The sequence below is a fragment of the Dermacentor andersoni genome, chromosome 1 (genome assembly GCF_023375885.2).
Source record: "Dermacentor andersoni chromosome 1, qqDerAnde1_hic_scaffold, whole genome shotgun sequence".
NCBI lineage: Eukaryota > Metazoa > Arthropoda > Arachnida > Ixodida > Ixodidae > Dermacentor > Dermacentor andersoni.
The window spans coordinates 149,462,240-149,606,418 of NC_092814.1; the positions used below are offsets into that span (position 1 = coordinate 149,462,240).

Below are 144,179 nucleotides of genomic sequence, written 5' to 3' on the forward strand. Positions count from 1 at the left end.
TACCGAAGGCTACCTTTGGTAGCATATACAGTAACTCTACATCGGGCTACATCGGACGCCTGCTTTGAGGGTGCACCGAGTGACGCCAATCTTCGCCCTCACTCTCGTGCGGCCAAGTCACGCGCTTGATAAATTTCAAGTGCGGCGTTCGGCTGTTTCGCAGCTGATGGTCAGTGCACAGGACGGTGCTTTCCATAGAGTTTTATATTTATTTAGAAACTCTATGGTGCTTTCATTTTGCTTCGTTTGCCGTGCTGCCGTAGTTCTTGGCACGGCGGCGGCGGACGGCTGCTTCCGGGCACGGCTGGAAGGTTCGGACGGTTTCTGGAATGTGAGCCTAGTACGTAACGCTTTCGCCTTAAACGAGAATGGAACATTAGTCAGGACGGGCGTTGACACCAACAAAGTGGTGGCCCTTTGCTTGCCACTCCTATACACCAATGCCTTGCCATGGCGCTCTTCGTTGAGGGCCTGCATGCAGGTGCGCCGTCCGTTCAAACGCCAAGCACGGAAGCGCGGCACACAAGATCGCGAGGCTCACGTAAACATGGAACCAAATCGGCCACTGTCAGGCATACGTTCCGTGCGCTTAGCCGAACGGCCGAACGCGAGCTGGCGCGGTAAGGAAGGCAAGCGCGCACTGATGAACCTTCTTTCAACTGACCGTCAGCCATAACATAATATAGTAAACGTTTACTATATATGTTACTTTATGCATCAGCTGCGAAACAGCCGAACGTCGCACTTGAAATTTATCAAGCGCGTGATTCGACCGCACTAGCCCGATGTAAGCACCTTAAACTTCGTAAAGTAGAACCACGCTTTGAATAATGCCGCCTCATCCTCGCGCGCTCTGGCCGATGCCGCGTCGCTATTGGCCTAATGGCATAACGTGGGCCCTCGCGGCGGCTTCGTTTGTTTATGGTGGCTAGTAGCACTGGTGCTAGTAGCCACCATAGTTTGTTTACAGTCGCGCTTCAGCGCCATTTTTGCTTGAGAAGCGTCTACGGAGGGGCAAGGAGGGCATGATGGCGCCGTTGCTGTTCCATGTTTTGGTTTGCGAACGCCTTGAACTAAGTTTTGTGGCAAGTGCGACGTCGCTTCACGGCATTTTCTATCACCGTAACCTGCTGCGCCGTCGTATCCCAAAATAGTTTCAGCAAAAACAAGAATTAAGCTGTTCTCGATACCGTCCGGTAAGCGCTAGGGTTAAGAAGAAAGACATGGATTAATCGGATTGGGAGGGAGAACTTCAGACCAACATTCTCCCGCACGACTGTAGAGGTAGTTGCGAGTCTCTCATGGTATGTGTCAGGCTTGCGTAATTTGTTGCGGGTCATAACGGAGTAGATATTGCACAGTTCACTGAGGAAGTTGCCATTTGTCTGCACACTTTAACACGATTCCTACTCGACGTGTACCTTGTTTATTTAAGCAGTACGTGGTTGCATTTTGTGCGCTTAATCGTATTGTACGCCAGCCGGCTTGAATTCGCGGGCACGCGAGGCTGCGTGCGATAACGTACGTGATTACGAAACCTTTAGGGTTCAGCGCATTCCTTTTGATAAAATTTGAGGCTCGAGTGTGAAAACTCATCTTAGGAATGCATCTCTGCATTTTGTGGTTACTCACTAGCCTTATTTAGAGCGAATAGCTTTATTCGCCTCTTTTTTTCGTGTTCGTCATTGGCGGTCGCCCAATGGATTTGCGATATTAATGAAAAGTCTGCGTGCTCTCCCGAAATGCGTTCGTCGCCGAACGACAGCATCATAGGTCTTTGAGACGTAGGTGTTAATTCTTGTGGGTAGGTTAAGATGTGGCAACGCTTCTCGAGCAAAAATGGTGCTGATGCACGGCGCGAGGGCCCACGTGATGCTATTAGGCCAATAGCGACGCGGCGTCGGCCAGAGCGCGCGAGGAGACGGCATTCTTCAAAGCGTGGCATTACTTTACGACGTTTAAGGGGTTTTAAGGAGAGGCCCTACCCCCTCTGCGCGCTAGGAGAAAAGTGTGGAGGAAATTACGCAGTAGGTTCTCCTTTCTTTTGCTGTTTTTTTTATTTCTTTGCTGTAGTGGCCACGCCTTCCGGGCCATAATGGCGGCTTTGTTTTTGTTCTGTGCGCTCACACGTGTTGCTCCGTAGGTTTCGTACCGTGGCAAAGGCGCCGTGCGGGCAGGTTCGCGTTGGTCTCCGCGTTTTGTTGCGCTGCGTTATCTGGACCGTGCTCTACCGCATGTTGCTGTGGCCAGGTGGGACAGGAGGAACTAAAGTTCGTGAAATGAACGCGCATGCAACGTTGTACGCAATGTACCGCGCCACGGCAATGGCAACGGACGAAGGAATATCCGCGGAAAATTTTGCCTTCTTTGGCGGAATCATGCTAACGCGCTAACGATTGTTTAGTATTGCTGCAGAGCGCGCGCGTCCGAGCAGCCCGGTTGCGTGCAGCGCAGCGCGGTTTCGCGAGAAATGTAAACAAGAGAGGAGAGCTGGCCCGAATAGAGTCACTGGAAAAAATTTCAGAGTACCGCAAAGTCGGGATTTGACTGGCAACACTGAGCGGCCACCGCCATATACCTTCCAAGCCGACTGCGTCGCGTGGAGGCCGCCGTGTTGGAAGAGCTTGATATTCGGTGACACATCGGGTTGAGTGTTTAATGAAGTACAAATACTTTGTGCCCGGAGATAATGGTTGCTAAGAACGAAAAGAAAACGTTATTTTGTGCGAAGTAATGCAGCCGGCGGTTCTTTTGCACTCCGATCGTGTTTACTGCTGGAACTGTGCTACGATTGTGGGCAGCAGCTTAGCGCTGCTATCGGGAGCTTATGCACGCGTTTTTTTCCCTTCCGCGGAGCGAGCTACGTAGGAAACATTAGAGACTTTTAGCTCAGCGGGTTTACGTTTCGCTCCGCTCGCGGTCTCCACCGTTGCGCCAGCGGAGCGGCTCGCGAAAAAAACAGTTTTAGCCCGGCGGATCACTCACCCGCTCGAGCGGGGTAAAGAGCGGGGCGCTCTGCTGCCCCACCTAGTGGTCCGAATAGGAGTTACTGAGAAATGAACTTGAATTACACTTGCTTTTATAATGCAAGAAATGTCGAATAAAGATATATTACATGTTCTCAGTACATTATTTGTTAATAATGTACTGAGTACTAATGTACGGGTCAGCGCCGCAGTCGCCGTCGTCGATGCAGAACTGCGGCGTTCATGTTCGGGGCTGCCATCTTGCATTTCCCATACACGCCCGCGCGCGCTTACGCACGCTCGCGCGTTGCGTATACCCTCCGCTGGGGAGTGCTTTCCAGCGGGCGTAGCTCCGTAAAACCGCTGGCCGCCTCAGCGTGGTGCGCATGCGCAGTCGCGTCCCCGCTCGCCCGCTCCGCTCCGCTGGCCGTAAACCCGCTGGGCTAAAACTCTCTATTTCGTCACTTCGAGCCGGAATGAGGCAAGCTTGTGCTTTTGGGCATGAGCATTGTGGACCGCCGTCGGCTTCTATTGAATGTTTCCAAGCAGGACGAAACTAACACCTGACAGTGTCATATCGGCACGTACGTTCATTGTATAATTTCACAAGCTAAATCGGGTACATTTATTTAGTTTGTAATCGGATACCGCGCGTTCTCGACTCTGCCCGGCGACTTCGTCCGCCGTATACGCACGACACACTGCGACTGCCGTGTGCGCACCGGTGTTTGGCCGTGATCGTAAGACGATCTGTGCGCAGCAGGCGTAAAAACCAACTTCGATTACCATTTTGCGCACTAAATCTTGTGGAAGGCCAATATGAGCCATTTGCGTTATTACAGCAACGTATATGTACTTCTGTACACTGATAATGCCCGAGAGTTTGCTACATTGCAATTTATGAACGCGGCTGTCTAGTGCGTCCATGAGCGGCTACTCTTAACTTATTTATGACTGTTTTCTTAGACTGCGAAGATATGCTGCCTGTGTAAAAAAAAAAGCAGGAACGCCGGCTGGTGACGCAGCACATTTCTTTTCTAAATTACATAGGCGATGTATAAAATTCTTGTGCTTTCCGAGCGGTTTATGTAACATGCATAGTGACAGAGTGAAACTAAAGCTACTGGGTGTTCTGTTGTTTTGTATTTCTTGTTATGCATCAAGCACAACAGTATTTGTGTATGTACCGTAGCATTTCAACATAAAACATAATATGTATGCTGACTTCAGTTATTGCATGTGCTCGGCTTACAAGCTCAAAATTTGAAGCATGTGTTTTGAATACCACCTGGCCATTGGTCTCAAGCTCGAAATGCGTATGTATAAATGAGCAAAGGATAAGTGGAAAAAAGGAAGTATCATGGGCCTCGTATTGACCAGGTTTTTTATTGACTGCGATCGTCATGATCTGCGAAAAACAAGTGCGATATGGGTCGAGTGACTCGAGGCGAAAGCGCGCGGAGAAATCATGCGAGTACCTGGTGCACGTGAGGACGTGGAATTCTCGCGCGACAAGTGTGCCTTCGCGTGCCACGAGCACGGAATAACCGCCTGTGTTGAGCAACAAACGCGTACACGTGTACCCGCGTCACGCGTGCAATACGCGAACGATCCCTACAATGAACTCCTATTATCGTAGCATCGCTAACACCGCGAGCACTTCGCTTAAGTATCTTCTAAAACAGTGCCGAAAAGCACAAGAAAGGTGTACTTATACCTCGCACACGCGGGTGTTTGTTGTAGGCTTGAAATTCTCCCGGCCGGTTCTGTCACCACGCAGAACGACTCTCTCGGTCATTTTTCCCGGCCGGAATCTAGAAGAAAAAGTCTTTCCAGACTCAGTTCGGTTGCTGCATCCGAAGGCGCAGCAGCCAGGCACGATTTCCTTGCAACCAAATTCGAGCGCGACAATCGGAACACAAAAAAACGTCGGGAACCTGCGCTACCTGCGCTCTAACTCAGCCGTCCCGCCCGGCGCTTGGAAGGTGTATGGCGCCCCAGAGGTCACGTGGCACGGTTGGGCCAATGAACGCGCCGGCGGCGCGGGGAAAACGAATGCGGTACTCTGAAATTTTTTCCAGTGACTCTAGGCCCGAAGGCGGAGCAACGCCATCTTCCGGCTTCACTTTAGCTTCACAAAGAGTGACGTCAGGGCCTCTCCCGAGTTTCCTTACTGCATGATATACAGTAACTGTATAGCCTCTAGCCCAATGTAGAGTTACTGTATATGCTACCACAGGTAGCATATACAGTAACTCTAGCCCAATGGAGATAGCAGCGCCGCGGTGTGGCCCCGCAGCCCCTCCTGCGCCCGGGGTCGTAGGCCGCGCATTTTTTATTGTGACTGTACATGCTGCATGGCGATTTTTTTCAGCGTTAGATGAAAGCTTACGAAATATGAAATAAGATCACGTGACTGAGCTTGTGCGCCAACGTATTGCAGCACTCTCAACTGTGCGTCGAGCCTAAAAGGGACGACGGCGCTTTCTTTCCGTGTGCCACCGCCAAAGGTGCTGACGCAATGGGCGCAGTCGCGTGGTTTTCTTTCATATTTTGCGGGCTTTCTTTAAATGCCAAGAAAAATCGCCACGCAGCATGTACGTTGCCACAAAAAATTGGATCGGTCGTTTCTGAACCCCCTCAACAACGCAACGAAACAAAATTGGCCCTAAAGTGAATATTAGAAATTTTGCATAATTCATCTTAGTTAACGAACTGAGGTCAACGAAGTAGCGGAATATAAAAATACTTTAAGGAGCGCCACGTGACGGCAAACCATATGCCATTGGTTTCATTCAGCTGCGGCTAACCACTTTCTTTAATCCTTGGCACAAGTTACGTGAAACAACCTGCATATACTTCTGTTAGTCACCGTAAAATGGCTGATCGCCTGCAAAGCATCTAATGAGGACAAGTTCTCTGGCAATTCTGACAAGGATGCAGCTTGTGGGTCAATTGGAGATTTAGTATCCAGGCTTAAAAAGTGTCATGTTCAAAGTAATGGGTTGACCTATTTCAAACTAATGCATTTAAATTATGGGGTTTTACGTGCCAAAACCACTTTCTGATTATGAGGCACGCCGTAGTGGAGGACTCCGGAAATTTTGACCACGTGGTGTTCTTTAATGGGACACTAAAGTGAAAAATGATTTCTCCTGCATCAGTAAATTACCGTTCTACAACACCAAAAACACCACTCTTACAACAATAAGACGTTTGGTAAGCCAGAAAAATCGCAAGAACGAAATACGGGTGGCGGCGCGCCTACTTAAAGGGACCCTGAAACGATTTTGGCGATTTTCTACAAACGTACTGAGTCGTTAGAGTAGGTCCTTCTGATCACTAATTGACACATCTAAGTGCTCTGCGTAAAGCGTGTAATTTATTATAAGGTTTTAAAAATGCACATCGCTGTCGATCGCAGCGCACTGCTCGGCGGAATTTTAAGCCGCCCCTACCCATATGATGCAAATAACCCATATGACGTCACATGGGCGAGCTATCTGATTGGCTGACCAGGGCGCGTAGTCGATAATTTTTCCAACTTTATGGTGAACAAATGATGCTCGTAATAGTTGGAATGTTAGTTACTTTGTTTTTGTAAAAAGAAAATAACTTAAAGAGAATACACAAGAATAGTTTTTTAGTACACTTGAGCACTTCCGGCACACAGCAAGTGTCGTCTGCTTGTGTTACAACGTGCGCAGTCTTTGACGAGAGCTCCGCCGTCAGTGTCGATCAGTCTTTTCGTGAGCACGATGAATCACTTTTGTTGCGTTGTGGGCTGCAGACGTAGCGAGTGGAAAGATGTGAAGTTGCGAAATCGTGTCCCTCTGCAAGGCAGCATACGAGCGAACTGGCTGCTGCGCATCGGACTGCGGATATCCGATAGGCGCCAGGGTTTGCGCGTTTGTGGCCGTCACTTTACAGCGGAAGATTACTAACGCAATAGCGTTTCGCAAGTCCGGTATTAGGGCAAACACAAGCGCAAGGGGACAGGGTCTGGCCGCTTGACTGTGCCGGGATGAGCCATGAGATGAGCAGAAAGGTAAATGTGAATGGTCTGCACGGTGCAGCCACCTGGTGGCACAGAGCTCAACCATACACAGTAGCAGCAACGAAGAGCATTCTTCTTTGCTGCTGGTGTGTATTTTTCACAGGAGTGTAATCATCAACACGTTGTTCTTATAAATGTTTAAAATGTTTTACACTTGGTTAGAGCAATATTAGCGCTTCGTTTGACTGGTTAAGCGCTGCGCCAACAAGTGTCTGGACCGTGCAGACCGATCAGGCTGCTCACGTACGTCTACTCTGAAGTTCCTTCATCAGCTTGAGTTTATGCCTCCAGTCATTTGCCGAAATGACCAGCTTGCCTGTGGTTACCGGAATACCGGCCACCTTCGGCGCTACGACAGAATGCTCGCAACGTACGCTGCTTCGATGGCTCTCGGTCGACGGCCAAGCGGCCAGCGGAGAGGTCTCGCGCGGGAGGAGGCGTGCTCCAACAACCGGAAGTGGAGGATGTGACGTTGCATCGTGACGCAGGACCAGTGAAGGCGGAGCTTAGCGCCGCTCGCTCGGCGAGCGAGTTGAGGAGGAAAGGCATGGCTAGGGAGGAGGGTAACTTGTAATCGCTTGTAACTCTATTAATACGTAACGCTTCACTTAAATTGTGGTGCGAATGTTCTACTTAAGCTGTACCCTATGCGCCTACAAAATTTGTCCGAACCGTTTCAGGGGCCCTTTAAGTTCCCGCACCTGGGGGCTGTGACGTCTTGGATTTTGATGGCATCTTCTAGGGCCAATTGTATATATAGCGGTACAGATTTACTACACTGTGTTCTAAAGGAACCAAATATTAAACATGGCAAGTTTCGGCAACCTTTATTCAGCCAACGCGGCCGAAATGCGAAAACATACTTTGGAATCCCTTACGTCACGCCGACGTACCGGCGCTGGGGTTTCGGCGCGAAATTCAAGTACTGATACTTGGACCTTCATTTTCTCATCTAATAATCAAACTTTTTTTTAATGACTGCCTGCAGGGTTCCCAAACAACGCTTCATTAGTCTAAACTGGTTTATTGTTTCGCTTTAGTGTCCCTTTAACGTCCACCTAAATCTAAGTACACGGGTGTTTTCGCATTTCGCCCCCATCGAAATGCGGCCGCCGCGGCCGAACTAACTAATGCATTTCTCAGCATATTCGATATATAGGGGTCAGCCCATATTAGTGTTAGACCTATTCCAGACTAAATACAGTAGGTGGCAGGTTTACATTACTACTGCGACATTTATATAAGCCATGTCTGTGCCAGCTTCTGCTAAGGTTCTTGTGACCTTCAGCAAAGTGCATTTATTCATCAAAGCAATGATCAAGGACACCAGCAGATTTCGGTCTGCTATTGATTTCACTCAAGTGGTCATTTTTCTTTTATTCATGCACTCATTTACAGTATACTAAAAGGGGATGAGCTGATGACTATGGTGATTTCATGAATTGAGAATTAAAATAGTCCTTTCCACTGCATTTGAAAATGTTGTCTACATGATGTAAAATCTTTCCAATGCATTGACAAATATAATCTACATGGGTGGCTTTGGGAGCACATTCTCTTTAGCTGACTGGTCAAACAGACTTTTTTGCCCTTGTTTCAGTTTTTGGCTCAGTTGCACTTCAAGTCTAGCAATTTCTTTCGTCTGCTTCAATGTCTTCTGGCGGAGGGTGTACAGCTCCTGAGAAGGAAAAAAGAAAAAGGCATTTTCACCATTTATACAGTAATTAAGGCCACCGGAAAATGTCTGCAGGAATTGAACATGTTGGTCTCTGCACTTGTTCAAACAGTTTAGCTTAACATTCATGAGTGGATTCGTAGCTATGAAGTTAGATGGCTTCTATTATAAAAGTGGATTACTGCAAGATTGTCAAGAATATCATTACAAGAGCTTGCTAACACACAAAGCCAATCTTGCAGTACCAGAACTAACTTCAGTAATATTGATCTGGTTTCTTGCAACTTATCATGAACAGTTTGGCTCCATTTGTGTTCCTCACTTTTTGCATAGGTGAATGCAAAAGGAAGTAGAGACTTGCAAATAATGGAGGAGCAGCTCACAGCTTTACTTCAATAGACATTAGTTTTCCAATTTCACTCTCGGTGGGATTTTTGTCAAAACAAATTAACAGGTTGCATACACAAAAGCTGATCCAGCTTGTGCCTGCGGTTGTCAATAGAAAACTGCAGTTGAGATGAGACAGTAGTCACTGCACATGGTGTGATCTCTAGAAAATATTTTTGCGCTGTACATTCTTTAGTACATATCTTAATTAGAAAAGCTTCAAGACAAGTACAGTCTACTTATAAAGGAAACACATAACTAGTTATTACACCTGCACTGCCTCTAGCCCAGATTCGAGAGAAAAGCCTGCCTGCCACACCAGCCTTGTCAATATTGCTGCAAGTCTGAAGACCGAAGCATTTGGTCAGCCATTACAGAGGAAGACAATGTGAAAGTGCTTGTATGCCACCTTGGTCACTGTTATGTCTGTGCAGCTGATTTTATCCCGTAAACAAAAAAATATAACGTTTCATGCAACAATATCATGAGAAACATACTAATAAATGCACTCACTCTAGTTTCTTAGGAACGAGTATGAGAGAGTGACTAAAAGTATGAGTGGACGCAAGTGAGCACCAGTAAGTGGGAGTGGGCATGAGTATGAAAGAGAGCAAATGCGAACAGGTGAGTAATATTGCGAGTGCAAATGAATGTCAGTGGACATGGATGAGTCAAGTGAGTGAATAGCTGAAAAAAATATTTGCAAGTATGTGTACATTTATTTTGTCGACTTACATTGATACAGGGTGTCCCAGCTAACTTTAGCCAGAGTTTAAAAGCATGCAAATGCCACATAGCTGGACAGAACAAAGGTAATGTTGTTTGCCGTCACTTATACCCCTGTCACACGGGAAGACTTAATAGCATTCGATGCATTGGATGCCATTCAGTCTCTTGCGGTGCTATACAGTAAAATATAACGGCATTCGCAAATGATAGCAATAACGATCTGGAACAAAATTTTCTTTCGGGTCCGCAGCCGCTGCAGCTGTACCCACGGCACCGCATGTCAAACACCGACGAACCACCACGAGAGTACGTAACACCACTGCTGCCATTGCTAAACAAACACATACAATATGGCTGACTGCCGCAACAGACTCCTGATACAAAGAGTAATAGCGTTTGAGCCCAGCTGTGGTGAAAATATCATCATGGCAAAAATTATAATTCTTTAAAAGTCTAAAAAATATCTTCAGACTTTGCTGATGCACACATTATCTTTTCGTGTTGTGTGTCACGTTGTCTATCTGGGGTCAAGAGTATACATTTGGTTCAAAATCGAATGAGTTCCCCTAACTCATTCGATGGCAAAATATTCCATTTGAATGACATTAAATTTTCCTGTGTAAATCCCGATTAGTGGGATTATATGTGAATGCCACTCGATTTGAATGGCATTAAATATTCCCGTGTGACAGGGGTATTAGAGAGACTCAAGCTACTTTTTTTCATTCTGCCTAATTAGATAATTAGTCTTAATCAAATTCTCAAATATAAGTAGATTAAAAGTGTCAATGAGAAAATTGCAAAGCGACATGAAAAACTCCCCATACAGCTTTCTGTTGCTAAATATGTGCTACATAAAAGTTTTTCCGAGTGTGAAAGAAGACCGTGAATACACACAAAGTGCTTCGAGCGGCCAGTTGCGCGGCAATTTTGTGTGCATTTGCGGGCATACTGGACAGGGCAATCAGAATCAATATTGGGAACATTCCCATGACAATGGAAAAAGTAAAGCTCTGGACATAACAGGCAACATGGTGGCACCGGTGTGTTGAAACACTGAAACTTCGGTGTACCACACAAAATACAGATTGCGGTGCCGAAAGTACAGGCTGCGTGACCTGCCATGAAGATGAGAAAAATACTGAGCGCCCTCCTGTCACTGTGCCCGTTTACAGGTATGCCCACATTGCAAGTTCAGCTATGTGAGCCAGTGGAAAATGTTGAAGCCCTAGGGAACACTGATGCAGCTTTTAATTTCATTACACGAAATTTGCTCCCCATTCAGTGCCACCTGAAAATGGCTACGGTCGCACCAGCCGGCCTCCTCCTAGCTGATCGAACTCGTCTACCATCACTTGAAGAAATCTCAATGACTGACTGCTTTTGGAAAAATGTAAGTGTCGCATTCATTGTGGTGCAAAAGTTCTGCACACCCTTAATTTTGCGCTACAACTGGTGCTTAACACTGGGCATACGCATAGAGTTTAACCATGCCCGTTGCATAATAGGATTGCTTCCTCAAGATCTGGCACCTGACCTGGCAGCCAAAACAGCCATATAAAGTGCTTTCCTCGTGTGTGCGCTCTATTTTTAACTTGGCGAGACATGTGGCCACAAAAACTCTCTTTGAGCAATGGCACTTCGTCATTGCCTAAGCTTTTATCTTACTTTAGTCCCAGAGTACGTGCCCTTTCAACATGCTTATGTGCGCTAGTGACCATACTACCAAAGGCCCAAAAAAATGAACATGTTCATCCTCCACATGTTGAACATGTGAATAAAATGAACATGTTCATCCTTTTCCTGTGCTGGCAACATCTATGATAACTATACCTTTGTCTTCTGCTGCATGGGTACCCGTTCGTTGCGACATGGACACATGCTTAGATGTGGATGTCTGTCGACTGCACTATCTGCTTGCAACTGGGCAATGCATTTGCCGTTCCATGCTCTTTACTGCACTCCTCTTCTGCATTTGCTGTCCTGGTATTCAACCTATCAGACAGCCTACTGCACCTACACTTTCGAACTGTGTTGGTGTCCAGGGCAGCGCTTCAGCCCCGCTCTGTCCTCTAAACAGTGCAAACACTGTACTTCTCCAGAGAATGCCGATGACTCTGTCCACTGAATGTGTTCCATTTCGGGCCAAACTTATCGGAGAAGTTTGATATCCAAACATTGCTAGGGAAATTTCGAAGGTGCTTGGCGTTGTCACCAAGCAAACTTGGCTGTACTACACTTGTTCGTCACAAAATCGACACTGGCTCCCATGCAGCCATTCGACACAACCCTCGTCGTGTTTATGCTTCTGAACTCGCTGAAATTACAACTCAAGAGAAAGATACCATATTTACTCGCATAATGATCGCACTTTTTTGCCAGAAAAATTGACGCAACATCAGGGGTGCGATCATTACGTAAGTTAAATTTCCCGTGAAAAAAAAAAATTTTTTTTTTCGTCTCGCGTTTGCTGCGGGACACCAGAAGAAAAATTGCGGTCGGCAGAGCAAGCTGAACACGCCAAACGCGATTTTTTCTTCTTCACGTGAGTACATTACTTGCATTGAAAGAGTTTCTTCCATCTCAGTAATGAGTAATAACGTTAATATCGGCAAGTTTGCGGCAATAATGTAGCCATGTCCACATTCGAGGGGACAGAAACAGATGGGCGCGCTTAGCTGCCAGTGACATAGAAACACATGGCTGGCATGCTGTGGAAACTGCGGCATCTGTCTTCACTACTATCCTAATACGGCACGTTTCCGCTAATGGTGGGTGAATACGTTAGCTGTGTTACAAGCGTCGGTGTATGAATAGGGTACACTTTTAACGTATCAGTGTAAACGTGGCTACTATCGTTGCCACTCGCGATTTGTTGCGTGCCCACAAGTGCAGATGAGAAGAATCGAAAGGTGCCTTTTTTATTGTTGTTGACAACAACCATTATAACGCCTACACATAATAAAGGCAAGTTTGGTTGCAGCTTTTTTTTTAGTCATGGAAGTGCGGAAAGTGACGAAAGTAATGAAATGAGGCATCTACGTAAGAATGTTTGGTGCGTGCAGACTGCTTGGTTTGTCTTGAACAATCGTTCGCGTAGCATTCGACAGATGGTAAGCACGATCAAGATTAGCTAGACTTAGCACACGACATATCGCTGCGGCAAGTTCGGGGTGTGATCATCACACGGGAAATTTAATCGAATTTTGATGACAAAATTCAGGGGTGCGATCATTACGCGAGTGCGATCATTATGCAAGTAAATACGGTGTGTTACAGCGTGGCATCATATATTGCTCGTTCAGTCCTTGGTTGTCCCCAGTAGTTCTCGAGAGAAAGAAGGATGGCACTATGCGACTTTGCGTAGACTATCGCCGCCTAAACAGCATTACCAAGCCAGATGGATACCCTCTCCCCACCTCGATAATGCCTTAGATCGGCTTTTTCACAACGCTACCTCCTCTCCAGCAACTGGCAGGTTGGGCTTGATGAGAACAACGCGTAAAAGAGTTTTTATCACACTGAATGGCTTGTACCATTTTAACCGCCTTCCTTCTGGGCTCTCTAACGTACCTGCAACGTTCCAACAACTAATGGAGTGGGTCCTTGGACACTCGAAGTGGTTGACAGCATTGGTGTATTTGGACGACATCAACGTTTACGCTCCCATGTTTTCTGAACACCAACAACATTTGGAGCTCGTCTTGCGCGCTCTAGATGATGGTGGGCTCTGCATAAAGCTTTCGAAGTGTTTCTTTGGCTATTGAAAAGTTACCTACTTGGGTCATGTTGCAAGAGCCCAGGGTATCAACCCTGACCTTTCAAAGCTGTAAGTTTCAACAAGCATTTCACCTCCTACGATGGCCAAACAAGTTAAAAGTATTTTGGGTTTTGCTTCCTACTTCCGCCGACACTCCACCGACACTCGCACACTATCGATAGGATGCCCCTAGCATCATCCAAACTGACGCCAGTGATCTTGGCCTTGGGGCGGTTCTTCTACAATCCGACTCCAAAGGGACCGAGAAGCCAGTTGCCTATGCCAGTCGCCGCCTCAGTAAACGAGAAAGTCGATACCATGCTTCAGAACTTCAGTACCTCGCAGTAGTCTGGGCCATTGTACAGTTTTAGCCTTACGTCTACGGCAAGCATTTTACTATTGTTACTGACAATGTTGCACTGCGCTGGCTCAAAAAAAAAAAAAAAAAACTAAATGCCAAACTTGCCCAGTGGGCTCTCAAACTTCAAGACTACAGCTTCACGGCTGTTCATCGCAGTGGTTCTTGTCAACCAAGATACTGACTACCTTTCACGCAACGCTGTTGTTACTAACTACTCTGTGCCGGCATTTGCAGTACTTGATCTCCGAGCTGCACAATCAAAAGATATCGAAATCTGTGACATCGTTCGGCGCCTTTTTGGCAATACCAGTACACCTAAGCACCACCTCGAGAGACTCATCAGCTTATGCAGTTCGAGATGGCTTCCTTTATCATCGACTTACAGGAAGTGAATTTTACCTACCTGTGGTGTCTATGACCATGTGACCATCCATACTTTTCATGTGTCACGACGCCCCCTCTGCTGGCCATCTGGGTCAGCAGAAGACTCTGGCTTGCGTTAAGGAAAGATTTTGGTGGTCTGGTATGTGTGCCGATGTATATCCTGTATGTGTCATCCTGCACCATTTGTCAAGCTTGTAAGGTTGTCACAAACCCACAACCTGTGCCCTTACAACCAATCACCCTCCCTAACGTACTGCTCAATATCGTGGGTATTGATCACATGGGCCCATTTCCTTGCAGCAAGCCAGCCAACAAATTTCTCATTGTGACCACAGACAACCTGTCTAAGTGGGTAGAAGTTCGAGCCATCCCCGATTCTGCAGCCGCTCATGTCAAGACCTTTATTAATGAGTGCCTCATATTCCGGCATGGCATGCCAAAGTTGCTGATTTCTGACTGCGGCATTGCATTTACGTCACACACCTTCAAAACTTTCTTGTCTAAACAAGAAATACGACACGCTGCAGCATCCCCTCAACATCCACAAACAAATGGACAGGTTGAGCGCACCAACCGCACCATAAAAGACAGCTTCTTTCTATGTCTGTCCTACATATGACTGGGATGACTATGTCGCTGCTGCAGTTTACGCTCTAAACACGTCCCAACAGGAAGTCACTCGCGCCACGCTCTTTTAGCTGCTCTACAGGAGAACGCCTTGGTTACCACAAGAACACCTTGGCTTTGACATGTCTCTGTAAGAACAACCAGCAAGAGTGGAGCACCACCAAGCGCAGTTCGATATGTCTTCTAAGCAACGTCCCGCTCTGCCTTTCCAACCAAGCCATCTAGTAATGGTTCGACAGGCACTGTGTTTACCTCGGCGCTGCAAAAAATTCTTGCCCTGGTTTTCTGGCCCCTTCCATGTTATGGAAATACTGGGTCCTGCGACGTTTCGTTTAGCCATGATTCCCAAACTTGATGACAACCGCTGCAAATGCACTTTTCTTACTCATTGCCAGGCAGATGAGGCTTTATGTCCCTCGTGAAACCTGTACTGAACTCCTGTCTTACTCCTGTGCAAACTCAAGGGGAGAGGGGGCAGCAAGTGTAATGATAACAAAGAACGTCGCAAGTGAGAGAAGAGGAAGGGCAAGTAGCAGCAGTGGGTCAGGGGAATACCTAGTTGGTTTTTGGAATGGCCGAGATTTGGGTGTGTCGCATACCATTTGTAACTCATTCAAGGCGCCGGACTCCTGTTACACTATTAATTGTGTGACAAATTGCAGTAAATGACAATCTAATTAGTAACTTTAACTAGTAACTGGATGGAAGATATTGTAGTTGATCAATTGATGCCAGTGAGTTTACAATGCAAAGCACCTCCAAATAAAAATGAACTGGGTTTTACGTGCCAAAATCACAATTTGATTATTACGCATGGCGGAATAATTGTGACCACTAGGGGTTCTTTAACGTGCATAGAATGCACGGTACATGGCGTTTTTACATTTTGCTCCCATTAAAATGTGGCTGCTGTAGCCAGGATTCAACCCGCAACCTCGAGCTTAGCAGTGGATCCTCCACTTGGAAGAAATCTTTAAACTAGCACCAGTTTCAAGATAAGCAATCAAATTTGCAACAAAATGCGGCTCCATTTTTTTTTAACAAAATGCCTTTTTAAGCAGTAGAGGACAAATTTAACTGAAACAAATTCAGTTCATCACACATTTTGGTAACATATTTTAAAACTGATGCCAGCCTGAAAATTCATTTTAAGTGGATATGGTTGGCATACTTACTGGCTCAAATTTGCAAATTGCAATTGGTGCCCTAAATTGATTAGTAAATTATATTACTCAATTCTCCATTTTAATTTCTCATGCAACTAACGTCCTCCTTTTTGAGTAATCCAGCTCAAGTAGAATAGTGCTGTCAACTACAGGTAATTTGTAAAATCCTGTTCAGGTTTAATTAGTACATCTAGTATGGATGACAAGAAAAAAACTTGCACTTTCGACCTAAAAGCAGAGCATCGATTGCAATAGGAGCTATACAAACTAAGGATAGTAGCTTTATCGGCTGTATAAACTTGCAATAGGATTGCAATAAAAGCAATAGGATTGCAATAGGAGCTATACAAACTAAGGATAGTAGCTTTATCGGCTGTATAAACTTGCAAACATTCGCTTACTAACTAAACTTACAAGCATTTACAAGCAATTATGTGGTTTTACATGCCAAAACCACGATCTCATTATTAGGCATGCCGTAGTGGGGGGATACTGGAATAATTTGGACCACTTGGGGTTCCTTAATGTGCACCTAAATCTAAGTACACGGGTGTTTTCGCATTTCGCCCTCATCGAAATGTGGCCGCCGTGGCCTGGATTCGATCTCGCAACCTCGTGCTCAGTAGCCCAACACCATAGCCACTGAGCAACCATGGCGGGTTAAGCATGGTGTCAGCACGTACAGGCAAACGTGAACGCATCACACTTGATGAGCGCGGACACTCGCTGTCAAAATGCTGGCTTTAGGAAGTGCAGCAGCAGCAACAAGCGAAGTGACCTTCATGGCGTCTATTGCTTCAATGCAAACTGAGCGGAAAGAATGCAGCATGCATAAAGTTATGAGCCTTCGAAGCGCCTAGACTCTGCCCTCAACGTAGATTGCTTTCAAGATATCGCTCATGTGGCCGCGGAATACGCTAGAACAAATCTCACAATGACTCGTGTAAACGTGATTAGCATTCAAGCAATGTCGTGACAAACCATATTGCTGAACACATTTTTATAGTATCTGTAGAGGCAAGTCTATTGTTTTGGCTATCAGGGTCATACAGTTAAAAATATGGGGTTTTACGTGCCAAAACCGCGATCTGATTATGAGGCACGCCGTAGTGGGGGGCTCCGAAAATTTGGACCACCTGGGGTTCTTTAACATGCACCTAAATCTAAGTACACTGCTGTTTTTGCATTTCACCCCTATCGAAGTGTGGCCGCCATGGCCGAGATTCGATCCCGCAACCTCATGCTTAGCAACCTAACACCATAATACCACTAAGCAACCACGGCGGGTTATGGGTCATACAGTAAAACCTAGCTGATTTGACCCTTGTTAATTCGTAAAATTGGATAATTCAGACTCGTCCTCTGGTCCCAGCAGGGGTATGCGTTATTTAATGGCATCAAACTCTCTTTAATTTGGACGTATTTCAGAATGATGGAACGCTTCGTGCCTATTTTTGTCTTATAGTCTTTATTTTTGTGTTTACTGCCGTACATGACACCGCTCTGTCCTCGTACCTTTAGAGCCATGGTCACATCAACAGGAACAACGGTTTCCTCCGCAGCAGTTGCAGCAAACCGTATTTTCATTTTGACTCAATTCACGCATTGGCCTCACGTTTTAAAAATGGGTGGTCGCCATCTATGATCATGTCGATAGCAACCACGGTTTTGTCTTTGGCGGTTGCTCCAAACAATAGTTTTGTTTTGACTGTGCGCAAGCTTGGTCATGTGCAGTGCTGGGCAGTATCGTAGATACACATATCTTAGATACTATCTTAGATATTCTTTCGGTATCTTGTATCTGTATCATGATAGGTCTGGCAAGACCTGTATCAGTATCTATATACATTGCACGATAATGATTGTGTCTGCAAAGTACTACAGTACTACGTGCCGCGGAAAGACCTGATATTTCAAACCAAACTGTTTTCCCTTCTCCTTGCGGCCGCCGCGCTCCATGCCGGAGGATGATATACACGTGCTAGTGCGCCTACGTACATGTGTTTGCACTGTGACGTCACTCGTGGTGACACGTGACTTCAAGAATTATTCAAGGCAACATCTGTTATTTGTCTATTATATTGCTTTAATAGATAAATTAAAGCTTAGAGAAATAATAAAACACACAAACCAAATGTCTGTATGTTTTTGTTTTACTTTGCACCGAAGCAAGAGATGTACTTCCGTTTCGTCTGCTTGTTCCCACGTCGTGCACTCGCGCACACAGACATCAAAACTGTCATTTTATACCGTATTCCAATGCGGGATCATGCTCTGTGATCCACTTGTCTGCCTCAGTATTCGTGTAGCACTGACTTATACCGCTAATCAGATGTCCTCGTGCACAGCACGTAAAATCGTGCGCTGCGTGAAACAAGACCATCAGAACAGCTCCCGCGTGACGCCATCAGCGGAAGTACCGTAGTTATTCGAATCTAGGCCGAGTCTTTTTCAAATAATCCTATTCCAAACTCTAGGGTCTGCTTAGATTCGAGGATTTTAAAAAACGCACCAGTTTTTCATTGAAACTGCTAAATATGGTGCGTACCTAGCGCCATCTAGAAAAGTCAGTATTGCAGCCGCCACTAGCCGTGCCAGTAACCAACCGTACACAAGCGAGGTCGCCATTTTGACCCGTGTTGTGTCGGCCACATCGGTGTGCAGCGTGGTGTTATCGCGATGGCACCAAGCAGGAGATGCCACTACAGTGCCTCTTTCAGGCGAAAAGTTGTGATAGCCGCAGAGGCATCGTCGAACCTTCAAGCCAGGCGGGACTTCGGCATCGACAAGAAAAACATTCGTCGTTGGAGGGGACAACGACAGCACCTTTTTGCGTGCGCCGCAACGAGGATGGCATTTAGCGGACCAAAGAAAGGCTGTCACCACGAAGTGGAGACAGTTTTGGCTGACTTTGTTCAGACGCAGAGAGCAGCTGCCTTTCCAGTGACAACAGAAGTGCTCCAAACGAAAGCTAAGGAACTTTCGAGGGAGCGAGGCCTAACGCCAAAGAATTTAAAAGCCAGCCGGGGCTGGCTTCAGAAATTCGTGAAGCGCTTCGGCTTCAGCCTCCAACATTGCACTTCAATCACCCAGAAGCTGCCAAGCGATTTCGAAGAAAAGCTGAAAGCTTTTCAGCGCTACGTGCTGCGAAAGAGAGTAGCGGCAGGCTACAACCTTGGGCAAATCGGCAATGCCGACCAGATGGTTGTGTATTTTGATATGCCAGTGGCATAAACTGTGAATGAAAAGGGTGCTGTTACGTTTCGCCTACGGCGCGCGGTATAGCCGGCGCGGATGCAACGGACGCCGGGGCTTCGTTCCAAGCAGCGGACATTTTGGCCCGTTCAGCGCCGCCGATACGCCTCCCCGCCAAGCGCGTCCAGGCGTGTTTCAGTGCCACGTGTCTTCGTGTGTGCGTGTGTGTGTGTGTGCCACGCTTGTCAAAGCGCAGCAGCCGGGGAGAGGAGCTCCCCAAGTGTGAAGCGAGGAGGTCTGACAGGCGCCGGCCAGGCGATGCGTCACTACACTAGTCTCAACTTGTCTCTCAGCTCGTCTGAGCTCCGCCGTCACGTGGTCTCATCCCGTGACCTTCCTTCTTGCCCGCGACGCCGAGAGTATAAGAGCAGCTGCCCCCGGACGCCAGGAGAGAGGCTCCGATTTCTTCTGTCGAGTTACGTGATCTCCCGTCTCTCACTTCGGTCGACCTGACCGCCCGCTCTTTTGCGATGTTAGAATAAACCAGTTGTTCTGTTACCAGTCGACTCATGCTTTGCCGGGACCTTCGGATGCTTCCAGTGCCCCAGGCCGCCAGGCCAACGCTACCCTTGGGGCTTGCGACCCGATTGCAACAACGGGTGTCAGCGCTGAGTTTGCAACAACTCGTGCCAGCGGTGCGATTCCAACAACTGGCTGGTAGCGGTGAGATCGCGACAACGGAGGCCAGCAGCGAAGAGATGCGGTTGACTGTATGCTGAGCAGCACAACGACCATCCGGGAGCAGTGCAACGAGCCCTGTGTGATGACTGGTTGCCTGCAGCGGAACGACTGCGCTGAATTCTTGGCTGCGAGGTTTGGTGAGTGCGGGACTTTCTTCTTCTGAGTTTTGCCAGGCTTTTGTTAGTGTCAGAAACAGAGCTGGTAATTGTGGTTGTCGTTGCTGCCGGGTTAGTTTGCGGCAAGACAATAGAAGGCAGTAGAGAAAGCAGCATTCAGAGCAGCCATGGATTTGAAGTCGTTGCGCAAACCGAAATTGCTGGAGCTTGCAAGAGAGTTGGGTCTGGATGTCTCAGACAAACTCAGAAAACCAGAACTGCTAAGGGCTATTCTTGAGTTGGAAGCTGAGGATGACGAGCTGTCGGAATGCCTTGAGACCATTGAGGAGAGGGAGACGGCAAAAAGACAGGAGCGCGAACTGAAAGAACTGAAAGAGAGACAGGAGCGTGAACTTAAAGAACAGAAAGAGAAAGATGAGCGTGAACGAAAAGAACAGAAAGAAAAAGAAGAGCGCGAACACGCTTTGGAAATGAAGCGTCTCGAGGTAGAGATGGAACACGCTCGTAATGGAAGTCAGGCACACGGTGCAGGAGAACGAGTATTGTTCAAAATGACTGACCTGATGCGGCCGTTTAAGCTTGGAGAGGACATTGGTTTGTTCCTGGTTAACTTTGAGCGAACGTGCGAGAAGCAGGGGTTCTCTCGGGAAACGTGGCCACAGCGCTTGCTCACTTTGCTACCCGGCGAGGCGGCCGACGTAGTCGCTCGCTTGAATAGAGAAGAGGCAGAGGATTTCGACAAAGTGAAATCGAGTCTGCTAAAAAAGTACAGGCTGTCAGCGGAGGCGTTTCGTCGGAAGTTTCGGGAAAATGAGAAAGGCAAAAGTGAGTCATATACAGAGTTTGCGTACAGGCTTATGTCAAACATGCAGGAGTGGCTCAAAGAAGAGAAAGCGTTTGGTGACCACGAGAAAGTGCTGCAGTGTTTCGGGCTAGAACAGTTTTATAGTCGGTTACCTGAGAACGTGCGGTACTGGGTCTTGGATAGGCCAGACGTTAGTACGGTGGCTAGAGCCGCTGAGCTAGCCGAGGAGTTTGTGACGCGTCGGGCTCGCGGAGCTAAGGACGGTCAAAAGGGTGAATTTGGCTCCAAGTTTGAGAGGCCAAAGTTCACGCCCATGAGAGCAAAGGGGGACACACGTAGTGCGGATGCGAGTGAAAGCAGTCCGACCGAACGTAAGGAGACGGCGGCAACCGAAGCCGAACGCAGAAAGAGGTTCGAGACGAGGCAAGCGCGCGTTTGTTATACGTGCCAGAAGCCGGGTCACTTTTCGGCGCAGTGTCCAGAAACAAAAACAAAAGTCGCGTTTTTGTCATTATGCAGCACTGACGAGAACATGAAGCTTCTCGAGCCTTACATGCGAGACCTCCTCGTGAACGGGAAAGAGTGCAGAGTGCTTCGCGATTCCGCAGCTACAATGGATGTAGTTCACCCCTCATACGTAGAACCCGATATGTTCACGGGCGAGTGCGCATGGATCAAGCAAGCCGTGGAAGCTCATAGCGTGTGTCTGCCCGTAGCAAAAGTGCTTATTGAAGGACCTTTCGGAGCGCTTGAGACGGAGGCCGCAGTGTCATCTATGCTGCCCCCCCAGTACCCGTACCTATTTTCGAACAGGTCCGATTACCTCCTGCGCGAGAAGGGGCTTTTGTTTGGTGAGGCTAGCGTTCAGGCCTTAACCAGATCGAAGGTTCGGGAGCTCGCTGCAAAGGCAGTAGTTGCGGGGCCGACGTTGTCGAACAATGAGAAAGAGTCAGAAGCGCAGCAAGCTGGTATTCAGAGCACGCCCGAACTGAATAAAATTGAGCCTGTAGCGTTAAAGGCACCAGATACTGGAGAGGAAAATCCCGATGCGGGAAAGTTAGAAGAGCTATCTGCAGATTTGCTCATCGCGCCTACGTCAGATGGACTTAATAGGTTGCTAAAAGTCAGCCGGTCGGCTTTGATAGCCGAGCAAAAGAAGGATGGCAGCCTAGAAAACATACGCTGCATTGTCAAGGAAGGTATCGCCAAGAAAAATGCTCGCTTTGTGGAAAGAGGTGGGGTCCTGTACCGAAAGTATCTAGACCGCAGAGGAGTGGAGTTCGATCAGCTGATCGTGCCTCAGTGCTACCGTCAGGATCTGTTGCGCTTGTCGCATGGGGGTTCGTGGTCCGGACACCTAGGAGTTAAGAAAACTAAGGACCGTCTCTTGCAAGAGTACTATTGGCCAGGGTGTTTTCGGGACACAGACCACTTTGTGAAGACATGTGACACCTGTCAGCGGGTGGGCAAACCAGGGGACAAATCGAGGGCGCCGTTGAAATTGGTACCTATCATTACGGAGCCTTTTAGACGGCTCGTTATTGATACAGTGGGACCTCTGCCGGTAACAGCCACGGGGTACAGACACATTTTGACTGTGATCTGCCCAGCGACAAAGTTCCCTGAAGCAGTGCCGCTTAAAGAACTCAGCTCAGTTGAGATAGTCAATGCACTACTGTCCATATTTGCGCGAGTTGGTTTTCCTGCGGAAATCCAATCAGATCAGGGCACAGTGTTTACTAGCGCTTTGACGACAGCCTTTCTCGAAAGGTGCGGGGTAAAGCTGTTACACAGCTCAGTGCACCACCCCCAGTCGAATTCCGTTGAGAAGCTCCACTCCGTCATGAAGCGCGTGTTGAGAGCATTGTGTTTTGAACATCAAACTGACTGGGAGCTGTGTCTGCCTGGGGTGATGTTTGCATTAAAGGGAAGCTGAAACACTTTTCGAAAAAAATGAGTTCTCTGCGGCATTCTACAGTTTTGAGTCCCCTGAACACGAATATCTGGTTCAAAAAGGGCGGAAACAAACGCAAGCGGCTGTTTTTCCAAGAAAACGCGCACCAGCGCCTCAGGGCATCGCGCGAGCGCCGCTGTTGCCCGTGATTGGTCGGGGCCGCTGTGACGTCGTTGGCGGTAGTCGCCGGTCGGCGCCGCCGCATGTCTCCGTTTCAGAGCGTAGCACTATTCCTTTCTCTCTGGTAGCACGCGGTTCTGCTGTTCTGGCTTCATAGCTGAGTTGCAAGATGGAATGTTCTCGCTGTCTCCGACAGCTTGTATTGTCCCCATACATGTTTGAACCCACAGCCGATACGGAAAACGATGGCGGCAACAGAGTCAACGACGATATTGAGTGTGCCAACAGCGAGAGCGATGTGTGCACCTTCTCGCGCGCTGGAAATCTTAGCTGGTACGCATGTGTTTTTTTTCTTTTTTTTTTGATGTAGCTGCACCTTGCAATGACGGGAGAAAAAATGCGCTAAGGTGTCACTGGGAACATGCTGCTGGAAGAATGCCGAAGCACTAACTTCTCATTATATTTACACGGGTGCAATTCCGCGATGTCAAGCACCTTGCCGCTGCTTGTCTAAAGTCCCGTGGTTTTTTCAGCGTTGATACACGATCGCGAACATAAGTGCCGCGTTTCAAAGCGCGCACATGCAGTGCTGTGAGGTACAGTCATGGAAGTTGCTTATCATACACATCCAGAGATGACCAGAGGTATTATATGTGCAATATTCATACTATGGTTCGACGACTTTGCGAGTGTGGTTCGATCAAGAATCGGTATGCGTGCTCCATGCTAGTGTTGACATAAATATATTAGGCAGCTTTAGCACCGCCGTGTGGTAAATACGATAACTGAACCGTACGTCGAATGTCACTAGGCAAGCCTACACTCCATTTGATACCTCAGGTGCATCGCTGTGGAAGCTACGCTCGAAGTCCGGTCATCAAAATTTATTACTGCGCGCGTTTCCGTCTATGCTTCGCAGCGTGCCAGCGGCGTTTGCTCGCGCGAGCATGCACGTGAAGCTGCCGCGACGGGCTGCAATTAAAAAATACCGAAAAGAATTTTTTTTTAAAAGAACGTGTTAGCAGCCGTATAAGTACACGGATGGTTTCTATGGGTAAATTCTTCTTTTTTTTTCATTCCGAACTGAGCTTATATATGGAAAGCTTTCTGAAAAATCGGGTCAAGAAACACCGAACTTTTCTAAGTGCGAACGCAGCCACTGCAAGAAGTATCTAAAGCCTCCACAGCGTTGCACCTGATGTATGAAACGGAGTATAGCAACGCTAGCAACAACGCGTTTTCGCATTTGTCGTAAGGCTATCCGGCTACGCTAAAACTGTTACCAGACGTTAATGGCTGCAAATGTTCGTATTTCTCCAGTGCATCAATGTGGGCCTAATCACGCTTTCATTAAACTAGGTGCACCTGCATGTGCTGCGTATTGATGGAAGATGAAGAGAACTGCTTGTGCTGCCAGGAGGTGCAAGAGATTAGGAAAAAACAGAAGCGCACGCAGTGCGTAACAAGTTCAAGACAATTCAGGACTGTGTGCCTCAGCAGGGCAGTACTGGAAGTGGCACTTGCCCAGAAAGGAGTCGAACCCGCTGGACAAGGCAAGAAGTTTACACACAGGTGTGAAAATGATATGGCCAATGGAAAAAGTGATGCAAAAGCAATTCTTTTTTACAGGCAGTTGAGGTATGCAGCATACCGTCAGTTTGTTTGGCTAGTATGGAAAAAGTTGGGAAAGAAGAACCGTCGGATTCTGCCAAGCTGTGTACTTGAAGTTGTTCGGGCTTCAGTCGCGCCGATTTAATTGGAATACCGATTGCCCGCATCGTTGTAAAGCTCCGATGATAGTCACTGTCGCGGAAATGGTCCGAGCACAGCACAGTTGATTTCGTCGGCACGAACTTCTCTCTCCTCACCGCACGTACCCACTGCGCTGCAAGCTTCTTTTCCTTCGGGAATTTGTGAAACACCACATCGTCTCGCCCGCCTGTGTTCGCGCAGCCGAATGCTGCACAGAACGAGGGCATGTTGGGCGCCCTTGGCTATAGGCACTCACGCAGCGCAGAAGAACAGTTTACGAAAATCGCAAAACAAACGTGAGCGGCGGCGGCGGCGGCAGATCTCTCGTAGCGTCGTTCAGTAAAGCGCAGGACGGAAAGAGGCATGCCAGCCCATGTCAGCGCGCCGGTCCGCAGCTCGGTTGGCTCGGTCTCCGCCCATGACGTCACTCTCGCCGGTTCTCTCCTCTGCCAACGTCCTCACCCGGCGCTCCGGGAAGCGATGGGGGCGTGTCCGCGCGGGTGATTTAGAAAGCGATTTCCGCCCGTTATATTAACAAAACGAAAAAAAAATTTCAGAACCGTAAATTATTAGGTCTGTTCTTCCCAATCCCAGCAATTCATAGAAATTGAAAACCGTTTCAGCTTCCCTTTAAGGACCGCGCCGCATGCGGCTACGGGGTTTTCGCCAGCTGAGCTGGTGTACGGTCGCTCGCTGCGATCTCCGCTTCGCATGCTTCGAGAATCGTGGGAAGGCAGGGGCGACGACCCAGTCGTGGTGGAGTACGTGCTTAAGCTCCTCGAACGCTTAAGAAGGGCACAGGAGTTGTCAGGTGAAGCAATGGCAAAGGCCCAGCAGAGGGCCAAGGTTTATTATGATCGGACAGCCAGGGCCCGTCGTTTTGAGGTGGGCGATGAGGTCATGATATTGCGCACATCGCTAAAGAACAAACTCGACGTGCAGTGGGAGGGCCCAGCACGGATTGTTCAACAACTGTCGGACGTCAACTACGTGGTCAGTCTGCCAGGAAAACGGAAAGCACAGCAAGTTTACCACTGTAATCTGCTCAAACCCTATAAGCAACGGGAAGCAGTAGTGTGTATGATGGTAAACGCTCCCGAAGAGCTTCCGGTCGAGCTTCCGGGACTAGGCTCAGTGACGAACAGGAAAGACACCGATCAAGTCATTAGTGACTTAATCAGTAAAGCATCGCTGTCCCCTGAGCAGAAAACCGAACTACACCAGCTCTTACAAGAGTTTCAAGGTCTTTTCTCTGAGAGGCCTGGTAGGACTTCTGTCCTTACTCATGACATAGAACTTACCTCCCCAGAGCCAGTACGATCCAAGGCGTACCGGGTGTCACCCCGCCAGAGTGATATTATGGAGGCTGAGGTAAAGAAAATGCTACAGCTCGGTGTTATTGAGGCGGGTGAGAGTGATTATACCTCCCCTTTGATTTTAGTTGAGGTACCGGGCAAGGAACCTCGTCCTTGCGTCGACTACCGCAGGCTTAATTCCATCACTAAGGATCAAATTTATCCGATCCCTAACATCGAGGAGCGCCTTGAGAGAGTGAGTAGCGCTCAGTTTATTTCCACCCTAGATCTTGTCAGGGGCTATTGGCAGGTTCCACTTACAGAAGAGGCTAGTAGGTATGCGGCGTTCATTTCACCAATGGGGACATTCCGTCCTAAAGTTTTGAGTTTTGGTTTGAAGAACGCGCCATACTGCTTTTCAAGCCTCATGGATAAAGTGTTGCGGGTACAGCAAGAATTCGCTTTACCGTATCTAGACGACGTAGCGATATTCTCTGCATCCTGGCCTGAGCATATGGCCCACTTGCGGGCAGTGCTAACCCGCCTGCGCGATGCGGGCTTGACAGTCAAGGCTCCCAAGTGCCAGTTAGCACAGGCCGAGGTTGTCTACCTTGGTCACGTGATTGGTCGGGGTCGTCGCCGCCCCTCTGAAATAAAGGTGGCCGCTGTGCGAGACTTCCCGCAACCGCGCACGAAGACCGATATTCGGTCGTTCTTAGGTGTCGCCGGCTACTATCAGAGGTACATCCCCAGGTACTTTGATATCGCGGCTCCCCTGACGGATGCTCTAAGAAAAACAGAGCCCCAAACAGTCGTCTGGGACGAGACAAAGGAAGGAGCTTTTAGCGCCCTAAAGAGCGCCCTAACAAGCCAGCCTGTGCTACGATCGCCCGACTACACAAAAGGGTTCGTTGTTCAGTGCGATGCTAGTGAGCGAGGCATGGGCGTTGTACTGTGCCAACGGGAAAATGGAGAAGTAGAACACCCCGTCCTGTATGCTAGTCGTAAGCTGACCAGTCGTGAGCAGGCGTACAGCGCCACCGAGAAAGAGTGTGCGTGTATCGTGTGGGCCGTTCAGAAATTGTCATGCTACCTAGCCGGCTCGAGGTTTATCATTGAGACGGATCACTGCCCTCTCCAATGGCTGCAGACCATCTCTCCTAAAAATGGCCACCTCCTGCGCTGGAGCCTCGCTTTGCAACAATATTCCTTTGAGGTGCGTTACAAAAAGGGGAGTCTCAACGGTAACGCCGATGGCTTAAGTCGAAGCCCCTAACGTGGGAATCAGCCTCACAATTGTTTGTTACTGATGTTTTTCTTCCTGAGGCAGGATTTTTTTTAACCTATTGCTTTTGTGTAGTGTTTTAAAGTGATGACGTGCTTTCTAGTGCAATTTTTAAATTTGTGGATGTGTTCTGAGTGCTGCAAAACTACTGTAAGGAACTAGGCAGTGGTATAAAAGGGGAAAGAGCCTGGCAGGACTTGGTGAGGGTTGTTTCGTGCTTGCTGACTGAGCGGTTGAGTTTCGGCATAGTTCTAACGCTTGCCGGGAACGAGAACAAAAATGTCAACTCTCCCTAAGTCACTTTGCAGTGTCCTGTATGAACCTGAACGAGAGAACGAGGCCTTCTCTGTGCGCTGCGCTCAAGAAACGCCGAAGGACGACCGTCTTCGGTTATGAGCATCATCAAGCGACATCCCTCCGGACAGCGGATGCAGTCCCCTGACCATCGGGATCTCCTTCCCCCGGCGGGGCGGTCTGTTACGTTTCGCCTACGGCGCGCGGTATAGCCGGCGCGGATGCAACGGACGCCGGGGCTTCGTTCCAAGCAGCGGACATTTTGGCCCGTTCAGCGCCGCCGATACGCCTCCCCGCCAAGCGCGTCCAGGCGTGTTTCAGTGCCACGTGTCTTCGTGTGTGCGTGTGTGTGTGTGTGCCACGCTTGTCAAAGCGCAGCAGCCGGGGAGAGGAGCTCCCCAAGTGTGAAGCGAGGAGGTCTGACAGGCGCCGGCCAGGCGATGCGTCACTACACTCGTCTCAACTTGTCTCTCAGCTCGTCCGAGCTCCGCCGTCACGTGGTCTCATCCCGTGACCTTCCTTCTTGCCCGCGACGCCGAGAGTATAAGAGCAGCTGCCCCCGGACGCCAGGAGAGAGGCTCCGATTTCTTCTGTCGAGTTACGTGCTCTCCCGTCTCTCACTTCGGTCGACCTGACCGCCCGCTCTTTTGCGATGTTAGAATAAACCAGTTGTTCTGTTACCAGTCGACTCATGCTTTGCCGGGACCTTCGGATGCTTCCAGTGCCCCAGGCCGCCAGGCCAACGCTACCCTTGGGGCTTGCGACCCGATTGCAACAACGGGTGTCAGCGCTGAGTTTGCAACAACTCGTGCCAGCGGTGCGATTCCAACAGTGCCAAGGAGGTGAAAGTGCACTCTGCGGGCTACGAGAAGCAGCGCGCAACTGTGATGCTGTGCTGTACAGCTGATGGACATAAACTCCCTCCTTATATGATATTTAAAAGGAAGACACTGCCTGCTCGAGAAACTTTCCCAAGAAATGTGATTGTACGGGCAAATGAGAACGGGTGGATGACGGGTGCGATGGTGGATGAGTGGGTTAAGATTGTGTGGCGACGGCATCCAGGAGCCCTTTTTACAAAGAACTCTCTCCTTGTCGTCGACTCTTACCGTGGGCACTTGACCGACAAGGTGAAGGCTGCGCTCGCCCAAGCAAACACGGACCTCGCTCTCATACTGGGTGACATGATGGGCCAGTTGCAGCCATGTCTGCATCAACAAACCTTTCAAGGATCCTCTGCGGAAATATTACACGGACTGGTTGACTGACGAAGAGCACATGCTAACGGCAACGGGCCGCATCAAACGTGCATTGTTATCGCAGTTGGCGGGCTGGGTAACTGCAGTGTGGGACGACATCCCTGGTACTTTTATCGTGCGTGCCTTTAAAAAGTGCAGCATATCTAATGCGCTTGACGGTACTATAGATAGTACACTGTTTGAAGGTGACAGTGACAAGGAACACAACGACGAGTCTAGCAGCAACGACGACGTTGAATGAGCTCTGCACGTTCAGATTCAATAAATGCTGTTTGCTTTTTGTAAACGCTGTCCTCTCTTTTTTTTGTTCGGCCTACATTCGAGGTAATACATTTTTTTTTTTGTTGGCTTCAGACTTTAGGGGGTCGGCTTAGAATCGGGGTCGACCTAGATTCGAGTAAATACGGTATGTCACGCCGCGAGAAAGCGAGGAGAAAAAGTGGGGCTTGTGACGTATCTGTCACGCGATCCTCAAGGTCCGGTATGGGAGAATGCAGGGAAGGAATTTTGCTTGTGGAGGCTAGACAGAGCAAGTGAAGAGAGCGTCGCGCTCGGCAGTGGAGCTCGCCTCCTGAAATCATGGGTTGACGACACTGAAATATTTATCTCTGCTATTAATGAGCCGATATGAAAAATTTGTGAGGAATGCTCCCTAGAGGACACGTAAGTACTTCCAGTGTATAATCAAAGTTTGCTATGGGGCCTGGAGAGGGGCCCTTTAAGATACAAGATACTGCTATCGCAACATTACCGAGCAAAAATATATATGTTGGCTGAACTCCGCTTCTCAAGCTGATACTGTTGCCACTAAGCCACCTGAATAAAACTAAAGGCAGCGACTTTCTCTTCTATTTCCGCCAGAGCGCTCCAACAAGGGCAGGCGATGAGGTCTGTGCATCCCTGCTGGTAGAGCAGAGTCACGTATTGGCACTCGTGCCTTCTCGCCAAAAAGAAGCACATGAATGTGTGCGCGCAGCCAAGCTTTTTTTTTTTTTTATTTCTTTTTGTTTTTATTTGCGTCGGTGCCATAACACTTGCTCACAGCCACCATACTGTGCTACGTGTGCCGATGCGTGTGGCATCTTTTGCGCAAATTCTGAAGCTGATATACTGTTGAAGATTCTCTTGTGTGGTGCTTTGTTACGAAGTCTGAATGCAATAATGGGGTTGCCTTGCATCTAGAGGTTTTCACACATCAGTGATTTGAAGGATCTCATAGATGTAAGTGACCGTTCTGAACCAAAGCGTGGATAGCGCTGCTTCCAGGAGACTTGTGCATAAGACAGCTATTTTGTGTACGTGATTGTTGCTCACAAAGCAATTTTTTGGACTACGTTTTGTGATAATAATTCTGCAAAATATGAATAAGTTATGAAAGCTGCATGTTACGGACGAATTAGCGCTTGTATATACCTTATAGTTGGCAAGCAGCAGCGACTCACATCAATTACAAAAGCGACAAGCAAAAACCGCTGACAGCACAGTATATGAAGAGCTTTCATGTAACGCAGCTAAAGCAACCCCAATAAATTGTTTCTGAATGAAAATATTATACATTGAGCAAGAAAGACAAAAGTTTGAAGATAGACATTTCATTCAAATTACAAGGTTGGTTGGCATCAAGAAATTTTGAAGCAAACATTCTTGTGCATACACGTTATCTTATGATACAAATAGAAAGTACTGTATCGGATACAATAATTGCGATAGTACCATGTAGCTGTATGTCAAATACTTTTTGCCTGGATATCTTGTATCATGAGAAAATTGCAAAGTATCTTTGCCACGACCTGGTTGTGCGCCTTCAAAAGAGCATGGTCAGCATTCCGGATAGCGTCAATAGTGGCCACGCTTTCGTTCACAGCAATTGTGGCAAATGGTATAGTTTCATTTTAACTCTGTGCACGTGATGGCCATGTGCTGTTGTTGATTAAGTAAATGGGTGCCGATTTAGTAAGCATGTGTTTGTTTTTTGAACTCTTGATAATATGACATTTGGTTAACTTGGTCATTTTTTTTCTGTCCCTTGAAATCTAAATTATTTTACCTTTTACTGTAGAATGTATCTGGGATCGGCCCACTTCACTACAACACTCACTTTTCAGGGTTGGCCATGACCATGAGGGCATGACTACGGTTCAGTGACGATGGAATGGCATCGATGACAACAGCATGAGAATATTTGGATGACGAGTATGACGTAACGACGACAGTATGACGAGAATAGGATGACAAAGCTGAATAAAGATGATGGAATGACGACAGTGTGACGATGAATGCATGAAGACTACTGATGACCACACTGCAATGACGACGATGGTAAGACAACGGCGGAATAATCACAATAGAACAATGACAGCATGATGATGGAATGACAAAGAAGAAAAGACAATGCCTGTCTGAATATATATTCAAACAAGATTGTCTCAATATATATATATGTCACTGGTTCAATTACAGCCAGCACTGGATAAATTTTAAAGGGACTCTAAAGGCAAATATTAAGTCAAGCTAAAGTGATGGACGAGCGCTCGAGAACACCTAAGGCATCAATATTATTGTGAACAAAGCCTTAGTAATCAAGAAATCGAGGTAAATGCAGGACACGATTAGAGACTACCCCGGGACATTCAAGTACTAGCCCAATGACAAAGGCGCTCTTCATTATATTTTTATTTCACTACTACTCAACCACTCGTAATAAATAGATCATTGAATTGAATTATCATTCTAAAGAAAATGCTAGGTACTTGTCCAGTTCTATTTGATACTTAGGAAAAAGAACTCATTGATGTTACCCTTGACAATGACGCAAGTGCTGAAAGCTATGGTTTTGCTGTCTTGCGGAACTCGCACAAACTGCAATTAGCAGAGAATGCCACGTCCATGTGATGTCACGGGATTCAATGAACAGTCCACCCCACTTGACCAAGAAAAGGCTGCTGCGGCGAATCGAATGCTCTGACTGAGCTTGGTTTCTCCATGGCTGTATATTTGCATGTTGCGGGGGAAAAAAAAGGGGGGGGGGGGGGCGCAGTCTGTCGGGCACCCAGATGTAATTTTCTCATAAACCATGTCTTTTCTTGGCACAAAACAAGCACTGCGAGGTTTCTGAAATGGTGTTTCAACAGTCCACATTGACTCAGTATTTGCGTTTAGTGTTCCTTTAATTAAAGAATTTCTTGTCACTGAAGAGCGGCACCTACTCAGTGACCCAGGTTGGTGTCGGAGGGATTCATTAAAGAGCGGAATATACCCAGTGACCCAGGTTAGTTGATGGTTAATTTCAAACCCTGTTCCCTTAGAACAGCAGCCTGATGCCGTACCCATTAGATCATGGACTACTTGGTGACTGAAGGTGGTGGGAAAATGGTTAGAGACCCAGCCAGACAGAAAAATAGGCAGAAACAGTCACCTAAAAGTGCATTAAGTTCCCAAAGAATGCTGATCGCATTAAAAAATTTATTTCGAAAAAATTGCGAGGCAGTGCTCTATCTCTGACACATTCCACATCTTAACAGCTGTTATAGGGTCCCTTTAATTCAGACCACCTGAAAATGCTTGGAGGAAGTTGAATACATTGGTGTTTGCATTGGTTCAACCTAAACTGCATGCATACTGCCCTCATTGTAATGTGGCCAGGAATGGAACAGCCAAGTTCATGCTCAGCGGAACAGCATTTTTTCACTGAGTCACCAAGTGGGTATGGCTAGAGTGAATGATTAGGAAGTCGAATCCTGGCCAAGTGCTCCTTGGGTAAAAGCTGGTAAAAGGTATGCAGACACCAAAAAGGTTTTATATATAAAAATTAGGTATACTGACAAGAAAAAAGGCAGCAGGGAAACATGCAGGGAAGCAGGTATGTGCTTAGATTTCTAATCCATGTCAAGGACAGATCAGACTGTTACTCACTGACCTTCTTATATTCATCCCGCTCTTTCAGAAGCTTGCTCAGATAGCGGATCTTTTGCTTGTGATTCTGGTGACCCATCATTTCGGACACCTTTCCGTGCAACTTGGCCAGCTCACTCTCTGTTGCCTCGTTCCTCCTCTCGAGAAGCTGCTTCTCCAGCTCGTACAGCTCTAGCTGCTCCTACAGTGAACAAAAATACCACAAATAAAGCATAAGTGTCCAATTTCACCCTTAATGCACAAATGCTGGAAAGGGCAACTATGCAAAAAGCTATTAGAATGCTTAACCTTGAGGGAAAAGAAAGCATTTCTCTCACTGAATTATAAGGTTTAACATGCCAAAGCACACATGGCCTATGAGAAATGTAGTGTGGGACTTCAGATTAATTTCGATTGACCACCTAGTGTTTTTAGAAGTGCACCTTAAGCATGGTTGATCGAACATTCTTGCATTCCACTCTTGCCATAATGTGGTCATTGCAGCCTAGAATCGAACCTGCAGCCTCTTGTTCAAAAAGAATCCTAGCTCGACCAGTTGGTACTTGCTGAGATGACTAAACACAGACACATACATAACACAAACACAAAGGACTGTGCAGACTGCGTGTTACAGGGCCTCTGAATATCTGTATGGGAAGTTCATGTGTAAAGGACGGCTTAAAAGGTTTAAAAGGCTTAATGTGTCCATGTTTTGTTGCTTTTGTGCTAAATAATGAGAGTAACTCAGCAGCAGAATGCCACAGACACTGAGCTGCCACAGCGAGTATAATTTTTCGAACATGTAAAGGAGTACTGACAAAATTTCGAAGTCGAGTTAACGTGAGAGATCGATTTATGTGGGCACACACACATCGTCTGCAAAATATGAGCGGCGAATACAGCTTAGAATATATTTAAAATCAATGTTAAAGTAGGTGCACGCAGCCAACTGCGAAACACAGCACCTCGCGACATCGACAAGAAAGGAATGTAAACAACCGAGAAAACGCTATGTCACGAGTGTGCGCTGCCGTCGGAGTGGACCCTGCGAGCAAGTTTCTTGCCGCTCCGATCGTCCACATGTGCCTTTTTTCCCCTCCCTGGTAGTGACGCCAACCTCTTTCACCGCTGAAAGCGGCACAAAAATCGGCTGATACTTGTTTCTGACAACTCATAAAGTGACCTCGAAAGTGTGCATGTTATAAAATGTTGCGCAATATAGTAAATCATTGTGATTTTGACTCACAAGTGGTCAGCACAGCCGCCACTGAAATAGTCTCTGCAAAGCAGCTCGCCTGGCTAACAACGTCGGGAAGACTAATTGTATTGCCACTTATGAGCGACATAAATGTGCAGACGTTGATTGTGTTGACGAATATAGATGCTTTATTACCAGCAAGGGCCGTCGGCCCCGGGTTTGATGGTTAGCGAGCTAGACCTATATACCGTTTCCTAGCGATCACCAGCTTGCTTGGCTCGCTCGGCGTCGATAAGCGGCAGAAGTGGTCCGAGTTCATGCGCGCCGCTGGATGCTTAGAATGGACCCTGCTGAAGAGCAGCCAGATTTGCTTGTTTCATTTCGAGCGTGCCTAGCATAAACAAAACCGGCCGAGCTTAGAGCAGTCTGATGATCTTCCACCAAGACTATGTACCCCTAAGCCTGATGCTGTGTCGACTTTTACCTCGCCTTGTGTCCTGCTCCGGAATATGCTTCATTCCCAAAGCGCCTTTGACGAATGGCTCGTACTACTTGTACCGGTGCGTACGCATATTGATAGGCGTCGCTAGCTGCACTTTTCGAGTCGCTGCTTTGTAGTGGATGAAATCAAATGTGGTCGGCCACGTCTAATTCGGCGCCGACTACCGCAACCAGGAAGTAGTCGCCATTGGAGGACGAAAAGAAGGACGACTGTGATGTCGAGGACATCGCAAAGCACATGCAGGCGTAGTAGACGAATTAGCAAGACCAAGCTCTTGCGCCGGCGAACGCGCTGGTGTGAGCACGTCACAGTTTTGTGCGATCACGTGTCTAGCTGTGTTTACATTCCTTTTTTGTCCCATCTCGTTGCTCTCCAAACCGAAACAGACTGGTCACTACAAACAAGACTCCAAAACATTACCTGTCACCCTCTGAAGCCAATGTTGTTTCGTGTGGTGATTACTGGGTCATTAGCTACTTATTGCAGCAGAAAAAACAAGATCGAAAATTTTTGTGTCAGTACTCAGTTTGTAAAGCCAAACCTGCTGCTTTGTATCGTAAAAACAGGCAAATATTTCCATCTCACAAACCTGGAACGGTGAAACTCTCATCTGCAGAGCCTCGAAGCTTGCCTTCCATCTGCAAATTGGGGTAGTAATTTTCAAAGGTTGCACACAGCATCAAAAATACTGCAGTTCAATCATACACAAATGCCATAGAGACCATTCCTTTACATTGCATGCAATGATTCCTTCGGAGGACTAATAATTCTATACACGTATGGGGGACTCAAATCCAGCCATTTCCAGTTATGCAGCAATGACAAATGTGAGGTGTACAACAAGCCATATAGCACTGTTTCTGAATATGACGCACAGCAGGAAAATGCTTTAATGCGGATATGCGACCTGAGAGAATGACTACAACAGCCTATGCCATAATTTTTGAAGGTCACACTTAGAGACATTTACCATCAAATTTCAACGCTCAATCCTGGCAATATCAAAATAGAACGCACCGGGAAAGCAGGAAATAGGGCCTCGGTATCATATCGGACAGAAACGCCCCGTAAAGAAAAGCACAATGAAGTTTGAAACTGAATGTCGCAGCCAGTTGTGGCAGATACTGATACGGCACATTCTGCCTGGCACATATTTGCCGCTGCGGCTGCGACGTGCTCTATCAGTATTGGTTGATTTGCCATTAATCTTTCTTGATCATTTCCGTTAGACGTAAGAGTCAAATCACCTTTTCTGGACTCCTGGCATGCTTAGTGTCAATATTGCCTGGTTTGAGCGTTGGAATTTGGTTATTAATATATCAAATTAGGTGCGATTTTCACTATGTTGAAAAATGGGGTTGCATAAAAATATATCAGCCCCGAATTTCGTGTATAAACAACTGCCCCCAAGGTTTTATAAAAAGTTCACTAACAAATTTTAGTTAGTCTTCTGACACTTGTGTTATTAGTGGCATGTCCACCTATGTACACCTCGCAACTACTCTGCAGAAACACCACATTTGCTACACTTGCAGTCGTTTCATAAAAAATCCGTATAATCTGAAAAAGGAAAAACGCCCTGTATTTACGCAGCAATTTTTCTTGACATTTCTGAGGCCTGCTACTGCCCATCCTATCATTCCTGGTTGTGCACGCCAAACTACACTGTGTTGCTGAGACAAAGTGGGGCAGTCTTTTCATGACAGACATTAAGAGGAAGCGTTAGTTTAAGGCCAACTCTAATTTCCTTATATGAATACATGTAAAACAGAAATGCATTCATGGGACATCCGCTGGACCGACTTGAATGAAATTTGTTGCATCTGAGGAAAAGGAAATTTTAGCAACTAACTGTAGGATGCATAATTCTGATTTAGGACCTCACACTTTTTACAAAAATGGTTGAAAACTTATAATTAAAGAAATATGGGAGCAAAAACCTTACAAATTTCTAACTTCACCAAAAACAGATATTGCAGTTCAGTAAACTAAATCTATGTGTGCATCTAAAGCACACAAACTTGATATACAGTCAAAATTCAGCCAAATGAAACCCAATTTTACGAAGTTCTCGATCTAATGAAGAAATTTCTATTCGCTGACAAGTACCCATAAGGTTCAGCGTTTTCATCAACCTGAAGTCACAAAATAGCTTGCATTAAACCCAACTTGAAGCTTTTCCAGAAATAAATGAGTAAAAAAAGGTGCGATTTCTTTCCAATTTTGATGCAGACTGGTTTTTCTTCGAGCTTGTGCTCTAATGCTATCGTGTTAAAACATCTAGGCACCCTAGTCACAGCCCTAGCTTTATTTTGACCAGGCTGCACGCCGTGCCAGTGCACGGAACAATGGACTCGGCAACCGTTAGCGTTCTTATGTACCAGATGGCGCTAGGGACGGCGGTAGTTGGGCCACCCTCATGGACTTTTTACACTTGCAGGCGTGGGTTGGCGACAAATACAATGCCGCGGTACCTTTTGGGTGTCACTATGTTAGAATTTTAGATTTCACCGAAAAATCCCTTTCTCGATTTTCCGAACTTCCTGATTTAACGAAATAATTTGAGCGTGGTCATTGCTTTGTTATATGGAGTTTCAACTGTACTACAAGCTTATAGCTAGTGGGGACACTCAACTCTTACAAGTGCCCTGACGTTTTCCCTGCATGGCTCTCGTGTCACCTGTAACCCAGCTTCTCCGCGTAGCTAAAAGCCGGCGGCGGGCAGTGTGGTTGCAGATTAGTACGCGAGATGGCGCAAGTGTTGCACTGCTAACTTGGGCACAAAAGGGAGTAGCCTGTTCCTCTTTGGTCTGGGGTCGCCTAGCTGCATGGACATTTTGCGCACTCGCCGTCTGTCCAAGGGACCGTCCTGTGAAAGACTTAGGATCAGGACACTGGAATAGACAAACACCACCGTTCGAATGTGCCACCAATCGCATCACCATAGATGCGAATGATTAGGCATTGGTTTCTAGAACGAGGGCGAACATATTTGCTTGCTATCCAGTCGCAGTGAGTCTGACTTCCTCGATTTGACACACGCCCATCGAAAAGTTCAACTGTTAATAATTGGGCTGGCTAGAGTGGTGTATAAAAGGCGCAATAAATGCCCTTGTGATTGCCTGCACTACTGTGTTGTCGTTCTTTTGTCCCAAGAGCATGTTTAAGAACCCACAAGCTTATGTGAAATTGTTACAATGCTTACGAGGGCTTTGCAAAAGTCCTCACAAATTAGAGTTACATTTCAGAGCAGTCTGTAATATACAAAAACTTTGTCCACTTTCAGAAATGTGATATCATTATTCATTACAAGTTACAAAGTTGAAAAATGGTACTTGAATTCGCTTTTTTCAATTTTTATAAATTTTCATTAAAATTTATAGCCTAAATAAAAGATCTGCTTCCTAGATTTTAACAAATAACGTATTTAACTTCCTTTTAAATGCAAGAACCTCATCATATTCAGTGCAGTGCATGCCAAACAAAGCATTTTCTCTGTTCCCATGTTTCATAGGGACACTAAAGGAAAATACTAAGCCAAGTTAGATCAAGAGTATTCATCTAGAATAATATTGTTTCCTGCGTGGCAATATATATATGACTTTGTTGCCCAGAAAATTGCTGCCAAAGGTCCCAGTGCTGCTCCTCTATTTGAACCACCAACACTAAAACTCAAAAGTTGACCTACCTCCACATGACTCCTTCTATGCTAATGTTAAATCGTTTTGAAACTCCTTATTTAGCTTTACATGGACAGTGTACTGCTAGGCGGCTGCAGCTCTTCTGTTTGCACGAGTTTCTCTGCGGCTCAGCTTGGGTTCAGGATACCAAATATCAGATGCGGCAGACGGAGCGAGGCAAGGGTGGTTGCCACATCGACAATTCTTAACGAAGAATGCGATGCGGCTTGCAGTAAACACAGCAGCCACCCCCTGAGCATCAGCAGTGCTAAAGTCACATATGAGATGACAAGGGTCCTGAAGTCATTCGCTTTGAGACCCTTGTCATTTGTCAGGAATTTGTCATTACAGAAGCCTCTTCTTTCAGTATAGCTAAACTATTATTCAATAGTGTTTCCCATCTGCAAAACTATATTTAAATAAAATTAAATTTTCTCTAGGAAACAAATTTCTGTGCTTGAATGATTTAAAGCAACTTCAAGAAGGCTCTCATACCTTAAAACATTTAGTGCTGCAATGTTCATGCAGGGAGAGATGAGCCACACTATGAAATGTGCTGTCAGCACATTTAATTGCAAAGTAAAAGCTACACAGCACAACCATTACTGCTTGCACAGTGAAACCTCAGTGGAGTCTACAGTGGAACCTCGATTATATGACTTTCTCGGGACCATGCGATAACATTGTATAACCCAGGCGTTGTATAATCTGACCAACAAGAATTATGTATATAATACACGATTTCGTATGACAGAGTTGCAAGGAGTTTCAATTTAAATTATATAATAATGCTCTGCAGGAACAGCATATCCAATATGATCTGCATGCCATCCGGCAGATAATTGGTTCGATCTTCGCACATGCTTTCGCACTTTCAGAGTTACACTTCTATGAGACTCAGTGCTGGACGCATCAAAGTATAGAGCCAACAGCGCTCTTGGCAATGCAAAGGTAGCAAGTTTGGCACAGCGCCAAAAACACTGTCGGCCATGTACACGGAGGTGTCTGGTGACAGGAGCAGGCACTTCAAAAACGCAGAGAGAGAAAGTGCAAAGTAGACGGCAACGAAGAAAATGGCAGGCAGCAGTTGGGCGACACTAAGAGGGGGAAGGAAAAGGAATGATGGGAGGGCGATGAACGTGACGAAGGAAAAAAAAAAATTAAGCAATACACCAACAGTGATTGTTAACATAAGTGAATAGCTACAACAGACAGATGAATGAGCGAGCGACAGTACACCTCTCCTTCCTGCCAGTCATTGCAACTTGGTTGTCTGAGAGCACATACCGTTTCCCTTGGCACCTTCCTTCGACTTCCCACGACGAACGAGTGAGGAGCAGCCTCTCCTCCTCCTTCCCCACAACTTGGTCGCATAAGAGCTCAGGTGACATTATCTCCCTCCTCAATACTCGTTTGCCCGAGCATGCAACCTTTCCCTCGCCTTCTGGCGATGAATGAGCGACGAGTTCTGCCTTGAATGAGATGGCTATGGTGTCTGCAGCTGGTACCTTTATGCTCTCCCCATTCTGTTAGCAACAATTTCCTCCTATCCTTTATGTTTTTGGCTCTAAAGGTACAACCAAATAACAGCATGAATCAACAAACAGGAGCAAGGCTGGGACCATAATTTTGTAAAATATTTATCTCTATGCAGTGTTGAGTGACAGTAAAATGATTGAGTGCAAACTGACCTCTCAGCATCAGCTGCCATGGAGTTGAGCTGCTCAGTCAAGTTGTTCACTTGCCTGAAAAGTGACAAACAAGTGATGTTTCCAATCACACAGTGCATTAATGAAACATGCAAGAAAAGTTAGCATGTTCCACACCTTCAATGCAAAAATTTACTGCAAAGAGTAAAAACCGAAGAAAAAAAAAATGGGAGCATGTGTGCAAACATGCACTGAAATGCACACTGACACAAACGTGTGCACACCAACATACACACAAACACAAACAGGAGGCATGAGTAGTTGTGGACATTCAGCAGGTTAGACGATAAGCAGCACGACCGTTGACCGTCACTGTTGCACCACATAACACGCAAATACCTTGCGTGAGTGTCCCAACTGGAAGAAAGAAAGTGCTCTAAAGACAGCCACCACGATAGCCTAGACACCATCACCTCGTAAAATTCTGCAGCCACCTGCATCCTGAACAGCACAAAGAAACTCATCAGCTACTGAAGACTAGCCTGGTTTATATCTAGTGCAATTAGCCACCATACATGCAAAATGATCTTGTATTTTTAACTTTGATTGTACATGCTTTATGCAGCAATGCAACATGTGGCATACAATAATTATTATAATTATGGGGTTTTACGTGCCAAAACCTCTTTCTGATTATGAGGCACGCTGTAGTGGACGACTCCGGAAATTTCGACCACCCGGGGTTCTTTAACGTGCACCTAAATGTAAGTACGCGGGTGCTTTCGCATTTCGCCCCATCGAAATGTGGCCGCCGTGGCCAGGATTCGATCCTGCGACCTCGTGCTCAGCAGCACAACACCATAGCCACTGAGCAACCACGGCGGGTTCTGGTATACAAGTGCTGCTCTGAATTAAGTTTTGACTAGCTGGATATTTATGCAGTGCAAACAAAATTTAATCAGACAAGTCTTTTCGCATAATGCCTACATTTGAATACAGGTACCATGCTGAAAAACAAGCTTGAAGATTTGTCTCAGCTTCATTTTGAATAGACACAATCAATGAATGCCAGCATTAAATTCTGGAAGAACTATCCGAAAACATTTTGTGCACATAAAACAATGAAAATAGGTGCCTGGTATGCGAGTAACTGAGTAACGTGTTAGGAAAAATAAAGAAAGACTATTCTCACTTGCAAGTCACGAATGCTTCTGCAAGGAAATACTATAACAAAATTAGGGAAAGAAGCCATGATGCAGAGTTTGTGCGCTATCACATCCTCACACCCAAATATATTTGCTTCACCAAGAAAAGGCAGACGTACTTGAGAGAAGTGGCATTCTATATACCGAGCACACCCAACACACCACTCATTACGCACCAAATTAAACTGGCCTGCATGTAGGTCAGCACATTTGCACTGAAGATGAGATGCACCATTCTTGATAAATATATAAAATAGTATGGCTTATACAACGCTTTTTGTAGATCTACCTGGCTGCTTGTGGAAAAGTAACTCACTTCATCACCACATGCACCCTCTTGATTAGTGCAGGTGGCCACTCAACTGATGTGCTTGATATTTGTCTACAAACCAGGCCTTACTCTGAGTGCTTGCAAGCTGAACAAAGCATTTCTATGATGTCACCACAGTGCAATATTGAGTGACTTGATTCCAGCATGCCTTTGTGATATTCCAAAATTATTTAGCGGCCACAGCAGCCAGTCTAATGTGACAGATGACTGGAAAGCCGCCAGCATCTCTTGCTGACTACCACAATGTCACTACCTCGCTGCATGTGTTGCTTCCATAGACTGCGAAGTTTAGGGGAGCAGCACCTATAAAACTTTATACAAATGCAAGCTCTGGGCAAATAGCCTAAGGTAGTGAGAATATTAACATTATAAGCAAGCTGAAAGCTGAGAGCCATATGCTGTCAACACCTCTATGCTTAGAGTGGCACCTGACAGCAGCAAAAACGTTAAGAGCAAGTGGGGCTATACTAATTCAGGTACAACCAAATTAGGAAGCCCACTGAGCTTCAACAAAAGACACTCCCTCACCAGAATAGGAAGTGGTCTCCCTGGTGCAGTATTGGCGACTCCCTCCCAAATGACTCATTCGATTAACTAATGGCCCTCAGTCCCCAGCACCTATGGAGCACCTGACCAAGACGGCGGTCAGGCCTGCGACGCAGCAGAGGGTGCTAAAAATCTCTGGACCCGGACAGACCGCCAATGGAAACACCCTCGCAACGTTACACCCAAACTCAAGTGAAGCTAGCCTAGCAGGACTCTTTGAGGAACTATCAGGCATTGTTTGGGATATTACTGGCCTTAGTGAGGTTAGAAGAACTGTTGAGGCTTACACAGTGCTGGCAAATGGCCACGTCCTTTGCTATAGAGGACTACCAGATAAGCATTTCGGAGCAGAATTCCTAATTTATAAGGACATAGCAGGCAACATTGACGATTTGACAGCATTAATGAGAATGAAGCAGTAATCGTAATAAAGCTGAATATGAGGTATAGAATAAAGGTAGTACAAACCTACGCTACAACTTCCAGTCATGATGATGAAGAAATAAAACAGTTATATGAAGATGTTGAATCAGCAACGAGAAAAGTGCAAACTCGGCATACTGTAGAGTAATGGGTGACGTCAATGCGAAAGTGGGGAAAAAGCAGGCTGGTGAATAAGCAATTGGCAACTAAGGCGTGGATTGAAGGAACACTCAAGGATAGATGTTGATAGAATTCGCAGAAAGGAATATGCTGCGAATAATGAACACCTTCAGGAAGTGTTGGAACAAAAAGTGGACCTGGAAAAGCCCTAATGGTGAAACAAGAAATGATATTGATTTCATACTTTCTGCCGATGCCAGCATAGTGCAGGATGTAGAAGTGATAGGTAGGGTAAAGTGCAGTGATCATAGGCTAGTGAGGGCTAGGATTCACCTCAATTTGAAGAGAGAAAGAGCAAAATTGGTCCATAAGAAACAGGCCAACCTAGACGCAGTAAGGGTGAAAGCAGACCGATTCAGGTTGGAACTTGCAAACAAATATGCAGCCTTAGAACACAGATCAAGATGACATAGAGGCCATGAATGAAACCGTAACTAGGCTGGCCTCAGATGCAGCTATTGCAGTGGGAGGTAAGGCACTAAGGCAACCAGTAGGTAAGCTCTCCTAAGTAATAGAGGACCTAATAAACGAACGACAAAGAATGAAAGTGTCCAACTCAAGAGATAAGATAGAATTCGCGGAACTGTCAAAACTGATCAACAAGGAGAAAATAAGGGATATTCAAAATTATAATGTAAGAAAGACTGAGGAAGGGGGCAGTAATAAATGGACGCAGAAGGAAATCAGTGAGAAGGAAACTTGGCATAGGACAAACCAAGATGTATGCACTGAAAGATAAGCAGGGTAATACCAGCAATCTCGCACCTACAGTGAAAGCAGCGGAAGAATTCTATACTGACCTGTACAGTACCCAAACAGCCACAATACCTCCATTCGAAGTAGTAATGAACAGGTAACAGAGGCTCTTTCTATAACTAGCAATGAAGTTAGAAGAGCCTTGCAAGACGTGAAACGGGGAGAAGCGGCAGGAGAAGATAGAATACGAGTCTATTTATTCAAAGATGGAGGAAACATATTGCTTGAAAAACTGGCGGCCCTTTATACAAACTGTCTATCGACTTTGAAGGGTCCCAGAGAACTGGAAGGCAGCCAACATTATACTAATCCATAAAAAGGGAGATGGTAAAAAACTGAAAAATTATAGGCCCATTAGCTTACTTCCAGTATTACATAAAATATTTACCAAATTAATCTCCAATAGAATAAGGGCAACACTGGACTTCAGTCAACCAAAGGAACAGGCTGGTTTCAGGAAGGGATACTCTACAGTAGATCACATCCATGTCATAAATCAGGTAATCGAGAAATCCACAAGTACAATCAGCTCCTCTGTATGGCTTTCATAGATTACGAAAAGGCATTTGATTCAGTAGAGATACCAGCAGTCAGAGGCATATAATCAAGCAGTACAGAACGCTTATGTAAATACCTTGGAAAGTATCTACAGAGATTCCACAGCTACCTACCTTAATTCTCCGCAAGAAAAATAGGAAGATACCTATAAAGAAAGGGGTCAGACAAAGAGAATCTCTCCAATGTTATTCACTACATGCTCGGAAGTATTCAAGCTATCAAACTGGGAAGGCTTAGGAGTAAGAATCAATGGTGAACATCTCAGCAACCTTCGATTTGCAGATGACATTGTCCTGTTCAGCAACACTGGGGATGAGTTAACACAAATGACTGAGGACCTTAACAGAGAGTATAAGAGTGGGGTTGCAGACTAATATGCAGAAGACAAAGATAATGATTAATAGCCGGGCAAGAGAACAAGAGTTCAGTATCGCCAGTCAGCCTCCAGAGTCTGAACAAGTACACTTACCTAGGCCAATTACTCGCAGGGGACCCTGAACATGTGAAGAAATTTACAGAATAAGAATGGGTTGGAGTGCATTCAGCAGACATTATCAGATCCTGACAGGAAGCTTAAAAAATTAAAAATTAAACTATGGGGTTTTACCTGCCCAAACCACTTTTGGATAATGAGGCACACCGTAGTGGAGGACTCCGAGAATTTTGACCTCCTGGGGTTCTTTAATGTGCACCTAAATCTAAGTACACGGGTGTTTTCACATTTTGCCTCCATTGAAATGCGGCCGCCGTGGTCGGGATTCGATCCCGCAACCGTCTGCTCAGCAGCCCAACACCATAGCCACTAAGCAACCATGGTGGGTGACAGGAAGCTTACCATTGCCATTGAAAAGAAAGGTACAATCAGTGCAAGCATACGGGGCAGAAACTTCGAGACTGACAAAAAAGCTGAAAAACAAGTTAAGGATCGTGCAAAGAGCGATTGAACGAAAAATGTTAGGTGTAACGTTAGAGACAGGAAGAGAGTGGTGTGATTCAGAGAGCAAACGGGGATAGCCAATATTCTAATTGACATTATCAGAAAGAAATGGAGCTGGGCAGGGCATGTAATGTGTAGGTTAGATAACTGGTGGACCATTAGGGTTATAGAATGGATGCCAAGAGAAGGGAAGCGCAGTCGAGGACGGCTTAAGACTAGGTGGGGTGATGAAATTAATTTGCAAGCGCTAGTTGAAATCGGTTCGTGCAGGACAAGGGTAATTGGAGATCGCAGGGAGAGGCCTTCGTCCTGCAGTGGACATAAAATTAGGCTGATGATGTTCTTACTGTCATATGCGAGTAGCAAAGGAAGGAAGTGGGCATATGCAGAGGAATATAGCCTTGAAACTAAGCTTTCTTTGCAAATCCTCCCATACTTTTCCAAATATGACTGGGTGCTGCTGTCTTGGTGAAAAGTGTACACTTAAATATTGAATTAAGCGCCCACAATCGCATGTATACTTTTATTGTACCAATGCCTACTGGCTCTTTGAGATGATCCGCATGTGTCTCATTGCTTAGCACAGGTGTGCAAGAGCACATGCATGTGCACCAGTTTCCTTTATGTCAAAGATGCAGGAATGAAATGGGCATACTTTTAGCATACGATTTACCGCTTTGGTTCACATAGATTCCAAGACGTGTGTTGGAGCTGCATCATTTGTAATATTCAGTTGCATTATTTTAGAAAAAGTTTTGGTGGAAAAAGGATGGTTGAGGAAGCCAAGTGGTAAGCATGATAGTCTACAGTACGATAGCAACATGCCCCTTTTACAAAAGGGAAATGTGAAAACTTGCTCGCAGCGCAAACCAAATTGAAGTCATACTTTTGTCCTACAATAAATTATTGTACATTGTGGTCTTCATAGCACTCAGTTTATCAGTGCTTTTCCTAATTACAACAGACGTATCATACTTGCCAAAAATGATTTGTCATTTCTATGAATGTAAGCGGCAAGGTCAAATATTTTAATCTCATGAGATAAGGCTGTAAATTTGGCAAAAATATTCTAAGAGGCAAGCTTCACCATTACTCTAGCAGTATCTCCATGGACCAACAGAAGCCGCAAGCAATAAATGTATCATTTCCCTATATTAGTGATACCCACACTGGATGAATTCCATGCCTGTTTGTAGGGAGATTAGGAGCATGTAAGCAGGCACAGGTGTAAGCTGTCAGCGGCAAAGGAATCTGGCGGTGTCTAATCAACTATTGTGTCAGAGAAATGAAGATCACGAGGTGACAGCACTATAAATGAGACAAAACAATTGGTAGCAATCTGTGCATGAATGCATAAGCACAGAAATTTTTTTCACACTTGTGTACATTTTGTACCTAAGCTTAAAGGAAGATGTGCAATAAGCATCCTCAAAATCAAACACCAGATTAGACATAAGAGTGAGACCATGGCTAGTGCATGTGTACTCTTAGGCTGAGTGTTACATACAAGGCCAGCTCCAATTGCAGCATAATTATCTACAAACTGTATGCACAAAATGAGTTAGTTCCCTAGCAATGACACTTTTCATCCAGATTTTGTTTCTGGCATGCATAACCAGTGCAAGAGCTAGTTGCATGCTTCATCTCTTCATCATCAGGGCATGCCATGCCAATGCATTGAATCACAAGCTAAGAGTGCTAATGCAGTTTTGTATTACAACTGCCTAAAGCAATGGCCTTAGCCATTAAGCATATACAGTTACACTAAACATCAGAAGCCTCAAACACATATCGTGGCACTGATTTGATTATGCTTTCATAGCCGAAGTTGTAAGAGCCAATGTGTTCCATAGCTGACACACAAGTTGCCTGACCTTTCGAAACAGAATTGTTCAGAGGACATATAAAATTATCTGCATTGGTATAACGAACGTTCATTTAAGAATTTTAAGTTTCATGAACTTTTCAGCTGCAAAGATGACTACAGTAAAACCTCGTTAATACATATCTGGCACGGAAAGTGGATCAGGTATACACTTAGTGATGTACTAATAAGCCGAGAATGGCAGATGAGCGGCTATAGATTAGCGGCCAAAAAAACATTTGATTCTTACTCACACTCATGCAGACAAGATTTATTTGTGAGCAGGATACAAAAAAAATCAGATTTTCACTTGTCACCATAGCGGCCTTGAAGCGGTGACGGTCGCGAGCCAGTTTCTCTATCAGTCCCCACTTCTCTGCGATCACCCTCATGACGGTCAATGCGCTAGCTGCGTCGTATCCGGGAGGGCCATCATCCATGTCATCATCCACGACGACAACGTGGAAGTGCCTAGAAGCTATAGCAGCAGGAAAAACTTCACGGCTACCATGTTTTGACATCACTATCGGTGGCTATTTCAGTCCGGGAAAGGTCCGTGCACCGCAATTTTGCTATCTATGGTCTGCACGCACAGCATTTTTCCAATGCTGCCCTTGTACATGCCAAAAAATGAAGTAACTACTACACGCTAACTGTTGGCATGCGTTAAGCGACTACGGCTTAAGCAGTCAGCCAACATATTAGGTTCAATGGTGGCAGGGCGGGGGGGATTCATTGCAACTATTTAACTGGAATTATTAAGCAGGTATGCATTAACGAGGTTTTACTAATTAGAGGGGTTCCACTGTATTCATTGGCTCAATTCAATACAGCAGCGATGAACTCAGACTAAAGATAAAGCAATATTTCAATGATGGCTTCAACACTGACCCGGTGTGCAACACTAGTCATGTGCTGCCAGTGCTTGCAAAAGGAACCACACAGATGGCATGCAAGCATACAATGCATATCTTCCATTTCATTAAATTTAGTACCTCTAGTGCATTTTATTCAAGCAAACATTAGGAGTACATGTAAGAACTAAGTTGTTCTGCTGAGATGAAAGTGAATGATGGCAACTCTAGCAACTTTGACGTATTTTGAAAGCAACAGTGCTAATTTTATGAGAAAAGGTGTGCTGTGTGACCTTGTGTTTTATAGAACATCACATTAACCACAACCTCAAACTACGGTACATAAAATGAAATTCATTATTGCCTGAAGGCACAGCACACTAAGAGGCACAATGACAGAAAACAAAATATATTACAGTTCAGACCAAAGCCAGCTGTTGAATAACAAATACAAATTTCAGCTCAACCAACATTGTGAACATTGTCTCCAATGTGTCATCCTCATCATTAAACTTTTTTTCAGGTCACATGTGGTGCATATTAATGTGGAACTTAAAATTAGGAAATCTTAATTATGATAGGTTTTGGAAAGTTTGCATATGGGTGAATGAGAAAATTTGCATCTTGCGTATATGTAGATAATTGCCCACCTCACTCTGGCTGTAAGTCCCAAAAGGGAACATTATTGACAATGACTCAGAAGTGTCAATTTTTCCACTACACTGCTTCATATTGTATGTCTTTGACCGAGCAGATTAGTTTTGGATGCTCAATTTTTAAATCTAGAGTATGTGTGCAACAATGATTTATTCTTTCCTAGGTACAACTGAAGTGCAGCTAAGCAAATTACAAGCAAGGAGAGAAATAAAACAACTCACTCATCTTTGACTTGTGCTAGTTCTTCTGACAGCTGCTTCAGTTGGTCACGTAGCTCCCTCCTCTGCCTGTCAAGTTCACTGCATACACATTTGTACTTATCAGCACGGAGCACAGCAGCTTCGAGTTGCTGAGTGCAGTTGGTCAGTTCTTCATCTCGGCGACGATTTTCACAGGACAAAACTTCAGCCTTCTCCTTCCAAATATTAAGGTTGCGTGTGGCATCCGAGAGCTTAACTTCAATTCCGTTCCTGATATCGTGGCATGACTTAATACTTTCTTTAAGTTGTTTTCTTTCTTTCAGCAGTTCAGAAATATTGTTTTGTGCTACCCTGTTTGCATCCTCCAGAGCAGACATTTTCTTGGTGAATTCACTGTTCCTGCTACGAAGGCTGTCAACTTCAACAAGTGCTGAAGTGAGTCTTTCTTCCAGGCTTGTATTGAGGGTCAGTATATCCCCAAAGTCATCAAGTTCCTTTAGCATGTCCTGCTTTAACTGCTCATGAATGGAAATTTCATGATGCAAAAGAGTCACTGAAGACTTAAGCTCAGCTTCCTCACAGTGTGCTTCATCAAGTTTAGATTGAAGATCTTCAATGCAGTCTGTTAAGAGCAAATGCTGATGTTCCCATCTGCTTTTTAAATCTTCAAGAATCTGAACATTTGCTTTGAGAACTTCATTTTGTTTCTCAATTTCCTCCATTTTCATGTTGAGAATCACTTTCTCCTCCTGATGTTGCACAACTTCATGATGAAGCTTATGGAAGTTGCTTGCAAGATCTTCCAGGCTTCTCTCTATAGTTGTCTTCTCTATGTGCAGCTCTGCCAACCTCTTCTCACCTTCCTCTTTTTCAAATTTCACTTGGGCAAATTCATCTTTCAGGGCAATAAGCTCTTGTTTGCAGTCAGCAAGTGACTGTGCTTTGTTTTGCAGCACTTCATTTTCAAGGACCAATTGTTCGATCTGTGTGCCCTTGGCAGTGTTTTCTTTTTTCTGGCATAAAAGCTCATGATGAAGCTCAGTATGCTTGGCCTCAAGGTTTTCAATGCTTGTTTTCAGGGAAGAATTCTCTTTGCAAGCTTCTGCAACCTTCTCCTCGAATTCGTGCTTTTCTGCCTTCACACGGTCCAAGATTGCATTCAGCTCTTGCTTGCAATCAGCAAGTGACTGTGCTTTGTTTTTCAGCACTTCATTTTCAAGGACCAGTTGTTCGATTTGTGTGCCCTTGGCAGTGCTTTCGTTTTCCTGGCATACAAGCTTGTGATGAAGCTCAGTATGCTTGGCCTCGAGGTTTTCAATGCTTGCTTTCAGATCAGAATTCTCTTCGCAAGTTTCTGCCACCTTCGCCTCGAGTTCATGCTTTTCTGCCTTCACATGGTCCAAGATTGCATTCAGCTCTTGCTGGCAATCAGCAAGTGACTGGGCTTTGTTTTTCAGCACTTCATTTTCAAGGACCAACTGTTCCACTTGTGTGCCCTTGGCAGTGTTTTCTTTTTCCAGGCATACAAGCTTGTGATGAAGCTCAGTATGCTTGGCCTCGAGGTTTTCAATGCTTGCTTTCAGAGAAGAATTCTCTTTGCAAGTTTCTGCCACCTTCTCCTCGAGTTCATGCTTTTCTGCCTTCACATGGTCCAAGATTGCATTCAGCTCTTGCTGGCAATCGGCAAGTGACTGTGCTTTGTTTTTAAGCACTTCATTTTCAAGGACCAATTGTTCGATTTGTGTGCCCTTGGCAGTGTTTTCGTTTTCCTGGCATACAAGCTTGTGATGAAGCTCAGTATGCTTGGCCTCAAGGTTTTCAATGCTTGCTTTCAGAAAAGAATTCTCGTTGCAAGTTTCTGTCACCTTCTCCTCGAGTTCATGCTTTTCTGCCTTCACATGGTCCAAGATTGCATTCAGCTCTTGCTGGCAATCAGCAAGTGACTGTGCTTTGTTTTTAAGCACTTCATTTTCAAGGACCAATTGTTCGATTTGTGTGCCCTTGGCAGTGTTTTCGTTTTCCTGGCATACAAGCTTGTGATGAAGCTCAGTATGCTTGGCCTCAAGGTTTTCAATGCTTGCTTTCAGAAAAGAATTCTCGTTGCAAGTTTCTGTCACCTTCTCCTCGAGTTCATGCTTTTCTGCCTTCACATGGTCCAAGATTGCATTCAGCTCTTGCTGGCAATCAGCAAGTGACTGTGCTTTGTTTTTAAGCACTTCATTTTCAAGGACCAATTGTTCGATTTGTGTGCCCTTGGCAGTGTTTTCGTTTTCCTGGCATACAAGCTTGTGATGAAGCTCAGTATGCTTGGCCTCAAGGTTTTCAATGCTTGCTTTCAGAAAAGAATTCTCGTTGCAAGTTTCTGTCACCTTCTCCTCGAGTTCATGCTTTTCTGCCTTCACATGGTCCAAGATTGCATTCAGCTCTTGCTGGCAATCAACAAGTGACTGGGCTTTGTTTTTCAGCACTTCATTTTCACAAACAAATTGTTCTATTTCCGCTTGCTTGGCAGCACATTGTTTTTTGTGACAAAGAACTTGGTGGTGAAGCTCACTACACTTGGCCTCAATATCTTTTATTATTCCTCGCAGGGATGACTTTTCTGTGCAAATTTTTGCCATGTTTTCCTCCATTCCTTCTTTTTCAGTTGTGATATTGGTCAGCATGTCCCTCAAAGCCTTAAGTTCTTCTTCAAGGAGAAAAATTTTGGCCTTGAAGCTTGCATTTTCTTGGTCGTACGCCTCCACGATATCTGTTTGGGAAGACATTTTGGTTAGGACAAAGTTTGCAAAAGATATATAGCGAGAAATCAAGCACTGGTAGAATTTTATAATATTTTTGGCCATTTTTGAACTACACTGATTGCATAGTAATACTACACTAAGGTAGAACATAGCAACAGAAAACATTACAAAAGCAGACAGCAAATTTATATACCAGAAGCAAGAAGTATCCAAGAGCTGAACAGGTTAAAATGGTACATCCTATGTAGAACTTACACTGCGGCAATTTATGCAAGAAGTCCCATGCACACATAGTCAGGGTTTCATACAGCAAAAATACATGCAAAGCCGCCCTTTCATGAAAACCAGGGCAGCTATCTTTGAATATGGAATTGCATGCTTCAGACTATTTGGACAACATCTAGTGCACCACGTCGAGTCTGCAATAAATGAACACCAATAATATCTTTATCTCAGATGAGAGAATACACCGATTTATTGAGAACTGGTATCTAAATGTAAAAAAAAATGATGGAGTTTTGAGAGCCAAAACCACGATCTGATTATGAGGTACGCCGTAATGCGAGACTCCAGAAATCTGGACTACCTGGGTGCACCTAAATCTAAGTACATGGGTGTCTTCGCATCTCAGCTCCATCGAAATGTGGCTGCTGTGGCTGGGATTTGATGCCATGAAATCGTGCTTAGCAGCCAAACACCATAGCCACAAAGCAACCACGGCGAGTCTAAATGTTGCAAACTTGGCACTGTTACCAATGTCTAGCTTTCTGATCGACAGACAATCCTATGGCAACACTGTTTTATGCCACACTGGGGCATACGGTTCTTATCAAAGCCATTTGTGTTACACATTTCAATGAGACTTGGCACGCAGAAAAAGGCAATACACAACTTAATAGTGACTAAAAAAACCACGCCTTATTTCTTGATATCACTTCCTACAACAATTTCGCATTTCTACGTTAAAGGGACCCTGAAACAATTTTGACGATTTTCTACAAATGTACCGAGTCAGAGTAGGTCCTTCTGATCATTAATTGATGCATGTAAGTTATCCGCGTAAAGCGTGCAATCTATTAAAAGGTTTTAAAAATGCACATCGCTGCTGATCGCAGCACACTGCTCAGTGGAATTTTAAGCCGCCCCTACCCATATGACGTAAATCACCCATACGACATCAGTGGGGCAAGCTATCCGATTGGCTGACCAGGGCGCGTGATCGATAATTTTTCCAACTTTATGGTAAACAAATTATGTTCGTAATAGTTGGAATGTTAGTTAATTTGTGTTTATAAAAAAAAAGTAACAAAGAGTATGCACAAGAACAATTTTTCAGTACACTTAAGCACTTCCGGCACACAGCAAGTGTAGTCTGCTTGTGTTACAATGTGCTCAGTCTTTGACGAGAGCTCTGCTGTCAGTGTCAGTCTCAGTCTTTTCGTGAGCACCATGATTTGACTTTGTTGCGTTGTGGACTGCAAACATAGCGACTGGCAATATGTCGAGCTGTGACATCGTGTCCCTCTGCAAGGCAGCAGATGAGTGAACTAGCTCCAGCGCATCGGACTGCTACTATCCGATCGGCGACAGGAATTGCGCGTTTACAGCCATCACTTTACACCGGAAGATTACTAATGCAATAGCGTTCCGCGAGTCTGGTGTTAGGGCAAACACAAGCACAAGGGAACAGGGCTTGGCCACTTGACTGTGCTGTTTAGCAGAAGCGCAAATGTGAGGGGTCTGCACAGTGCAGCCACCTAGTGGCACAGAGCTCAACCATACACAGTAGCAGTAATGAAACGTAGTCTTCTTTGCTGCTGGTGTAAACTTTCCGCAGAAGCGTAATGAAAACGTTTTTTTAGATGTTTAAAATGTTTTACACTTGGTTAGAGCAATATTAGCGCTTTGTTTGACTGGTTAAGCTCTGTGCCAACAAGTGGCTGGACCGTGCAGACCGATCAGGCCGCTCACGTACGTCTACGCTAAAGTTCCTTTATCAGTTTGAGTTTATGCCTCCAGCCATCTGCCGAAACGCCCAGCTTGCCTGTGGTTATCGGAATACCAGACACATTCGGCGCTTCGACAGAATGCTTGCAACACACGCTGCTTTGATAGCTCTTGCTTGGGGTCGACTGCCAAGCAAGCTGGCAGAGAGTTTGGAGAGACTTTGTGTGCTCGCTCCTAGAGAATCGGAAGTTGACAACACGACGTGCCATCATGATGCAGAGCCAGTGAAGGCGGAGCTTAGCCCCGATCAATCGGCGAACGAGTTGAGGGCCAAATACATGACTGTGGAGGAGGGTAACTTGTAATCGTCCGTAGCTCTCTTAATATGAGATATTTCACACAAATTGTGGTGTGAATGATTAACTTTAGTTGTACCCTACGCTTCTACAAAATTTGTCCAAACCGTTTCAGGGGTCCATTAAGTACAAACATGGTTGCTTTATTGTGTAAGTAAGTGCGCTAGAAAATTCACAATACATGTATTGTTATTGTAGGCTACTTCCCTGAGAACAGTGCCATGAATTTACCCAACGTTGGTAGCTAGCGGCAGCTGAGAAACTGCACTGTCTCGCCACAGAAGTGACATGGTCCCTTGTCGCCCAAAACGCGGCAACATTGCGATCGAGATGTGCTCCACACATCGCCTCTTTTTCACCTGGATTCGACTTGCATTAATTAGCACAGCCTCTTCGGAGCACCTTCAACTCTCCGAATTTCGTTATAATTGTGTTAATTGCGAGTGGAGTCAGTTCCCCTGTTGCAAACACTGCTGCTCTCGTTTTGTATAGCTGAACTAGTCTGCTGAACACACCTGAACCATTCTGTAGAAGAAGGCGTGAACACTTGGCAATCCCAGTGTTCTTTAGGCAAAGTGTTTATGCTTTCTTGAAGGTTAAATGCTTGCCAACACAAACTGAGGAACTTCCTGGGAAAGAGTATTTGTGTGGCAGATATGATGAGATAGCTCACATTTGTGAGATTTGAATAATGGATACCTTGTGGTGTTCAACATGAACGCATGTGGATATTGTAAGGGTTGGAGTCAGGCACGTAATAAGAGGTAGCTGGCCCATGCCGTCGTCTGACTGATCCACGCTAAGGACATGGTTGAAGGGAGGAACTGGTTCTCATCGAGAACAAGGATTTATTTGCACTATCTACATGAAGGATAGAGAACATTACATTTCATGAGTCTAGCATTCCTTCGTCCAATTTGAGCATTCAACATCATCGAAGGACCTGCCTTTGAGGGTAAGGATTTACACATTCACTTCTGCACTTTTGTTTCACTGCACACCGAGCAGAGAGGGTCCTCGTAGAAAGGGGTTGTCGCGCTTGACTCAAGCTATCGCATCTTGATGCCGGAGCCGACTCCGCAGTTAGCAGCCATGTATGCCAAACGACCGTGACGATTACCGGAGTCTGTGGGAAAGTGCCGTTAAACACCCTTTTCCAGGAATTCTCTTGCTATAGTTAGACCGTGAAGGCGACAGTAAACCAACTAACGATACTCGGTCTGCCAAATCTGGCTAGCCTTGCTAGTGCCGTTGGGCTGTCTGAAAAAGGCGCATTGTTGGCTTCACTAAGCGAGTGGTCACAGCGGGCTGGGAGAGGTTCGAAGGTCACTACCCCCACAGGTCAATCGTAACAATATATAAAGGTGGCAAGCATTGCAAACGACAACTCCCTCAGCCCGAGCCGAGTACGAGTCTATGAGTGCATCAACATACTGTATATACTCGTATAAGGGCTGCACTTGTCTAGAATCTCAGTTGGGTGTGGCCCTTGCATGAATCAGGCCGATGATGGCCTGCTAAAGGTTCGTCCTGTTTCTGCAACTGTAGCAGAGGGCAAGAGGCACAAATGACATGTTATAAACATCTTTATTTTATTTTGCTGGTCTAAACAGTGCTCCCTTCTCAGAGCCAAAATGTCACCAATCTGACTGAAGACAACTTGCCACACAAAGAAATATTGGTGCGGCAACGACAGCCTCAGCGGCATCGGCAGAAAAGCAGCTATCGTCATCTAGTGGCAACAGAACTAAGTTGCTTTCTAGCGGGATGTTTTCAATTTTCCCCAAAAATTTTGCCCTACAATGTGGGGCTGCGGCCCTCACACGAGGGCAGCCCTTAGTTGAGTATACACAGTAAATGTTCTACTAAATGTAGTTTTGAAATACCCCCTGCACATAACATTTTTACCGTGATGGAACCAATTTCTAAAGGTTCCTTCTGCTCATGCAAACAAGTGGAGCGTACTAGACTATGGTCGAGTGGGCCGAAGGGCACTCTCTCCCTGAGGCGCTGCTTGTGGAAAAATTTTGAGAGGGCGCTGCGAGCGAACTGGATTTGGGTGGAGACGCGCTTCGTGGCATTATTCAACGTAATTTCACTGCGGCCCCAAGACAGATTGCGCGCATGCGCTCTTATAATAGTGCTTCATTTCCACTGGGAATTTATATTGACACCTTTTTGCTACATATACAACATGACTTCTTCAATGTTGCTCTCGTTGTGAAGTGCGTCGTCAGCTAGCAAGTGCATGTTCGTTAGGCGGGCGCTCGCGGATGTCCAGTTTTCTCGCAGAAAGTCTCTGCAGTAAGATTTTTTATTGTTTTACTTGCATTGGTGCACCCACGAATTTTGTTGCCTGGTACCAATTGTAGTTTTAGCAAGGTGAACTACTGTTTCTAACATTGTTTTCTAAATGTAACACATAATTTTTGCCACAGAGGCCGCCGATCTGCAACATGAAGCGACGTAAGAAAATGTTATTGATACCGGGTCATTTGACATGCGCTTCTTGTTGGTGAAATATCGATCAGGGACAAGGATCAAAGATAATATTATAGTGAAATAAGCCAGTTTCATGAACTACGTGGTGCGAAGAGATGCAGATGACCAATGCACTTCTAGGTAAATCTAAGGGTACATAAACATATATTCACAACTTATATGCAACAGAAAAATGATCAAATATTCTAAATGCACTGATTGAAAAAGTTAACTCCCGAACGCAATAAACGTGTTTTAAAATCTGCACCAGCGCCAGGTGAACCAATAGACTTTCCGAGAAAAGGAATCAAGGCAATTATTGGACGTTAGTATGATCAACAGTGTTAGGGAAAAGACACTGTCTATGTACTCAGACTGAATCAGGGAGACCGGGAAGTCCTTACGAAAGTAATCTCCGTGACTTGTCTCGCGATCTGCTTCAGCGTGCCAGCAGGCAAAATGAGGTAGAAACAGTCTAATCGAATGGTATGTGCATTCAGATCGTATTCGACTTCAGAATTCACTGTTAAAAATTACTTAATAGCCATTTGCATTCGAATGTGACGAATAACAGCACTTTTGAAGTCTTGAAGGTGAGGGGGCCAATGCAAGTGAGGACTCTTATACCGAATGATTGTGCTGCTGGAGAGTCGTGGCTGTTGCGCAGAGGCGCACCAGTTCCTGAAAGAATTATTGCCCAGGTGCTAATCAGTTCTGCTGAACAAGTTCCAAGCTGTCATTTAATACAAACACCCTGTTTTGGGACAGCCTGTAAATCTGCAAACTTGATTGAGGCAAGGAAAACATTTTTTTGACAGTCACCATGTCTGCAAAACTGCAACCAATTACAACTGGGCACCCAATGTGGTACCACACTTATCTTCAAACACAGCAGATCTACAATGTGTATGTGAGGCATGCCGTTCCTTTAAATGCTTCATTATTGTCCTTATGATAGTGCACCGGATAACTGAAAGCAGCCATTTATAATACAGAAGCTGCTTAGTTGAGCGGATGTACAGTCGGGAACTGCATTACATTTACGTATGAAACATAATATAAGCGTAATATGTTTATCTCAGAAATCAGACTCGAGAATAATTTCTTGCGTTTACACTCCTAGCAAAAAGTCGAAAGGCGCACCTACCTTCTTTTATTTATTTTTTATTTTTAGAAATTCTAAAGTTTTACATATGGTGATATGATTATGAGGCACCCTGTTCAATTCTCCCCACCTGGGGTTTTTTAACGTGCACCTAAACAGAAGTACACTAGTGTTTTTCCATTTCGTCCCCATCGAATTCCGTGACATGGTTTGAACCTGTGAGCTCGAGCTCAGCAGCACAACGCCAAATACACTATGTAGCCACTAATTAAACTACAGAACCAAGCAGCCAAGCAGCCAAGCTGTTAAGGGCTACTTTCCCCAATATTATATCAGCGTGTAGAAAAAAATCCCAAAGATAGTGCAATGCCGGGCCGCCCCATGGCGGAGGTGCAGTTCGCCATCAAGGGGCCCACATATACACAGCTTCGCTGGTAATCCTTCGCAGACTGGAAGGGCACCGAGTTTTGTTAAGCATGGACTGGACAAAAATGTAACACGGCTTACGGGCCAAAAATGAGCATAATAGACAGTTTTTTCATGGGTACCACCATATTGCCCTGCAGTGGCACCATCTATGGGCAGTCGGCATGCTGGCTTGGGCGAGCACTCAGTTTCGGTTGTGTTCGTTCCATTCTCTACGACGCACCGACGTATTACGAAAATTTTGTCCTCAAAAATAGCCATAAATTATTTTATGCAATCCAGCTCTTGATATTATGGCTTTCCAGGCCAAAAAGGCAATGCCGAAGCACATAGCTTATATATGCATCCTGCTGGTTCACCAACCGCAGTGATCGCTGTGTTGCGCAGCGCCATCGGCCTCATGCAGGAGGCTAGCACAGGAATATTGCGATTTCAAGCCTACTGGACTTGAAATGCATCATAAGGATGCCGTTGTATCACAAATATTTGATAGCGCCTCCCGCTTAGATGTTTCATGGTTGCCTTAGGTTGGCCGTACATGAGCATGCGCTCCGATGTTGTATACTTTAGTTCCTACGCCAAGCGATCACATAGTGAGCCAATTTACCATTTCATACTGGTAATACAGAGACGCCGGTTCTCTTCGTTGAATTAAAACCGATATAGGCAAAATACTAGTTCACAACACATATACACACACCTCGCCTGATTCTGCGCATCAGATGTTTGCACCCCCAAGAGATGTTTTCGCATGCTGTAGTTACCGATGCACTGAAAGGCTTCCCTGACGACTTTAAATGAACGGACATTGCTTAAATTTCACTAAGTACGATCTAAAACATCTCGAAAGTGTTCCGCAACACGTAACAGCAATACTTTAAAGCCGCGCCGCGCAGGATCGCACAAGCCAGAGAGGAGAAAAGGCTCGTCGCGCATCCTTTCCTTCTCGCCCTAGGTATATAATAGCTACCTGAAACTTTTCTACGCCCAAGTGCCAACCACAATAAAAGAACCCGTGCCAATTACTCCGCATTCTGTTATGCGAGGAAGACTGAGACATGAATGGAATGCTGCACTGCAGTTTCTTTTTTTCGATAAGAATACTTCCCGTCAATCTGAGCTGAGCACAAGGCGCCGGATGGGGCCGATAAGTTTCGTTTGTTTGAAGCGGCAAGCAGGAAGTTTACATAAGTTTTTTCCATCTGTGTTTCGCAAGGCCTACTGATGAAAAACTATAGGTGCAAAAATTTGTTAACCAGTTAATTTGTTACAACGTTGTTTCATGCACTGAAGCACACACGTAACTGGAACGCCAATGCATTGCTCCGCAAGGTTTAGGAATTTATATCTCAAAACTGGTGTCGTCCTGAAAATTTGTTACAAGTGGATCCACCTTGCGAAGTCCACTGCTAGAATTTGTAAATTGCAATATGGGTCGTAAGATAATTAGCTAAAAATAAGTGAATTCTTATTAATTAGTCAATTTTGCATTTCAATTTTTGTGCAAGTAGTGTCCACCACTTCGAGTAGACCGGCTCAAACTAGAATGAGGTGTGTGTGTGCGCGTGCGTGTGCGCATGTGTGCGTGAGCGCGTGCGTGCGTGTGGAAGTGCTTTAAGATGACGATCCCTTTGATGTCTCCACATTTCTCTCCTGGAGCTGCATTTGGGACACTGCTTACGCCAAGTACCTACCAACATGTCACAAGTCGAGTCAGCAGCGTCTCGACAAGTCAGCAGCGTTTAAATGCCAGCTACCTTGCACCTCCACCACTTGAGAAGCAACAGTTTAACCGACGCTTTTATTCCCCGAAGCACTACCTAGCATGCTGAAGATTAAACGCGATGGTGATGGTTATGTACAGATAAAGATGACGTCCATAATGTAGATGCTTAATATATATATATATATATATAGACAATACAGAGTAGGATTTCTAATCCATAAGGACATAGCGGGCAACATTGACGAGTTGTACAGCATCAATGAGAGGGTAGCACTCATCGTAATAAAGCTAGATATTGCCACCTAGTGTTTTGAGACAGCAAACGGTCAGCATTGGGTGCCCAGCAAAAATGGCGAAGAACACGACGAAGTCAAGGATACCGTGCCAGCTGGAGAACTGTCCCTTTCTGTCTGGCATTTTTCGTGTCTGGCTGCTGCTACTGTTGCTTACTCTTGCCTTGGCGCATGACAAACTGGTGGAGGTGCTGGGTAATCTAATCTATGCACCAAACCCCTCCGAGCAGCAGGAGCTCCAGCCCCGTACCGGTGGTTACGCCTGTACACCGGCACGCCAGCAGAAGGATCCGTGGACAAGCCCCTGAGTTTGGACTCCTCACTGAGAAAATGGCAGCTCCGACCACCCCAACCGGTGTGGAAGGCCCAACGCCGATTCATTGTAAGCTACTCAATCCGCAAACGCCAAATCCCTTCCAAGGCGCCACACATGACGATGTTGAAGATTGGTTGGTGCACTATGAATGTGTTGCCGTGTTCAACAAGTAGGATGGCGCTGACAAACTGAAAAACATACATTTCAGCCTTAACGATGGCGCACGTGTTTGGTATGAGAACCATGCAAATGGAGTCACTTCATGGGCAGAATTAAAACGCCGGATTCTTGAGACATATGCAAGCCCTGACCGCCGAGAGCGAGCTGAGCACGGTCTCCAATCCCATATACAAATGCCGAACGAAGGTGTCGCAATGTATGTCGAGGACATGACGCGTCTCTTTCGACGAGCCGAGCCCAGCATGTCGAAAAGAAAGAAGGGGCGGTACCTGACGTGCGGAGTGAAAGAGCAGCTGTTCGGCGGTCTCGTGCGCAGTCCTCCCAAGACTGTCAGAATTTCTTTCCGAGGCTGTTACCATGGAACAGATTCTTTGGCAGCGGGCACCATCATACGAACGCCAAGTGAACGCTGCCTCGATGATGTGTGGCGTTTTATGGCGCAAGGGCCAGTTATGGCCAAAGAGCGCCATGACAAATGTAATGTTTACAGTGCATTGTGAATGGTGTAGACAATGAATTCCTCATGATATATCTGAGATGGCTGTAAACAGGCCTAAAATCTGTTGCTGTGGAGGGCGAAAAATGTATTGTTGCTAAAATAATGACACGTAGTAGTGCTGTGGGCTATGGCAATGATTAAAGACATGATGCGATAAAAGGTTGATGCGTTAAAGGCATGATGCGATAAAACATAACGTTGACACTTTAGCTTCAAGAATTTCTTTGAGTACAGGGGCTGTTATAGTGCGCTAAATATTCCCTGGCCAAATTATTTCAAGAGTGTCTGTTTCAGCTAAAAACAAACTAGTTTCGGATTAAAAAGCGGTTCATTGCTGAGAAAAAATTTCGGGTGAAGAATATTTTCGCGATATGCGGAAATGAAATACTTTTTCCTCTGTGCTTCTATTGCAGGGCATTGAATAAGAACGTGCAGGACTGTGAGATTTTGGCCGCACTTAGTACAAGTGGGAGGATACCCCCCAGTCAAGAGGTAAGAGTGAGTGCCGTAAGTGTGTCCTATTCTTAATCGGCAAAGGAGCACTTCGTTTTATCGTGATGTTCTCTCCGATACCCAATATCCTAATTTGGGTTTTATCAAGTGCAGTTTATTTGATATCTCAGCATTCCACTGTTGCTGCCAATGAATTTTGAGCTTATGACACAGGTATGCTTTAAGATCTGTGGCTGGGATGGGTATGTTTATATCCGTGTCACTAAAAGCTACTGAAGTAGCTTTCTCGTCAGCAGCTTCGTTGCCCTTGATGCCACAGTGGCCAGGTACCCAGCATAGGATGATCGTTTGTTTAGCACTATAGGCTGAGCATAGCAATGTACAGTTAAACCTGGATATAACGAAGTTGACAAAAGCTCGCAATTTTTCGTTACATGCAGGTTTTCGTTACATGCAGGTTTCGCGTGAAGGCTCGTACGAATGATGCAGAAACGAAACCAAATAGCTCAATATATCCGTGAAGGTGAACTCACCCTTCAATCATTTATTTTACACTAAAAAACTGCGTAATTTCCGCTTGCTTCTTCGGCACGAGTGTAGGCACAACACGCCGCTCCAAAGAGGCTAAATCGTGTAGAGCTCCTTCATCGTCGAGCGAGCCGACGAAACGGCGCATAACGTCCATTGCGTTCATCACCTCCTTTGCAGTAGGCACGTCACACGGATCTGCCTCACAAGCACCATCATCACCGCCATCCGGATTTTGCACGCTTTCAGCTACTGCTGCATCAGACATTTCTTCTGTAGTCACGGCGGCGTTGTCGGCAAACAAAAAGTCAGTCAGTTCAACGTCGTCGGGTACACCACCGTTAGTACATAGCTCGTTCCACGCTTCGGCCACATTGGACGGAGTAGAAAGGTCTGCCTCCTCCTCGTCGGCACCAGCCCGTGCGTTTTTGGCTATTCCGGCCTTTAAAAAGCAATTCGCGATAACATCTGCCCTGACCTCTTGCCAGGAGGCAGCAAGCATCTCGACTGCTTGATAAATGTCGATCTTCATCTCCCGTTCCAGACGGATGTCGAGAAGTATTTTCAGGATTAGTCGGCGCCGGTAACAGCATTTAAAACTGTTAATGACCCCTTTGTCCAGGGGTTGTATTAGGGACGTGCAGTTGGCCGGGAAGTAATGCAGTTCGATGTTCGACAGCTGCAGGCCCTCGACGTGGTGCGCCGAGCAATTGTCCAGCAGTAGGCAAACTTGACGGCCTTGCCGCTTGACGTCCTGGTTAAATTCCTTTAACCACTCAGAAAATATTGGCCGAGTCATCCACGCTTTGGAATTCGCCACATACTTCACGGGCATACGCTTCGTTCCCTTAAAACACCTGGGACGGGCACTTTTGCCGACAACTAGCGGGACTCGCTTGTCTGTGCCGTCGAGGTTGGCACACAGCAGAATCGTTATGCGGAGCTTGCTCTGCTTTCCACCGCGGCAGTCATCGCCTTTTAACGCTAGCGTGCGGCCCGGAAGCATTTGATAAAATAGAGCTGTCTCGTCGGCATTGTAGACATCAGCCGCCTCGAAGCGACTCAGGATTCCAGGCAGCTTGTCAGCCACCCACGAAGCAGCAGCATCGCTGTCCGCGGAGGCAGATTCGCCGCTGATTACTCTTCCGACGACACCGTGCCGGCTCTTAAATCCCTGCAGCCACCCGTTGCTTGCCTTGAAATCGTCATGACCCAAGATACACGCAAAATCCTTTGCCTTCTGTTGCAAGATCGCGCCACTTATGGGTACATTTCTGGCTCGCGTGTTCAAAAACCACGTGAACACTGCCTTGCCCACATCAGTGTATGTGGACAGCTTCAGTCTTTTTTTCTTCGAGCTTGTTCCCGACTCCACTGCGTTTCTGAAGCTGTGTTCCGCACTCAAAATCGTTGATAGTGTGCTCGCTGGAATGCTGAAACGGGTGGCAACGTCCTTCTCGCCCGCGGAGACTGCATTTAAAATTGCGAGTTTGTCTTCAAAAGACAGAACTTTTCGTTTTCTGGCAGGTAGAACTCATCACGACCAACCGACGACGCAGTTAGAAGCGGAGACGCACGACTACACGCCGACAGGCAGGCCTAGCACCTCCAAAACAAGTCGGACAAACCAGTACCAGAGCACAGTTGACACACGCACGCGTGCAGAACGCAGGACAACACTCAAGATGGCGAATGCAACGCATCCATAGAGAAAGAAAAAAAAGTGACGGATATCGTTCGTCATCAACGTTACTAGATTTTTTTCAGTTGTAAAACTCCGCCGCGGCACCTGGCCCCTTTCTGTCGCGCCCGCGGGGCGGCGCGCGCGACACTGTCGGCCCGAAGGCGGGCGGTGCGAGCAACGTTTGTGCGGGCGGACAGAGACGCTGATGCGTGCAGCAACATGGCACGTTTTGCTCGTGTTTCTTATTTGTGTGTCAGGAAAATGCTGCTTGTCTTGTGAGCAAACATGCCTGCAATGCCTGAAACGGCAATGAAACCAGAAAAACCACGAGAAACAAAGTGATAGCTAGGGAGGGTGCAGCGCCCTTCCTAACTATCACTTTGTCAGTTTTTACTCCTGTTTTTTTGTTTGTGTTAATAAAACCTTGCAAGCATTCTACGACGAAATAGTGTACCAGACCACCGCCTTTCAACTTCGTGCGCATTTCCTGAGGGCTATAAACTTGTTAAACTAATCATTTCAGGTCATCAAAGATTTTTTGGAACTGCTAAACTTGACAGAATAGAACGCAGTTCAAAAGAACCTGAAGCTTTTTGCATCATAAGAAACGACAGAGTCGCTGCGAGTAACTCTGATGTCGAGTTTAAACATAGTCGATAATCTGCTGCGTCAAGGCTCGCTCTATGTTTTGACAGCCAAGTTAAATTAAGATCCATTGGAGGTACACTGTTCACATTTGTTGCGACTGCATTCACATTACACTGTTTGCTAGGAAATTCACCCACTCATGTTTTTTCAGTGACACTTTGGACTAGTGCATTCCTTCGGTGGAGGTGAGTCCCATCCAACTATAAACAACTTCACGCAGATATTCCGCCTTCTAAGCCTGTATACACCTGTTAAAAGCTTGTATACACCTGGCGCTACGTGGGAGTGTGGAAGGTGTGCCAGGCTCTGTGCTCGCCGGCGTCAACGACACAATCAAGCAGACCAGAGAAGCCTGCAAGTCAAAACATAGTCTTCGCAATGCCATTGAGGCGACGTTGATAAGTTACGTGGAGCCAAGCAGCTCACCAGAACGTGCTCGCAATGAGCACATATATGCTCGAGGAAACAGAGGACAATGCTGGTTATTATCTGTGTGGATATGTCATTCATAAAGTCAGAAAGGGCACACCATGTGATCTATGCATAGCGGACATAAGCTCTGAAATCCCAGCAGTTGGCTGCGACAGTTACTTAATTGAGTACAGAAGTCTCAAGCAAGGTTCCTTAAAGTACCCGATGCCGAAGATGCTGGGCTTTATGATGACAGATAACAGAAGTGTGTCAGCTTCCCTGGATGAGGCAGGCCTTTACGGAGAGATATTTTGGAAGGTTTTAGATGATCTAGAGGGGCGCTACCTCCCTCTTCTTGGTTGTGCAGAGCATATGGTCCGCGTTCACGTGCGAAGTACTGAATTACTTCATTGTTATGCGGATCGATTTTTACTCCAGGGATACAAACTGTCAACTAGAAAGCAGTAGCTGTAGCAACCAAGAAAGCGCATCTTTTGTGAATATCGATGCAGCATGCTTAGATTCATCAATCCGGCGTTGTACCGGTCCTATTCTTTTTTTCATGCGTACATAAAACAACATGCCACAAACGAAAGGCTTCGCTCTCCTCTTCATTCACCTATTAGCTGCTTTTTATAGAGTGCACAATGTAAAAAGGCTATTCTTTGAATATTTAGCGCCACGAAAAGCAGCAAAAGAAAAAAAAAACTGGCATTGAGTCGGCGGCGCGCTGCTGCCTTGGGAAGCTTCCGTAGCCAACCGGACCAACCGTGGCGGCAGCGCCACCTCGCGAGAGGAGACGGCAGAGGGTCACGTTCTCGCGCCGCTCCCAGGCGGAGTTTTATAACTGAAAAGTATCTAGTAGTGGCTGAGGAGTTCTATAGAGATTTATACAGTACGAGTGGCACCCACGATGATAATAGAAAAGAGAATAATCTAGAGGAATTCGATATTCCAGAAGTAACGCCGGAAGAAGTAAAGAAAGCCTTGGGAGCTATGCAAAGGGGGAAGGCAGCTGGGGAGGATCAGGTAACAGCAGATTTGCTGAAGGATGGTGGGCAGATTGTTCTAGAAAAACTGGCCACCCTGTATACACAATGTCTCAAGACCTCGACCGTACCAGAATCTTGGAAGAACGCTAACATAATCCTAATCCATAAGAAAGGCGACGCCAAAGACTTGAAAAATTATAGACCGATCAGTTTACTGTCCGTTGCCTACAAAGTATTTACTAAGGTAATTGCAAATAGAATCCGGAACACCTTAGACTTCCGTCAACCAAAGGACCAGGCAGGATTCCGTAAAGGCTACTCAACAATAGATCACATTCACACTATCAATCAGGTGATAGAGAAATGTGCGGAATATAACCAACCATTATATATAGCTTTCATTGATTACGAGAAAGCGTTTGATTCAGTCGAAACCTCAGCAGTCATGGAGGCATTGCGGAATCAGGGTGTAGATGAGCCGTATGTAAAAATACTGAAAGATATCTATAGCGGCTCCACAGCCACTGTACTCCTCCATAAAGAAAGCAACAAAATCCCAATAAAGAAAGGCGTCAGGCAGGGAGATACGATCTCTCCTATGCTATTCACAGCGTGTTTACAGGAGGTATTCAGAGACCTGGACTGGGAAGAATTGGGGATAAGAGTAAATGGAGAATACCTTAGTAACTTGCGCTTCGCTGATGATATTGCCTTGCTTAGTAACTCAGGGGACCAACTGCAATGCATGCTCACTGATCTGGAGAGGCAGAGCAGAAGGGTGGGACTAAAAATGAATCTGCAGAAAACTAAAGTAATGTTTAACAGTCTCGGAAGGGAACAGCAGTTTACGATAGGTAGCGAGGCACTGGAAGTGGTAAGAGAATACATCTACTTAGGACAGGTAGTGACTGCTGATCCAGATCATGAGAGTGAAATAATCAGAAGAATAAGAATGGGCTGGGGTGCGTTTGGCAGGCATTCGCAGATCATGAACAGCAGGTTGCCATTATCCCTCAAGAGAAAAGTGTATAACAGCTGTGTCTTACCAGTACTTACGTACGGAGCAGAAACCTGGAGGCTTACGAAAAGGGTTCTACTTAAATTGAGGACGACGCAACGAGCTATGGAAAGAAGAATGATAGGTGTAACGTTAAGGGATAAGAAAAGAGCAGATTGGGTGAGGGAACAAACGCGCGTTAATGACATCTTAGTTGAAATCAAGAAAAAGAAATGGGCATGGGCAGGACATGTAATGAGGAGGGAAGATAACCGATGGTCATTAAGGGTTACGGACTGGATTCCGAGGGAAGGGAAGCGTAGCAGGGGGCGACAGAAAGTTAGGTGGGCAGATGAGATTAGGAAGTTTGGAGGGTCAACATGGCCACAATTAGTACATGACCGGGGTAGTTGGAGAAGTATGGGAGAGGCCTTTGCCCTGCAGTGGGCGTAATCAGGCTGATGATGATGATGATGATCTAGTAGCGGTGGTTCGTCATCGTCCCTCCCCCTCTCCCTTCCGGCGCCTTGGCAATGAAAGAACCGGCTATCAGCGTTGCTTTTCAAGTGAATTCTTACACATAAGTGTGTCTAAGCCGTTGAAACAAATGAAAATCACAAAATAAGAATGCTTGTCCTCAAATCCATACGAAACAAAATAATTCTGCAAGAGAAATCAGCTGCCGATACCAATGCCACCTGGTGCCACGCTAGACAAGCAAAGCCTGAAAAGACTGCTACGTTAGGCACGGAGCGGCGCTAGTTGCCGCCATCATCATCATCATCGCTAACTTTGCTCGGTCGCGGCAATCCCTGGCGTTCGCGTAGCTGCTGGCTCCTTACAGCATTAATATTCAATAATCTAGAGCATTTCTTCGGCCGAATTTTCCTTAAAAGTGCTAAAAGTAATGACTGATCAGCTTTGGGAGTTCGTTACATCAAGGCTAACCGCCGCAACGCGTTCGTTACATCAAGGTCGAAAATACATGGGCTTCAATGGGGGCAGCGTTGGGGAATTCAAAAACTTCGTTAAATCCAGGAATTCGTTACATATAGGTTCGTTACATCCAGGTTTAACTGCATACAGTTCGTTAAAGACAGTGTTTTTATGTTTACGTACGTTCATAAGGGCTCGCACTACACTCAATGAGTCTGTGAATACTATAGCCCTAGTAAGATTCGTTTGCCTGATGTGCTTCACTGCAGAGAGTATTCCATATGCTTCCGCTGTAAAGATACATGTATGTGGGTTCAATGTACCGGATATTAAAAATGCTGGTCCTAGTGCTGCGTAAGCAACACCAGAAGGAGACTTAGAGGCATCTGTGTAGAATTCAGCACAAGAATATTTCTCCTGAAGCTCAAGAAAATGTGACCATATGTGTGCCTCAGGTGCTCGTTTTGATATTTCTGCAAACGACACGTCACACTCGATAGTCTTCCACTCCCAAGGCGGTGGAAGCCGCGTAGTTGCCATTATGACATTCTCTAAAATCGGCGCACCTGTTTCTTCGGACAATGCTTCCAACCGAAGGGACAGAGGAGGTCTAGTGCCTGGGCGGTTACGGAAAAGCCTAGCCATAGACAGGTCGTAAATAACTGAATGGCATGGATGATGGAAATCTGATTTCACTTTGAGGGCGTATGATAGACTTAAATATGTTCTTTGAAGATGTAGGGACCATTCGTTAGATTCAGCATACAGGCTGTCTACGGGGCTAGTCCTGAACGCACCAGTAGCGAGACGGATACCCAGGTGGTGAACGGAATCGAGCATCTTCAAAGCACTAGGCGTCGCAGAGTTATACACAATGGCTCCGTAGTCAAGGCGTGACCGTATAAGGCTTTTGTACAAGCTCAAGAGGCATCTTCTGTCACTTCCCCAAGATGTGCGGGACAAGAGCTTCAGTAGATTCATTGTCCTCAAGCATTTCATTTTCAGATATCTTAAGTGTGGGATAAAAGTTAGTTTGGAGTCTAAAATGAGGCCTAGAAATTTATGTTCATGACTAACAGATAGCCGTTCTCCATTAAGATCAATAGCGGGCTCCGGTATTACCCCTCTCTTATTGGCGAAAAGAATGCATGTACTTTTTTCAGGGTTTAGTTTAAAGCCGTTCTCGTCTGCCCACTTAGACAACTTATTCAGGCCAAGCTGCACTTGTCGCTCGCAGATACTAAGATTACATGACTTGTAACCTATTTGGATATCATCCACGTATACGGAATAAAACATTGTACGCGGTATGATAGTATGGAGCGAATTCATTTTTACAAGGAATAAAGTACAGCTCAGCACTCCACCTTGTGGCACACCTGTTTCCTGAGTAAATAGACGAGACAGGACATTACCAACACTAACATGAAATGTGCGGTTGCACAGATAACTTTGAATCACCTTTAGCAAGTTGCCACGGACGCCAATTCCACCTAGATCACGAAGAATTCCGAAACGCCAAGTTGTATCGTATGCTTTCTCCATGTCTAAAAATACCGATAGGAAAAACTGTTTGTGCACAATGGCATCCCGGATATTTGTCTCGATACGGACAAGTTGATCTGTTGTGGATCTATGTTCCCTGAAGCCGCACTGCAAGGGATCTAGTATCTTGTTACTTTCAAGAAAATGCACCAAGCGACGGTTAGTAATTTTCTCAAAAAACTTACATAGGCAGCTTGTTAGGGCTATAGGCCTATAGCTGCTGGTCAAAGACGGGTCCTTGCCCTCTTTCAGAATCGGGATTATGAGTGCTTGCTTCCAGGCTGACGGGATGTAGCTGGCAGAGAATATGGCGTTAAAAAGGGAGAGGAGAGTTTTGTGTGCTTCGGGATGCAGATGTTGGATCATCTCGTAAATTATTCGATCGGTGCCAGGAGCTGATTTATTAAAACTATGTAGTGCAGCCTGAAATTCAGCCATATTGAAAGGACGGTTGTACGATTCATTGCTCTTTCCTTTTAGGTCCAGAGGCTGTCTCTCAGCTTGTTTCTGGTATCTAAGGAATGCATCGGAGTAATGGAATGGGCTAGAAATGTTTTCAAAATGTGGCCCAAGAGAGTCAGCTTGGTCCTGAAGGGTATTTCCTTGCGTGTTTACTAATGGTAGAGGATGAGTTTGCCGACCTTTGATTTTATTCACCCTGTTCCAGGCTTTTCGTTCGTCAGTATAAGAGTTGATGCTAGAAATATATCTTTGCCAGCTCTCCCTTTTGGCACGGCGCCGCGTTCTTCTACCCTCAGACTTTATTTTCTTCAATATGATCAAATTCTCCGTAGTTGGAGTGTCTCAAAGGTTGTTCCAAGCTTTATTTTGGTTTCTACGCGCTTTCTTGCAGTCATCGTTCCACCATGGAACACATCGCTTACAGGACGATCCATTTGTTACGGGGATACATACTGATGCTGCATCAACTATGAACGCCGTGAAATATGTCACTGCATCTTCAATAGATAGATTACAGATGTCGTTCCAAGTCAAATGTGTCAGCTCCCTGTATCGTGTCCAATCGGCACAATCGACTTTCCACCGGGAGACATGTGGAGAGCACTCGTCACCTTTTGTTAGTTTTATGACAATGGGGAAATGATCGCTCCCGTAAGGATTCTTAATTACGTTCCACTCCAGATGCGGCAAGAGTAAACTCGATGCGATGCTTAAATCGATAGATGAGAATGTTTTGTTTGCGACACTGTAAAATGTAGGTTCTTTCCCATTAAGCAAGCAAGCATCTGTAGTGAGGAGGAAGTTTTCAACTAAGCGTCCTCTGGCATCACAACGACTGCTTCCCCAAAGGGTGTTGTGTGCATTAAAATCTCCAACGACAATGTAGGGTTCGGGCAGTTCATAGATAAAGGTGTGAAATTCTGTTTTTGAAAGTTGGTAGTTCGGGGGGATGTATACAGAGCTAATTGTGATAAGTTTATTAAACAGTACCGCACGGACTGCAACTGCCTCTAGAGTTGTCTTAAGCTGTAGTTGCCGGCAAGCAACACCCTTATCTACTATTATTGCCACGCCGCCGGACAAGGTGAGGGCGTCGTTGCGGTCTTTTAGATAAATGGTATACTGCCGGAGAAAGTTCGTGCGTGAAGGATTAAGATGTGTTTCTTGGACACACAGCACCTTTGGACTGTACTTATGTAAGAGTTCCTTAATGTCGTTTAGGTTGTGGAGTAAACCCCTCACGTTCCATTGTATTATCTGTGTATCCATAATGTATGTGTTTTGTGCTGTGTGTCTAAGAAATATGGATTAGATTATCTCACGGGACCTTTCCAGGCCCCGTTAAACGAGATCTCTCTATCTTCCGGGCGCGCTCAAGGGAGCTGCGCCGTTCCTTCGGCGTCTGAGACGCCGGATTTGTATTTGTATCCATCACCTCGTCTGAGGTGGTGGATAGTGCCCGCGCAGCGGGCACGTTCACGGGGGTGGTGGGCCTATCTGCACGCGCAGTGGCCTTGGGTCCAACAGGCCTGAGGGTCTGCTGGTCCTCGTTTGTGGGGGGCCGGTACAGCGCTGACTGTTCCAGCCGGGGGGGCTGATGGCGTGATCGCCGTCACACTCCGTGTGACTTGGGCGGCCGCCGAAGGATGTAGCGCTGCCCCCCGGCGCGCCACATCGGTGTAGGATGGACTAGATTGATTGATGGAGAAGCGTTTGCGCGCCTCTTGGAAAGAAAGGTTCAGTTTTACTTTGATTTCGATAATTTGTTTTTCTTTTTTCCAGGATGGACAAGAACGAGAGTATGCGGGGTGATCCCCTTCACAGTTAGCGCAACAGATGGTGGAATTGCAGGTGTCAGACGAGTGCTCATTTGATGCACATTTTGCACAAGTAGTGCGCCCTCGGCAGTTTTGCGAACCGTGCCCAAACCGCTGACACTTGAAGCATCGGCGTGGGTTAGGAATGTATGGCCTTACACGGAGTTTGCAGTATCCTGTTTCTATTGAGTCTGGTAAGTTGCTAGTTCCAAAAGTGGTGATTATATGCCTGGTTGGTATTTCTTTGTTATCGCGCCTTATTTTTATCCTTTGTACCTTGACGACGTTCTGTTCTTGCCATCCTTCTAGCAATTCTTCTTCGGTAAGTTCGATAAGGTATCTTCCGAGATGACACCGCACACTGTGTTCATTGACCTGTGTGGGCCCACAGAAACGGGAATGTCTCCAAATGCAATAGTTTCGAGAGTTTGTCGTATTGTGGCTTGTCGCGAACTTCGAGTAGAAGATCGCCACTTCCCATCTTCGTTACTTTATAACCTGGGCCTATTGCGTCAGTGATAGATTTGGCTACAAGAAATGGTGATATCATTATGACTGTCTTTGTTTCGTGCTGACTGTGGACAACGTGGAATTTAGGAAAGGACACTTTCGGTTGCATGAAAAAATTGAACTGTTCATCGGTGCGCCCCCTCTTCAGGGAGCGAGCAGGCAATGGGGGAAAAACTTCTGCCATCAAAAATTGGAAAATTCGGCAGCGATGGTGGCCACCCACCACGGAGCCCAACAAGGGGACGCTACAGGATTGGAAGCCTAAGACGCCAGCCATGCATCGCCACTATAACCTACTATAAAATACCCAAGGTTGGATAATAACACCAGGTTAACCCTTGCCGCCAGGAAATACGGAAGTAAAAGAAGTGAAGAGAAGACAGGAAAGATGTAAATGTGGGAGAGAAAGACGAAGATTGGAGAGGAGGACAGTGAACGCTGCCTCACCTATGGACTTCTTCGGACCTCTCGGGGGCCACGTCAATTTCTTTCGAGAGCTCAATCATTCCGTAATCTGCGAAGAACTCCAGAAACTGTCAGTACCCTCAGAGCCAACGCTCAGCTCCTTGTCCAACGTTCTCCGTGACGAAGTCCAGCATGCGCTAAGAGAGCCACCCTTCAACACAGAAGCTCGACCGCTAAGAACTGACAGCCCCCGTATGTCATATTCGCAAGCTTTGAGGCAACCTGCCCCACCTTCCTCTCCGCTTCGCACCGCGTGCCCGGCCATGCTACAGCCTGTCCAAGTAGCCTCGTATTACCAGGACCACCGACAGGCCCCAAGGAAATCAGACATGTGGCAGGCACCTGATCGCCGTCCCCTTTGCTTTCACTGTGGCGAAGCTGGGCATGTCTACCGACAGTGCTCCTATCGAGAGCTCAGACTACACGGATTCTCAGCACACTCGCCGCAACCTTGGTTCGGCCAGTGTCGTCCTGAAATTGAAGAATACGTTGCCCAGCAGCGCAGATCCCTATGAGCTCAACACCAGTCACGCTCCCCTTCGCCGTGGTGGTTTTCTCCGACTCGCCGTACATATTCAAGCATGGTGCAGGGTCGGTCATCCAGCCTGCGCCGGGAAAACTAGCCAAAGCAGCCTTCCGGGGCGAGGCCGCTCAGTCTGTACGTGCTCAAGGACCCCTATTGATGCGGACCGACGATACATCGACGACAGTAGCTGCTGATTACGGAAGAAGAATTTCCTTGGACATTCCTGTACTGCTTGACGGTCGTGAATTGACTGCTTTAGTGGACACTGGAGCGGATTATTCTATAATCAGCAAAAAACTGTCCACCCTTCTGAAGAAAGTGACGATGCCTTGGAATCAAATGCCAGTTCGTACAGCTGGCGGGCACATGGTCACACCACTCGGCACGTGCACGGCACGAATACAGATTTGCGGCTTTACATTTGTTGCCAGCTTGAGCATTCTCCCTCAGTGTTCTCGAGACCTAAAGATTGGCATGGACTTTCTAAGGGAGCACGGAGCTATCATCGACGTTCATCACTGCCTCGTCACTGTCTCGACAAAGAGTGCCGCAGCAACGACCTACACCATCCACCCTCGAGCATCTCTTCATGTCACCGATGACGCTGTCACGTTACCACCGCGTGCAAGTGTCGTGGTTCAAGTGGCATGTGACAGACTCTTACATGGTGAAGCGGTCGCAGAAAGCAATTGCTCTCTCCTGCTTTCTCAAGGTGTTTGCATAGCAAGAAGCCTTATTGATCTCCATGATGGCCCCTGTGAGGTTCTTGTCACGAACTTCAGCTACGAACAACGGCACCTTTTCCCCGGTAGTGTCATTGCCTACGCCGACCCGATCGCCGATGTCACCGACCCCCGTATTCAGAAATGCATCTTAATTTGAAGCCCATGCTTGACTTGATTCGAAAGACGCCTGTCGTCAACGAACAAAATGAAACACAATGAGCGTTTTCTGTGCGTTCGCATCACGCATCATTTATATCAAGTCAAGCACGAGCTTCAAGTTAAGTTGCATTTCTAAATACGGAGGTAAGTGTTTTGTTTCCGATGCAATCGGCACTTCTGAAGCACCTCTACGCAACGTCGACATTAGTTCAACGCTTCCTGAAGAGAACAAACAACCCCTGCACCAGCTGTTGCTCAAGTTCCACTCTTGCTTTGCACGGTCGAAGATACGTCAAACATCGCTTACGAAACATCGTATCATCACCTATGACGACGTGCCCCCCATACAGCAACTGCCTTATTGTGTTTCCCCGAACGACATGCGATTCAAACGCAGGTGAAGGAAATGCGTCAAGACGGCGTCATACAGCCTTCATGCAGTCCCTGGTCATCGCCAGTCGTTCTTGTTAAAAAGAAAGATGGCACACTTCGGTTTTGTGTTGACTACCGGAAGCTAAACAACGTCACAAAGAAAGACTTGTACCCCTTGCCTCATGTCGACAATTCTATGGACAGGCTGAGGTGCACAAAGTATTTCTCCTCTATCGATCTGAAAAGTGGCTAATGGCAAATTGAAGTAGATGAGTGGGACCGCGAGAAAACTGCTTTTGAGACTCCGGACGGCCTTTACGAATTTAGAGCACTCCCTTTCGGCCTCTGTTCCGCTATGGCCACATTCCAGCGAATTATGGATACCGTTCTCGCTGACCTTAAATGGGGAGGCTGTCTTGTCTATCTTGATGTCGTCTTTTCGGAAACGTTTGACGAGCACCTTCGATGCCTTCGGAATGTACTCGAAGCCATTCGATCGGCTGACCTTACACTTGTGGGGATGCGCGACTCTCACGGGTCCGCCGATATGTTTTCCCGCATAGCTCCCATCTCCTGTAATCCAGCTTCGCCGCACGGCCTGGTGCCCGCGGCAGTCGGTGTGGGTGAAGCGCATTGAGAGAGATGGCGCGAGTGTGGCTCTGGTAACGCCACCTAACAGCAGGGTTACTTGGGCGCAGAAAGGAGAAGGCTCTTCCTCTTTGGCTTGGGGTCAGCAGGCGGCGTGGACATTCCGCGTGTGCGCCGATCCATGCTTCTGCGAGACCATATCGCGAGGCCTCGTTCGAACGCGCCTCCGTTCGAGTGACCGTACGCGCGAACGACCAGGCGCTGGTGTCCAGCATGGGGCAAACATATTCACTTGTTATCCAGTCGCAGTGAATCGGACTTCACCGATTTGTCGCACGCCAATCAGCATATTTTGTGGATAGCAACTCGGCTAGCAGGCAGTCTATGAAAGGTGCAATAAATGCCCTTGTGATTGTTTGCACTACTGTGTTGTCGTTCCTTTGTCCCAAGAGCATGGGTGAGGATCCCACACATTCAACCCAGAGAAATGCCATTTTGGTTACAAGGAACTGAAGTTCCTTGGTCACATCATGAGCATGGCTAGTGTTCAGCCCGATTTTGAGAAGACTGCTGCCATAGCTGCTTTTCCTGCTCCAACTGACAAGAAAGGTGTGCGACAATTTTTGGACTTGTGTGCATATTATTGACACTTCATTGAAAATCTTTCGAAGATTGCAGAGACGCTATTTCACCTTACGCGCGACAACACACTATTCCTCTGGACTGATGAAGAACAGACCGCCTTTGCGGAGCTACAACGTCGATTGTCTTCTCCTGTGCTTGGTCATTTTGATGAGGATGCTGACACAGGAGTATGCACAGACACCAGCAACATCGGTCTCGGAGCTATCCTGGTGCAACGGCAAGACGAGACTGAACAAGTTATCGCCTACGCGATCCGCACTGTCACGCGCTGAGCCCAATTATTCCACCACAGAGAAGGCGTGCCTCGCGGTTATTTGGGCTACTACAAAGTTTAGGCCGTATCTCTACGGGCGGCCATTTAAAGTTGTAACCAATCATCATGCTTTGTGCTGGTTGACCAACCTCGAGACACTTCTGGACGATTGGCACGTTGGGGTCTGCGACTCCAGGAATTTAACATCACCGTCGTATACAAGTCAGGCAGAAAACATGAACATGCTGACACGCTATCACGAGCACCTGTTGAATCTCAGAATCCTGACAAGGCAGACGACAGCGCGTTCCTGGGAGCCCTCAGCAGGCCGGATCTGCTCGCTAAACAGCGATCGGACGCTGAGTTAAGGCCCATCATCGATCACATAGAAGGCGGCATCGCGTCCATTCCTCGCCCTATTTCGCAATGGTTGTCATTTTGCCTACAAGAGGGCATCTTACACAAAAGAAACACAGGTGCCGGCAACAAACCACATCTTCTAGTAGTGCGTCAAGCCCTTCACGACGACATCCGATTAGCCTGCCACGACGAACCGACATCTGGTCACTTGAGCTACTCAAGGACTCTGGACAGGGTACAAAAGCTGTACCACTAGCCTAGGCTGACTGCTTGCATCAAACGCTATGTGAAAGGATGCCGTGAATGCCAGCACCGCAAGTCGCCACCCTTCAAGCCTGCAGGCCTACAACCCATCGACCCTACGCGTACGCTATTTGATGAAGTTGGAATGGACCTTCTTGGACCATTTCATTTGTCTTCCTTTATTATTACTTATTGATACTGTCAGCCCATGACGGGCTATTACAGGAGTGGATGTAACATACATAAACAGAGAAGTGCATTAGTTCGATTGAACAATGCACTAAAAAGAAGAAAAGAGAAAATGAAGTAGAACTGCTGATTAGAAACTCATTAACAATATAATTACAGAGCACATTTTGACTTATTTATATCACAATACTACTACAGAAGATCAGGGTGCATCAGGGTACATAAGGCAATGTATTGCTTCCAAGAATGCATTAACTGATTTTATTTGGACAATTGAGTCAGGCAAAGAGTTCCACTGCTGAATTGCCCTGGGAAAAAAACTATACCTGAAGCAGTCATTGTGCACTGTGGAAGGAGGTATATACATACTGTGTCTGTGCCGTGATGTTTCCTGTGTCTTGATTTGGAAGTACTTGTCGTATCTTATTTTGACATGGTTATGAATTATTAAGAACAGGAATTTAAGCCTTTCGTACTCCGTACGTTTTTGCAGAGGTGGAAGTTTTGCAAGTTTACATAATTCAGTCGGAGAGTGAAAACGGCGGTATTTATTAAATATAAACCTAGAAGTAAGGCGCTGGACCTTCTCTAGTTTTAGACAGTTACTTTGGGTGTAGGGATCCCATATTATTTTTGCATACTCAATTATCGGGCTTAGCAAGGTTTTGTAAGCTAAAATTTTAATTTCAGGGGAGGTACAGTGCAGGTTACGTCTCAGCCCCCACAATACTTTCTTAGCTTTAGCACAAGGTTCACTTACATGAAGATTCCAATGCAAGTCGGCTGTAAATATAAGACCTAGGTATTTATGTTGTTTAACTCAAGCAAGCTCATGACCGTTGATACTGTATGAGAAGTTTAAAATATTCTTTTTTCTAGAGATTGACATAAAAACCGATTTAGTTGGGTTAAGCTGCATTTGCCACCGATCACACCAGTTCTTAATTTTTTGTAAGTTAAGATCAAGGTCGGCCTGATCACCTGGTGACTATTCTCTTGTACAATATACAGTCGTCGGCAAACATTCTTATTTGGGTAGTGATGTCATTTGGCAGATCATTTGTAAAAACTAGGAATAAAAGGGGCCCTAAGACACTACCCTGGGGTACGCCAGATACCACGGGAGATAAACTAGATTGCTGATGTCCCGATTGAACATATTGTTCTCTGTGTTCAAGGTAGGAAGTGAACCACCGCGTAAGGGAAGAATTTTTGAAAATTAACACTGATCTTAAGTAAAAGCTTTTTGTGGGACACCTTGTCAAAGCCTTTGCAAAGTCTAAGAATATTATATCAGTTTGGCCGCGGGCATTAATTGTGCTAGAAAGGTCATGCACAAGTTCTATAAGCTGAGTGACGGACAAACCTTTCCGAAAGCCATGTTGACCTGGAAAAATTAATTTATGTTCATCTAAATAGGTGAGCAGATGCTTTGACACAAAGCATTTTAGAACAGGTGCTCGTGAGCGATATCGGCCGGTAGTTGCTAGTGCCAGAGGTCGGGCCACCTTTATGTATGGGCACAATTTTTGCGCACTTCCAGGCAGTGGGAAACGAGCCACTAGAAATGGATGATTGAAAAATTAGTGTTACAAACTTGGATGTCCATTCGGCATATCTATAAAGGAATTCATTGGGGATTTTGTCAGGAGCGGGACTTTTTTTTATATTAACATGAAGTAACAGATTGAAAACGCCCTCTTCTGTAATCTTGATATTCTGAACAGGAAGTCTGTATAGGAATAGGAAGTCTCCGGCAATAAGTGGATCATTTTCGCAACTGATTACTTGATGTGTTATGCTGAGACGAAGGCATTACCACGTGGAACAGCATATGAAGTTGCCCAGTTTTTTATGCATCACATTGTGCTTCGGCATGGCGCACTGTCATTCATCATCACTGACCTAGGGACGGCATTCACAGCGAAGCTTCTGGACGACATCTTCAAGTTGAGTTACACGAGTCATCGAAAGGCCACTGCATACCACCCTCAGACTAATGGCTTGACAAAAAGACTAAACAAAACATTGGCAGACATGATCTCTATGTACGTGGATGTGCAGCACAAAACGTGGGACAAAATCCTGCCGTACGTAACGTTTGAGCACAACACTGCCACGCAGAAAACTACACGATTCACGGCATTTTGCCTCATTTATGGTAGAGATGTTCAAACTGTGCTAGACGCCATGATTCCGTACGTAGGCATCGATCAGCTCGACCAGTTTGCTCCTGACGTCGAGGAGTACATTCAGCGCGCCGACGAAGCACGTCAACTGGCTTGTGTGCATATAAGACAGCAGCAGTGTACAGATGCCATAAGGTACAATCTCCACCATCGACAGGTTACCTATGAGCCTGGTGACCCAGTTTGGGTTTGGACCCCCATTAGACGGTGAAGCCTCAGCGAGAAACTCCTTAGCAAGTACTTTGGACCATACACAGTACCAAGGCATGTAAGCGACGTGAACTATGAAGTGATTCCAGATGGAGACCTGCCATCGCCCAAGCGCCGTTTACCACGCCCAGAGACTGTACATATTGGCCACCTCAAGCCGTATTTTACACGGTGATGTTAAGTGTACTGGTGAAAGTAGATCAGTAGATGTAGATCAGTTTTATGAAGGTGTGGAATTACGAATAGAGAGAAGTGCAAATTCAGAATACTGTAGTAATGGGCGACTTCAATGCAAAAGTGGGGCAAAAGCAGGCGGGTGAACAAGCAATTAGTAACTACGACGTCGATTATAGGAACACTAGAGGAGAGAAGTTGGCAGAATTCACAGAAAGGAATAATGAACACCTTCAGAAAGTGTAGCAACAGAAAGTGGACCTGGAAAAGCCATAATGGTGAAACAAGAAAGTGATGTCATATTTTCTACCAATCCCAGCATAGTGCAGGATGTATAAGTGTTACGGAGGGCAAAGTGCAGTGATCATAGGTTAATTAGGTCTATGATTCACCTCAATTTGAAGACAGAAACAGCAAAGTTAGTCAAGAAGAAACAGGCCAACCTAGATGCAGTAAGGGTGAAAGCACACGAATTCAGGCTGGTGCTAGCAAACAAATATTCAGCTTTAGAATAGGAAGATGAAGACAACAGAGGCAACGAATGAAACCGTAATCTTGACCTGGCCGATTTTGAAAGCAGCAGTTGAAGTGGGAGATAAGACACCAAGGCAACCAGTAGGTAAGCTCTCCCAAATAATGCAGGGCCTAATAAAGAAAGGACAAAGCATGAGAGCGTCCAACTCAAGAGATCATATAGAATTCGCTGAACTGTCAAAACTTATATTAACGGATATTTGAAATTATAACCTGGGAAAAATTGAGGAAGCAGTAAAAAGTGATTGCAGCATGAAATCAGTCAGAAGATAACTTAGCATAGGACAAGGCAAGATGTATGCAGTGAAAGATAAGCAGGGTAATGTCATCAGCAATTTCGCTGATGTAGTAAAAGCCGCAGAATTCCATACTGACCACTACAGTACCCAGAGCAGCCACACTACCTTCATAGGAAGTAGTGATGCACAGGATACAGAGGCTCCTTATATAACTAGCAATGAAGTTGGAATAGCCTCGCAAGGCATGTTCCAGGGAAAAGTGGCAGGAGAAGATGGAATAACAGTCCATTTAATCAAAGATTGAGTAGACATCCTTGCAAAGCTTGCAGCCCTTTATACGCTATGCCTCCCAAGTGTACCAGACAGCTGGAAGAATGCCAAGATTATACTAATCCATAAGAAGGGAGATGAGACGTTAACGAATTGAAAAATTATAAGCACATTAGCTTGCATTCAGTATTGTATAAATATTCATCAAGATAATTTCCAATCAGGGCAACACCTGACTTCAATCAACCAAGAGAACAAGCTGGATTCAGGAAGGGACATATTAAAAATTATGGGGTTTTAATGCCAAAACCAGTCTGATTATGAGGCACGCCGTCATGGGGGACTCCAGAATAATTTGGACCACTTGGGGTTGTTTAACGTGCACCTAAACCTAAGCACACTGGTGTTTTCACATTTCACCTCATCAAAATGCGGCCACCGTGGCCGGGGTTCGATCCCGTAACCTTGTGCTTAGCAAACCAACACGGGAAGGGATATTCTATAATGGATCACATCCATTTTATCAATCAGGTAACTGAGAAAACCACGAAGTACAATCAACCTCTATATGTGGCTTTCATAGATTATGAAAAGGCATTTAATTCAGTAGGGATAGCAGTAGTCATGGAAGCATTATGTAATCAAGGAGTACAGGAAGCATACGTGAATACCTTAAATATCTATAAAGATTCCACAGCTACCACTGCTTTCCACAAGAAAAGTAGAAAATTGCCAATGAAGAAAGGGGCCAGGCAAGAAGACAATCTCTCCAATGCTATTCACTACATGCTTAGAAGTATTCAAGTTATTAGAGTGGGAAGGCTTAAGAATGAGAATCAACGGCAAATATCCTGGCAACCTTAGGCTTGCAGAAGACCTTGTCCTGTTCAGCAACAATGCTGATGTATTGCAACAAATCATTGAGGACCTTAACAGAGAATGTGCATAAGTGAAGCTTAAGATTAATATGCAGAACTCAAAGGTAATGTTTAATAGCCTAGCAAGGAAACAAGAATTCATGATCACCAGTCAGCCTCTAGAGTCTGTACAGGAGCATGTTTATTTAGGTCAATTACTCACAGGGGCCTGACAATAGCCTGACAATGACGACAATGAAATAGAAGAACTAAACTGTGTTAGTAAATTACTCTTCTACAATTCCAATAAAGCCGCTCGTACAGCAAGAATACTCTTCGTAAGCCAGAAAAGAAACGAAAGATGGGTTGCAACGCCGCCTTGTAGTTCGCTATGACGCCTTAGTATTTCAAGGCATCTGCTCCAGCGTAGTTAAATCTTTATAAGTGAAAATGAATGTCATCTATACCAGTGAAAGAAAGGACTTAAAAGGTTTCAAAAACATGTTGCGAATCACCACTGTCCAAATGAAGAAAATATATTGAAATCCATGACATCATACTGATGTACTGGCCCTAGGGTTTCAATGTAAAATTAAAAAAATTGAACTTCGAACTTTCTTTCCTTTTCTAATAATCAATCTATATTACCACGAAATAAACCAAACTATAGAGTTCTTCCAGAATACATTTCATCAATCATAACTTATCTAGTGTTTCTCTTTAGTGTCCACTTAGGGTATGCTTCTTAATAGTGTTCAATGACCAAATAAATTTAATGTTCTGGACATACATTAAGATTTCTCAGCAGAATAAGATTGCACTGCTTAGCCGTCCTAGTGGCTCATTTAAGCATCCATCTCATAGTCATCTGTACGTCAGGTCCAAACCATGTGCCTCGATTGCTGGCCTTTAGAATTTACTCTTCCACTTCTAATTAAACTCCATGGAAGGTGGGGAACCTTAGTCTAATGAATGCCCCACGCATTACAGCCATGCCACTCCACGCCACCCCGATCGCTCCCCTCCACCAATCAATTTGTGCTGCCCCCACAATATCGGTGGCTAACTACAGCTTCCCAACATCTGGACCAGCTATTACTGGCCTCATTCTTGAGATGCTGCTTTGACATGCTTCTGGGGGCAGACATGCCCTGAAGGCAGCACCATCTCAGCTTAGCCATGAGGGTCAGGTATGGCCCTTGCGCCAGGTCCGTGGTGATGAGTTCGCAGTGTAGTTATGAGTTCTATGAAGTTGATGTGACGTGGCTGTAAAGGGGCCTTAAAAATAGTTGCTCTAGAGTGCGTAAAATCTATCTGTAATAAGATTATGTCGATGACAAATGACATGTTCTATGTGCAATAAAATCCATCGTGAAAGAATGATGCAATATAGAATATGAGAGTTTGTAAAATTACCTGGAACACTACTGCCTCACCAGAGCTCTTCAAACACAAGGGCCTAGTGGCATGTGCTATATGAAACAGCTATCACAGCGGCATCCTCTGAAGAGAGGAGACGCCACGAATGTGTGGGGCTAATAACATGTAATACAACATCTTTCAGGAAACCTAGGACTGTGTTGGTGTCAGAGCGGTTCTGGGCCGAGTAACATTACAGGATGAAGGGAGATGTGCTGCCTCTATGCTAGGGGAAAATGTTTCTCTCAGACTCGCCTTCCCGACACTCCAGGAGGACGTGGAGGACGGTTAGTTTCTCCCTGCATCTACCACAGGTTGGAGGATCATTTCGAGTGAGTAAAAAGTTATGCGTGCCAAATGTGTGTCCTATTCTGAGACGACAGAATAGGACATCTGTTCGCCATGACTTTGTTGCAGAGGGCCAAGAACCTAACTGTGGCTTTATCACATGCAGTTTGTTCTTTATTTCTGCGTCCCACATGCATTGCCAGTGGTTCCGTAGTTTCCTTCTTAAGAAGGGCTTCAGGTCTGTGACAGGGACCGAAGAAGTAGGATTAACTGCATGCAATGAAATTGATGTGGCCATATGGTCCGCTAGAACGTTACCCTCGATGCCCCTATGGCCAGGCACTCAGCATATAATCACATGCTGGTTAGATATATATGCTTTACACAAGACGGAATAGAGTTCATTAATTACTGGATTTTCATGCTTACAGAATGACATCAAGGCCTTCACAACACTTAGGGATTCCGTAAATATAACCAATTTTTTTAGTTTTGATTCCTTATATGCTTCACTACCGACAATAGTGTGCAGGCCTCGGCCGTAAAGATACTTATTTCTGGATGTAGTACATCTGACTCCGAGAAGGATGGACCGACAGCTGCATAGGACACTCCAGCATGTGACTTGGAAGCGTTTGCGTAGAACTCTGTGCACGAGTGCATGTACTGAAGTTCTAGGAAATGCATTCGGATTTCGACCTCTGGAGTGTGCTTTGTAACTTTTAGAAAGGATACGTCACATTCTATCACCTGCCACTCCCAAGGAGGTAAGAGCTTGGTTAGGTGCATTAAGCGATGCTCGAGGAGTGGGACATGAATTTCACCGCTAAGTTCCTTCACACGCAGCAAGAAAGGCTGTCTTATAGAGGGACGATTGCGGAAAAGTGTAGCACACGTCACGTCGGTAATGTTATTAAAACATGGATGTTCAGGGTTAGATTGCACTTTAAGAAGCTGATGTATGATCTCTGCAGGTGGAGCGACCACTCATTCGATTCGGCATATAAGCTTTCAATTGGGCTTGTTCTGAAAGCACCAGTGGCTAAGCGGATACCTAGATGGTGGAGAGGATCCAGCATCCTTAGCGCGCTCGGGGTGGCAGAGTTATACACTATGGCACCATAATCCAATCTTGACCGAATTAGGCTCTTGTAGAGATTCATTAGACACTTCCTGTCACTACCCCGTGTAGTCTGGGATGGAAGTTCCATTAGGTTAATTGTTTTTAGACATTTTTCTTTAAGATATTTAATGTGTGGAATGAAAGTGAGCCTATAGTTAAGTATAATACCTAGGAATTTGTGCTCTTTGCTGACAGGTATTCGTTGTCCACACAGTTCTAAGCAAGGATCCGGGACAAGGCCTTTCTTGTGAAGAGAACACAAGAGCTTTTGTGAGGGTTGATTTTGAATCTATCTTTCTCTGCCCACTTTGACACTTTGTTCAGGCCATGCTGTACCTGTCACTCGCACACTGCGAGGTTACATGATTTGAAACCTATTTGAATGTCGTCCACGTAGACTGAATAAAAAATGCCCGGTGGTAATGAAGCACGAAGTGTTGTCATCTTAACAATAAAGAGTGTGAAGCCACACCAGTTTCCTGTATAAAAGGATGTGACACTACATTGCCGACTTTTACCCGGAACGTACGATTCGACAAATAGCTTTCTATTAGGTTTAGCATATTGCCATGAATGCCCATTTCTGACAAGTCTGTCAAGATGCCGTAGCGCCACGTTGTGTCGTACGCCTTCTCTATGTTGAGGAATATGGATAAGAAAAACTGTGTATAAATGCGTCACGGATGTATCCTTCATACGTACAAGATGATCGGTTGTGGAGCCTTCTCTGAAGCCACACTGATAGGGATCAAGCATTTTGCTCAGTTCAAGGAAATCGATGAGTCGCCGATTAATCATTTTTTCGAATACCTTACAAAGGCAACTTGTGAGGGCTATCAGGCTGTAACTTTCCACTGAGGAAGGGTCTTTGCGTTGTTTCAAAACAGGGACCACAATGGCTTCTTTCCATGCGGTTGGAAGGTATCCTGCAGCCCAAATGGTGTTGAAAAGTGCGAGTAGTGTAACGTGGGTGTCAGTGTGCAAGTTTTTGATCATTTCATACATGGTTCTGTCAGATCCCGGTGCAGAGCTCTTGCATGCGCTCAAGGCAGCTCTCAACTCGGCAATACTAAAAGGACAGTTGTACGGTTCACTCTGTCGGCATTTTCTTATGAATGGCTTACATTCTATTTGCTTATATTTGAGAAACTATTTTGAATAATGGGTTGAACTTGACACGCTCTCAAAGTGCTCCCCAAGTGAGTCTGCCTGATCTTGCAGTGTATCGCCCTGTGTATTTACCAAAGGGAGTGAATATGTTTGTCGCCCTCTTATCCTATTAACCCTGTTCCAGACTTTGGCCTCATCTGTAAACGAGTTGATACTCACTAATAACTTCTGCCAACTTTCTCTTCTGGCCTTTCGGCGGGTTCTCCTGCCTTGGGACTTTACTTTCTTAAAGTTGATAAGATTCTCTACAGTGGGAGAAGCGCATAGCAACCCCCACACTTTGTTCTGTTTCCTACATGCGTTCCTACATTCGTCGTTTCATCACGGGACTCGCTGTTTGCATGCCACACCACTTACTTCAGATATGCATTTAGATGCAGCATCTATAATGAAGGCTGTAAAATACTGCACAGCAGCATCAATTCCAAAAGAAGACATGTCATTCCATGACATACTAGTGAGAATTCGGAATTTCTCCCAGTCGGCTGTATCAATCTTCCACTTAGGAGCCTGTTGTGGATATTCGTTTTCTTTAGATGTTCTTAGCAGTATGGGGAAGTGGTCACTCCCGTAAGGGTTGTTGGTAACTTCCCATTCAAGTTCAGGCAGTATAGACTGGGAAACTATAAGATCTATTGAAGAAAAGGTTCTGTTTGCAAGAGAGTAATATGTGGGTTCCTTCTTATTGACCAGGCACGCACCAGAAGAAAAAAAACAGTTCAACAAGACGACCTCGCGGATCTATACGAGGGTCACCCCACAGGTAGCTGTGTGCATTGAAATCGCCAAGAACATAAGGTTCTGGCAATTCATCTATAAAGGACTGAAATTCATGTTTGTTTAATTTGTAATGTGGGGGTATGTAAAGCGAGCAAATAGTGATAAGTTTGTTTAGGAGAACAACTCGAACCGCCACTGCTCAAAGGGCCGTTCGTAGCTGTAAACGTTGACACGCTATGCTTTATTGAATTACAATGGCAACACCGCCCGATGATGCTATCGCATCATCGCGATCTTTGTGAAAAGTAACATACTGTCGAAGAACATTTGTGTTTTAATTTTAAGTGTGTTTCCTGTAAACACAGCACTTTTGGATTGTGTTCGTGGATGAGTTCTTGCACATCATCAAGGTTTCTTAGAAGACCTCTGACGTTCCATTGCATAATTTGTGTATTCATAATAAAACAGAAGTGGTGCCTTAGACTACAGAGCCCTTTCAAGGCTCTGTAATGGGGGTTTTGTCCTTTCTGGAGCGTTCGAGGGTGCCTCGCCGCTCCTAAGGCGCTTGGTGCACCGTGAGGATAGGTGTAGTGTCCATTGCCTCTTGTGAGGCGCCTGACACGCGCTCTTGCGAGCGAGAAGTTTTCCGAGAGAGTCCCGCCTCGGAAAGGCAAGACCCCTGTGCCAACCAGCCCGGAGGTCGATGGGGCTCCCTGTGGGATTTGGCTGCGCCGGCTGTTGCCAGCGCTGGAAGGGGCCGGGTGCCTACCTTCGGAGCCACTATCAGTCTTACGGGATCGCAGCGTGTAGCGCAGGTTGCCACAGATAACTCTTGTGGGGCCGGCAACCCAAGGGTAGCCTGGCCTGTTTGCTGGTTGGGTGGAGTAGGCTTACCCACTTCCACCCTGGGGTCAGAAGCCAAAGTTACCAGCTCGCTGCGCGCGGGCTGGGCACTTGGCATTGGCCGCTGCGGCGCCGCCCCCCAAACGCGCCGTATCAGCATAAGGTGTGCTGTGGAAAGGTGAGCACCTTTTACGCGCTTCCTTAAACGAAATATTTTCGTTGACTTTGAGGGTGATTATCTCTTTCTTCCTTCCAGTTCGGACAGGAGTGTGAGTAGGCTGGATGGTCACCACTGCAGTTTACAAAGTGAGGTGTGCCACTGCAGTTGTCGGAGGGGTGGCCCTGCACTCCACACTTTGCACAAGTTATTTGATCACGGCAGCTCTGCAAGCCATGGCCGAACCTTTGGCATTAAAAACAACGTCTAGGATTTGGAATATATGGTCGGACAGTTAGCCTACTGTATCCCATTTCAATGGTTTTCGGCAGAACGCTAGATGCAAATGTTAAGACAAGTTGTTTGGTTGGAATTTCTTTGTTGTCCCGTCTAAGGATAATATGCTTTACATTGGTCACATTTTGATATTTCTACCCTTCCAGGAGTTCAGCTTCTGTCAAATCCTGAAGGTCTGCCTCTGACACGAATCCACGTGAGCTATTCATTGATCGGTGTGGTGCAACAGAAACTGGTATGTTACCAAATGTCACCAGACTACCTAGCTTCTCGTACTGATTTTTCTGAGGGATCTCCAAAAGAAGGTCCCCGCTTGCCATTTTCGTCACTTTCTAACCTGACCCTAAGGCTTTGGTCAAAGATTTTGAAACTATGAATGGTGAAATGAGTCTGGCCTGTTTTTCAGAGTTCTCGCTGTGTACAACATGGTATATCGGATAGGTCTCGTTTGTGCGGGTGAAACGTACTTAAGTCTTCGGTGCATACCCTCTTCTGAGGGTGACGATCAAGTAGGCAGGGAAATGCGGGTGTTCCCATAGTATTTCGGTCCGTTTTCGGCAGCAATGGTGGCCACCCAGCACGGAGCCCAACATGGGGACGCTGCAGAACTTAACGCGTAAGGCTGCAGGCGCCAACCATACATTGCCCCTATAACCTAATATATTATACCCAAGGGAGGGCTCATACGCAAGGTTAACCCTAGCCGCCCTAGGAAATTAGGAAGTGACAGAAGAGAAGAGATGATAGGACAGTAAAAGAAATAAGATAGGAAAGAAAAAGATTGGAGAGGGGGACAGGAAAACGCAACTGCCAATTTACCCCAGGTGGGTCAGCCTGGAGGTGCCGTCTACGTGAAGCAGAGGCCGAAGAGGCATGTTGCCTCCGCCGGCGGGCCTTAACGGTCCGAACACCCGGTATCAGCTCAACCCCCAGGATACCCCTTTCCCCGGACACGGCTAAGCCGCGCACGGCTACACACGGGAGGGTCCAACCCTCGTGTGCTCGGGTACGTTATGTCACAACACACCAAACGCCTGCTGACGCAGACGTCCCTGCAGGGGATTGAAGTCAAAAGCAGATGATCCCTGCATTAAAGATACCTTACACACCGAATAGAGTGTCTTCTTTCTCTCTGGCTCATTTCAAGAACTCAACAAGATAAAGCAAACCGAAGAGTAATGACGTGTGCAGAATACAGGTGCACTTCCAGCTGCTTTCAAGCTGAAAGCAGCTCATTCATGACCTTAAATATTTCATAAATTGTCCTTAATTTGTAAATTGACTGTTGCAGCTGTTCTTATGCTATGAAAAGAGCCCACAAAGAATGCTTCTTTTACCATGGTTAGGATATATCCAACTAATAACGAATTTTTCAATATGGTAACAAAGGTCACTCTTTAATATCTGTAGGCCGAAATCGCAAAGCTTTTCATTCGTAAGTGCTGTTTGCCATTGGCCAGCCGCTATGCCCAGCATCGCAATTGGCTGGCCCCCACTCCTACAAACAGTTCTAGGATAATGCTTTGTGAGTGTAGTTCTAGCTAATGTTTTGTGAATAAGGGCTCAATATTTTAAAGGCCGTCCAAACAACTCTGCAATTTTTTTCCTACTCTGCATGAGCTAATTCAACCTTGCTTGAGTAAGTACCATGAACAGCTTGGCACACATCCTGAAAAACTGTTGCAGTTTGTGGAGACTCATCCCTGCTCTTGGGACAAAGGAACGGCAACACAGTAGTGCAGACAATCACAAGGGCATTTATTGCACCTTTTATACGCCAATCTATAGCCAGCCGAATTATTATCGCTAGAGCATGCCGACAAGGACGCGACAAATTAGCAAGTCCGACTCACCGCGACAGGATAGCAAGTGAATATGTTTGCCCCATGCTGGGCACTAACGCCTGGTCGTTTGTGCGTATGGTCATGCGAACAGTGGTGCATTCGGACAATCGTGTTCGTCCATTCCGATGTAGGCCTCACGAGACGGTCTCGCAGAAGCATGGATCGGCACACGTGCAGAACGTCCGCGCCGCTTTCCGACCACGAGCCAAAGAGAAAGAGTTTACTCTCTGTCGCGCCCACCTAACCCAGCCATTAGGTGGCGTTACCAGCGAAACACTCACGCCATCTCTCGTAATGCGCTGCAACCAGACCAACCACCGCCAGCACTAAGCTACGCAGAAGAGCCGGATCCTGGGACACGCGAGACATGAGGGGAAAATAGCATATCAGGGGATGCATGAGAGTCGCGCTTCCCCACAAATTCACGAGTTTAATACATTTGTGAATGTGGCACGCTGAACAAACTTTACAGAGCTTTACATTAGGATACATAGGTGAAATACATTGTATGTTAGACGCTGTACGTTAGTGTTCAAGGTGAACACATAAGCGAAAGATTTACGATCAAAACCAAAAGCATAATGAAGATTAGCACTCCGCCAACGATCTCGGAAGACCTGCCTAGTCGCTGCAGGCGCTGGCAGCAGCTTGACAGTTGAGCCGTGAGGCCCAACAAGAGTGTCCACTCTTTACTTATAGCTTTCAATATGGCATTGTCACGTGGTAGTTTTAAAATTCTGTTTTTTTTAATTATTATAAACAAGCACAAATGCTAGGTCGTTCTGAACACTGTTATTGGTAATTTCTTGACATCCTCGACAAATTTTGCATTGACACAGTGACTAATTAAGTTAATGAAACGTTACCCAAATAAATTTATTACTAGCACGATTAATGCACAGTGGGTGCCATTTGCTTGAAGTACCCCCCCCCCCCCCCCCCTGTTAGATTAACATTTTCGTAACATTTAGTTGGTACAGCTAGTATACTAAATCGTGTTTTATCTAATAAGTATTTTTCATGGGATAAATGTTTTGCGAACCTTCAGTAATTTGCAAGAATAAAGTCATGAAAATTGTATTTTTTTTTACAGTATGTATATTTAACGTTTCCTTTATTGCATCCCGAGCTTTTATCTATGTGTTAAATTAGCTATTTACACATTATATGGAGGGTGTATTAGAAAATGCTTTAGAAATTTCTTTAAAATGGGGAAGATGTGAAAGAATTCCTTAAGGGTTGTTTTCATCATAGAGGCAAGCTCTTTAAGTTGAGGTAGTAACCAGCCAAGCCAGACGCTTGATCCTAACACAAGATTTCAAGCTATCATACGGGGGAATTCATAACTGGTTCTAGCCATGCTGCAACAAGGTGACACTGCCATGTTTTGCAGTGTAATTTATTCAGGCTAATTTCGCCAAAACAGAAACTGAACTGCCAAAGAGCACAACTGTCAAGCTCTTAGCAGGCACCCATGTGGGACACTATTTACGCTTTACTATCAGACTACCATGAAGCGAGATGCAGATCACAGCTGCACTGCCTTGCAGTTCAGTTTTGGTTTGTTTTCTGGGTGAAGCAAGCATTCATTGCACTACAGAAACTGGCAGCATCAACATTTTGCATGCCTGGAAATGATTATGAACTCCTCGAATGACAGGGTTGCATTAAAATTAGTCCTCTGGCTCTTTTGGGCAAATGGAATGTAATTTACATAATTACTTGTCTATTTACCCTCTTGAGTCATTTTGTATGTACACCACTGTGATAAATGCAATCTCGCGGAAATTGTTTATCACATCTTCCCCATTTTTAAGCATTTTCAAGCGTGATCTTCTGAAACACCCTGTATAATGTATATATTTGTTGCTTCATTATTAAATGGGCTAATATATTCCTTTTTCGCTTTGCATTCCCAACTTATGTGCACGCATGTTACGCATCTTTTTTTTTTGCCCCTCCTGCATGGCCCTCCAAGCAAATAGTACAAAATCAATGAACTACAAACCTGTGCTGCTGGCCTTGGCATCATCAGCATTCATCTTGTCAATCATGTCGGTGAGCTCCTCCTTCAGTTCTTGAGTTCCTTTTGATAGCCGAACTTCACAAAAGGCCTCTTCTGCCATGTCAGTTTCACGTAGTTCTTTCAAGAGAGCTTGAGTTTCTTCTATATCTTGTCGACTTGTCATTGAAGCCTCGCAGCTTTTTGGTTTCCTCGCACCTGGCAAACTAAACCAAAAATTTGTTTAAAATAGCTTCAGCTCAGACTTTCGAGACAACACCATTGCAATACTAAATATGTATCTGCTAAACACAATGAGATTATTGAAAGTGACTTAAGCTTAAGGGAAGAACGTAAGGAAAGAAAGTGGCCAGTATTTAAGCACATATACTGCTGATAGATTACCTGCTGGCCTTCAGGCCCAATGTAAACTACTCTGTTCACTTTGTCTCGCTGAGTGGCTACCTTGTAAGTAGGGTACCACCAGCAAATGCCATATTAAAGTGTTATCACTGTATTGGCGGCGAGCTCGACCACTGGAAAAGCTAGTGCCACTGTCGGCATGACGTGGCATGAGGGATCACGTGGACACAGCGGCTGCGTCAGCTGCTTCGGAAGCGCCAAAGCGAGCTGAAAACGAAAGTTCAAAGTCCCACCTGCGCCGCGGTTCTGATTAAGTGGTAAGGCTTTACCGCCTTGGGTGTCTGCTTGACAACATCTGAAACTACTATAATAGGCAGTGGCTGCCTTTGGAGGCGTGTAGCATGGTAGGCCACTGATCGGTGCCGCAGTGCCGGACGTACGTAACAGAGCCCATTGTCAGCCTTATTCACACGTAGCCACAGGGCAAGGAGCTGCGTGAAGCTTGGCTGGCGAAACTTAGAACCAGCAGACAGCCATCAGCGACAACTCGGGTATGCAGCAAGCACAGACGCGAGGAGGATTTCTGCTACAGCACCAGGACTGCGCGATGTTCGGTGAGTATAGCAGAAAACGCGCACTGAGACGCTCACCCGCGCCCGCTGCCCAGCTAATGTCAGAACGGTTTGGTCTATGAACTTGTTGGTGCTAGATACTGGCAAATTCACTGGAACAGAAATGGAGCGGTAAGACGCACATTAAAGAAAGGCATGACATATGGTCATGTTTGTGTTATGAATTAATGCACTGGATTACGAAAAAGCAGAGGGAAACCGCACGCTGAGAAGACCGATAAACATACAGTGTGACACAACTTGAGAAATAATATTGAAATGTGCAAGAATGTAGAAGAGAAAAAAGATTGAGTCGTCGCGACGGTCCATCACAGTCGCCGTAGGCGTCGAAGTCTCTATAATGAAATTATTTTTTAACAGTTCTGATAGCGTCCATGCAACAATGGTTGCTAGTGTACTGTCAAATGCTCATATGCTGCGGCCTAAAGCTCACGGCATTGTGTGAAAACGCGCTCGCAGCGAAAGCAAAACGTTGTGCGCGAACATGCATGCAGACGCGCAGTCAGTCTCTGCGAACCCGTGTGATCGCCACATTGAGGCTTCATTCTATTATGCTCCATTTGGTTATACAGACAGCCCACTATAAGAACACATTTCACACAGTTTACTCTCAGCGTTTGCCTACCTTTCACGCAAGAAGCCGGTTCGGGAGACTCCATCGCGGCGACCGCGCGCAGTGGCATTCACGTACTGTACGTATTCGGTAAAGAGATAGCGTTTGTAAACGATTCTGTGCTTTCAGTTTGCCCAAGATTATTATATCGACAGTCAAAAACTTCCCTCATTTTGAGAGTACCCGCATAAATGTCCAGGAGGGCTACCGCGTGGTGTTTTTATTCAGCGCCGTAGGCGAAACCTACGAGGAGCGCGCCGCGTGATCCCTTATACTACGCAAGTGAGGCGCTTCCAACAGATGGCAACTCCGTAACTCCTCGCCGCCAATAGGACATTCACCAGCTTTCCTGGCAGCCACTGACACAAAATTCAAAGTGAGAGAGGGAGTTGACACAAGCCAAAAGGAGCAATGACATGGGACAAATGTCAAATGGCACTGAGAGGAGCACACAGCAGGGTGGGAGCAAGAGCCAGCCGATCAACCAAAGACTAATGTTTTACAAAGTACCAATATGGATTCTTTGCACCTTATACTTAAGCCTGCAAAACCCAAACACCATTCGACATAAAGAAATTAAAAAACCTGTTCACATTTATTTCTGGTCGTGCCGAAGGCCAAATTAAAAGTTGAGTAGACATGATTAGTGATCAGTTTGCTAAACTATCCACTGAGAACTCCCTCCAGTGAATAAAAAATGCTACTATGTGCTTTGCATTGCTTACAGAGCTTAAATCATAACTTAAAGGTATAAAATTGAGCATGCCAAAAACAATACATTGCGCTTTGTGGGGTTAAGGAGGCAATACTAAAGCTTCTTAAACTTCGTAAAGTAGCGCCACGCTTTGAATAATGCCGCCTCCTCCTCGCACGCTCTGGCGGAGGCCGACGCAGCATCGCTATAGGTCTAATAGCATCACGTAGGCCTTCGCACCGTGCTTCAGTGCCATGCTTGCTCAAGAAGGGTCTACAGAGTGGCAAGGAGCACATGTTGGCGCCATTGCTACGCTTGAGCGGCGTAGGCAGCGCCATGGTCGAGGAGGGAGCGTGAAAGAGGAGAAACGAGGAGTGAAGGCGGAGGAGGGGAGAGCCGCTACTTTACGAAGTTTAAGGGGCTTTAGGCAATACTACTTGCTTGAACAGTGCAGTGTATGTGGCATGTCACATTTAGTACCCATGCTCATAAGCTCTAGCATGCATTCATGGAAATACAGTACAGTTACTTATTTACCTATTGCTATTTCAAGGATATACATGCCGAGAATAGTCATTTCCAGAAATTGTGGCTAAAGCCCACATGTACCATACGCACAACAATATGTACACATTCATTCTCATGTTTTACTTTTATGATTACTGCATCATGAAAGTATAATTATTAGGGGTGTTCAAATAGTTTTTAAATACAAATTGAATTATCCTTCCTATTCGATTTGTACTCAAGATATAACTAGTTGAAATTGTCACTATTTGTTTCTGCTTAAATATAAAGGATAACACTTGCTGGCGTTCAAGATGGAGAATGATGCAAGAGTGAACTGTTCTGAATGATTCAGTTGTAGGAGAGCCACGGTTGTTTTGTAGAGACGCCAGTCCCCGAGTTATCACCAAGGGCAGATTACTGCTCCACAACTTCCACTTATTCAATAAGAATGCCTCACTGTTAAGCAACTTATACATTGTGTCCCAGCTGTCACACACGATTGCTTAAAAAAATTCAGTGCCACTCCACTCTGAATGAACATGGATGACCAGCAAAGCTGTATAGTGATGAGTATATTGTATTAATATATGGTGATCACTATATTGATTGAATGAAGACACATACACGTGACTTCGTGATTCTACTGTCTTATTTTGTTACCATACTGATCATCGCTTCGTCACTATGGTAGACAGCCACGGGCTGAACAACGATGCTGGAAGGATTTTTAGCAAATGTCAAGTCTATACATGACCAATGACGCGTAGTTCGTACACTGACATGTGTATAACATTGAATGCCAAACCTATCCTCCTCGCTGTATTCGGGGTCCCGACGGGCATCACGCATACGCTTGGCATTGGCGGCCCGCTCGTCATCTGTGGTCTCCTTCCACCACTGCTGGGCCCATTCCCCTTTCTGTTTACAAAGGTGATCTTCACAGGCACGCTGCTGTTCTTCGCCGGACGGAAGGAGGCTTACACGATGGTCCAGGCCTATCGCCCGACGCATGCTCAGCGTCAGCGACAAGCGCATGTCCTAGCCCTATACAGCTTTGCTGTAAAAAGGAGGATCATTCTATATGGACAAGATGAAGTGCAATTGTTCAGAGTCCACTTGAGAAACTGCCAGTAACTTTGAAAAGAAAAACTGACATACACCCGTATGTAGCATGAAGCTACAAAGGAAACCCACGTGGGTTTTTCAGAAACAAAGCTTGGTAGTTGAAGAAAAATTCATCCTGGAGCCGTATTACGCAACGATTCGGTTTCCAAGAATTCAGTTTGGCAGTGGTGTCACATTTGGGTGGTCTGCTGACTTAATGAGAACAAGAGGAAGGACAGAGGCCAATTGGCGTGCAAGTTTCTTTCTGGAAGTGAATGTCACAAACCAAGAAAAAATATAGCAAATTAGGAACGCTCTTCAGTAAATAAAAATAATTTGATGTTATTGGTGAGGTTTATGTTTTTCATTGCGAAATGTGTGTGACATACTGGCGGTAAGTGATTTAGCATATTTTGTTTTCTGCGGATGACCGATTTATGCCGCTAGATGGGACGCCGTACGCTAGCTTGCTGCATTCGAGGAACCGTTGCTGCACTGCCACCTTTTCATTTTTCATTTTCAGAAATTTCACCCACCGCTTTTCTTTGCCAACAGTTGTTATGGCTGCAGCAACAGAAAAAATTATGCGGCTGACTGATGGCTGGAACAGGGCGATAGTTTCCTCGCTGGCCATGCACTATTGGAAACTTTCAGTTGCAAAAAATTGCAATGTGCACAGCACTTGCGCCACAGTATCCATGCTGCTAGTGCGTTGCAGTCTCAAAACAACCTCATGATCCTAACACAGGCGGTGCACTGTCCGTCTAAAATGCGTCTTGTCGATGACGAGGTAGTCAACATCTCTCACAGAGGCCAGCTAAGAGCACTAACACAGGTGCCACAGGGATCACCATCAACGACATTTCACTCTGAACATCGATCTTGCCCATGCACATGGCACGCACAGGCTCTGCACGTGGTACATGGTGCCTTCGGATCACATCGAAGCACCTCGGGCCACTTCGCTATGTAGCAGACGATGGATTTGGTTTTTGCATGACTGACATGTGCATGACGTCAACATAATATGTGCAAGCACCCCGAGGCGATGGCGTCACCCAGGTGGCGACCAATTACTGCTCGCGAAGTGAATTCTTCAAAAACCTAAGCGTTACAGAATATGGCTCCCGGTCCAGGATTCGAAGCCAGGACGAACACCTTTCCGGGATGGTCGCTCTACCATTTCATTTATTTCATTTCATTTATTTTACCCTCAAGGTACATAGTACATTATAGAGGGGAGGGGCTAAGAAAATACAAAGTAAACATCGGTAAAAGTAACTCAAACAAATAAATAACGGCAGTAACAATTCCAAATTTTGAGTTGACATCAGATGATAATAAACAGAGGTACAAAAGATAAATACAAATGTGATGTACACAATGGTAAAGGGATTAAAAAAAAAAACAACATATGTACAGTAGATTTACAAAATGCATTGTTAACTTTTTGATCATGATGCTGATGAAAACTGATGAAAACGCTGCAATAAAGAAAGGTACATACACATAGGCAAGACAAATGGTAAGTATGTATATTATAAAAGTTCGTTTTCAAGTGCGTTTCTAAACATAAGTGGATTAATTATACCTGTTAATGAAGGGGATAAGCTGTTCCAGTCTTTGCTAGTCTTTGGTAAGAATGAATTTGCGCCCATGATAGTATTGAAATGAGATATGCTAACTTTCTGATTATGACTACCATGCGAGCTAACCAGGAGGCTAGCAGATCACAGCGCAAGGGCAAATTAATCGACAACACGAAGCACAAGGACACTGAATGTGGCAAATCAGTTCAAATTTTTCCTTTCATTAAACCTTCCACCACCTTGCAGAATTCTGCAGAACTTGTTTGCCATGTTCAGCAATTTTGAGTACCTGTCCTCTAATTTGGTACTTGAAATTCATTAGCTTACTTTTTATTTGCCGTTATAATGGTAAGGAAGTGAATAAGTAGCTATAGAAACTCCTACTATACATTAAAATTATGTTTCCGGCAATATACACATTGCATGTTCATTCTTTGGGTGAAGAGAGAAAACCTGTGAAATGTGAAACACAGTACAATGCGACTAAGAGCCCACGAAGCACGGGATAGAGTGCCAAATAATCTCAGTGAGAAAGCAAGCAATTTATCTCAGGCTTGCTACTCAAGGCAGTGCGTTTGCTTAATCTTGGTATGCAATAATCACAGGGAGCTTTTGGTACATTGTGAAAAGAATACGCATGCTGTTATTGTTGCTGCTGGGCCCAGATACAGATGAACACCTTGCTCTCTCACTGAGGCTGTTTGATGGCACTGCTATCCTGTGCACACAGGTATGCAGTCACATTCTATTTTTCTTAAACCACCAGGTGTGCCTCGCTGGAAACGGTTGATTTTGAAGTTTCTTATGATTCTCTAGAACTGCCCAACAGCTTGACAAAAAGAATTAAATGTTAGCTAATGACTTTTCATTAACTAATAGGAAGTCGGGGACTAAATTACTAGCAGTTTCTCAACTGGACTCCAAACAATATGCACATGGCCATAGTCACGTAGAATGCTAGTTCTATTTTCAAAGCCTCATGCATGATTACTTGGACGCCCTGTATACAAATTCGTCTTGATTTAGGCAAGGCAATTTATTATTTGGCCAGTGTCACTTTTCTTCTTCAACGAACATAACACTCCCGTGGATCTTGTATTGTGCTGTTAGTTTGTTTAATTAGTCATTATCGTGGCACACCAGACAACTGAAACCAGTTTCTTATTTCTGAGCTCCTCAGTTAAGCGCATGTCCAGTTATGAATGGGCATGACATGCAGTATCAGATAATCCAAATAACCTTTTTTTTTTACCAAGTGGGCTCCATGCAACTTTTTTTTTTTTTCACTTGGTTTAGAAATGAGAAAATATTCAATATTCAATTTAATATTTAGTTTTTTTTTTTCGAATGTTTGTATTTAATTCAGAAATTTCACTCTTCGAACACCCTTAATAATTAGTGACTACTGCAAACCTTCACACAACACAGCAATTGTTTTTTGGGTGACACTGGTTGGACAATTAAAGCAGTCTTTCATAATAAACAGCAATACAGCATTACCTTACAACAGACAAACAAACTAAAATCCCAAATTGGGACATACATTTTGCTTTGGGCTGACACCTTTCGTGAAAGGCCTCTGAGAAGCTGCTCCAGTTGGCTCACACGGGTGGCGAGCTTCCCCTTGCTCACCCGTAGCTGCCCTATCAGCATGTCCCTCTCCTCCAGGTGTTCAGCCATTTCTGACAGTCTACGTTTCAAGAGTTCCTTGGAAGCCTGTCAATTGAAGTAAGTGGTCTCTCAAATGTAACACTCCATATTAGAAAACAAAAAGGCTGATTGCTATATGCACAACATAATAAAGGAGCATTCATCCATATAGTACAGCACCTTCACCATGCTAAGCATATTGGCAGTGGCTACTATTTCAGGGAGGAAACGATGCAAATACCTTCCTTATGAATGAATCAACTACATTTGGTTCATTCAGGTCAAGGCAGTTCATTCGAATTATTTGTATAATAACATAGGCATAAAGGTAGTGATTTCTAGTCAAAGAAGACATACTTGCGAGCATCTTTGACATCTTTGTCCTACCTCGCACTTACTTTTTACCATCCTGATACACCACCAAATCAAAATGCCTCCGATACTGCTCGACCCACCTGAATGTTTACCTATTTAGACAAGATTGTTTTTGTTGCGATTTAATCAGCAAAATAAAATTGGGAGAGCTGGTAAGGGCTGGCAATACTGAACAGTAATGAACAGTAGAACAAGACAATGCCCCATAATAACAGACACGCTATGATGTGCATGCTTGAAAAAGTTCTAAATGGGGCGAAACTGGTTACACTGCCAATATGCCAATATTAGGTAAAAAACACAGTCGAGACAAAGAACTTAATTCTTCCACACCTTTTCCATTTCAAGTGTAACCTGGTATTACGCAAGAGTAGTATGTCATCATATGCTCAGCTCATGCAAGCCAAAGCAGTTTTGGACTGCACACATCTAGTCGTCAACTCAAAAAAGCCTCAGAGCCTTTTCCGTAGATATCAAGGACTTGTTCTACTCGCTGCCGCAATCTGACGTGCTTTCTTGTATTCCAAGACTGTATCGATAGGTTTGGAAATGTAGCTTTACAGAACGTGTGCGAAACATTGAGCAGTGGCTTTTTGGAACTTTTCACTCTTAACCTTTGATCTACTTTTATATAGTGGGATGGGCGGCCATATCTGCAACAATCTGCAAAAGGAGTGAATATGTGTAGGTTCCTGTACCACCCCAATTTTAGCTATTTGTTTTTAGCACAACTTGACAGGGGCCTTAGCTGCTGCCTCGACAAACTGAATGTAACAAAGGCTTTTAGGTATAGAGATGACTTCTTAATATTCCTTGACTGCGGCTCAGACTCATTTGAATTACTAGCGAATAACACACAAACCTTTGTACGCACAGGCTTAGCGCCGCTAGAAATAACCCATCAGATAACATTAGATGCCATCAGATAACATTATTAGATTTCTGGACAGACTTATTTCACGACAAACAATTAACAACCCCTTCAGCTGACTGCTCCTGGGCACCCCACTTATGTACTAGTCAGTGTCCCCAAAGGCATCCTAAAACGGAAGTCATCAAAACTGCCAGATGCGTTAAGCCTTCTAGTGGGAAGCAGAAGTTTGTGGCAATTCTGTACATTCATGGCTTGTCACATCAACTAAAAAGATTGGGCAAAAGGTGAACATTCAGGTTGTTTTTTCTGCTCCTGACAAGCTTCACAAAATGTGCAAGATGACCAATCCAGGTGCCTTGCACAAGATTGCGTGCAATAAGAAGCACAAGGACGAGTTCGTCAAATGTGCGGAATTGATTGGGTATAGTACACAGATTTCTTGTAAGACATATAGGCCAAAGTAGGAGGTGCATAAATGATCGCCTCCGTGAACACTGTATAAATGAGAGGGACAAGAGCGGAAGTAGGCTGTAAGAAGTGTGAATCTAGTGGCTGTGGTAGTGCCGCTTTTAGTTCCGACCAAAACGCAAACTGAATTGAGCTGCGTGCCAATCTACCAAGACTACATCATCACAAGAAGCAGCTTCCAATTGATGGGTGAAATTATCGAAGCAGAGATAATTGATAGTTTAGGGGATAACTGTGTCCAAAGCGATTAACTTTGAAGGAATTACAATACTTGAGTTTTCCCCCGATTGTTTTGCTAGCTGCGCTTGCATGATGTTCAGCCACAAAATGCCTTTATATTACATGCTTCATGGGGCTCAATAAATAGTTGCAAGTCCCAAATGTGCGGGGTTAAAGCTGTAGGCCAGGGTCACAAAAAAATGTAGATAACATGCTGCTTGAATATTCTCTAGAAATATTCATAAAGGATACTCACGTGTAATGGTATTGGGGGCATACGAAAGGAACCACCAGGTGTTGAAAAACTACCAGCTGAGAGCAAGAAAAAATTGGAGCACCTCCAGTCAGTCCTCTTTGTTCTCGAATAAACTTCATAGTTACATGTTTACCATCTGTACACATCATTCATAGCACGGGGAGTCGAATAAAAAGTAAGCCTGTGAATTTAACAGACAGCAAATGACAAACTACGTCAAGGACTCGCAGGCTCATGTACAGCAGAAAATCACCGATACATTCCCACTAGGTTTTCTCAGTTCCGACACTCTGCAGGGGTCATGCATAGTCAAACCTCCTTATAACTAAGTTACATAGGCCACGAAAATACCTTTGTAATATCCAATATCCATCATAAGCATACAAGCAGATATTGGCAGCATTTTGTGGCTTTGGTAATTTGATTCTCTGCTACAAAAGGCAAGTGTAAAAAGAGTATTACAAGAGGATCATGCCCACTGCACTTGCAATGTTGCAATTGCTAGACACAGGACGTCGTAACACTGCATTTCTGGCAGTTATAACATTGCGCACTTTTGTGTGGCGTCCTGACTGAAGGAAGCAACCATCATTGGCTTAATAAAGAAAACAATATGAGTTTAGCCCTTAAAATAATAAACTTTTTCGCAACACTCTCATGCACGTAATCATGCAAAGACAACTGTTGCAGTGACAAAAAAAAAAAAAAGAATGCTCATGAGGTCAGAAGGAGATTTTGTCACTGTCCTGTTACCCATAGTGGCATATTTAGTTTAAGTGAACTTAGTAACTATTTTGTATTTGACAGAGAATTCAAAAATGAAGAGAAGGCAATTATGTATGCATAAACAATGAAATATAGTCGCATTAAGTGTAGCTACTTTAACCTCATCGTACAAGAATGAAGGCATTTTTATTACCAGTGCAAGAACAGAAGTTGAGCAGTGCAACAGCAGTGCCAGCAGAGTAAGCAGAATTCAAAGTTGAATATGCACAAAAAGCACCAAGGAAGAACCTGAACAGAAACTGTGCTTTGCACTTTCACATATATGGGAACTTTCTGAGAGTTTGGTGCAGAAATGTGGCATTGGAGGGCAATATAGTTGGTTTACTGCAGACAGTGCATTTCATCATCGAACAATCGGCCAAAATCACTCGTAGCAAAGCGCCGCCGTGTACATTTCAATGTGCGCCGCTGAATGCCTATCCACACTAATGCGGCAACAGTGCTGCCACCTATAGCTTGAACTCGCGGTCAATATCAGTAGAATACTCGATTGAAGTAAAGCATGACCAAACTAATTTCATATTTACTTAGTTATATCTGTGTTTGTTATAGCAAGGTTTAACTGTATTAGCATAAAATTTGTTATGTTTCTATTTCCGGTTATGTTCAAAGGCTGCAACAGTGCACCTATAACACAGCGGTGTCAGTGGTGCCCGTGTTGACTGCTGCATTTCACCACAAGGGTTGCCAACTATCCCGAATTTAGCAGGACAGTCTGCTTTCGAGTACATGTCTGGTGTCCCAACTTGACGAAGTCGGGACGGCCAAATGTACAAAGTTCTGCCTTCTTTCTACTGTATAGCAATAAATATACCAGATGTCTTTTTTATAAAACCTGACAGCTATCATTGCGTTCTATTGCATTATCATATACATAAAAGTAGTTTTATTTTTATTGTGTTTCTAGTTCTGTTGTAGGCCCTAACCTTCACAGCTCCGATTTCGGTATTGGCAGCTGTGTTGGCTAGGCAACTATATACTGCAACTTTTTTGTTGTGAATTTCATCACGGTAGAACTAAAAGAATTTGTTCAACCTTGTATGTACAGACTGGAACACTGACAGAGTCGGTCGTGGCACAAAAAAAAAGCTCTCAGCAATTGTCACGTGGTACAGCATGGACATTCGAGCAATATCATTTTAGGCATGAAGCCATCTAGATAGTAAAATGGCTGACCTACAAGTAGACTGCATTACATGCGCACACAGATAATAAGCAGCTAATAACATGAAATGCAGTTATTGTTGTAGGTCGCATAATCGTAAGAAGCTAATAACTACTAACATGCAATGGGATAAGTTTCCCGAGTCCCATGACACAGCCACCATGTTGAATGTGCAAAACACGTGCCATCGGTTGACGTACACCTCTCCCACTAAGGCCATGCACCACCGGTACAAAGTGCATGAGAGACATGCCAGAACTTTATCCTAAACTACACAAAACCCACGAATATCGTGCATAGTTTCCTAATGGCAGACCATGAACATGCACGAGTATGCACTGGATTGGATAAGCTCAGTGATCGTTTAGCTCATTTAGCTTTTTGAGTGGCAGGAGACGTGACGCAACTCATTGATGGGTGATAATGACGGCCACCTGGTGTTGACCACAACTCCTCTCTGCAGTGGCCTCTGGGATTGCATGGCACAGCTCGTTTGGAACAACTTTGAAGTAGTTTCTCTTCTTTGTAGCATGGATGTAGCAGCTTTAATGAAATGTAGCAGACTGGAGGAACTGTAGCAGCATTCCTACCACAGTAATGCCTGTGCTCCAATAGCTTTCCAACTTCCGAATGGGAAGTTAAATTAAATTGTGGGGTTTTACGTGCCAAAACCACTTTCTGATTATGAGGCACGCCGTAGTGGGGGACTCCGGAAATTTCGACCACCAGGGGTTCTTTAACGTGCACCTAAATCTAAGTACACGGGTGTTTTCGCATTTCGCCCCCATCGAAATGCGGCCGCCGTGGCCGGGATTCGATCCCGCGACCTCGTGCTCAGCAGCCTAACACCGTAGCCACTGAGCAACCACGGCGGGTGAATGGGAAGTTAAAGAGTTCGTGAATAAGTTAAGGTACTCAAGCAACATTCTGCCAAACAAAAGTATGTTGGCTTCCCATGGCTAAAGCAACCACAGCAGGACTGTCCTTGTTGGTGCAACAGCCCGTGCTCTGCCAGTCTGAAGGAATACATGCACAAGTCTGGTGCCACTGACCGATACGGATGGGGCTCTACACCGCGTGTCTGACGTGCGGCCTTGATGTGCTGACAGAGAAAATGCATTTCCCATGCTCCCTGACTGGCTCTGCACTCAAGTGGAAATGTTGCTGCAATGTCAGGTGGTGACCAGCACAGTTGGTGTACTAGAAATTTCTGACTATCCTGCGGACACTAGCTAAGCGATTCCACTTGGCACAGCGGAAGCGTCTCCACCCTTGTAGTCATCTTCACTTCTCTTGTGGAGTGAGCATCTCTAAGCATACTTTAACTGTGTGGTAGGACACAATGCACAGCGAGCAGAGCCGCAGAAGAAGGTGGGCACAGCTCCAGAGGCCGGAAATCGCGGTGATGCTGCTGGCTCGTAGATAGCTCTATTGGTCTAGGCGGCTTTCCTCCCTGACCTCAATCTGAATTCAAAGGAAAGTCATGAGGTCGGCAATCTCATTTCATGGAATGGCCATGTGGCCAAGAGCATATTCAGTGGGGATCTTGTGCTGGTATATCATGTTGAGTCGGTAAACTCCCTCGCCAAACTTACTACGATGGACCAGTTTAAGTTTGGCGAGGGCTTGTTGGATCTAAGGATTATTGCCTCACTTCTATTTATTAGATCAAGCAGAATGGCTTATACATCATCTCAAATGGCCACGAGCTCAGAGCATCTGCATGTCATTTTCTGTCTTCTGATATAGTAGTACCTTGTTGCCCTGCATGTTCTGTAAATCTATAAGTGGTCTTCTAGAGCACTGTTTAGGCTGTTCTAATATTTGATTCACCTTTTTGTCTGCGACAACAAAACATTGTGAGTGAGGGGAGTTTCAGTACAATAGAGTTTTAGAATTAAGCTATTAAAGGACTCAAGAGATAAGCACAATCTTGTAAACATAATTGAACAAAGCACACATTTATGCAACTCTATGTAAAAATGCTATGCTACACGATACTTGCTGACAAGCAAGGTATGTTACACAATACTTGCCGACAAAGCCTTGCAAGCAAAAGTTCTAAATTGCTTAATAATTTGTAAATCTCTTGCTTGTGAATCAGCGTTTTTAAGGCTATGCCATGGCAAATGTCTCCAAGAAGATTATTTGAAAGCATTCTGGTACAAGACATAGCTGATATGTTGAATGTGTGCATGGTCGTAAAGACAATGAGGCATTAAAAGCAATAATGTGAGTATGATGTGATGTACGGAGTTGCTTTTGACAATATGACTTGATCTTATGTTGCAGGCAGATAAGCATGACTGTGCGATTCCAAATGAAGCAATAACTGCAGCTTAATATTGGTGACACCGGAATGTCTTGTATGCATGGTATTGGAGATTCCAGCGAGTAGATTAGGAGTGTGGTCAAGTGACTAAATGGTGGAGCATATGCAGGTTTAAGATGTCTCATACATACCTTATGGGCGTTCACGTGCGTGCAAGACTGCCACATGTACGCGACATGCTGGGGGTGATGACGTATCAGTCCCCATGTCGTTTAGCTACATTACAAATGCTTAAAATGTAGTTAAACGACAGGATTAGACCCAGACGTCTAATTCGAAATCAGGCAGCAGTGTGCGTTAAGAAAAAGTTAACTTAAACAAGGGACGATACGAACACTGAGTCACAATCACGGCACAATTCCACCAGGACGATAACATATACAAGAAACGAATGATTGTATACATGGCACGTTCTCAAAGTAGTGTCAGAGTCCTCACTCATTAACATATAACATAGACCCATGGAAAAGCACAGGTAAACAAACTAATTGTCACATATATAAAATGATGTTCAATATATACAGTGTACACAATGGTTATGTACAATGATGATATCACAGAGACACTTTACATAATTTTGAAGTGATGCTATGAGATGTGTATATACAAAAATGATCATGTATAAAGGAACACACACACACAGAAGTTACAGGCACTTACATTCTGTGCACATTCAATGAACACTTCTGATACAAGAACCAGGCTGGTCGAAAATTAAGCTGTATGCGTCCATCAGCAACCGACAGGAAACGGAATGACCACTTCTCAAAGGAACTCTTCTTCCCCACCAGGAAGAACAACTCCTCTGACAGAAATGACAGTAGCTCGGAGTAGAGCCTCCCCAGAAGTGGAAATAGAGCACGGCGACGGTGCCCCGCAGCAACTGCCTCGCACCGGTACGCGATATACAAAAGGCCCCCGCAGCAATTAAAAGTCATGCAAAGCGGCCACGTGACCAGATGTGAGAAAGCGGTTAACTCCAAGGCCACGGAAACCAGCATGCATGGCCCTCCAAAACATCCTGGCAACGCCGCATTGCAGCAGCACGTTTATAGGATTCCTGAACGGGGCAATTGGGACACAGCGAAGATCGGACTACACCCCACCATTTTAGCCTCTCCCGAGTTGGAAGCACTTACCACCCTATACGCCACATGACATCGCCGAGATGGCCAGGCAGAAATGACGTCGTTATTGCCAGCCAACGGCCGTGGCCGTTGCTTGCCTGCTTGCTTGCTCCTCACTTGTGACGCTTATCCACTATGGGGGATTGGCGAAGAAGCCGGCAGTTAAATGGAAGGGGAGTGAGAAAAACCTAAACTCGTGCTCGGCGCACCTTTATTTGCAACACGCCACACATCAACAGAGGAAGGGGGAGGGCTCGCACTTGACCAGGGCAGAGGCGCGCAGGCGGATGTCGCGAGAAAAAGTGCTCGCCTGAGAATACGTCCCGTAGTACACAAATTTCCCTCTTGCCTACGCCCCTGAGGTGAGACCACATTCACACGCGCGCCACCCAAAATTTGCTTTTCTGCAGCACTTGCTGTTGTGTAGCAAATATGACTGGTAACGCATTCAGGCAATACTGCTGTCATGATCCTGAAAAACAATACTCAGTCCGTCTGTGTTCATGCTACTTGCAGCAGTATACATGAACTTTAAAAACCAGCATAGGTCGCAACAGGCGTTACCAGGAAGAGGAGGAGGTGAAAAACGTTACCATGGTTGTCGCGAAATCTTGTAGCTGAGGAAAATTTGGGCGTAGGTGCGCGACCTTCTAGAGCTGGGTTGTAGGAACCTACTGGTGGCACATCATCTGCAAGAAAACAAACAAGCTGTGTTGACAATACGCACTACAGAGTAGAAACAAACAAAACAACATGCATAAGAGTGCAAAGTGTACCGGTGCTGCCAGGGAAGCGGGGCGCTTTCGGAAAAGACATTGGGAAAAGGCAAGCTAGCAAGCACGAGCTTTACCAGACGGCGTAACTAGTGCTACTGCTAAGCACAGCGACTTTAGACAGCCTTCGCCGCCTGAAAGCAACAGGCCGCAGGCTCGCACATAGAATAAAGAACCAACTTTGGCTCGCAGCTGACAGAATAGGGATCCACCCGACCCAGCCAGCGCACGCATACACGCACGTCAAAACGGGACAACGTCGTCGCAAACTAGCGGTTCAAATTTGAGCGGACCAATCAACAGAGTCGTTTGCTCAAATGTTATTGGTCAAAACCATGGACCAACTTAGGTCTCTAGTGTGCCGTTCGGCGTTGGGAGTGAGGACTGTTTCCGAATGACGGTGGCGCTGCGAGCAGTCCTAATAGCAGTCCTCATAACATCCATCCATCTATCCATAGTTAATCTCATGGGTGGCGGCAATGGAAAAGAAACCTTCCATGAGTAACTACTTAAGAGAAAAGAACGAAATCAGGAAAGAAACCATTTATGATAACTCAAAGGGAAGCTCATTACTTTTCGAAGCGAGATCGGGATGCCTTAGAACACGCACCTATAAAGCGAGATATAAGAAGGAAGAAGAAGCATGTGCTTGCTGCGGTAAAGCTAGGGAAACGACGGAGCATATTGTATTAGAATGTGAAGTCGTCTACCCAGCGGTCGATTTAGGCACCACTGGCCTCCTTGAAGACCTTGGGTTCAGCGGGAGCAGTGGTAAAGCAAACAGGTCCGCAATAGACATTAGTAAGAGGCGATCGGAGGATTGGTGGAAGAAAAGTAGGGAAACGACAAAAGACGGAGACGTACAAAAGCACAATTCGCAATAGGGGATCAGAAAGTTTGGACATGGTAGTTCATAGTGTTTTTTTTCTTTTTCTTTTTTCATTGGTTAACCTAGGTAGGATATTAGGCAGCACAGTAGCAAGAGCTTGGTGGAGCAACCCACCGCCCCGTTCCAAAGGGGACGCTCATAACATCCATCCATCAATCCAGAGCTTGGTGACGCAACCCCCCGCCCCGTTCCAAAGGAGACGCTCATAACATACATCCATCCATCCCACCCATCCGTGCCACCGCTACTAGATACTTTTCAGTTATAAAACTCCGCCTGGGAGCGGCGCGAGAACGTGACCCTCTGCCGTCTCCTCTCGGGAGGTGGCGCTGCCGCCACGGTTGGCCTAAAGCCCCTCAATCTCCCAAAGTAGCGCCATTCGCTTCCCTCCTCCTCCGCTCGGCGTGGCCTCGACGGTGGCGCCGCCGGTGGTGGGCCTGCCGTAGCAGACGACGGCTAACACGCTACGGGAGGAAATCCACAGTAAAGTTCGTTCGAGCCCTGCGGAGCAGTTTTTTCAATCGAGATCTTTCTTCGTCAGTCGGTAACTTGCCTTTAGAATTTAGTGTTAGAATTGCGGAGGAAATAGAGAAAATGACCATTATTCAAGGCGTATTTAAGGCGTAAAGCGCGCGACGTTGAGAGTTCGTGTTGCTGAAACGCGACGCAAGCACGCGGTGTACTCAAACACGCGCGTAATTATCAAAGTTTCAGGTGTTGACAGCGTGAAAGTATGTGTACGTGGTTTCGTAGGTTCATTCACGTACCTGCAGGACACTTTTGTTCGGTCGGCGCGTGAGAGATTCCGGCTGTGTGCGGCCAGCAAGGCCTGGCAACAGGGCCGTTTTTTCATTGCGGGGTGCTTCGGTAATCGTGACGATATATTTTTTTTTTACAAGTACTGCTCCAGGAGGGCACATGTAATGGCTAACGGAGGCCTCTGAAGAGCACGTAACATTACACTAATGCAGGCGTCGCAGGGAGTGTTCGCATACAAAACTGGCTGTCCGCGATCTTATACCCCCTTGGCATGCACAGGCTTCGGCGAGCCCCATCCAGCGCTGGTTCTAGCTTTGGTGTTCCCGTTGCCGCTTTGGTGCCCTGGAAGCGCCGTCAATAATACGAAATAATGACAAGTTGTTACGCTAGTAAATAAAATTTATTGAAGAAATACAATCGCGCCGAGGCACCAACTTCTAATGCAGCGCTAGCGCGCGAGTATTATGAAACGCCGACGAGAAATTTACCGGCCCACGTACGACTCTACGATCAAAGTGCACGTTAAACATCCCCAGGCGAGCTAGATAAAGTTATCCGGAGCCATCCACTACGACCTCCATCCTAGCTTTAGTCGCTTCAGACGTTAAAAACATTAATCACCACAAACCAAATCAATACATGCGGGCGTACATTCGAAGCCAAAAGACTGCATCGTAAGTCATAGTGAGCCTTGCAATAACGTCGAGAATGTGCTAACTTCTGGTGGAGCTCAAAACACACCCTGAATAAAGTCGCTTTTATGTCACAGGCCAGCTGCAGATGCGTGCATTTCACCGCAAGACGCTACTATATGAAACAAAGAGAGCACATTCGAAAAAAGAAAGTCAAACAACGCGCTAAAAACCACGCAGAGCATGAACACCCACTTTTTCGAAGCGGAAGGCGTGAACTAGGCTCAAAATAAGAGGTTGTGAGTAGCCGTGGCCCTTACTTCACTAAGCCGTGCGTTCTTTGCCACTTCCTCGAAGTCAGCCCGCCCGACCGCCCGATCCTGCAAATCCACACTTCTTTTTGCGTTGCGCCCGCCGGACGGCAAAGCAAAAAGCTTTTTGCCCTCGCTGTGTCTGTTGCGGCAACCGAAGGCGCAGCAGCATGGCATCGCAATTAAGTTCTCGGCCCTGCACATCCTATTAAGCTAACGCACTCCGTCAGTCCGCCTGCCGTACTTTCGTCGCGCAGGCCCAACAATGGAGGTCGGCGCGCGCTGGAAAGAAAAAATATACAAAAGCGCTGCGCCTGCTCCGCGCTGGAAAGAAAAAAATATACAAAAGCGCGCCGCCCGCTTCCACGTGACACAGATTGGCCAATGGGGGAGCGGAGGAGGCTGGGGCGACAGGAAGCGTGGAGGAGGTCGCGCCAGGGTGAGCGGGGTGTCGGAAAGATCCAAGAATGGCGCTACTTTTGAAAAATTGAGGGGTTTTAGGTTGGCCCGGTTGGCTACGGCAGCTTCCCAAGGCAGCAGCGCGCCGCCGACTCAATGCCAGTTTTTTTTTTTTTCTTTTGCTGCTTTTCGTGGCGCTAAATATTCAAAGAATAGGCTTTTTACATTGTGCACTCTATAAAAAGCAGCTAATAGGTGAATGAAGAGGAGAGCGAAGCCTTTCGTTTGTGGCATGTTGTTTTATGTACGCACGTTGCATCCGTGCTACGGCGCGCCCAGGCGCGGCGCTCGAATTCTTCTAGCACTCTAGCACACTGTACTCGGCAGGCAGGCTCGGCCGCCCGATGGCCGGCCGGCCGGCTGCGTGTTGGCGAAGCGCGCGCGCATTCGGCGCAGTTTATAACCATTCCTCTTTTTTTGTTTATGATTTTCTGTCGCCGTGTGCTTGTGCCGCATTAAAGCAGCATTTGTTACGGGTGTGATAAGAGGTTTTAGCTGAGTAAAGTGGTATTCGCTCGCGAAGACTTTTTTTGCTGAGCCGTATGAAACATGTCTGTGGAGTGGGTATACGACTCGGAACACAAAGCGACTGCGCAGCCTAGAATAGGTTGAGCACGGAATTTATTTATTCATTAAATACTTCTGTCCTTTGGCAGCCAAGGCTGCAGTAGTTAAATGTAAAATAACAAATTCAAGGGGAACTTAGTCATCCCTACGTGGGTGAATGCGAAAGCACTGCGACCACAGCTCGATGCCTGTGCTCTTTCAGTCGTCATGCCTTAATTCGCCTTAATTAACACCAAAAGCCGTGCGTTAAGCTCCCAACAAAGGTCTTGGGCTTGAGTGTATAATTAACTGTAATTTAAATAACGGCCTACACGAACTGTCATGTGTTCGAGTGCCTTAAGAACTATATCTTAATTAACCATGCCAAAATTAACACGTAAGGTCGTGGGTTCGACTCCCACCAATGGTCGTGGGTTCGAGTGCCGTAATGAACGCTAGCTTAATTAAACCTACCTTATAACTTCGCCTTAATTCACTCTGTCCTAATTAACGTTGCCTTAATTGACGTCGTCAACTGCCTCAACTGTCTCACTTGACTTTTTGGACCATCGGGGTATGCCAACGCCGGATTTTGTGCCTCATTAGCGATATAATGCTTCCGGATTAATAACTAATGTGAGGTTCAGCTGGGTGTGCGATTTGGCATAATAGAGGGTAAAAGAGAGAAAGGATCCAACCCAAGCTCGTTCAAAACCTATACTAGATAAAAAGGAAACATTTCCAGTTAAGGGTGAGCAAAAACAGTGCAGAACAAATGTGAACACATAATAATAGATCAAACTGCAAACGGAGGAGGAGGAGGAATAAACATTTATTTTGGAAACAATATTCCGGGGTAAGCCCCGGTTCTACTCTCGGTGGGAGGTCTCCTCATTTCAGGAACACTCTGGCCTTCGCTGCTTCCTTGGCCCTGGCGACGAGACGTCGTTGACGAGCTTGGCCTCCCGCGTTTCTATGAGGTCTTCGCTTTGTCTGGCGTTGCAAAAGTCTTTCGGCGAAGGCAATGCGTCTTTGTCTAGATGCCATGGACATTCGAGGATCAGGTGCGCTAAGGTGTCCGGTACGCCGCACATAGGGCAGTGGTATCCTTGTAGCGTTGGGTACAGTCTATGCATGATGATTCCGTGGATATAAGAATTACTTAGCAGTCTTCTGAGTGTAGTGCTTTCTTAAAAACAAAAACAAAAAAATATGCAGATCCCACGCACTGTGGGAATCAATGTAAGCGAAGCTTTCAGTGCTGAAATCTGCTTTGATTGACGATAATTAGCGATGTTGACGGCTAAAGCTTAATTTCTTTAACGTTTAGGCTAACACGAGATCGGTGAGTTGATGTTAAACCTTACCTTGCGTGTACCACTACTGTTTGTCTGCACACAAAACACAAAGGGAGAGGTGTTTGCTTGAGACTTTGTTGTGCGCCATATTTTATAATCTCTGAGAGGGTTGAGCGTTGTCATTTCCTTACATGGCACATCGTATTGCGGCAGAAGTATTAAACTGGAATTGGATTATGGGACTGTACGTGCCGAAGCCATACTCAGATTTTATGAGGCAACCCAAAGTCTAAGTGCACGCGCGTTTTCTATTTCGCCCCCGTCGAAATACGGCTGCCGCGATTGGGATCAAATCCGCGACCTCTAGCAATACTATAGCCGTAAAGCTAACGCGGCGGGCACAGAAGTGTTGATTTGACGGTCGACCGCTTCCGTATGTCTCCCAGCTGGACCTTGCGGTGCGCTTTAATTAATGCGGCTCTGGTTCTGCACGCCCTGCGTAAGTTGCCGGCTTGACATATTTACATGGCACTCATTTTTCAGAAATAGCAGCAACGTACTGTACCGTTTAAAGGGACACTAAAGCTTAATATTAAGTCAACGTGGACTGTTGAAATACCATTTCAGAAACCTCGAAACGATTCATGCGAAGAAGAGACTTATTTTAAGAGAAAATGCGTTCTGAAGCGTCCACGTACCTCTAACGCAGTTCAAATCGCCCGCCCTCCGATTGAGGAGTGGTGACGTCATCGTCTCATAGTGACGTTGCGCCGTCTAATAAGAGGCGACTGGAGGATTGGTGGAAGAAAAGTAGGGAAACGACAAAAGACGGAGACGTACAAAAGCACAGTTCGCAATAGGGGATCAGAAAATTTGGGCGTGGTAGCAGGCCCCGCACACTCTCAAGTTCAACAAATGGCCACAGAGGGCGAAAAATCAATCGAGGCGCGTTTCAGCATAAGCGCGCAAGTGGAGCTACTGTAATTTGGTCGAATAGTTTAATTTGTGCTTTCTCTGCTAGGGGCGCTGAACATGCTGAATTTTTTAATTTACACAAACCATTGACATGAACAATCGAGGTGTCTAAGGATGCTTTTTTACCTCAGGCAAATTGGCAGTTGATTTTCTTTTAATTTGATTGTTGAAGCTGCTTTTTAGTCATAGCGTCAAGGTTTTTGTGCTCGATTAACCACCGACAGCCGACAGCCTATTGGTATCGATGTGTTTCCTGGCCGTTGGCGTTCGAATACTACGGCGGTAAAACATTTTCGAAAGCATGCTGGTTTCGTCTGCGAGTCATTACATAGACTTGCTGTAAGAAGGTCTACTCTTGGCAAAGAGTAGTGCCTCATTTTGTTTAGGCGTTGACTATCATAATGAATGCGGCGGAGGTTGAGGGAGTACGCTTGAAGGTACGTTTTTATGCCGTTCATCTCCATAACACCGTAAGTAAGCAAACCGATGTCGCAGAACACCCGATGCATCATTGTGTGTTCTCCGTCATCGCTTGTTTGCTGTATGCCTACTAATTCTTCATTTCTTCAAGTGTTGTATCCTCCTTTTGTCCTTGTTCTCTTGTGCTTCACTTACAGTATGTCGTTCCGTCAGCTGTAATGCGCATTTGCAAAACCAATGCGTTTGATAAGACGCAGTGGTTATCATAATTTCACTACACGTGTATTAAGCTGGCACATGTGGTTCAGATACAGATACCTGTATGCGAACTTGCACGACGTTGATGCGGAGATTAGGATAATTATGACACCCGTAAGGAAGAGGCAGCTGACGGCCGTATAAGCTGTTGCGTTCTTTCCGCCAAACTACCCGGCCTGGTAGTGCTGTAAAGATGCTGTATAAAAGTGACACGCGGTGACAGGGAAATTAATATACTTAGCAGCCGACCGTACGTTTTGTAGCTTAGGTCTTCTTTCTTGTGCGTTTGTGCTACCCTTATTAATGAGCCATCTCTTGACTATGTTCTTGACTATGTAACCGCGTTTGTGTGGATGCGTAGACGTGTGCTTTTTGTTGTACTTGTAAAATGCAAATAAAATATTTTCAGGCTTACTCAATCTTTGGTGTCGTGTGCGTTTATTCCAGTCGAGGCCATCGTGCCACCTGGAAACCGCATTCTGTCAGTAGCCCTACACGAAATGCAACAGCTGGAGCGCGGCGGCACAACTCGCCGTAACGGCGGCGTAATAAACGAAAAACCGCTCGGAATGCCCTTAAAAGTCAGTTCAGAGTGTGCCTTAACTCGATATGACTCAGCGCTACATGTATTCTGCTGCGCCTCGATCGTGCTCCCGCCAGTTTGGTTGCTGTGTGGCAAGCGTAGCGCCTACATAAATATGTAGGCGCTACGTTTGCTACACAGCAACTAAACGGGCGGGAGCACGATCGAGGCGCAGCAGCCAGAAACCCAGTAAAGCCACAGAACACCTGGTAAAGCGTGTGCAAACCTGGTGAAGCGTGTGCAAAACCCCGTTTCCGTTTCCTGTTGTACAGCGCCACCCGTGGTCACATACTTTAGTTCACGACGCCACCGCTACGCTTATTTCCGTAGCACTGTGGAAGGTACAGTTTCCCTTCTCTAAGTTTGTATAGGTGTTCTGTGGTGGTAGTTCAGAGTGTTTTTTTTTTTCTTTTTTCATTGTTTAACCTAGGTAGGATATTAGGCAGTATAATAGCAAGAGCTTGGTGGCGCAACCCACCGCCCCGTTCGAAAGGGGACGCTCATAATATCCATCCATCCATCGACGGCGCCGCTCGGCGGTGCCGTTGTCGTCTATGAAGGGAAAGCTGCGGGTACAGTAATATGAAACTATGGGTACAGTGTACTAGAAGCCTTCTAGTACGCCATGTACTATACTCTACATGTACTATACTATACGGTAGTAGAGTCACTGTATACATACCTGTGACTCTACTACCGGGGCGGAGTTTCTGCACATGTGTTACCACGCCAAGCAGTCCTTTTGCTCGGTTGCTTGGAGCAGACGCTGAATCGACGCAGCTTCCACGTGCGACGGTTTCGCGTTGGCCCAGACGCGGAAGGGAAAAGCGGCAAAATAAGTCAACGTTTACATTCAGTGGTGTGTTTTATCTTATTTAACTATTGCTAACAAGGTGTTTATGTTTTTTCTTCTCCAGCTTAAACGGACACGAATGAAAACACGGGACTCTTTTCAATAGCGCTCCCACTTTTGCGCGCTTTGCCTCCGTAGGTTTCCCACAGAAAGTTGACCACCTTTTCATCGGGCAAGGAGGAAAAGGCGCGCGGCGAGCCTTTCCTCCTTAGTGATACGCGTTTAGAGCGTGTCGCTTTTTATGCGATCCCTCTCGGATATTGCGACTTTACAGGGCAAAAAAGGTAATGGCGAAGCACATAGCTTATGTATATATCACGCTGGTTCACCAACCGCAGTGATCACTGTGCTGAGCAGCGCCATCGGCCTCACACAGGAGGCTAGCGTACACTCTTAAAACGGTTGCACCCTTTGGGGTGTATATTTGTCCCACAACAATAATCGTCATCTGCCTTGCTTGCGTTTCCTTTCCTGAAAACTCGGCGCTCGCTACTTTCCAGTCGAGAACGCAGCGTCACACTGATAAGGCGCATGCCGTTCGTGACTGGAAAGTACCGGGCTCACAGCGTTAAAGAAAGGAAACGCGGGCAGCACGGATGACGATTATTGTTGTGGGACAAGATACGCCCCAAAGGGTGTAAATTTTTCTAAGAGTGTACACATATCATAGTGATATAAAGTCTACTAGACTTGAAATGTGTGAGAACGATGCCGGTGTATCACAAATGTTTGGTAGTGCCTGGCGCTTAGATGTTTCGGGGTTGCCTTACACTCTAAAAAAAGTTTGCACCCATTGGGGTGTATATCTGCCACACAACGATAATCGTCATCTGCCTTGACGCGTTTCCTTTCTTTAACGCTGCGAGCCCGGTACTTTCCAGTAACGAACGACATGCGCGTTATCAGCATGACATAGCATTCCCGACAGGAAAGTAGCGGGCGCGGCGTTTTCAAGAAAGGAGCCGCATCAAGGCAGATGACGATTACCGTTGTGTGGCAGAAGGGGCACTTCAAAGGGTGTAAACTTTTCTTAGAGTGTATAGCGGGCGCGGCGTTTTCAAGAAAGGAACCGCATCAAGGCAGATGACGATTATCGTTGTGTGGCAGAGATACACTCCAAAGGGTGCAAACTTTTCTTACACTCTAAGAAAAGTTTACACCCTTTGGAGTGCCCCTTCTGCCACACAACGATAATCATCATCTGCCTTAATGCGTTTCCTTTCTTTAACGCTGCGAGCCCGGTACTTTCCAGTGACGAACGGCATGCGTGTTATCAGCATGATAGCATTCCTGACAGGAAAGTAGCAGGCGCGGCATTTTCAAGAAAGGAAACGCATCAAGGCAGATGACAATTACCGTTGTGTGGCAGAAGGGGCACTCCAAAGGGTGTAAACTTTTCTTAGAGTGTACACTCTTAGGCAAAGTTACACCCTTTGGCTTGCCCCTTCTGCCACACAACAATAATCGTTATCTGCCTTGATGCGTTTCCTTTCTTTAACGCTGCGAGCCCGGTACTTTCCACTAACGAACGGCACGCGTATTATTAGCATACACTCTTAGGCAAAGTTACACCCTTTGGCTTGCCCCTTCTGCCACACAACAATAATCGCTATCTGCCTTGATGCGTTTCCTTTCTTTAAAGCTGCGAGCCCGGAACCTTCCAGTAACGAACGGCACGCGCGTTATCAGAAAGGGCACTCCAAAGGGTGTAAACTGTTCTATGCTGATAACGCGCGTGCCGTTCGTTACTGGAAAGTACCGGGCTCGCAGCGTTAAAGAAAGGAAACGCATCAAGGCAGATAGCGATTATTGTTGTGTGGCAGAAGGGGCAAGCCAAAGGGTGTAACTTTGCCTAAGAGTGTAGAACAGTTTACACCCTTTGGAGTGCCCCTTCTGATAACGCGCGTGCCGTTCGTTACTGGAAAGTTCGGGGCTCGCAGCGTTAAAGAAAGGAAACGCATCAAGGCAGATAACGATTATTGTTGTGTGGCAGAAGGGGCAAGCCAAAGGGTGTAACTTTGCCTAAGAGTGTAGAGTGCAAGAGATATTTCTGCATACTGTAGTCACCGATGCACTGAAAGGCTACGCACGGGTTTCCCGACGACCTTGTACGAACGGACATTGCGTAAATTTAACAAAGTACGAGCTAAAACATTTCCAAATCGTTCCACAGCATTTGACAGCAATACTTTCAAGCAGCGCCGTGCCGGATCGCACAAAAAGCCAGAGAGGACGAAAGGCTCGCCGCGCACCCTTTGCTCCTCACCCAATGAAAAGCTAGGTCTATAGCCAATGACAAGCGAATACGTGAAGGAAGCAATAAGACCCAAATAATACTGCTTGCGTGTCACTGTATTCTCTGCAGCTAAAAACGGGAGTAAAAGAAGGCATTATGATTGAACTGAGGGACTACAGTGTATCATAGACCAACTTCCCTAGCACGCCAACCGCATCAACGTGCTAAGGTGTTCTGTGGTGCTAACCTCAGCGGCAAGGTGGAATATATAAAAAAGCGCTGCGGGCTGCGGTCAATTAGTGTTCCTGTATATGCTCCCGCAGCTGCGGGAGCATATACAGGAACACTACGGTCAATATGAGCCGAGTGTTCAAGTCATATGCTTTATATGGCAGTAAATTCGTCGAGAAGTATCATAAACTGCGCAGTTAGCAAAAGCAGCGAAGCAGTGTTTTTTTTTTTTTGTACTGTCAACTGCGACTTTTGCTATCATCATCATCACGATTATCAGCGTTTTCCACGGTGGAAAACAGTATTCTTCACCGTGGTATTCTTCAATCGTGGCGTTTTCTAAAGTCTCTGTAGGCGCGTTTTTTTTTTTTTTCAAGAACTTTAGCCCTTACTTTATCTTGTGCCTGTATTTGTGCATTTTGTTTCTTTTCCCCGTGCCCTAGCATTAGCTGCCTTTCAGTGATTCCTGTACCATGCCTGTACATGTATACGTGCCCTAGCTTGTAGACCGTGTTTTTTTCTTTCTTTCCTCTCTCATCAAACACTTTTCACATAATTACAACGTATTTGCTGGTTCCTCACATAACCATATAAACTCAGACGTACTAAATTGTAAATGCTTTTGGTTCTGACTGGCTTCAATTCCCCATTTGCGATTTGTGTATTAAATAAGATCGGTGCGCTCTTTCTGGAGGAATTTTACTAGAACCTCATCGGAAGTGGACCGCATATTTTTATTCATGCCTGCAGCTATTTACAATAATGCCAATTTTCTGCCACGATGCAAAATTGTGCGTTGTCGGTGCTGTCAAACCACCAAAAATAATTTTGTTTAGTGAAAGCAACAGTGGAGTTGCAGGTGTTCTTATTTTTGTGGTGGATCAAGTTAACTGTAGGACGCGAAATCATTTGTCAGCTTAGGGGCAAGTACTTAACATTTAAGAACATCCTGGGGATATCCTCTGATATACTTATATGGATGTGGGTAACGATCTGAGGGTGTTCTTGACTGATCATCAGAATGGCTTAATCTTGTCCTGTTGTCGGTCCTCGGGAAGTCCTTTCCTCAAGATAACCTCTGAAATACAGTTTCAGTACACTAAAATGAAATGCACAGTGATTAGGCGATGGAGTTTTACCTCACAAAGCAACACAGGGAATGCGAGAGACTCCATGTTGGAGGACTCCGGGTTAATTTTCATCACCCAGTGTTCTTTAATGTGCACCCAAAGCACAGCACATCAGCATTTTCCATCCTGCCCCTACCAAAACACAGTCACTGGGGCTGCTAATTGAATCCACAACATTGTACTCAGCAGCTGAATTCTGAACCACTGAGGTGGGTAACGTCATAGCATGGGTAACATAGTCAAAACCAAACTAACCCTAACTCGTCCTGAACATAATCCAACCCAACCTGACCTAATCTCAGAAAAATTCAAGGGCCTGTGCCTATCAATTTCTATGTGGCAACAGTTTCTGGTGAGCTTTTGTCCCAGCTATCATGCTAAAAATAACGATTTTTTCCTGTGTCTGTCAAAAAAATTTGACCTTCTGTATCATTGTGAAATATATATCAACGGTACCCAAGGCATTAAAAGGTATTCCATAGCTAAGGACTATCTGTGCTCCTTAGCAATGCAACGATTCAGAAAACTTCATTCTCAACCAAATGCTGTTCTTCCTTTTCCTGGGCTGTTTATCTGCACAAAACATTCACTGCTACATAGCAAAAAGGATGGTTCCTCCAATTAAGTGCACACAATGTGGGAGATATCCCAATATACTTTGGAATTGCCTGGGCAGTCAACACGTACTTCAGTCTATACTTATTACTACCTGAAGGACCCCACAACACTGTGGCCACAAAGCTTACCATGATACTATGGCTCACCATACCGGAGGATACAGACCAACCTCAACCAAGAGATGATACTTCTCAATCTCTTGTCACGCCTTACCACCCTACGCTTACCACAGCCCTGGCATCCAGTAACCGTGGACAGGGGGCCAGAAACCAATATATGTTTTTTCTCTCCTTAATTGTCTTGTTCTATATGCCTTTTAACAACCGACAGGAATACTACTAGCATTTTCCCATCTTTTCTTTTTTGAAAAGAAGAGTGCAAAGACAGAATGATTCTAGTGCATTATGGTTGATTAGAGTGTACTAGAAATATTGTTACAGAAGGATGAAAGAAGAGAGAGGAAGAAGATCGGAGACGCTGGCTGCTGCATGTTGTTGGTGGTCAGCCGTCTTATCTAATCTGACTCATTTTGTATATATATATATTGTAAATACAATCTTGTATACTCCCAACATCCCCGCAACATATTGGTGGAGGTGCGGGGTATAGAAGATTGTATTTTCCAGTACACTATAGTTGACCACAGTATCACATGATTTCACTATACCAGTGTTGCAGCTAGAAGATATGTTTGCCGGTCTTCTGGCATAAGTCTATTATATACTAAAAATTTCTAGCAACCCACCAGAGTACAGAGCAATGTATAATTCTTCAGAGTTGTGGCTACCTCCGGTGCCTTTCAAAATGAAATGTTAGGTATCGCAGGGTGTTCACATGTTGTATTTAGGAGACATTGTGTATAGCCTTGGTGTACAGGACAAAGATAAACAGCACTTGGTTGAGTGCAGTCCTCTGAATTGTGTCCATTAAGAGAGACAGGCACCCACTGAACAAGCTATGGCCGTGTATACATAATTATCGGTGTGCCTGGACAAATCTTCACCAGCAAAATGCTTTTCTGTGTAAAGACCGGGAGGAAAAAAGAAGCTTTTTCATTCATTTCACAGCAAACAAATAAATTTTGATATGGTAAAGATTTTTTTCCTCATTGGAAAAAATTATGCCGATCCACTGCATGTTTTGTGAAATGGGTAATTAAATGCTATAAAAATACATGTGATATGCACAATTGTGTTTACTTTCACACCATGCAACACACAATCTCATGCAATGTTTATGTTTAGGCACTATACCATTCACAAGCTTTGCCGAAATGTAAACACAAAAATTGGTTGAATGCATAGTGCAAGATGTGGACACAGCTATGTCACGACGTGATAGTTCTGCGAAAATCTGCAAGGTGGAAAGAAGTAATTAACATCGCACTCTTGCCTTTACTTCAAGTTGTTGACAAATTCGACTTCGCCCTGCCATCTGCTAGCCGCCTGGTTAGCTCAGATGGTACAGCGGCTGCCCCGGAAAGGCGGTGGTCCCAGGTTCGAGTCCCGGACCAGGACAAATTTTTTTTAAACTGCGAAGCTGTTCTTTCGAGGAACCCGTATGGGTTTCCTTTGTAGCAATTTATATAACTGGGTGGATGTCTCATTTCCCTTATTTAACAGCTGTCATGTTGGTAGCGATGTATGATGCTTGTTGGGGTAAGAATACCGATGACAAGTACGTGTATGCGCCAGAGAAGTATGACACATGTCTATAGGTTTCTACACCCTTTGTTTCACAGTAGCATGTACCCAATCTGGAGGATATTGGACAAGAATGAGCACATCTGTAGTGGCACATACCCAATGGTACAAGAATAAGGTAGCGCAATGAAGAAATTAAAGAAAATCAAAGAAGCCCTTCACTATAATGTGCCATTCCATTAAATGGCCTGTGTGATTTAGGGATATCTATGAGCTGACATTATACTTACAGATTTTATGTTGTGATTTATCATTTGATTATGAAGAGGCGCATTCACACTACTTTGTTAGTCAACATTCAGTTCTATAGCTATAAACAGGAGCCTGGCTCACGTGCCTATCAGGCCCACCAATGGCCCATGCCAAATGTTGGTGAGATGCCCAAAGATAGTTTTGTTCTAAATTTTTTTCAAAAGCTATCCTCAGTGAATTTATGGGTATAAACAGTTAGGAAAAATACATATTTTGGAAATTATTTGCACATACCAAAGATAAATGAGAGTGCCCTGCACATCACATTACATCTCTTGCAGGCTCCTAAAGTGTTGTCCTGAACAGAAGTTCAAAAGTACACCTCAGAGTGTGTGACATTACATCTCTTGCAAGCTCCTAAACTGTTGTCCTGAACAGAAGTTCAAAAGTACACCTCAATTATGTGATGTGTGTTCCCTACATAGCAACAACAATGAATTAAACAAATGCTGTCTTTGCATGAAATAAAACAGAAGGAGCACTGCTGAACCAGAAAAAAAAAAAAAAAGGTAATGTGCATGTGCCTGGAAGGTTCTGTATTCGAATACAACACTGAGCACAACATCAACAGTCGGGGTTACTGTAGAGAAGGGACACATGTGCTGAACATTTTGGAACAATGCCATCTCTCTTCCTGGAAAGGTCTCAGCCAGTATACGCCTTCATAGGATACATGACCTGTGCAAAGTATAAACGGTCCCACATGATGACATCAGGCTGAAATGAATCATTCCCCTAAGTGGCTGTCCATGCTACACCACTGGTCCCCTACTAGTGTCTCCATAATGCTTGCTCATCCAACAGTGGTGTAATGGGCTCAATCTTCTGCATATTGCCTCTCATTAGGAACTGGTGTGAAGGGCTAGGCATTCCGATGTAATGCTCGCTCTTGTGTGACAGCTGTGTAGGAGGCTCCCGATTCCAGCATACCATACCCGACAAACTATGGCGTCAGATTCTTCAGGAGAATGCCTGCTGCACTGGCACAGCAGCAGTCCTCTGCTGTTGATGGGCCTCAATCTCTTCAGTATATGAATTTTACTAGTTCAAAGAGAGAGGGAAATGCTATTGCACAACATGATTTATACAGATACACCTGGCATCTGGAGTAACGACCTGAAGCTGTATTCTCAGTCGATCACTTTTGGGGATACATTCATGTTTACATGACACATGATGTCTAATTGCAGTATCGAGCATCTTCTCAGCTCGCTTATCCACTGAATGCTTACTAAAAGTGATCCGGCCAAAAGGGTCAATGAGATTATGGGCTCCTGTTTGAGGCATACTCAGCAGGAGAGGTTAGGCAATAACAGTTTTGCCACAGGCAGAAAAGAAATGTTGAACAAGTCATGCTGCTGTTGCAATAAAATAACATTACAACTATGTATATGAACCTGTACTTAACAGAATGTTTTAGCATAGCATGATCGCTACAGTGCCATGCACACGTGAGGGACCACTTGTACATATGCCAGGACCTGTGCAAGTGTTCATCCCAGCAACAGGTAACTCACTGCAATATGCTGAAAAGTTAAGAACTGTGATGTGCTGACCAAAGGAGTCAGATGCGTACATGGCAGGGAAACTGGATCTGTTCCTGCTCGAATGCACTCAACCCTTCAGACAGCCCTTCATCCAGCACTTGCAGCTTGGAGTTCCAGCAAAGTGATAGACATGCACTGGAGTGCCCATTTTAACGGTGGACCACATTGCACCAGCCATCACCTTTCACAAGAGATTAACAGAAATTGGAGAGGGGTGTCAGACACCCTGAATGCGTTGTGTATCTGCACATAACTATAATTTGCACATATGAAGCTGCCCATGCTCGCATTGCAGTAATGGACTTGGCCCCAGTGACTTTAGACCAAAGCTTTGAAATGCTATGCACCACCATATATACACTTTCTTCTTAGTTCTGCATTGGCTTCCTTGCAGACATATATGCCTTACAATGCTTGGGCATTTGTTTTTTCAGTAGCGTACACTTTTGGGAATGGTTTGTATTCTAGACCTTTCCAATAAGAGGTGTCATTGGGCACTGCCATAATCTGAGATTGACTGCTGCATGTGTGAGTAGCTGCACAAAAGATCTAGCCTTTCATTTTTGACCCTATGTAATCCATTCCTGTGACAGACTAACCTGTGTGCATGTTAATAAATGTCATGTACATCATCACAATAATAAACATAATTCCGCCACCTAGGGAAGGCTACAGCATCTGCCTTCTGTGCCTGCTAGCAAAAACACGCATGTGATGAATGCAAACAGTGGTAAGACAAAGGAAACGCACAGTGGCAAGCATGATCCCTATGCATGATTGTTGTCTGGTCATTGTCTTTTACACACTAAAGTGATAGACTTCATGGATCCCCCACCAAGTCCCATTGTAAATTTTGGTAAAGTGCTGTCTATAGAGCTCTGCTGCAATAAATCTTAAAAAGGGCTCAATAATAGAGAAGAGGGATCGAAGCAAATAAAATATTGAGACGCAATGGTAAAAGGAGGCAAGCTACTCTCCCACTGTCTTGACCAGCGCTTACAAGAGACATTTCTCCCACGCCTTATTCAATATTAAAGTAGGTGGTCCAAGTGACACATTATGTCAAGACCGCTGCCTCCTTCATTTTAAAGCTTTCTCTGCTTTTTCCCCATGGTTTGGAAACAACTTGGGCTCCTAGGTATGTGCCACTGAGTACATGGCCACTCTTGGCCAATCCCACAGAGTGGATATGTGCCACTGTGACACAATGGGCACAGAAGCTTTAACCCTTGAAGTGTTTTATTATTTTGGCCAAAGGTGACCTCATTTTTCTAATAATTTTTTATGGCTAATTTTCATACTTGACTCCATAGAAAACCCTTCTAAAGCTTTTCCAACCAATTTGCTTCATGTTTTAAGCATGAAAACAGTGAACCACTGTCAGGCGAAGTCAATGTTGTCTTGATTTTCCAAATCATCACTTTTGATAGAAGCCATGAGAAGAGTATCATAATCCTCTTCACTCGAAGAAAGCCCCTCTAATGCACCATTTTCACTATCATTTTCACTGTCAGAGTTGAGCAGCGGCTTTCTTTTGCATGCGCGACTCATGTGTGATCTGTCAGTGGCAGCGCCATTGTTCCAGATCTGCCAAATAGGTGCAAAAAGTGCGATATTCTGAAAATGCGGTCTTTGAGTGCTGACAAAGTGCTGCCATCGATGTAGTAGAAAACAAAGACCACAATAAATCCACCCCTACAGTGCTGACAAAATGGCTGCCATCTATTTTGTAGCTTATGACGGCTAAATCAATGTGACCTTTGAGGTACTGAAAAAGTGCTGACACATATATATGTAGTAAAACAAAAAGAAGAGCAAAATAAATGTGAATTTTAAACGCTGGCACTGCAGCCGTCTATTTAGTAGATGAAAAACTAATTGGACATGCCGAGTTTGTCTACATCTTTTGAAAACGGGATTATTTGCTTTGACGAGCTGAGCTTGTCCAAAACAAAATTAACCAGGATCGCATTGACAAGCTGAGCTCATCCAAAACACTTAAGTGGTTAAATATATTTACATATCTGCCATACCTCTCGGTGCATACAACTCTCATCAACATTCTACCCTCGACAAGCATCGTACATAGCCTTCGTCCTTGTGACACAGAAAGCTAACGGCTAGACGCGATGAGGCCATGTGCATATCATCCACTATAGCTGCTACCTCATAAACTCAAACAAGCTTCATGTAATTCAGATTCCAACATTGCAATGGATCTCTCTTTTTTTTTTTTCTCTCCCTTCTTTATTTGCTGCAAAACACTTTTGGTGGTAGTTTTGCTTGCTCTGCATTTTACAGGAATCCCCAAGTTGTTTGTATTGCTGCAGGCTATTTGTGCACTGCGGACTGCATGTGTGATGCAGAGGCTATGCCAGTGATGTTATACCTGCTGGCCGGCAGAGTGGCTCATCCGAGAAGCAGGACACATGGGCTTTTCTTTGAATTTTTAGCTGTTTTCATGGTGTACAGCAGTGTAATACTTAGCAGACATGATTGTCGCCACATGATTATGCACAAATTTTATCTGTTTGAAATGCCAAAAACAATTTATCTATTTTCTCCATGGTGAGAGTATGGCATTTCTGCAAGAGCCAAGGTGGGAAGAGGGGTCATGGTTGGCTTGAATATTTTTATAGTCTACGCTCGTTACAATGGACCCGCGTACAACAGACTTTTGGATATAACGGACCACATTTCAGTCTTTGTTCTACCTATTTTATTAATGCAGTGAAGTTCATTTTTAATGAACCCCGTTCTACAACGCACTAAGAAAAAAAAAAAAAACAGCCAAAAAACGACGCACACAGAAAACGCACAAGAAGACGGGAAAGAGGCTGGTTTTTTTCTTAATGCAATGCACTAATTAGCCCAACAACGTGTTTTACTACACCGCACTATTGGCTACAGCGGATGAAATTAGTGGCAATTTTTTTTCAAAATCGGGCGCATAAAACCTAATTTTGCCGTGTTGACATGGGGCAAGGGTTAGCCGACGATTGCGGCTCAATATCGCGCGCATGAGGGAGGAAAGTGGTGCGGAAATGTACCGTCTTCTTTTACGTGTGAGGCATGGGGGATGAGGGGGGATTGGGGGAGGGAGGCGAGAGGAGAGGGGTTCTACTCTGGCGGCTGCCGCTTACAGCTGCGGCCGCCGCATCTTGAAAGCGATCTGCGATGTGAACAAAGTGTGCGCCTGCGCAGGCCTCATGTTCAAAGCGATCTACGATGTGGATAAAGTGCGCCTGGTGCCAGTAGCTTCGTATGCGCTGTGCTTTCGACTTTTAGTTCGCGTTGAAGCAAGAGACAGCATGAAGGCCAATTCATTCGCTGCTGCTGTCACTCGTATCTTGCTTAATTTGCTATTGCAATCGATGCGTCGCCTTTCGGGTGAAACTGCAACTTTTTTGTTTGTTATTTACTTTGGATGTTCATCACTCACTCTTTGTAATAAAAATGTTAGGCATCACGACGAAATTTTCGGAAGTGAGGCGTTTCGTATATTACAGACTTCGGATAAAACGGATTGTGGGTAACACATACTTTTGTTGATTAGGGTCTGTTGAAACGAGAGTCTACTGTATTGCATCTGAATGCAATAAATGCCTTACATTTTGTCATGCATCTTGTCTATTTATAGAGCATATATTTTATACAAGTTTTTTGCATGAAACTCTCCTTCATTTCGATTTTTACCAATTTTATGCACAATAGGCTTTGCATACTCATGCTAATTTTTGTGTGCTCCTGCTGCTTGAACCTCTGTAGTTTGAAGCTTTTAATGAATGAAGATGGGGAAACAGTTAGTGCATATAACTTTTGGCATGTACCTATCAGACATGAAGTGCTTATGTTAAATAGAATGTATAGTTCCCTGAAAGGATAATGACAAACTGTCCCAACGCAAAAGTGCATGCAAAGGTATAGTCACAGGGGGATGACTCGGATCAGCTTGGATACAGATTTAGAAAACATTTACTATACGCAGTAAATGCTCAACTTGCTTGTGCACAGTGAATCTTAGTGTTGCATTTGGCCATATTTACATACCCTGCACCTGCTGGGAAGACATAGCGACGCAGGCATTGCAGTCCTGCTGACTAAATTAACTCCAGTGCACTGCCATGTTAAGACACAGTGTATAAAGTGACTTCTGCTGAAGCAAATCTTGAGGAAAGGGGCAATGATTTAATTTAGCCCCAACCAGAGAGTTAGGTCGTTGCCGATGAATGCACATAAAGTCCCATATCTGGGCACACACAGCAGTATTTTGTGGTTAAAAAACTTTACACAAATACCAAATTTTCTATATTAATGTTAATTGTTTAACTGCCCTTGAGGAGAAGTTGGTTGGCTATAATTAAGGTGGGAAGGCTGAATTCAGGTCATGTGCTTAGTGCAAATTGCTGCTCTTATGAGTAAACAAATAAATGAACACTTAGAGAAAACTACAAGGTGAAATCAGTACACTAGTGGATGAAACTTGTGAAAAAATTCATGTTTAACCAGACTGATCAAGTTAATTTAGGAAGCCTTCTATTAGCTCCAAACTTCTAAAGATGACAAGCCTGAACACAAATTGCCTGTTTCCACACATTTGAGATTAAATTTGAGGCTACAGATTTCACAATTAACATCCCCTTAATTGCATAGTCCTCCCTCTCCAACTGATTTTCTTGGCTACGAGGTTAACTAGCACAGAACAACTGAATAAGTTACTAAGGGTTGGGAATTTGAGTTTGCGGGGCCAAGTTGGGACAAGTTGTCTCTTTTATTCCTTCTTGTGTTCCCGTTTTAGTAACATTATGTCTCACATTTATTCATTAAGTTTCATTATGTTCACGTTTCAGTAACGCTAACTAGCATCCCTGTTTTTATCACAAAACATACAATACTTTCTGCCATATAATATTATGTAATGAAAAATTCAGGCACTGCTAGTTTCCAGAGACATGATCAGCTCACTGCCAAGGAAAACAACAGTTGCTGTTCGTTCAGTGGTCCTTTGTTCAAATAAGCTAAGAGAGAATTGCCATGTTCTCTGTTCAAATCACCTCATAGTGAATCATCATGCAGACAGAAATTAGCTTTCATATTGTAGAAATTGGCTTTTGTACGAATATAATATAGGTATTCTGAGTTTACCACAATCACTCCACGCCCACAAACAAACAAACAGTCTGAGCAACAATTCATTTTATTATTCCAATTCAATACACCAGCCATAAACCTTACAAAATTTCAAGTTTCATGGATAAAAATGATAACATGCTGAAAGACAATTTCTAAGTGCCAGTGTGAATGCAAGTTACCTGCACCCTAACTTTGCAGACAAACATGAAGCCCTATAACCATCTTGCACTAATACTAACAGGTCACCCTCTTACGAATTTTCCACTAATTACTATACTGACTGAACCAGTTATTTAAGTGACATAAGTGTTTGCTCTTTTTAATTCTGCATGAGTTAAAACAGTTTATTTTTCTCTAGCAACATTAAAATAAACCATGCTGTTTTCATTCTATAATGAGAGAGAGTATTTTAAATCTACTGAGTGTGCATATGGCATGCGCTGATCACGCTGACACCAACAAGATCTCTCACCTTCTTTTTTTTTTTTGCTAGAATACAGTATCAAGGTATTCAAAGATACCAAAACAAAACTATAGTGCACTTGCAGCATGCTATGCCTGCATGACACATTCTTCACTTTCCTGCTCACAAAGCACTATGTCTATGAAGAAAAAGAAATACTAATTTGTTTTCAATGAAGTACCAAAGTACGGCACTGGTTAGGTACGTCCAAATACCACAAATATTATTGAAGCTTTTTGGCCAGTCTTCCAAATGTGATAGTGAAACTTTCAGCCAACATGTTTTTTGCAAACCTACCACACATGACATTTTCAAAGGTAAAATCATTGTTAAGGTCCAGCTTGAAAGTAGAGTGAACACATTGCAATAAAAAGGTGTTCTGGCCTCAGAGAAATGGAATGTGGAGTGTCCCTTGATGTCAGAGAACACAATAAAGGGTTTTGGACAGGCCCATGGACTATTTTGCAGGCTGTGGTCCATGCGCAGTGAATGCAAGATGGCTCATTCCTTTTTCGGCTTCTCTGGTGATTTGTCAAAGCTTTCCCCAAATTCATTCACACGGCTCTTATCCACAGGATACAACCTTGCAGCAATTCAAAGGAGAAACAAGTAATCAGACAATTTCAAGATATGCATCCATTACACAATTGATGAAGCAACTAAATCAACTACACTAACAAGGTACAACTAGCAGGAGAAAGGACACAACAATGGGCTGATAACTTTAGAAAAGTCAGCGCCACTTGTGGTGCCAAGGACATTATGGGAATTTTGAGGGTCAACTTTCATATTGAAAGCCACGTGTTGCACAGCTAAGATATTGTGGCCGCCGTAGGGCCCTGCGATGAGCCCTCTCGCCATCGAAACACTTGAACAACTGTGTGTTCTGATTGGTCTTTCCGGGTGAAATAGCTTCAGGCATGTGGGTGTGGCAACATGAGCAAGCTTGGGCTCACACTTCAAACAGGCATGAAATGTCTCGTGCTGTCTACATATGCTGGCACTATGCATAGAAATGTGTAGAGTCAGCAGTTGACTTTTTTTTTTTCATGGGCTCTTCAGCTATACTAGCTGACACAGGCACTGTTTCGCGAGAACTGTCTGAGAAGTTGTCTGCCCCCAAAACGCGTGAAAGGCTTGTAAATATGATCAGACAGCTGCTGTTATAAATTGGGGTTGTGCAGCATTTTGTTAAACAGTGTGCTCTCATGCGCTCTTAAAGGTAAAAAGCACACTTGCAGGAACCTCGTAGCTGTTACCAGTATACACCAAGGTGTATTTTTCAGCACACGCTTGCTTGGAAGAAAGTGCGAGTGGCAGGCAATGTTTACATGTAATCTGTTGGTGGCCTCTGGCAACTTGTCAAAAACGTGTTAAAAGACACATTCACAGATATCCATCCAAAATAACATTTTCCATATTCTAATTGGCATGAGGCATATTTCAGTGCATAACACACACTGGGGCTAAAAGCCCCAGAAGGAACTGTTTATGGGCCAAATTGCTTTAGACCTGATTACTGTCAGAATTTCTACTATAGACAGCCGAAATGCAATGAAGTGGTAGTGTACATAAAACTTCATGTCCTGATGGAGTGCCACTGTCCTCTCAGCAGTAGGTTGGGGCTGTGTGTTTCATGGATTTAGCAAAAGCAGGTCACGACTCGCGAGCTTCGCTGCATACACCAGGCAGGCTAAAAGTGGGCACTGGGGCACAGATGCACTTGGTGCAATGATTTGTGCACTGATTGCACAGGGATGTGATGGCTGCAGAACACAGATGGAATTTTGTGGCCACTTGTGCTATGCTTATCTTTCTAACCTGTTCTGCTATGGTTAGCTAAGACGGTAGAAGAAAGGCTTGACTCCAGTTAGACGAGGCACATCCTATGCGGGTGGCTTCTAGTGAAGCAAATGACGAAGCACCTTCCCTCAAGATTTCCATAATGCCCAAGCGGCAGCCCTCAAGGACGTGTCTTTTTCTAAAGTCATCAATTGGAGCTGTATGGTTTATTGCCTGGAGAAGCATCATACTATAATAGTGGTGCTTTTTCACAACTGCACCACTAATAAACTACATGGGTATAGGTCACCTTGTCATCCTGTCCTATTCTTGCTTGTTGTCCTGCATTATCACTGTAGATTGTAACTGCTCTGCTCCAACTGGTCGAAATGTGCACCGTTTTATGCTATTGGATAAAATCTCGTGGGCTGGTACCTTACAGGGGCATAGCAAGGGGGGGGGGGGGGTGCTTATGGGGCTTCAGCCGCCCCCCCCCCCCCGAAATTTTTTCGTGGTGTCATGCGCCGCCGACCAAAACAACTCCCGGCGCCGGAAATCATGCTAGATTTTGTCTAGAATGTCCTTTTCACGCTCGAAAAGACATTTTAGAGCGAACATTGTGAAAGCGGGATGGATTTCGCGCCACCGCCCATGCATCGGGACTCGCATATCGTAACGCAAGGAGCCCCATCGAACACAAAGTTTCAAGGACGTGTTTGATGGTGAGCATGCTCGTCACAGCATCTCGCGGAGGCTGCGGAATCTACGGAGCACTTGGATTTCAATTCTGAAACCTTATTCGTATAAAGTTCTCATAATCTTTTGATGAAAAAGGTGCATTGACATTTCCAAAGTCGTGCTTTAGATTTTCAATTCCGGAAATTTGTGGTTTTAATGCTGTTATAAACATTTGACGCCAAAGCTGCATTGACTTTTCTAAAGTCGTACATCGGACCATACAGACAGACATGCCAAGTCAACACGCTGTCACACAAGTTCACAAAGCATGCAGCAAGGTCCGATGAGACGAAGCGTTGTGTTGGTTCATTTGTGCCGTCATGTCACAGAAAGGAATATCAACATCTTTTTCCCCTGCGTCAAATCATCCATGTTAAGACACTAAAGCCAGCAAAGGTAACTAAGTTCTTATTTATTTTTCTATTTGGACCTTCATTCGCGAGGACACATTGAGCCTCTTTTTCTTCTCTCTCTCTCTTTTTTTTTTTGTTCTCGCTACCCGCGGGCTGCCGATCTAGCCAGAGCGCATGCGTTTTTCTCGTGCTGCATGGACCACCGTGAGGCGCACTTCGATGGCGCGTTCGTTTTTCTCTGGCCGACTGGATTTTCGCATGGCAGAGTTTTGGACGCTTTCTGGCTAGCAGACGAGAAAAATAAACAATGCATTGTCGCTCGTCGCCAGCACTGTGGGGACTTGACGGATTGCAACGCGTTCGCTTGAGCGCAACCTCTCCGTAAAATTTTGTCTCACCGGTGTAGGATACCGAGCAGTATGCGTGTGGTTCTCTGTGGACCAAGCGTCTCATGTTTTCTTTGATATTTTTTCGGTAGCCACACTAGGTGCCCAAAGTAGGCACTCGATTGTAGCCAACATGCTTTCCTTCGCGTTATATTATTTCGGCGCCCCCACCCCACAAAAGAAAAAAAAAAGACATTGTTGCAGCGCAGCGAATCGTCGCATGGTGAAAGTTAGATTTTGTTGCTTCTTTTGCAGAAAGTAATGAGCCACTGGACGCTCCAGTTGCCGGAAACTCTTATTATATTATTGCGATAGCAGCTATATGGAGACTCCAGGCGCATTCCTGGGCCGCTATTTTGTAGCGATGCCTTATGCCTTATTCCATGCTCTTCTTATCATCCACCACACACGGCCGCCTGATCCCGTTCATATTGTGGGCAGACCGTCGCTCTGACCACTGGCCAAGCGAGAAAAGCCTGAAAAAGCATAGAATCGAAAAAGGCATCGCTACAAAATACCGGCCCTGCCGTCGCCGTCTTGTTCCGTATAAAGTCCAAGGGCGATAACGTCGTGACCGCGCGCCGCATGCTGTATGTGCGAGTGAAAGCGTAAGGGGGGGGGGGGGGCGGCATGGGTGAGCCGATGATGGTGACTCAGTCTTGTGTGCGCAAGGGAGAAAAGCGGGGAGGAAGCGCACCGCCTTCCGTCGCACGCGATACATCGGGGGAGTGGAGGGAGGGGAGGGGGCTGTGATCTGTGAATCTGTGGTTGCACAACATATTTTTTTTTCCGTGTTGGAGGCATCATATATCGTGCCTTTTTCTTAGATACGTAGATTTATTGGAGACTTATACGTATATTGAAATATCTTGTTGCGAGGTTTTGTGTATATGCGCAGTGAACTTTGTTTCCAGTGACACTTTTTTGCCCTTTATTAAACTGTATCTTCACTTTTGTATATTCCATTGTATCTTCGCATTTCTAATGTACGAAGGCGAGTGAAATGAAAGTGAGCCAACCCACCCCGCGCAATAATTGTTCGGTCCATTATCTGCGAGGCATGCACGTGACACAAAGGCATCTCTCTATTACAAAAGTGACACGCAGGTGTGAGTATCAAGGTTGTTTAATGCTACCATACACTGGGTTGAACATAGTTGCGTGACATAATGGACACTCCAAAAGTTGAACAGCGTAGTGTGGTGGGGTCTTTGACAGATGACGATGTTTCCCAAAAAGAAATCAGTCGCCGTATGGCTGGCGTGTGCGTTGTACATTGCACTTCAATGGCAACTGTGAAGCATTGGGGCAAACAGTTCAAAGAAGGACGTGAAAGCTGCAAAGACGATCCATGGCCGGGCCAAAGCCACCGTGCAATCACCCGCAATCACCCCCAGCAAAGGCTGATTAGACAAGAACAGAGGGCAAGCATCCATGAATTGGCAGGGCGTGTGACCATCAGTCACGGTTCGGGTCACACCATAATTCATGAACATCACCGTTATTGGCTCTTGTGTACGCAATGGATGCCCAAGATTTTGAACCATCGCCAGAAGACGGAAAAGTTCAGCGCTGCAGTGACTCATATAATCTGGTATCACGATGAGGGTGACGACTTTTTGTCTGCAAATGTGACCGGGGACGAATCATGGTGCCGCTACTACTAGCCTAAAATATTACGGCAAAGCTTACACTGGAAACATTTGAATTCACCACTCCTAAGGAAAGCAAAGGCCGTCATTTCTGCGGGAAAGTTGTTGACTTTCTTTTCGATTGTCAGGGGCCATTATTGATCGAATTTGCTAAACCTGTAGAGACTATCAATTGTTTCCGATATTCTGAAACGTCTGATCGGCTGCGTGTCGAAATCAAGAACAAACGACGTGGAAAATTGAGCAATGGGATCATCTTGCTCCCTGACATTGCCCGACCCCACGTCGCTGATGTGGTTAATACAAAACTGGCAAAATTCAAGTGGGAAACGCTGCAACATCCGCCATACAGCCCAGACCTGTCGCCTTGCGACTTCCACATTTGGGAGCGTATGAAAAAACTGCTCAAGGGAACCAGATTCGTGTCGGACGATGACGTAGAGCCAGTTACAGATTTTTGAAGTAGCAACCCAAGGAGTTTTATCAGACGGGAATTACGCGACTGGTTAGTCAGTGGGACAAATGTCTAAATGCTCATGGAGACTATTTTAAATAATGTACCCCGTTGGTCATATGTTTGCATTGGTTCACTTTGATTTGACTCGCCCTCGTATATTTTACAGAACTCCTGCTTTTTATATGTGCTCTCTGTTTCGACTATAATTTCGGAGCAATTACTTGCAATCCACGACCGGTGACAGCTGCTGCTGCGCAATACATTCTAATAAAGGACAGCCTCATTTAGCTTTTCCCTGGTTGTTGCATATGTACAAAAATGTAAACAAGGTTATTGAAGGACACAGAGAGTGAGAGAGAGATGCAAATGAGAGAAAGGCCAGGCGGCAAACAAATTTTCATTAAAATATTTGTTATCAACTTGTACATGTCATAACCTTTACATTTTTCGTCTCAGAGGCATGCACTGCTTTGCTTGTTTCAAACTGATATAGTTGTAAAGTTCGTGTGACATTTGCTTTACTTATTAAATATACAGAAAACATGGAAGCATTGATATCAGTTATTTCGGGCACAATTTTGAGACCTAGGAGTATATTCTTCTATGAAAAATACATATTTTACTTGACAGTGTGTAGTGTTCAAGAATTCGTTTGCAGCATCTTTTGCAATGGCAACGCAGTTATTATTAATGTTTATTGTATTTCAACCCTTGACTATTTCTATAAAGAGGAGGCCGAGTTACAAAGTGAGCCCCCCCCCCCCGAACGAAATTTCTGGCTACGCCACTGGTACCTTATGCTAACTAACCTGCACGTCAAAGCTAGCCTCTAGCCATTTGTGACAACAATATTTAGAGCCCATGCTTACTGGTACTTGAAAATATAGGCTGCATTTACAATTGTGCTGGTAATTATCATGTACTCAAGCTGTAACCTAAAGAAGGCTTTCCATTTAGTACCCCACACGCAGTACGAAAGCCTATACAATCAACGACCGATTTTCCAGATGCCCGATAACTTGGACAGCTTCGCAGCACCACCATGTACTCTATAGAGTCAATAGACAAGAACCCTTTGCTGTATGATTTTCCGGACTTTTTGTCATGACTGCAGGTCCGAAACGGCACTAATAAAAGCTAGCACCGCTGCCATTTTGATTATCTCACCGTTTCGAACCAGCGCTCTCGCATGCGGGTCCACTTGCAGCCCTAGTCACCACCGCGGCAATGCTAGCTAGGCCTAGCTGCTTCGACATTCGCTATTAAGTGTCTTGCCGTTCGGTGCTGTGTTTTTCATTGAAAGAATTCGCTGCTGTCAGCATTTCCTATAGGTAATTACTATCGCTAATCCTAACGGTGTACATGCAAGACATCTCTTAGCCTTGTAATATCACTGAATTCAGAGATTATGCATTCACAAAAAATTAAAAATTAGCAAAAGGCCAAACATTATTCTGCTTGAGAATGTGCAATTTGCCTGGATGCAAGTGTCTCTACATAGCACCTCAAGATCAATCCACTGAGCCTTAGCAGATAAAAGCCATGCCAGAAAAGTAAAATGGAGCTTTGGCCAGAAAAGAGAAGGCTACAAAGGTTCAACGTGAATTATTCTAGTTCACAACAAGCATAACATATGAAATTTGTTTCAATAAATAGTTGGCACACAATGTTAGCTACAATGTGAAGTCCTCACTGCCACACGCAACTCGCAAAGCAAATGAGTATAGTATCTGCATAGCATGCTTCCCAATGAAAAGCTGTGTGCATGTATAGAGTGCATGCTGCCGTACAAGGAGAAGGAAAAAGGAACAACTTTTACACCATAGTGTAAAGGTGAAAAGAGCAAATGCAGACATTTTCAGAAAGAAGAAGAAAAACAAAAAAAACAATTTCGACACCTTGTTCCAAGGTATTCTAGTCTTTTTGCAAAATTATTGACAACCAGGTTCGTCATTATTGTGCTAATTTTTCCGCCAGCTTACAGACGCCCGTCATTCAATAGGGCCAAGGGTGACAGTGGCACTACTGAATTTTCTTGTGGCATTCTGCAGCTTTTTCTTTCACAGCTTCTTCATAGACAAGCTGCATGTTCGTAAATAAATGTGGTGCTAACAGAGAGTAGAAAAAATGCAGATGCCTACACTGACTACCCATGTCTTCTTTGCTAACCATCCAAGTGAATGATAATCCCTGGCAGATAACCTTTGAAAACTTGTGCCAATGTATTGATCCCATCTTTTGACAAGTCATGTGACAAGGATGGTCATTTCTTTCATCTATACAAAAAGTGATGGCAGAACGTCTGCGATGCTCACATTTTGTCTACATTGACGCCCTGGAAAACAGCTACCTAAGCACACATGACCGTCCGGCTTTCGTAGAACTTCTTTAGGGAGGAGCATTTCCGGTTTTATTTGTTTCTAGAAAATCCGGTTAATGTAGGGATATGCAATACATAAACAGCTTGCAACAATGTGAGTAGTGGTGTGCAAAGGAACACACAAATGCACAGTATGTTGTGTTTCTTATCTGTAGTGATACAGTGCACAGCCATCTTACTAGCAAAGGGAGATGATGGTGTCATCATGTTAGCTAGTAAAACCTTTGCACAAATGCCCATTTGAAACTAGTAATTGTTGATAACAATGATGTCATGCTACATTTCAATCTCAATGCACAGTGCCAAAGTTTATTCTGACAGGTACATTGTTAGGACCCTTTCAGACATCAGCAAGTATAAAATGAACTGCAAGATTTACTAAACATGAAACTGCCATATTTGCAGCATGTGGTAACTGGTGCACTGTCAACATATTGCCATAGTCTGTTAACAGGTGGTGAGGATGAATGCACTCATTTTTGCTAATCATGCACAGAATGCCCACAATGGTATAGTGAAGTGGAGGTTTTTAGATTAGATTATATTCTGGGGTTTTAAGTGCCAGAACCAGGATATGAGAGGAGGTTCCATCACTCGCAGTTCCACATGTTGTCTTTGTAACACACGCTAAGATAGAAGCATAACTGCACAGCATAATTCTCAATGACTGGCTGTGACTGAACGTTCATAGCTAGTCTATTGCCAGGAACCCTCCACTATCATGGCCTCAATCTTTCAGTTTTTGTTATTATTTCTTGTTGGTTGAAATCAAAACAGCAGCAACATATAACAGTCACTCTGTGGGACGCTAAGAAATGCAGCACAAAGAGCATTGTGCTGCATTTTGTGTGCTGCACTTCAACCAATGTGAAAAAGTGAAATGGTCCACTATAATTAAGAATTCTTTGTGATAAGCCTATGAGCAACTAAACCAAGGTCCCCAAACTGCTCAGCTTATCAGATAATTTGAGTTCACAGAGTTCACACTACAGGAAATCTATCTACTGTAGAAGGATGTCACCATAGTGACTTCAGACAACTTACCATCTCTGGTATAAATAGACTAGGAATACTGCATCATCTCTGAAGCAAGCCACCCTATGAGCTGTTGGCATTGTAATGAGGAATGCAAACAGGTCATCAATGAAAGTATTAAATGCCTGCAAAGAAATGAACAAAAAAAAGTTTAGCAGCAGAGTAGAAAATCTGCACTGATATTTTGGAAGTAATCACTTAAAAAAAATTTTAAAAGGAAAGTGATTCTTTTTCAACCCCTTTCCTTTTATTATTGTTTCTTTTCTCATACATATTGTTACGAGTAGAAAGACACAGACGAAAGAGGCTATTTACAGGCTATTTACACTGGACTGAAGCCAGAGCGCCAGGCCGACATTCACTCGCGCCAAGGGCACAGACCCACTTCGTCGTCGTTCTCGCGGCGGCTCGTCTCTCGGGTATCTACCGATAATACCGTAATACTACCCCCCGGCGGCAAAAGCGCCATCACGGTGCTTTTAAATATCCAAGGCACGTGGAGAGTTGTAGGGCTTGAGTCGGGTGACGTGGACAATGTCACTAGTCACACCGGAGGACGTAGTGGGCGTGGCTAGAACAATTTCATAGGTGACATCGGTCACTTGGCGGAGCACGCTATATGGGCCGGTATAACAGGAAAGCAGTTTCTCACAAAGGCCAACTTTACGCGATGGTGACCAAAGCAACACGAGGGTGCCGGGCGCAAAATGGACATCACGGTGACGGAGGTCGTAGCGTCGCTTCTGTTTGTCTTGAGAGACTTGTAGACGAACGCGCGCAAGTTGACGAGCATGGTCAGCACGGGCGATTGCATCACGGGCATAAGCGCTAGTTGAAGCTGTGGTGGACGGAAGCACGGTGTCTAGTAGTAGCGTCGGTTCGCGGCCATACAAGAGGTAAAACGGGGGAAAGCCGGCAGTTTCGAGACGGGAAGAGTTGTATGCAAAGGTAATGTAGGGAAGAGCCCAGTCCCAGTCACTGTGGTCGTCTGAAACGTATTTGGATAGCATGTCGGTAAGGGTGCGGTTCAAACGCTCAGTGAGGCCGTTCGTTTGAGGGTGGTAGGAGGTAGTAAATTTATGCTGAATGGAGCAGGCCCGCATGATGTCGTCAATGACTTTCACCAAAAACGTACGGCCATGGTCTGTTAGCAATTGATGCGGAGCACCATGCATCAAAATGATATCATGTAGAAGGAAGTCCGCAACGTCAGTTGCGCAACTGGTCGGAAGAGCGCGGGTTACGGCGTAGCGGGTCGCGTAGTCAGCCGTGACTGCAACCCACTTGTTTCCTGATGTAGATTCTGGAAATGGGCCGAGAAGGTCTAAGCCAACACGATGGAAGGGCTCGGCAGGGATGTTGAGCGGCTGCAGGTAACCAGCGGGGGGCTGGGAAGGCTTCTTGCGTTGTTGGCAAAGTTCACAAGCGGCGACGTAACGTCGTCGGAACGGGCAAGGCCTGGCCAGAAAAAACGGCGACATACACGGTCATAGGTTCGAGATACGCCAAGGTGTCCTGCCGTTGGTGCGTTGTGGAGCTCTTCTAGAATGGTTGAGCAGAGGCGTTTAGGTATGACAAGTAGGAACTCAGAGCCGTCTGGATGAAGGTGGACAAAGCGGCGTAGAGTGGCGTCAGCCTGAGAGTGTTCAAAGCGGTCAATGAGTCCTCTGATGTTGGCGTCATGACGTTGTTCGTCGGCGAAATGAAGCAGCTGCGACACAGAGAATACACAAGCAGCACTGGTAATATTGGAGGAGTCAGGGTCGTCAACAGGGTAACGCGACAGGCTGTCAGCGTCTTGGTGCAGGCGGCCAGACTTGTAGACCACAGAATACGAAAATTCTTGTAGTCTCAAAGCCCATCGACCAAGCCGGCCTGTAGGATCGTTTAGGGATGAGAGCCAGCGAGAGCATGATGGTCAGTGACTACGGAAAAAGGGCGACCGTAGAGGTAAGGATGGAACTTCGCAACCGCCCAGACTACAGCAAGGCATTCTCGTTCCGTAATGGAATAGTTGCGCTCCGATGGTGTGAGGAGGCGGCTTGCATAAGCAATAACGCGATCCTGGCCACGCTGACGCTGGGCTAAGACGGCACCTACGCCATGATCGCTGGCATCTGTACGCAATTCTGTAGGGGCATCAGGGTCGAACTAGGTGAGAATGGGTGGTGAGGAGAGAAGAGTGACGAGATGAGAGAAGGCGGCGGCTTCTGCAGTACCCCACGAGAATCGTACGTCCTTCTTCAAAAGATTAGTAAGGGGTCTAGCAATTGCTGCAAAATCTTGAACAAAACGACGAAGTACGAGCATAGCCCGACAAAACTTCGAACGTCTGCGGCTGTCTTCGGAACCGGGGAGTCCCGGACAGCGCGAGTTTGAGTTTTGTCGGGACCAGGCTGTACTTTGGAAGCATCAACGAGGTGGCCCAGAACAGTAATTTGGCGGTGGCCGAAACGACATTTTGACGAGTTAAGTTGCAGATTCGCCTTTCGAAATACGTCAAGTATAGCTGTTAGATGCTCAAGGTGAGTGTCGAACGTGGGCGAGAAGACGATGACGTCGTCGAGGTAGCAGAGACAAGTGGACCATTTGAAACCATGGAGCAAGGAGTCCATCATACGCTCAAAGGTGGCAGGGGCGTTGCATAATCCAAACGGCATTACTTTAAATTGGTATAGGCCATCAGGTGTGATGAACGCGGGTGACAGCAATCTGCCAGCATCCAGAATGAAGATCGATAGAAGAGAAATAGCTGGAACCGTGGAGGCGGTCAAGGGCGTCGTCTATATGTGGGAGCGAGTAGACATCCTTCTTAGTAATGTTGTTCAGATGGCGGTAGTCTACACAGAAGCACCACGTGCCATCCTTCTTTTTAACCAACACTACAGGTGACGCCCAGGGGCTCGAAGAAGGCTCAATGATGTTTTTGTCTAGCATTTTGTTGACTTCGCTTTGAATTACTCGGCGTTCCAATGCAGAAACTCGATACGGTCATCGGTGAATAGGAGTAGCATCGCCAGTAAGAATCCGATGCTTGACCGCGAGCGTCTGGCCTAAAGGGCAATCGTCGAAGTCGAAAATATCTCTGTAGGACGATAATACTTGGTAAAGGTCTTCAGCCTGCGCAGAAGACAGGTCCGTCGCAACCATTTTCTGTATCTTGGAATCAGTGGCCGAGGCTGGCACGATGGGCCTGCTAAGCTCGCAAGAAGCGTCGGTTCATAACGCTGCCACGTGATGGTCGCCGAGACAATCAATGTTGGCAAGGCAAATACCTTGCGGTAGAATTTGCTTCGCCAATCCAAAGTTAAAGATAGGTATGCGAGTGCGGTTCGCAGTAATAGTAAGTATACTGTGAGGCATGGTAACGTCATACTGTAGCGGAATGTCGGGCAGAGGAGTGACGAGGTACTCGCCATCAGGGACTGGTGGGGAAGACAAGAGTTCAATATAGGCTATTGATTTTGGCGGCAAGCGAATAAAGCCGGTGGGGCGTAGGCGGCACTGGGGTGCGTCAGAAGGTTCTGCGAGAATCGGCAACTCAAGGCAAAGGGTACTGGCAGAGCAGTCAATAAGAGCAGAATGCGCGGAGAGAAAATTGAGGCCGAGAATGAGGTCTTGGGGTAATGAGCAATCACGGTGAAGAGGACAGGAGTGTGGCGGCCGGCGATGCTAACACGTGCCGTACACATGCCGATGATAGGCACAGTACCGCCATCCGCAACGCGAACGACGCGTGCCGACGCTGGTGTGAGGAGCTTGTTCAGTCGTCGTCGGAAAGCAGCACTCATAATAGAAAGATGTGCCCCTGTATCGATGAGTGCCGTGACAGGATAGCCATCAACGTCAACGTCAAGAAGGTTTTGGTTAGTGTTTAACGTGAGCAGAGGATTTGAGGGCAGTGTCGACAACGCAGCTTCACCTGCAGAAGCTGCAGTGCCTAGTTTTCCGGCTGGGCCCGGGAGGCGATAGGCGGCGAAGAGAAGCGGCGGGGTTGGGGCGAACGAGACTGACGGCGTCGAGGTGAGGGCGAGCGGCTGTAGCGGAGGTTCGGAGCAGGGGCATCAGCGGCAGTGGGTTCATGGCGGGTGGCACAGGGAACAGAAGGTCCAAAGGTGCGGGAATAAGTGGCGGCGTATGTCCGAGGAGGCGGTGGCCATCGGTTGCGGCAGTGACGAGCGATGTGGCCGATGCAACAGCAGTGGAAGCAGATTGGTCTGTCATCAGGGGTACGCCATTCGGACGGGTTGCGGTGAGATGTGGTAGAAAAGGACTGTCGGGGACGAGGAGGGCCGGTAGAGAACTGGGGAATGCTGGGTGTAGATGTTGAACACACACCCATGTTCAGACCCATGTTCTCAAATTGCTGCCTGACTACGGCCTGAATCATGGCAATCGTGGTTGCTGGCGGATTGGGGGGCGTCGTGGAGAAAGTTGGCGAACAGGCGGCCTCGAGCTCGCAGCGAACAATACGGGTGACATCGTCACAGGTGGTGGCCTGACGCGGTCGATCCTCATACGTCGACGTAGCAGCGGTGTTGGGTAGCTGCGTGATGTAGTGCGTGATACGGCGGCTCTTGGCTTGTTCAAGGCGACGGCATTATTTAATGATGGCGTCGATTGTCGAGATGTTGCCGAAAACAAGCAAATTGAAAGCGTCGTCGGCGATGCCTTTTAGAACATGGGACACTTTATCTGATTCAGACATACCATCATCAGCTTTGCGACATAGAGCCAAGACGTCGAAGATGTATGAAACGTATGGCTCTGTAGATGTCTGAACACGAGACGCAAGAGCCTTTCTCGCGGCAACCTTGCGGCCAATGGGGTCGCCGAACAGTTCCCGTAGCTTTTCTTTGAAAGTGTCCCAACTGCTTATCTCGTCGTCATGCGTCTGGTACCACACGCGTGGGGTGCCGCCAAGATAAAAGATGACATTGGCGAGCATAATTGTTGGGTCCCACCTGTTATTAGCGCTGGCATGTTCATACAGCTTGATCCATTCGTCAACGTCCTGTCCCTCCAGGCCAGAGAACACACCAGGGTCGCGATGTTGGGCAACCATGACGATTGGAGCAGTCGAACCAGCCGAAGCCGTTGCAGAGGCGGGCTCGTCACCGGGAGGCATGGTGACAAGCTCGATGTACCGACCACTCCGGGGTTGCGTGGCGAGGATGGGGATCGCTGACCTCCACCAGAATGTTATGTGTAGAAAGACACAGACGAAAGAGGCTATTTACAGGCTATTTACACTGGACTGGAGCGGAAGCGCCAGGCCGACATTCACTCGCGCCAAGGGCACAGACTCCCTTCGTCGTCGTTCTTGCGGCGGCTCGTCTCTCGGGTATCTACCGATAATATCGTAATAATATCCTCAAATGTGTTCTGGTGTCTTCTGTCTCTTATTTAAGATATATATCTTCTGTTTCTATGGTAACATTTGAAGATGGGAACGGTTTTTTTTCTGTAAGACTATTAATTTATTGTAGTTTCTCAGTGTGTTCGGACCCCAGACTAGTATGCTGCAACTCAACTGTAAGTGTGTAATATGGGGTCTCTTTTGTTCATGTTGAAATAGGTGCTCGTACCCTGCACATAGCTCCAACAGCTCTAGATCATTCTCATTTTAGTTTATCAACATGAGTGGACCATGAAAGGTCTTCCGGGAACTATGCACCCAGTATTAAGAAAAATAAGCTTGTGGATGCTAACAGTAGAGGGCGTGTCAACTGCCTTCAGGCTCTTGGTGTGTGATGTCGATTGCTGGGACAAGGAGCGAGGCATGCCATGACATTAATGTTGCTTTCGGGCCAGTGATAGCGGACTCATTTCAGAGTTTCATAGCACTCAGAAAAACACCCCAGCCACCACACTGGGGTGTCTGGCAGCATTCTTTGCCGCATCCATTGCGACAATGTGCGCTTTTTACGAATATGGCATTAACACAAAACTGATTGTAAGAAGTAAATGCAAGAGCCAAATGATGACCCATCAGAACTGATAATCACGCAGGAGCAGTAAGCACTATTCTTAAACAGAATCCCAATTTCAGTGCCAACTACACAATGATCTAGTCTTAACTTCGTTGGTGGGTTTAACAATGCGGCAGCATTTGTAAAACTAACACCAATGGCAGTAGCAAAAATGCTTACAACCATACTAAATGCTGTTTTGAATGCAACACGTTCCCTTGCACGTGCATTGTGTTTTCAGCAACGGCTGACTAATTTATTCAACAATTCTCTATTTATCGCTGACCCTTCTGGGTCGTTCCAAGATAGGCATTACTAATGTGTCACTCGACCATTCCGAACTTTTCGTTAAAGAAATCATGGCAGCGTACTGGACAGCGTAGAGTTTTCCCAAATAATTCAGGTAAAAAAATTTATTCTTTTTGTGAGGGCCTTTTGAAGTTTGCTGATTTCAATATACCACAATGTCTAAAAAATTATGAATTTTTTTGTGCACACCACTACATATACATGGCTTTATAGACTCAACAAAAATCGATATTCATTTCAGCTCAGGATAGTGTGCAGCACAGAAGTGGCATTGATGCATCCAATATTCAAAAGAAAATGTGGATTTTTACAAGTTCATGAAGGAAAAATACTCTTTTATTATTCCATTAACATGACCAGGAGCTGCACTACTCTGAAGAAATGTTCTTTCATCAGGATAATGCTTTTCGCTGGATGCAAGTGGATGCTTCTAAACAACAACTAAAAGGCATTTCTTTACAGTGGCATCATGCAATCAGCTTTGTACAAAATAAGAGGCATGCAGCACTTCACTGACATGCTCCCAAGCTACTGATAAACCAAGCGGTCGCCAAGAACGTCAGTGCAAGACAAAAGGAACTTAACTGTGCTTGATCTGTGCAAAATTATCACAGAATCATCGTTCTGGACTAAAAAGGCTGTTATATTCATTCCTAGGAAATTTAGCTTCATTAAAATTAGATTTTAAAGGCACAGATTTTCTACGGAAAGTTTAAGGGGAATTATGACTACATTATAGGCATTAGTTCGTTATAGCCAGTTTTGTTATAATAAGGTTTCACTTTAGAATCAGAATCAGGATCAAATTTTATTACTGCATATGAAGTTATTACAACATGTAATATACAGGAGGAGGTCCCAGGGTCAGAGACTGAATTGGGACCTCCTATATAATGCATTGGGTGCTTTTCTTTTCAGAAAATTAGTTGCACCTTCAGCACAACTGCATGTGCTCTTTCCGTGCAATGCTGACGAGAATTATTAAGCAGCAGAAATCTTCAAGGCTTCATTATTACCACAGATTTGCAAATTTGCTTTTGTTCCTGTTTTGAACTAAATCACCATAAGAAAAACAATAGATATTAGGTTTTGGGAAATATTTTTTTTTTGTATGTTGAGGTCAGCCTTAAATGAGAACTTAGCAATGGAACTTGCTATGGTAAGTAATATGATGCAATTTTTTGATAAATTATTAGATTTGGCCATAAAGACGCAATAAAATGCAAGAGAAAAGTGGAACGTGCATCAACACTTTCCTTCGGGAACATAAACTGTCCCTGAAAAACACAGCTTTATTTCACCTGACTGTACATCGCCAAGAATGCAGATGTACCCCAGCATATTCAAGTGCACGTATCCTCATGAGGAGAAAGGCACAATTGAACCACTAAATAGCGGAAGCATGCTATGTTAGAAAAGTAAAAGAAGAATGCATAAGCCAACCGTTAATAGCACTCAAAGATCAGGAGTTTTCATATCTACGTAGCATGATACATTGAATTTTGACGTGTGGAAAATACTACTTTGTGATGTATAGTAACTTTTTCCCCCATTCATATATGATGACATGTGTACCTCAGTCAATCATTTATATGTAGCACGTTTCAGATTAAAACTAGTTACGAATCTGCACATATATGGTGTGCTTCTTCCCTTGTCCCCTCAAGCAATTTCGGCTTAGTTTCGGTTTCTAGATTTGGATCAATTTGAAGAAACACTCAATTGTTTCTGACATAAACCAGCACTGCTCGACAGTAGAGATGTCTCACCTTATACATGAACACCTTCCAGGGCAAATGGGCCACAGACTTCAGCTTATAGTTGAGAAATAGTTGGGGCAGCATGAACAAAAACCCAAAGGCATATACTCCTGCAGCAGTAACAAAGGTAAACACCATGTAGAAAAATATGAGAGCTGTGGAAACCATGCACGCACACATACACACAGTGTTCATAACCCTTTTTTTGTGCTGGTACCACGGCTTTATGTGAAGTAAATACTAAGCCGCTGGT

General features: G+C 45.3%; 2 protein-coding genes across 4 annotated transcripts in view; both read right to left on the bottom strand.

The window, feature by feature from the left end:
- Window positions 1–8,374: 8,374 nt before the first annotated feature.
- LOC126544836 (uncharacterized) lies at window positions 8,375–106,075 on the bottom strand. Of its 3 annotated transcripts, XM_055062158.1 has the most exons (11): window positions 105,810–106,075; window positions 105,627–105,722; window positions 99,624–99,679; window positions 97,325–97,497; window positions 90,283–90,503; window positions 48,381–51,111; window positions 40,248–40,349; window positions 39,891–39,944; window positions 35,109–35,157; window positions 32,845–33,021; window positions 8,375–8,701 (listed from the first exon to the last, which is right to left on the bottom strand). In XM_055062158.1, exons 1-11 carry the CDS (start codon window positions 105,847–105,849, stop codon window positions 8,552–8,554), a joined length of 3,849 nt encoding a protein of 1,282 aa, XP_054918133.1. In that variant the 5' UTR covers window positions 105,850–106,075; the 3' UTR covers window positions 8,375–8,551. The 3 variants fall into 3 exon arrangements, with proteins under 3 accessions (XP_054918133.1, XP_054918134.1, XP_054918135.1); XM_055062159.1 differs by lacking the exon at window positions 40,248–40,349 and having other exon boundaries at window positions 105,810–106,073; XM_055062160.1 differs by lacking the exons at window positions 105,627–105,722; window positions 105,810–106,075 and adding an exon at window positions 105,046–105,133.
- A 20,610-nt stretch (window positions 106,076–126,685) lies between these two features.
- LOC126544846 (lipid scramblase CLPTM1L) overlaps window positions 126,686–144,179 on the bottom strand; it is an 80,987-nt gene continuing 63,493 nt past the window's right edge. The window contains exons 14-16 of the mRNA XM_050192359.3: window positions 143,936–144,036; window positions 135,895–136,010; window positions 126,686–127,685 (exon numbers count right to left, since the gene is read on the bottom strand). Of these exons, the coding sequence (XP_050048316.1) occupies window positions 127,604–127,685; window positions 135,895–136,010; window positions 143,936–144,036 (299 nt within the window). The 3' untranslated portion in view covers window positions 126,686–127,603. The remainder of the gene's footprint in view (window positions 127,686–135,894; window positions 136,011–143,935; window positions 144,037–144,179) is intronic.

Bases quoted from the DNA above. Each gene is read 5' to 3' on its own strand.
- LOC126544836 (XM_055062158.1), bottom strand. From the start codon at position 105,849: ATGTCTTTTCCGAAAGCGCCCCGCTTCCCTGGCAGCACCG. The intron at 105,723-105,809 runs GTACACTTTGCA...GTTTTCTTGCAG, and splicing joins CCGCTTCCCTGGCAGCACCG to ATGATGTGCCACCAGTAGGT. The intron at 35,158-39,890 runs GTCAGTTTGCAC...CCCAATTTGCAG, and splicing joins ATGGCAGCTGATGCTGAGAG to ATGGAAGGCAAGCTTCGAGG.